The 131,907-nt window shown below is 45.3% G+C and overlaps 4 protein-coding genes across 5 annotated transcripts in view; 2 read left to right on the forward strand and 2 right to left on the reverse strand.

The window, feature by feature from the left end:
• The window catches only part of LOC106607984 (solute carrier family 22 member 16), a 21,992-nt gene extending 11,768 nt beyond the window's left edge, over positions 1-10,224 (reverse strand). Inside the window, exons 1-4 of the mRNA XM_014205525.3 lie at positions 8,929-10,224; positions 7,747-8,229; positions 2,204-2,321; positions 831-1,389 (exon numbers count right to left, since the gene is read on the reverse strand). Coding sequence (XP_014061000.1) covers positions 831-1,389; positions 2,204-2,321; positions 7,747-8,229; positions 8,929-8,972 — 1,204 coding nt within the window. The 5' untranslated portion in view covers positions 8,973-10,224. The remainder of the gene's footprint in view (positions 1-830; positions 1,390-2,203; positions 2,322-7,746; positions 8,230-8,928) is intronic.
• Positions 10,225-16,562: 6,338 nt separating this feature from the next.
• Positions 16,563-70,772, forward strand: mettl24 (methyltransferase like 24). Its single transcript, XM_014205523.3, has 5 exons — positions 16,563-17,343; positions 45,935-46,033; positions 49,321-49,466; positions 60,064-60,289; positions 66,627-70,772. Exons 1-5 carry the CDS (start codon positions 16,999-17,001, stop codon positions 66,942-66,944), a joined length of 1,134 nt encoding a protein of 377 aa, XP_014060998.2. The 5' UTR covers positions 16,563-16,998; the 3' UTR covers positions 66,945-70,772.
• Positions 70,773-71,867: 1,095 nt separating this feature from the next.
• On the reverse strand, positions 71,868-120,200 carry cdc40 (cell division cycle 40 homolog (S. cerevisiae)). The gene is made up of 15 exons (XM_014205521.2): positions 119,990-120,200; positions 106,744-106,830; positions 106,481-106,610; positions 106,154-106,243; positions 105,848-105,987; positions 105,604-105,700; positions 105,235-105,374; positions 101,819-101,893; positions 97,644-97,689; positions 90,947-91,048; positions 89,467-89,582; positions 88,822-88,955; positions 77,674-77,750; positions 76,367-76,511; positions 71,868-72,408 (listed from the first exon to the last, which is right to left on the reverse strand). Exons 1-15 carry the CDS (start codon positions 120,170-120,172, stop codon positions 72,231-72,233), a joined length of 1,740 nt encoding a protein of 579 aa, XP_014060996.1. The 5' UTR covers positions 120,173-120,200; the 3' UTR covers positions 71,868-72,230.
• A 5,327-nt stretch (positions 120,201-125,527) lies between these two features.
• Positions 125,528-131,907, forward strand: part of wasf1 (WASP family member 1) — a 158,506-nt gene continuing 152,126 nt past the window's right edge. The window contains exon 1 of one of the 2 annotated variants that reach the window (XM_014205484.3): positions 125,528-125,954. The gene's annotated coding sequence lies outside the window, so the exon portion shown is untranslated. The remainder of the gene's footprint in view (positions 125,955-131,907) is intronic. The other variant, XM_082976968.1, reaches the window with a different exon arrangement.

Raw genomic sequence — 131,907 nt, forward strand, 5'->3', positions numbered from 1 at the left:
AAAACTAGTTCTGCTGCTCACAACACACACATAAGGTAATGACTTTAAAACTATGTATACATCCAATGGCACATCCAGTTTTAAACAGTTGTCTGTTTACAGTGGAGGTGCCCAGACATTAACTTAAAGCCCAAAGCAGTATTCTGTCCAGGATCCTTCCTGTAGAATAAACAGAATAGTAAACACAGAATAGTCAACAGGCAGAGCTATGGGACAGACCAGACACAGACCGTGTTCACATGGCCAAAAGCAGCTGTGTCTGTATAAACACACCTTTGTCTGTCGCTGTAGGAGCCTGAATTAGCAGCACCAGCTAGTAGCAGCAACACCAGCTAGCAGCAGCACCAGCTACCAGCACCACCACCAGCTAGCAGCAGCAACACCAGCTAGCAGCAGCAACACCAGCTAGCAGCAGCAACACCAGCTAGCAGCAGCAGCAACACCAGCTATCAGCAGCAACACCAGCTAGCAGCAGCAACACCAGCTAGCAGCAGTACCAGCAACACCTAGCAGCAGCACCACACAACACTCCCTGTCTGTCTGTCTGTCTATAGCTACCTCAGCCAGCCCATACTGTCTCAGTATCAACATTAGCCACATATACAGTAGTAGAGTTCAGCAGCTTTAGTTCAGTGTATAGAATGCCCATCTGTCCATGACCATCTACATGTACTATATGAATACATTTTTGCTTGATAGGGAAGTAAATATATACAGCTTGGTGGTCACTCCTAAATATATACAGCTTGGTGGTCACTCCTATAATCACCCCTAACACAGTACATACACATCATATGCCCCACCCACACACACCCCCATCCCAGTCTCACCAGCCAGGAAGAGGTTGATGTACTGGTTGCCCCCCAGGTTAACAGAGCCCAGGGAGAAGACGTAGTAGCCCAGGCTGCTGATGAACCACACGGCCCCCACCGTCACTGTCCTCCACGCCATCCTCCACGTCCCAAACAGGTCCAGGATGCTCAGCTTCTTCTCGGGCTCTGCCGGCTGGGCTACCCCCGCTGCCACCTCCTTCTCCAGCAGAGCCTCCTCGGGTTCCAGGAGGTTCTCGGCCCTCAGGCGGCCAGGCTCCAGCCCGTTGAATCGGGCAATGGAGTCCAGCAAGACCTGGGTCTCCTGGAGCCTCCCCTTAGCCATCAGGTAGAAGGGCGTCTCTGGGAACTTCCAGCAGAAGAAGAGGAAGGGGGAGGTGCAGGTGGAGAGGATGATCTGATAGCTCCGCCAGGTTCGCACCAGGTAGCCCATGATCGCTACCATCATGACGCCCACGGCAAAAGCGGCGTGCACGTGCATGGAGGTCCACGTGCGCACCTTGTTGCCGGTGAACTCGGTCACGTACACAAACACCACCACAAGGTAGCCACTAGACACCTGCCGAGAGGGAGAACATTAGAACACAACACAGGGCCAGAGCCTCTAATCACATATAGGCTACACACACAGAGACAGAGAGACACACACACACTTTACTCTTGATGCATAAATCTAATGCCTGACACAAGTATCTGATGTGTGTTATCCTCTGATCTGTGTTTAGTAAATAGATCCTGAGAGCAGACTGTGGTTAGACCTTATCCTCAGGGAATGACCCGGATATTAGCCCAAACAGCTCACAGACGTACAAGCATTAGCATACACATGCACACACACGGTAACATATATACACAGGAAATAGTATTGTAGGTTGGGCTTGTGGTTTCTAAAACGGCCTTTCAAATCTGTAACTCTTACAGGGTTTACAGACCACAATACGAACAACAGAATATGGCCAATGGTCAGAGAGGATGTACGGTTGAACAGACACCTGGCTGTAAGACTGAGAATGTGTGTATATGTGTTCTGTTATGAGCAGCACAGGGAGGGTGGGTGTCTGGGCACAACATAGGACCTACTATGTAAGCAACATTTTATAGCCTTGTGGCCTGCTAATATTAACAACCCTTTCCCTCCAGTACAACCTGCCATTACTTTTAGACACAATCTAATACTGACAAATACAAATACTGTATGAATACTAACTAATGTATGAATATAACTGCATTCCTGAACTTGACTTCTGCATAAATCAAGAACTCACAGTATGTCTATGGGAGATTAGTTTGAAATGTCAAGTAAAGTTTCTCCATAAGAGAATATTTTATTGAGTGTCTCCTTACACTACATTCCTCTCCACACACACACTCACCATGGCGAGCAGGAAGCGTATGAACATGAATAGGTAGTAGTTCCCCGTAAATGCCACGCTTACACCAAACACAAACTGGCACAGGCTGGTGATCATCAGGATCCTCCGTCTGCCAACCCTGAGAGACAGAGGAGAGAAAGAGACAGAGGAGAGAGAGAGAGAGAGGGAGAGAGAGAGAGGGAGAGAGAGAATGTGAAAAGTTAGGATTACTTGTTAGGGTGTACAGTTGCACCAAGGCCTCTGTTGTGGCTGACTGTCATCCTGACTGAGCCATAAGTTCTAGAGCAGGGTTGTCAAACTCATTTTGCCATGGGGGCCACATTCAGTCAGAAAACAGTCCTTTATCCATCGTTTTAGGAATTTTCGATGCTCCCGGACTGTCATATCAGTTATTATTATCGAGCTGGACACACTCAACACTGTGTGAATGTAGGTCAATTATCATTTCTACACAGTTTGGATTTGGTTTTAGTAATTTTGAGTACACTTTTACTCAAACCGCCCGCTTGGCCGTCTGTTTGACACCCCTGTTGTAGAGGAAGAGACATACTTCATGTATTTATAAAAAAGGCTCTCTGCTATCTACTGTATCTGACGACATGGGAAAAGTTGAGAGAAAACTATTCAACGTCACACAAGCTCATATGATGTGAGCGCAAAATAAGAAGTATTGTATTGCTGACTGGGAATTGCACACACAGAAGTTGTGATTGAGTCGGTTTGTTTGTTGTGTGAGTACGTGACTTCATGCGACTCAAGGCATTGATCTAGAACAGAACAAATATTGGTTAAAATATTGTTAGACAGACCACAAGTTGGGAGCAGCACAGGGTCAGCCACATTCATACTGCCCCAGTGTATGAGCATGGAAGTAGTCTAGTAGTCTGTCTAACTACGAAACAATCTATCTCGTCACTGAATAGGATGTGATCTCTTAATGCCATGCTGTCCTATACCCCACCATATTGACTGGTACCACAAGGTTGTCCAGCCATAGTACACACAAGCAGCATATAATGCATAGCGACAACATTCAAAGTGAACACACTATGGAACTTTGAACTGGTAATATATAGGTTCCAATCCACAACACAAACAGTTTCACAACACCACAGGCCGCCACTCTTCTGCATGGGTCATCACTATCAGTCACAAATAAGAGGCTAAAATGCCTTATTAGAATCTCAAAAACGGCCTAAAAAACTATCCAAAAGCCCATAATGATACAGCCCAGGTAGGCACACCCTCACCCCTCAGTCCCAGCTCAGGGAATGGGTTTGTGGGCATGAGGGTTCAACTGAGTGCCCCATTCTCTAAATAGTGGACACCTAGACCATGACTCAGGCTAGGGACCTAGCTGTAGCTGGATCCAGATACCTCTTCTAGCTTTGGCAGGCCTCTCCTTTCCTGTCTGGACAACTGGGTGTTATCCTGCCAGGGGTCTTGTATGTCCACACTGTACCAAGAGTCTTAAACTGTCTTTAAACTGTCTCTCTGGCTGTCGACTGGCTGTTACCCTGTAGTGTCAGATTCACTCACGGAAAAGCCTCTCTGAACCCACACACACACTGTTACCCAAACTAGAGGTCGACCGATTAATCGGAATGGCCGATTAATTATGGCCGATTTCACGTTTTCTTAACAATCGGAAATCGGTATTTTTGTACGCCGATTTATTTATTTTCTATCTTTTTTTTTTACACCTTTATTTAACTAGGCAAGTCAGTTAAGAACACATTCTTATTTTCAATGACGGCCTAGGAACGGTGGGTTAACTTCCTTGTTCAGGGACAGAACCACAGATTTTTACCTTGTCAGCTCGGGGATTCAATCTTGCAACCTTACGGTTAACTAGTCCAACGCTCTAACCACCTGCTTTACATTGCACTCCACATGGAGCCTGCCTGTTACGCGAATGCAGTAAGAAGCCAAGGTAAGTTGCTAGCTAGCATTAAACTTATCTTATAAAAAACAATCAATCAATCATAATCACTAGTTAACTACACATGGTTGATGATATTACTAGTTTATCTAGCCTGTCCTGCGTTGCATATAATCGCTTAGGTACACGTTGCTCCAACCATAAACATCAATGCCTTTCTTAAAATCAATACACAAGTATATATTTTTAAACCTGCATATTTAGTTAATATTGCCTGCTAACATGAATTTCTTTTAACTAGGGAAAATGTGTCACTTCTCTTGCAACAGAGTCAGGGTATATGCAGCAGTTTGGGCCGCCTGGCTCGTTGCGAACTGTGAAGACTATTTCCTCCTAACAAAGACCGCCGACTTCGCCAAACGGGGGATGATTTAACAAAAGCGCATTTGCGAAAAAAGCACAATCGTTGCACGACTGTACCTAACCAGAAACATCAATGCCTTTCTTAAAATCAATACACAGAAGTATATATTTTTAAACCTGCATATTTAGCTAAAAGAAATCCAGGTTAGCAGGCAATGTTAACCAGGTGAAATTGTGTCACTTCTCTTGCGTTCATTGCACGCAGAGTCAGGGTATATGCAACAGTTTGGGCCGCCTGGCTCGTTGCGAACTAATTTGCCAGAATTTTACGTAATTATGACATAACATTGAAGGTTGTGCAATGTAACAGGAATATTTAGACTTAGGGATGCCACCCGTTAGATAAAATACGGGACGGTTCCGTATTTCACTGAAAGGAAAAACGTTTTGTTTTCGAGATGATAGTTTCCGGATTCGACCATATTAATGACCTAAGGCTCGTATTTCTGTGTTTATTATATTATAATTAAGTCTATGATTTGATAGAGCAGTCTGACTGAGCGGTGGTAGGCACCAGCAGGCTCGTAAGCATTCACTTTCATGCGTTTTGCCAGGAGCTCTTCGCTGTGCTTCAAGCATTGCGCTGTTTATGACTTCAAGCATATCAACTCCCAAGATTAGGCTGGTGTAACCGATGTGAAATGGCTAGCTAGTTAGCGGGTGCGCGCTAATAGCGTTTCAAACGTCACTCGCTCTGAGACTTGGAGTAGTTGTTCCCCTTGCTCTGCATGGGCAACGCTGCTTCGAGGGTGGCTGTTGTCGATGTGTTCCTGGTTCGAGCCCAGGTAGGAGCGAGGAGAGGGACGGAAGCTATACTGTTACACTGGCAATACTAAAGTGCCTATAAGAACATCCAATGGTCAAAGGTATATGAAAAACAAATCGTATAGAGAGAAATAGTCCTATAATTCCTATAATAACGACAACCTAAAACTTCTTACCTGGGAATATTGAAGACTCATGTTAAAAGGAACCACCAGCTTTCATATGTTCTCATGTTCTGAGCAAGGAACTTAAACATTAGCTTTCTTACATGGCACATATTACATTTTTACTTTCTTCTCCAACACTTTGTTTTTGCATTATTTAAACCAAATTGAACATGTTTCATTATTTATTTGAGGCTAAATTGATTAATGTATTATATTAAGTTAAAATAAGTGTTCATTCAGTATTGTTGTAATTGTCATTATTACAAATAAATGTAAAACAAATCGGCCGATTAATCGGTATCGGCTTTTTTTGGTCCTCCAATAATCGGTATCGGCGGTGAAAAATCATAATCGGTCGACCTCTAACCCAAACACACACTTTCACACTCTGTTTGCCTGTTTTTCTGTGTTGGCCCGAGAAAGAGGTGACATGAAGACTGATGGGTTTGAGAGATGAGGAGGGTAGGTTCTAAGGACCCGCTGAGAATAAACCCTCACCCCTAACACCAGGCCCATAAACCCTCACACCAGGCCCATAAACCATCACCCCTAATACCAGGCCCATAATCCCTCACACCAGGCCTATAAAGCCTCACACTAGGCCCATAAACCATCACCCCTCACACCAGGCCCATAAACCCTCACACCAGGACCATAAACCATCACCGCTAACACCAGGCCCATAAACCATCACCCCTAACACCAGGCCCATACACCCTCACCCCTAACACCAGGCCCATAAACCCTCACCTCTAACACCAGGCCCATAAACCCTCACCCCTAACACCAGGCCCATAAACCCTCACCCCTCACACCAGGCCCATAAACCCTCACCTCTAACACAAGGCCCATAAACCCTCATCCCTAACACCAGGCCCATAAACCCTAACACCAGGCCCATAAACCATCACCTCTAACACAAGGCCCATAAACCCTCACCCCTAACACCAGGCCCATAAACCCTAACACCAGGCCCATAAACCCTCACCTCTAACACAAGGCCCATAAACCCTCACCCCTAACACCAGGCCCATAAACCCTAACACCAGGCCCATAAACCCTCACCTCTAACACAAGGCCCATAAACCCTCATCCCTAACACCAGGCCCATAAACCCTAACACCAGGCCCATAAACCCTAACCTACACCCTCCTCACCCTTCACCTCTGCACTCCTCATATTGCACTCATCCCTTGAAATAGACCTCCATGCCATCTATCCCTCTATCTTTCCCTCAGTAGATCTATATCCCCTGGGCCTTTCAGGATAGTCTGGGTAACACCTAGCTCTCAAAGTCCTCCTGACTTCAGAGTCCAGAATGGCCCTTTGATGTTGTCGGCACAATGTGTTGATTTACATTTACATTTAAGTCATTTAGCAGACGCTCTTATCCAGAGCGACTTACAAATTGATTAAGGGGGCTGTGCTTTTACTGGTTGGCTCTCTGTTCCTTTCTCACTCAAAACACTCACAGCCCCCAAGCACCGCCCCCTTCCATTACAACTGTTGGATTTTCAATTCCAAACAAGAGAATTTCTGAGTGAATATTGCATTAACAAATGGCCTCCTTTCCAGACCAGTGTGTCACAGCTTTCCCTGCGCTGTGCGGCACAGGGGCACAGCCAGGGAGGGACAGGGGCACAGCCAGGGAGGGACAGGGGCACAGCCAGGGAGGTACAGGGCACGGGGCGCAGCCAGGGAGGTACAGGACACAGGGGCACAGCTAGGGAGGAACAGGGCACAGGGGCACAGCCAGAGAGGGACAGGGGCACAGCCAGGGGGGTCGCACAGGGCACAGCCAGGGAGGTACAGGACACAGGGGCACAGCCAGGGAGGAACAGGGCACAGGGGCACAGCCAGAGAGGGACAGGGGCACAGCCAGGGGGGTACAGGGCACAGGGGCACAGCCAGGGAGAGACAGGGCACAGGGGCACAGCCAGGGAGGAACAGGGGCACAGCCAGGGAGGGACAGGGCACAGGGGCACAGCAAGGGGGGACAGGGCACAGGGGCACAGCAAGGGGGTACAGGGCACAGGGGCACAGCCAGGGAGGTACAGGGCACAGGGGCACAGCCAGGGAGGTATGGGGCACAGGGGCACCACCAGGGAGGGAAAATAGTACAGGGGCACAGCCAGGGAGGGACAGGGTACAGGGGCACAGCCAGGGAGAGACAGGGTACAGGGGCACAGCCAGGGAGAGACAGGGTACAGGGGCACAGCCAGGGCGGGACAGGGTACAGGGGCACAGCAGGGGGCAGACACATTCCCCATATTTGGGAATAGGTAGGTGGGGAAAGCTCCTCTTACCTATCAGCTATGTCCCCGAACACCAGCGCTCCGACCAGCACACCCATCATAAAAGTGGGCTGACACAGCTTGGCCAGCCATTCCCTGTCACACACTAGGTCCCAGTCTGTCACGATGCTCTGATACACCTCGCTGTGGTCGTACACGTAATGGTAGTTCCTGTCGCACTTCTCTGTCGTCCTGTTGACGAGCTGCTCGTAGGTAAAGTCTGTGGGGTTAATCCGCTGGGTTCGCTGGCAGGTGCTGAGCTCCCACTGTTTGCCCTCCGCCGTCCGCACCACCATGGGCCCATTCGCCGGTTTAAAGAACGGCAGCACCTCCTCCAGGGAAGCTCCCGTGTAGTTCCCGTACAGGACGTCAGTTACGTTACCGGGCGGTGCGCAGACAAAGCTTGGCCTCTCCACAAGGAACACAGAGGCCAGGTAGTGGATTCCACAGGCTATGGCCTGGAAGACAGCAGCAAAGTACAGACATGCCTGGAACCTAGGAGGAGCAGAAGAGATGAGGGGAGGGTCCTGTTACGTTCTGGAATCGAGGGGTTCAATAAAAGGACAACATGAGGAAGTTGCATCAAAGGAATGAAACCCTTTACTATCCAACACATAGAAATAACTTCACCGTGATTGATGAATGCACAATGAAATAAAATGACACCCAATCATTTGATAGCCTACTGTAATATAAAATGAGCTTTTTTTCTTTATAAAAGTAGCCAAACAAAAACAGAATATTCTCCATGTACAAAAAATACAAACATTGAATATAGGTCTACATCAAGTGTTTTGAATATAGTGAGAATGAAACAAAGAACTATAGGCTATTATAATGGAGAATGTTTATCCAATTTTAACGCGCCAATGATGCAAAGCACTACAAAATCAAGTTCAGACCAACTTGAAGGAAGAAAGCTGCTGTCTTTTGTTAGCAGAGAGAAATAAAGAAACATTTACTATAAGGGCTACAATACTTACTATGTAGGCTAACTAAACATCAATAGAACAATAATCACCGTATTTCTATCAAAATAACCGTGTTGTCTACAAGAGGGGTGTATGGTCATCATATGCCCAGGGAGGGTTGTCGGAGTAAACATGAAAGAGTCTCTGGACAAAATAAGTTTATGATATTAGTCATGTTAATTCAATGCAATTTAAGTGGAAATTACATTATTGTTCTGGGTACCTTTTGAAGTGTCCAAGCTCATCGAATAGACGATCCACGCTCATAATTCCTTGACAGGTTTTTCGCGCGCCCTCTCGCTCCAGTGAGTGGGGGATTCTGCATCGACTCGCCACTGACAATTTGTAAGTGTTGGCTTTTACTGTACGCCGGTAGGAGGGGCACGTTTAGGGAAATTTCCACTTAGTGCGACGAACAGGGAAAAACTGTTTTAAATTATGGTGAAAAGTGTGGCGGAGCTTGCATTTGACACCCCACAATGCAATTGTAGGCTGGGAAACTACTGTAGAAGTTGATAAACGATTGTGCAGACTAGTGTTCTTTTTTTTCAATCACTGCAATTTGCATAAAGACTATTAGACCTGGCCATCGCGTTCCTTTTGATCAGTCAAACAAGCACGTGCCGTAGACATATCGCCTCATCAAGCACTGCTTTCAGAGATCCAGTGACTGATTCATCCTTCTAGCACTCCAAAACAATAGACGCTGTTTTCTCTGCTGAAAGACATCACATCCACTAAATCTATTGTCCTACTACAGTAAATCAATCAAAATGTGTAACGTTTGTTGTCTCAGACATCACCATGTTAGGCACAACAATGCAATGTCAATATACTGTAATCAGACAGACAGGGACGGTGATAGATAGCCTTCCCTGCAGCTCAGTTGGTAGAGCATGGTGTTTGCAACACCAGGGTTGTGGGTTCGATTCCCACGGGGGGCCAGCAAAGGAAAAAAATGTATGAAATTGTATGAAATGTATGCATTCACAACTGTAAGTTGCTCTGGATAAGAGCGTTTGCTAAATGACGTAAAAATGTGATATCAGGTGTGGACAGACTCAGGTTCAGGTGGCTGAGTCAGACAGACAGGGACTGTGATATCAGGTGTGGACAGACTCAGGTTCAGGTGGTGAGTCAGACAGACAGGGACGGTGATATCAGTTGTGGACAGACTCAGGTTCAGGTGGTGAGTCAGACAGACAGGGACTGTGATATCAGGTGTGGACAGACTCAGGTTCAGGTGGTGAGTCAGACAGGGCTGGTGATATCAGGTGTGGACAGACTCAGGTTCAGGTGGTGAGTCAGACAGACAGGGACGGTGATATCAGGTGTGGACAGACTCAGGTTCAGGTGGTGAGTCAGACAGACAGGGACTGTGATATCAGGAGTGGACAGACTCAGGTTCAGGTGGTGAGTCTTCAAACAATGAGGTAATTTATCTGATGTCTTTGACTTTAAAGCAACCCTGTGATTCTCTCCATTCTCTGTCCATTCTCTCTCTTTGTACGTCTCTTCCACTCTCTCAGATGCACACAGTCACTCTTTCCAAGCTTGTGCTTAATGCTTTTGTAACTGGCACAAACTTTCACTGGCTGCCCTACGTCTGTTTATTTTTATTTATTTATTTAACCTTTATTTAACCAGGTAGGCCAGTTGAGAACAAGTTCTCATTTACAACTGTGACCTGGCCAAGATAAAGCAAAGCAGTGCGACACAAACAACAACACAGAGTTACACATGGAATAAACAAAACATAGTCAATAACACAATAGAAAAAAAGAAAGTCTATATAGAGTGTGTGCAAATGGCGTGAGGAGGTAAGGCAATAAATAGGCCATAGTAGTGATTAACACTGCAGTGATAGATGAGCAGATGATGATGTGCAAGTAGAGATACTGGTGTGCAAAAGAGCAGAAAAGTAAATAAAAACAGTATGGGGATGAGGTAGGTAGATTGGGTGGGTTATTTACAGATGGGTTATGTACAGCTGCAGCGATCGGTTAGCTGCTCAGATAGCTGATGTTTAAAGTTAGTGAGGGAAATATAAGTCTCCAGCTTCAGCGATTTTTGCAATTCGTTCCAGTCATTGGCAGCAGAGAACTGGAAGGAAAGGCGGCCAAATTAGGTGTTGGCTTTGGGGATGACCAGTGAGATATACCTGCTGGAGCGTGTGCTACGGGTGGGTGTTGTTATCGTGACCAGCACGCTGAGATAAGGCGGAGCTTTACCTAGCATAGACTTATAGATGACCTGGAGCCAGTGGGTCTGGCGTCTCTGTGTGTGTGTGTGTGTCTGTGTGTGTGTGTGTGTGTGTGTGTGTGTGTGTGTGTGTGTGTGTGTGTGTGTGTGTGTGCGTGCGTGCGTGCGTGCGTGCGTGCGTGCGTGCGTGCGTGCGTGTGTGGGTGGGTGTACTGTTTGCTTGCATGCTTGTGTGTGTCTGCAACATGTTTTTAGCCATTTCTCACTATAATATGTTATAAAAGTTGATAGCACCTATTAATGAATGATCGTCGGGTGGAGCATGGCTCTGTTGACTCTACCTGCCATAGTAAGGCAGCAGGGGGAGAGCAGAGGACAGGGGTATTGGTGGTTCTGTTGACTTACTGTATCTCTCCAACCTGTCTTGACTGGCTACAACAGGTACACCTGTTTGTGTTCAGAGTGAAATTGAACTTTGACTGATTGACTGACCACCTGCCACTAAACCATAGGACAGAAAAGGACCAATCGAATTCCAGAATTACACAAAATCTGTAAACTGTGTAGCCTTTCTGATAGGCACTTAACCTAATATACTGGACTACTGGTTTATGATGAACCTAATATACTGGACTACTGGTTTATGATGAACCTAATATACTGGACTACTAGTTTATGATGAACCTAATATACGGGACTACTGGTTTATGATGAACCTAATATACTGGACTACTGGTTTATGATGAACCTAATATACTGGACTACTGGTTTATGATGAACCTAATATACTGGACTACTGGTTTATGATGAACCTAATATACTGGACTACTGGTTTATGATGAACCTAATATACTGGACTACTGGTTTATGATGAACCTAATATACTGGACTACTGGTTTATGATGAACCTAATATACTGGACTACTGGTTTATGATGAACCTAATATACTGGACTACTGGTTTATGATGAACCTAATATACTGGACTACTGGTTTATGATGAACCTAATATACTGGACTACTGGTTTATGATGAACCTAATATACTGGACTACTGGTTTATGATGAACCTAATATACTGGACTACTGGTTTAAGATGAACCTAATATACTGGACCACTGGTTTATGATGAACCTAATATACTGGACTACTGGTTTATGATGAACCTAATATACTGGACTACTGGTTTATGATGAACCTAATATACTGGACTACTGGTTTATGATGAACCTAATATACTGGACCACTGGTTTATGATGAACCTAATATACTGGACTACTGGTTTATGATGAACCTAATATACTGGACCACTGGTTTATGATGAACCTAATATACTGGACTGCTGGTTTATGATGAACCTAATATACTGGACTACTGGTTTATGATGAACCTAATATACTGGACTACTGGTTTATGATGAACCTAATATACTGGACTACTGGTTTATGATGAACCTAATATACTGGACTACTGGTTTATGATGAACCTAATATACTGGACTACTGGTTTATGATGAACCTAATATACTGGACTACTGGTTTATGATGAACCTAATATACTGGACTACTGGTTTATGATGAACCTAATATACTGGACTACTGGTTTATGATGAAAATGGCTGAAAACCATTCCCAACCAATTAATATAGACCCTTACTCTCCATATCCACAGCATGGATATTTCTTTAATTTATATCAACATGCCCCAATGTCACTTCCATAGGCTCTATGACTCCATGTGTTGTCTGGTTATTACCATCTATCTGCCTGACTGAAACAGTGTGCTTATCATTACAAAGATCTTCAACAAGTAAATCATTCATGAATTCCACAGAAACAGACAGAAATCTGATGTGGAGATATAAGGTTGGTAGTAACACAACAGTTCCCCAGCCAGCCAACCCCACCCCCTCCAGTAGTACCCCGAGCCAGCCAACCCCACCCCCTCCAGTAGTACCCCAAGCCAGCCAACACCACCACCTCCAACAGTTCCCCAGCCAGTCAACCACACCCCCTCCAGTAGTCCCCCGAGCCAGCCAACCCCACCCCCTCCAACAGTTCCCCAGCCAGCCAACCACACCCCCTCCAGTAGTCCCCCGAGCCAGCCAACCCCACCCCCTCCAACAGTTCCCCAGCCAACCAACCCCACCCCCTCCAGCAGTCCCCCCCAGCCAGCCAACCACACACCCTCCAGTAGTCCCCCGAGCCAGCCAACCACACACCCTCCAGTAGTCCCCCGAGCCAGCCAACCCCACCCCCTCCAACAATTTCCCAGCCATCCCCACCCCCTCCAACAATCCCCCACCTGTTAGTGTCCTCCCAACTCTATGTCCACTCACAACCAGAGAAATTCCGACCCTGCTGCACATCTACATTCACGCACTCGCCAAGCCTCAAAACACCAATCTAACCACACACACACTGAGCTTGTACACATGCGCTCATGTGCTATACACACATAAGTATACAAAAATGCCTGCATGCAGGCACACACACACACATCTACACACACGCACACCCTGCTACTGTTTCCAGCACAGACACTCATTATTGGGGCAAATCTCCCCTCTCTTCCACTTTTCTCCCCTCTCATACACACATGGGGAGTCAATTTACCGTTTTCCTCTCTCTCTCAGTCCAGTTTTCTATCACACAAACACACTCACTCCATCTTTCTTTCCTTTTATTTTCTCACCATGGCTTTCCCTGTCCTACTTCATCTACCCTTTACTTTATTTCTTCCACAAGATGACCAGGTTTTCATGAATATGTGGACAGAACGATGGAGAGGGCTGAGATTTTCTTCTCACCTCTCCAGACCCTAGAACAGCTGAGAAAGAACAAGAGGTTCTGCATTCTTCCACCGTGAGAACGCAAACATCTGTCACACAGTCACTCACTTCTTAGCTACCAAGAGCTTTCTCACCAAAAAAGAGTAATAACGCGTCTACCTTGTGAGAGTGTTAAATGAATAGCTGGCTGTGACTGAAGCAACATTGGGATTATTGTGGTGAAGTCGTTTCGACACTCAATCTCTCTGAAGGACTCTATGGTCTTCGTTATTGATTTGTGCTGACTTCTGCTCTGCATGGCCAACTGGAGTGGATTTCACAGAGCCCGGGGTGAAGCGTAGAGTCACTGTCTCCTTTATAAACGACATCTGATTCTTCCCTGTTACTTAATCAAGTCTCAAGCTGTCGCACACAGCGCAGAGAGGGGAATGGAGACTGGCCTTCCTAACCGTCCCTCTGCAAGCATGTCATTTTGCAATAGTATGGTGCCGATACTGTACAAACAAAGCAAAACGTGGCATGTGAACTCCATGGAGAAAGTCTTCCACCTACAGTACGTTCCATTGGGTCCAGCTAGGTCAGAAACATACTCCTTTTCCAATTTGGTCTGGTACTTGAATGAATGGGTGGTGGTAGCAGACAGTGACCGTAGGGTTGCCAGTTTGAATCCTGGGGCTGACAGAGAAATCTCTCTCTCTCTCAGTCATTCTAATTAGACTTGCTTCACAGTGTCCCCTCATGGGGATTCCTTCTCCCCTTTCCTGTTCCCGTCCCCTCTCCTCACCCTAGTGAGCTGTATTCTGAATGTTGTACCACTGACTGGCCATATGGTGGCGCCATAGAGTGCTACATCTGTTAGAGCTAATAGCTGGATGGTGTTGCTGTGAGGGTTTAATCCATCATGTCCCTGTATGGCTCTGTGCTTGTCTTCTACCGTTACACACTTACATAACTGGGTTTTTCAGAGGTGGGCAGTGGACAACTGGAGGGATGAAGGAATGAAATATAGTTATAATTTCTCCACTTTCCTCTCCTTAGATGGTATACTATGAGATGTGTTCTAATGCAGTTGGGTATATACTGTCTGGCTGGTTGTAGGACTACACAAACAAACTTTATACAATATAGTAGTGCCAATAGACATGTACTATGCGGTAAAGCAGGTATTACACAGGCATGTGCCATATGTCAATGCGAGGGTCACATTCATGGGGTGTAATGTGAAAACACACTGTGTGTACACACACCCATGCACAAACAGGTACACATAAAACACCTACCTTGACTGCGTCAGGATAGAAGCTAGCTGTCCCTGAAAACCACTTAGAATTTGAGTGAAACAGTCCAATAAAAACACAGCAGAAGGAGACTTAATCTAATTTATAATTAATTGAAAGTAATATAATCTTTAACTAACGTCCTCCATATTGACTTGGGAAAATGACCCTGTGTAACTGCGTGTGTCTGTGTGCTACTTCTCTCTACATACAGGGGGCAGTAGAGCCCTGTGTCTCCAGTCAATCACAGCCTGTTTTCATAAATAAAGACTGCACTGTCTGATTGCCTCCATATTATTCTCTTCATAAAGCCTGTGTAAATCCTCAATCATTCCACCCACAACTTCACTGACATAAATTAATAATGTCCCCAAAAGTTGAGTGGATAAAGTTTCCCCAGCAGGCTAAAAATCCACTGTTTTTACTCTGACAATCTCCAATTGCCTACATTTTCCCCCCTCTGCAATGTCAATAACAGAGTTAATAGACGGGAGCTGCAGTAGGGGGATTGTAATTATTTTGTTTCTGAATAAAGGAGCGATTGGGCTGCTTCAGGGGGAAATCAATGAAGGAGTAGGTTTTAGATAGAGGCAGGAGGTGGTTTAGAGTGTTTCAACGTGATTTCATAGGACTTCAGTACTAATGGTTTATAGATGAATCATGTTTATAGCCCGAGTTTTCAGATTGCAGCGAGCAGAAAGAGCGAGAAAGAGAGAGAGACAGAGAGAGAGAAAGAGAGGGAGTGAGAGAGAAAGAGAGAGGGAACGAGAAAGAGAGAGAGAGAACGAGGGAGAGAGAGAGATGGAGAGAGAGAGAGAACGAGAAATAGAGAGAGAAAGAGAGAAAGAGAGAGAGAGAAAGCGAGAGAGAGAGAAAAAGAGAGAGAGAACGAGAAATAGAGAGAGAAAGAGAGAGAAAGACAGAGAGAATGAGAGAGAAAGAGAGAGAGAGAAATAGAGAGAAAGAGAGAGAGAGAAAGAGAGGGAGAGAGAAAGAGAGAGAAAAAGAGAGAGAGTGAAAGAGAGAGAAAGAGAGAGAAAAAGAGAGAAAGAGAGAGAGAAAAAGAGAGAGAGAGAGAGAGAAAAAGAGAGAGAGCTAAGGTAGATGAAGAACACTCACTCAGCCCTTCATTTCAAACACTCTGAAACATTTTCTTCTGGACCTCTGTATCCCTCTCTTCTCCATTCTTCCTATTTGTTTTCTTTCCCCCTCTCCTCTCTTTCTGTGATAGACTGCACAGACACGCAGTTCATACAGGGCTTCACTCTCCAAGACTGCACTTCCCTGTCTCCTTGTCCTTCTCTCTCTCTCTTTACACCTTCCTTCTCTCTCTTTGTCTCTCTGTCTCTCTCCTTCCATCTCTCTATGATCTCCTGTATGAAACAGTGTCTGTAGAGAGAGAATGTGAGGCCTTGGTAACAGCTAGCTGTGGATGTGTTGGCCCTGCCCAGTGTAGAGTTACACAGTAACCTAAGACACAGGGGAACGGAGCAAGGGAGAGAGGGAGGGGTCAGACGGAATGAGAGGGGTGTGTGTGAGAAAGGGGTGTGAGGGCTAGGACAGGGAGGGGAGAAGTTCCAAAACTTTTCATAGAGAGCAGCACGCTCTATTCCACCGAGTCAATGTGCAGAGGTTCACACACACTGACACATACAGAGAGAGAGAGTGAGACACACACACACACACACATACTAAATCACACAGGCACACTCTCTCACACACACACACACACACACACACACACACACACACACACACACACACACACACACACTGACATAGTTGTTTTGTGATGAACAGGTGTCCTCCTGTCTCACAAACCTTCAGCAATGCTCATGCTTATCTTGATCCAACTGTGGACTTAGGAGGAAAGGAAGGAGAGAAGGAAGACAAGAGAGACACACCACTCAAAGGAGGAGGAGAAGAAGAATGGGATAGAGAAAGAGAGCGAGATCAACAGTCTCACTGTTCAGGAGGCGAGAAAGAGAGAAACAGGGAAAAGTGAGATAGACAGTGTGTCCAGGCATGTGGAGAGACAGACTGACTAGAGGACTGGCTCTGCACCTGTGTCTTCTCCTCACCTTTCTCTGTGTCTGTCTACATGTTTACCTGGAGCTGGGGGAAAGGAGGGGGCCACCTTCGCCCCTCACCTTGGGACGTCCCACACAGACCAGCCAGGTGCTACTGGACAGTGGGGCGAGGAAACTGGGGGCCGCAGACCCCATGGAGCGCCGGGTTGGGGCTGAGGACAGAGCTGTGAAGAGAAGGGTGTCCTACGTACGCACGCCGAAGAAGGACTCTGTAGCAGGGAAGACAGTGGGCGGGGAGGAGCCCTCCACATGCTGCCCACCTCTACGCCTGAACAGAAAGGTGAGTGAGAGCGATTATACCTGCCGTAGGGTGATGTGACCACTAAGCACTTATCTGATCAGAAGTCAGTATCTGCTGTTGAATTGTTAATGATTGTGGAACTGTATAAGTATTATTGGATCCTAGAGCAGAGCTTAGTGGATGATACCCACCTGGAGCAGTGAGTCACTGAGGGTGAGTTGATAAGGGGACGTCCAGGAGCGCTCGTTCAGTCACTGTTGGAACAAAGCTGCTTAATCCTTTGAGTCTGACAGACAGAAGAGGAGAAGGGCAGTGGGATCAATAGAGGAATGCAGTGCAGTCTCTAAGAGCTGTAGGCTGAAGAGGAGAGAGAGAGGAGAGAGAGAGGAGAGAGAGAGGAGAGGCAGAGGGAATGGCATTCCTTAGGTTACAGAGAGGAAAAGGACTCCTGTGTGGTCGAACTGAGCTGTTTTACTGTACTAAAGACAACAGACACACCACTCAGGGGAAGTACTGTATCTGATAGACTCTGACACTGAGATAGATACTCTCAAACTGAAAGACTCTTACGCGGAAACTTCTGACTGTGCAGAAAAACCTGAGAACACTGACATGTGCATTGAGTGAAACAACCAGCATTAGTTGGTTAAATAGTTGATATGCTATGAGATGTTTCTGTGTGAAAGTGGGTGGGCCAAAGATGACTCACTGTTTGAACCAGGGGTGTAAATATTTGCTACTAAGTTACTTTAGGGCGGGAGTCCCAATGTCCAACGGAGAGACAAAGACACTGCCACACAGACATAAACACACACACACACACCTCCACCCCTCCATCTTTCTCCTGTCTTCTTCCCTCCTGTCTTCTTCTCTCTCCTGTCTTCTTCCCTCCTGTCTTCTTCTCTCTCCTGTCTTCTTCCCTCTCCTGTCTCAGTCTCTCTCCTGTCTCAGTCTCTCTCCTGTCTTCTTCCCTCTCCTGTCTCAGTCTCTCTCCTGTCTCAGTCTCTCTCCTGTCTTCTTCTCTCTCCTGTCTCAGTCTCTCTCCTGTCTCAGTCTCTATCCTGTCTTCTTCCCTCTCCTGTCTCAGTCTCTCTCCTGTCTCAGTCTCTCTCCTGTCTTCTTCTCTCTCCTGTCTCAGTCTCTCTCCTGTCTCAGTCTCTCTCCTGTCTTCTTCCCTCTCCTGTCTCAGTCTCTCTCCTGTCTCAGTCTCTCTCCTGTCTTCTTCCCTCTCCTGTCTCAGTCTCTCTCCTGTCTCAGTCTCTCTCCTGTCTTCTTCTCTCTCCTGTCTCAGTCTCTCTCCTGTCTTCTTCCCTCCTGTCTTCTTCCCTCTCCTGTCTCAGTCTCTCTCCTGTCTTCTTCTCTCACCTGTCTCAGTCTCTCTCCTGTCTTTTTCCCTCACCTGTCTCAGTCTCTCTCCTGTCTTCTTCCCTCTCCTGTCTCAGTCTCTCTCCTGTCTTCTTCCCTCTCCTGTCGCAGTCTCTCTCCTGTCTTCTTCCCTCTCCTGTCTCAGTCTCTCTCCTGTCTTCTTCCCTCTCCTGTCTCAGTCTCTCTCCTGTCTTCTTCCCTCTCCTGTCTCAGTCTCTCTCCTGTCTCAGTCTCTCTCCTGTCTTCTTCTCTCTTCCGTCTTAGTCGCTCTGCTCAGCGAGCCATGCTGCTCAATAGCTACCCACTCTCTCTTCTCTGAATGTTTAAAGAGAGACAAAACTCCAATCTCCCCAGCATGTCTCAACCGAGGCTTCTTGAAAATCACTGCAGGCTTGTTATGCCACATCACCCCCGCCCTGAGCACCAAGGGCTAGTTGGCTACTGGTGTGACATCAATAATACATAGCACCATATGTTGCCTGGTGCTCTCTGGTTTTTAACACACATTTGTCACATAAGCTGTCCTAGAGCAGTGTTTCATCTCCAGTCCTCCAGCAGTCCCAACAGGGTTTCATCTCCAGTCCTCCAACAGTCCCAACAGGGTTTCATCTCCAGTCCTCCAACAGTCCCAACAGGGTTTCATCTCCAGTCCTCCAGCAGTCCCAACAGGGTTTCATCTCCAGTCCTCCAACAGTCCCAACAGGGTTTCATCTCCAGTCCTCCAACAGTCCCAACAGGGTTTCATCTCCAGTCCTCCAGCAGTCCCAACAGGGTTTCATCTCCAGTCCTCCAACAGTCCCAACAGGGTTTCATCTCCGGTCCTCCAGCAGTCCCAACAGGGTTTCATCTCCAGTCCTCCAACAGTCCCAACAGGGTTTCATCTCCAGTCCTCCAGCAGTCCCAACAGGGTTTCATCTCCAGTCCTCCAACAGCCCCAACAGGGTTTCATCTCCAGTCCTCCAACAGTCCCAACAGGGTTTCATCTCCGGTCCTCCAGCAGTCCCAACAGGGTTTCATCTCTGGTCCCAACAGGGTTTCATCTCCAGTCCTCCAACAGTCCCAACAGGGTTTCATCTCCAGTCCTCCAACAGTCCCAACAGGGTTTCATCTCCGGTCCTCCAACAGTCCCAACAGGGTTTCATCTCCAGTCCTCCAACAGTCCCAACAGGGTTTCATCTCCGGTCCTCCAACAGTCCCAACAGGGTTTCATCTCCGGTCCTCCAACAGTCCCAACATGGTTTCATCTCCGGTCCTCCAACAGTCCCAACAGGGTTTCATCTCCGGTCCTCCAACAGTCCCAACAGGGTTTCATCTCCGGTCCTCCAACAGTCCCAACAGGGTTTCATCTCCAGTCCTCCAACAGTCCCAACAGGGTTTCATCTCCGGTCCTCCAACAGTCCCAACAGGGTTTCATCTCCGGTCCTCCAACAGCCCCAACAGGGTTTCATCTCCGGTCCTCCAACAGTCCCAACAGGGTTTCATCTCCGGTCCTCCAACAGTCCCAACAGGGTTTCATCTCCGGTCCTCCAACAGTCCCAACAGGGTTTCATCTCCGGTCCTCCAACAGTCCCAACAGGGTTTCATCTCCGGTCCTCCAACAGTCCCAACAGGGTTTCATCTCCGGTCCTCCAACAGTCCCAACAGGGTTTCATCTCCGGTCCTCCAACAGTCCCAACAGGGTTTCATCTCCGGTCCTCCAAAAGTCCCAACAGGGTTTCATCTCCGGTCCTCCAGCAGTCCCAACAGGGTTTCATCTCCGGTCCTCCAACAGTCCCAACAGGGTTTCATCTCCGGTCCTCCAACAGTCCCAACAGGGTTTCATCTCCGGTCCTCCAACAGTCCCAACAGGGTTTTATCTCCGGTCCTCCAACAGTCCCAACAGGGTTTCATCTCCGGTCCTCCAACAGTCCCAACAGGGTTTAATCTCCGGTCCTCCAACAGTCCCAACAGGGTTTCATCTCCGGTCCTCCAACAGTCCCAACATAACACATTGTTGTTGTAGCCCTGGGCAAACTCACCTGATTCAACTCACTGAGGGCTTGATGATTAGTTGACAAGTTGAATCAGGTGTGTTTGTCCGGGGCTACAACAACAATATGTATTGTTGGGTGTACTGGAGGACTGGAGTAGGGAAACACTGTTTGGGGTACTGGAGGTCTGGAGTAGGGAAACACTGTTTGGGGTACTGGAGGACTGGAGTAGGGAACCACTGTTTGGGGTACTGGAGGACTGGAGTAGGGAAACACTGTTTGGGGTACTGAAGGACTGGAGTTGGGAAACACTGTTTGGGGTACTGGAGGACTGGAGTAGGGAAACACTGCTGGGGGTGCTGAAGGACTGGAGTTGGGAAACACTGTTTGGGGTACTGGAGGACTGGAGCAGGGAAACACTGCTGGGGGTACTGGAGGACTGGAGTAGGGAAACACTGCTGGGGGTGCTGAAGGACTGGAGTTGGGAAACACTGCTGGGGGTACTGGAGAACTGGAGTTGGGAAAAACTGCTGGGGGTGCTGAAGGACTGGAGTAGGGAAACATTGTTTGGGGTAATGGAGGACTGGAGTTGGGAAACACTGCTGGGGGTTCTGAAGGACTGGAGTAGTGAAACATTGTTTGGGGTACTGGAGGACTGGAGTAGGGAAACACTGTTGGGGGTTCTGAAGGATTGGAGTTGGGAAACACTGCTGGGGGTGCTGAAGGACTGGAGTTGGGAAACACTGCTGGGGGTGCTGGAGGACTGGAGTAGGGAAACATTGTTTGGGGTACTGGAGGACTGGAGTTGGGAAACGCTGCTGGGGTGCTGAAGGACTGGCGTTGGGAAACACTGCAGGGGGTTCTGAAGGACTGGAGTTGGGAAACACTGCTGGGAGTACTGGAGGACTGGAGTTGGGAAACACTGCTGGGGGTTCTGGAGGACTGGAGTTGGGAAACACTGCTGGGAGTACTGGAGGACTGGAGTTGGGAAACACTGCTGGGGGTACTGGAGGACTGGAGTTGGGAAACACTGCTGGGGGTTCTGAAGGACTGGAGTTGGGAAACACTGCTGGGGGTACTGAAGGACTGGAGTTGGGAAACACTGCTGGGGGTGCTAAAGGACTGGAGTTGGGAAACACTGCTGGGGGTACTGAAGGACTGGAGTTGGGAAACACTGCTGAGGGTACTGAAGGACTGGAGTTGGGAAACACTGCTGGGGGTACTGGAGGACTGGAGTTGGGAAACGCTGCTGGGGGTGCTAAAGGACTGGAGTTGGGAAACACTGCTGGGGGTTCTGAAGGACTGGAGTTGGGAAACACTGCTGGGGGTACTGGATGACTGGAGTTGGGAAACACTGCTGGGGATTCTGAAGGACTGGAGTTGGGAAACACTGCTGGGGGTTCTGAAGGACTGGAGTTGGGAAACGCTGCTGGGGGTTCTGAAGGACTGGAGTTGGGAAACACTGCTGGGGGTACTGGAGGACTGGAGTTGGGAAACACTGCTGGGGGTTCTGAAGGACTGGAGTTGGGAAACACTGATGGGGGTACTGGAGGACTGGAGTTGGGAAACATTGCTGGGGGTTCTGAAGGACTGGAGTTGGGAAACACTGCTGGGGGTTCTGAAGGACTGGAGTTGGGAAACACTGCTGGGGGTACTGGAGGACTGGAGTTGGGAAACACTGCTGGGGGTACTGAAGGACTGGAGTTGGGAAACACTGCTGGGGGTTCTGAAGGACTGGAGTTGGGAAACACTGATGGGGGTACTGGAGGACTGGAGTTGGGAAACACTGCTGGGGGTTCTGAAGGACTGGAGTTGGGAAACACTGCTGGGGGTTCTGAAGGACTGGAGTTGGGAAACACTGCTGGGGGTACTGGAGGACTGGAGTTGGGAAACACTGCTGGGGGTACTGAAGGACTGGAGTTGGGAAACACTGCTGGGGGTTCTGAAGGACTGGAGTTGGGAAACACTGCTGGGGATTCTGAAGGACTGGAGTTGGGACACAGTGCTGAGGGTACTGGAGGACTGGAGTTGGGAAACACTGCTGGGGGTACTAGAGGACTGGAGTTGGGAAACACTGCTGGGGGTTCTGAAGGACTGGAGTTGGGAAACACTGCTGGGGGTTCTGAAGGACTGGAGTTGGGAAACACTGCTGGGGGTACTGGAGGACTGGAGTTGGGAAACACTGCTGGGGGTACTGGAGGACTGGAGTTGGGAAACACTGCTGGGGGTACTGAAGGACTGGAGTTGGGAAACACTGCTGGGGGTTCTGAAGGACTGGTGTTGGGAAACACTGCTGGGGGTTCTGAAGGACTGGAGTTGGGAAACACTGCTGGGGGTACTGGATGACTGGAGTTGGGAAACACTGCTGGGGATTCTGAAGGACTGGAGTTGGGAAACACTGCTGGGGGTTCTGAAGGACTGGAGTTGGGAAACGCTGCTGGGGGTTCTGAAGGACTGGAGTTGGGAAACACTGCTGGGGGTACTGGAGGACTGGAGTTGGGAAACACTGCTGGGGGTTCTGAAGGACTGGAGTTGGGAAACACTGATGGGGGTACTGGAGGACTGGAGTTGGGAAACACTGCTGGGGGTTCTGAAGGACTGGAGTTGGGAAACACTGCTGGGGGTTCTGAAGGACTGGAGTTGGGAAACACTGATGGGGGTACTGGAGGACTGGAGTTGGGAAACACTGCTGGGGGTTCTGAAGGACTGGAGTTGGGAAACACTGCTGGGGGTTCTGAAGGACTGGAGTTGGGAAACACTGCTGGGGGTACTGGAGGACTGGAGTTGGGAAACACTGCTGGGGGTACTGAAGGACTGGAGTTGGGAAACACTGCTGGGGGTTCTGAAGGACTGGAGTTGGGAAACACTGCTGGGGGTTCTGAAGGACTGGAGTTGGGACACACTGCTGAGGGTACTGGAGGACTGGAGTTGGGAAACACTGCTGGGGGTACTAGAGGACTGGAGTTGGGAAACACTGCTGGGGGTTCTGAAGGACTGGAGTTGGGAAACACTGCTGGGGGTTCTGAAGGACTGGAGTTGGGAAACACTGCTGGGGGTACTGGAGGACTGGAGTTGGGAAACACTGCTGGGGGTACTGAAGGACTGGAGTTGGGAAACACTGCTGGGGGTTCTGAAGGACTGGAGTTGGGAAACACTGCTGGGGGTTCTGAAGGACTGGAGTTGGGAAACACTGCTGGGGGTACTGGAGGACTGGAGTTGGGAAACACTGCTGGGGGTACTGGAGGACTGGAGTTGGGAAACACTGATGGGGGTTCTGAAGGACTGGAGTTGGGAAACACTGCTGGGGGTACTAGAGGACTGGAGTTGGGAAACACTGCTGGGGGTACTAGAGGACTGGAGTTGGGAAACACTGCTGGGGGTACTAGAGGACTGGAGTTGGGAAACACTGCTGGGGGTACTAGAGGACTGGAGTTGGGAAACACTGATGGGGTTCTGAAGGACTGGAGTTGGGAAACACTGCTGGGGGTACTGGAGGACTGGAGTTGGGAAACACTGCTGGGGGTACTGGAGGACTGGAGTTGGGAAACACTGCTGGGGGTTCTGGAGGACTGGAGTTGGGAAACACTGCCTTAGAAGAGCAGAATACATTTTGTCATGTGTTCTCTCTATACCTCCCTTACTGCCTCTTACATCGTCATGTGTTCCTCTTTCTCTCAAAGTCTTTCTATCGCTTTACCTCTCCCCCCTCTCTTTCTCTCTCTCTATCTCTCTCTCATGGAGGCGTGTTTTCGCATAACAGATTAATGTCATGGGTTTGGAAGGCAGACGAAGGCTCAGTGTTTCTGACAGAGATGTTGAGGATGAAGAGCCAAATGGGAAACAGATGAACTTCATGAGCAGTGAGAAGCACACAGGAACGCTCTGTGCTGTCGTGGCACACTTCACTCTATCAGTATACAATTCTAAAAGGGATAAGGAGTTTGAAGCACTGTGAAGTGGATTACTGAAAGCTGTATAGAGAAAAACACATAGCAGATCATAGCATGTGTGTCCAATGTAATGACAATCCATGAACCATGCTTGTTCTGTCTGTTTGACATGACGTACTGCTGAATGGATTGGAACATTGGCGCCTCCAATTTAATGAGCCCACAGTTCTAGTGGTTCTTATAGTGGTCTATAAATGTGTGTGTGTGTGTGTGTGTGTGTGTGTGTGTGTGTGTGTGTGTGTGTGTGTGTGTGTGTGTGTGTGTGTGTGTGTGTGTGTGTGTGTGTGTGTGTGTGTGTGTGTGTGTGTGTGTGTGTGTGTGTGTGTGTGTGTGTGTGTGTGTTGTGTGGTGTGTGGTGTGTGTTGTGTGTTGTGTGTGTGTGTGTTGTGTGTGTGTGTGTGTGTGTGTGTGTGTGTGTCTGTGTGTCTGTGTGTGTGTTTAAGTGAGTGGAGTAGGCAGGACAGCCTGAGAGTTTGTTTGAGGTTTGTTTGGATAATTAACAAACCAAAGGAGATCCATCTCTCAGCTGTCAAGGTTCCTGCTAGTGCAAACACCCCATCTTTTATTTAATTATTTACCTTTTCAAGCCTTCTTTTATTTCTTCTGCTTGACTTTTTCATTTCTAAGTAAAGGGATGGAAGTATGGAGGGGGTGGAGGAGGAGGCATTATCACAAATGATAGAGAAGCAGAATGCATTAAGCCACTTACAAACATCAACTTCGACAAGACAAACAGCAGCTAAGAGACAGGGATGGGGACGGGGGGACGGGGGATGGGGGGACGGGGGGACGGGGGTGAAAGGGGGGGACGGGGATGGGGACGGTGGGACGGTGGGACGGGGGGGACAGGGATGGGGACGGGGGGACGGGGGACGGGTGGACGGGGGGACGGGGACGGGGGGACGGGGGACGGGGGGACGGGGGGGACGGGGACGGGGGACGGGGGGACGGGGGAAGGGGGGACGGCGGACAGGGGGACGGGGACGGGGGGATGGGGACGGGGACGGGGATGGGAACGGGGGGACGGGGATGGGGGGACGGGACGGGGGGACGGCGGACGGGGGGACGGGGACGGGGGGATGGGGATGGGGACAGGGGGACGGGGGGACGGGATGGGGGACGGGGACGGGGGTGGACGGGAGGGGGGGTGGACGGGGGGCATGAGAGCCAGTGATCTCTTGAGATAAGCAGGCCGTAGGCCCGAAACTGGATTAGAATAGGCTAGGGTTAAGGCTAGAGTTATAACCCTACACACACATGTACACACACACAAACACACACATGTACACACACACACACACACACATGTTCACACACACACGCATACACGCACACTCAAACAATATCCTCCCTTAATCTCTCCATCAAACTCCATAGTTCTCTCTCTATTTCCCTCTCCCTCAGTCTCTCTATCTCTTCTCTCAGAGGACATCGAGTGAGTTATCTACGAGCCACGGTGCTTATCTGAGGAATTCTGCACCACAGCCACAGATCCCTCATCACTGATGGACCAGCTGTCCCTAATCCGGCTCACATACTCAGCAGAAAAAACACACTGGGGTGTATAACAAAACAATACCCTGCAATACACTCATCCTTACCATGAGCAACTGAGTTGGTCATATACTGTTCATGTACACATAACAACTCATAATATACACGTGTCGACAAATAGCACTGCACAGAACACAACCCAGCACAACATAGAGCTTACACACAGAATGTCTGAGTTAGCTGGTACGTTCACGATCCTGTCTTCTGTTGTGTACTTTTCCTTCAGCTTGCCTAGTTTTGAGTTTTTATTCAACCTTTACTTGACTAGGCAAGTCAGTTAAGAACAAATTATTATTTACAATGACGGCCTACGGCCTTGCCTGCATTGGTAATAAAAAATAATCACAAATGTTGTCCCACATCAAAGCCCTTTCCTGCAGTCAACTGACCTTGTGGCCTCATTGGTTGAATGTTCTTCATATTTTTCATATTTTCCTAATTAATAAACAATTTTTATGGAGTACATTTCAACTCTATATCAACTCTATATCTTCAACTGTTTTTGTAAGCCCATAACCATGTGTGTGAGGTGTATACTTTTGCTTCAAAGTAGATTTGTTTAAGACTAACAAGAAACACTGTGTGACCCTGATTTAGCCCACTGCAGTAAAAGGTTAATTGACTCTAGCAGTTTGCCTCGTCAGCCAGAATGGCCTGAATTTCAACTAGACAACCTTTTATTTAAATGAGTGGAAAGAGAGAAATAAACACCTATTTCAATTAAGCTCTTCCGTTCACCCAGCGAACCTTGATGACTTTTTTTGAAATCAGCATCAACATGACTCTAAATGAATGCTGCACTCACTCAATAACAATCCATTTGGTCTGGTTCATTCCCCAACGAAGCCTCTATTTGTGAGCTTAGTCACTGAGTTTAACCAAACTCACTAACAGCAAGTGGGGTACCTATGGGTTTGGCAAAGAAACTAAAGTGACCCTGGTTTAAGTCTCTTAGCAGTCTAGAAATGGGGAGGAGAGAGAGAGAGAGAGAGAGAGAGAGAGAGAGAGAGAGAGAGAGAGAGAGAGAGAGAGAGAGAGAGAGAGAAGTAGACTTTTTAATCCCATAGGTGTGACTGAGTTTCTCAGACAGCTTTAAACCCAGAGCAGAGGGAACCAGGGGCAAGGGAGCCACAGCAGATCAATGGCTGAAAAAGTGACATGTCACCAGGGGTCACACCATGTCTGTTCTCCCTTCCCTGGAGCTGCAGCTGGAATGCCCCATAGAGTCACAGACACACTGCATCTACCATGACTGGCTTTACCAGTTGTTACTAAATTAATTTGACCTGTATGAAGTCAACATATTATACTGAACAAAAATATAAAGGCAACATGTAAAGTGTTGGTCCCATGTTTCATGAGCTAAAATCCAAAATCTCAGAAATGTTCCATATGCACAAAAAGCTTATTTCTTTCAAATTTTGTGCACAAATTTGTTTAAAATCCCTGTTAGTGAGCATTTCTCCTTTGCCAAGATAATCCATCCACCTGACAGGTGTGGCATATCAAAAAGCTAATTAAACAGCATGATCATTACACAGGTGCACCTTGTGCTAGGGACAATAAAAGGCCACTCTAAAATGTGCAGTTTTGTCACGTAACACAATGCCACATATGTCTCAAGTTTTGAGGGAATGTGCAATTGGCATGCTGACTGCAGGAATGTCCACCAGAGCTGTTGTCAGAGAATTGAATGTTAATTTCTCTACCATAAGCTGCCTCCAACATCGTTTTATAGAATTTGGCAGTACGTCCAACTGGCCTCACAACCACAGACCAAGTGTAACCAGGCCAACTCAGAATCTCCACATCACCTGCGGGATCGTCTGAGGGGGGTGGTGGTGCTGGTGCTGAGGAGTATTTCTGTCTGTAATAATGCCCTTTTGTGGGGAAGAACTCATTCTGATTGGCTGGGCCTGGTTCCCCAGTTGGTGGGCCTGACTGCCAAGTGGGTGGGCCTAAGTCCTCCAAGGCCCATGGCTGCTCCCCTGCCCAGTCATGTGAAATCCATAGATTAGGGCCTAATGAATTTATTTAAATTGTCTGATTTCCTTATGTGAACTGTAACTCAGTGTAAAATCTTTTAAATTGTTGCATGTTGCGTTTATATTTTTGTTCAGCATAGATAGAGAGTGAAATAAATTATTGGTTAGAGGTTGATTTGGTAGTATATGGATTGCTGTAATGCAAAAGATAGTTAAGAATTTCCATAACATAACATCATGTGAGAGCAAATGGATTCCAGATGGACTTTTGAATAGAGGGCTATTCTATTAACGCTGTCATCTCCAAAGTATTTTGCTCCAACCCATGTAATAGACTATGAAGAGATTGATTATTGAACCAAATTCACTTTGAGTTGAACATACAGTCTTCTGTTGTACAGTGACTCTTATCAGACAAAGGCTCCCACTAAATGTCTAAAACTGCCACGTCCTGAGGGTTAGGGTTGGGGTTAGGGTTGAGGGCAGCTCTCACAATGGTCCCTCTCAGACATGCTCATTTTGTTTGGGACATTCCATTAGTTCTCAACCTCCTACAGAGAAAACTGAGGTGAATAGGCGCCATTGACCTACGAAAAGGCTAGCTGCCCCCCCCCCCCCCCCCCATCAATCAACGCCAATCCCCAGCTACTTCCTCCGCAGTGAACTATGGGCTTTAAGTCCGCCACAGACACAGGCAGGCACACCAGGTCACCAAAGATAATATTTTACAGCTAAAACATCACGCTCCACTCTCAGAAAGAAAGGTGTTATCTAGAGTCTAAAATGGTTCTTCTGCTGTCCCCATAGGAGAACCCTTTGAATAACCATTTTTGGTTCCAGGTAGAACCCTTTTGGGTTCCATGTAGAATCCTTTCCACAGATGGTTCCACTTGGAACCCGAAAGGGTTCTACCTGGAACCAAAAAGAGTTCTCCTATGAGGACGGCCAAAGTGACTTAGTGACTGTAGAGTGTCGGGTCTTTTGTTGTAGAGGTGCCAGAATACAGCCACCACTTCTATGGTTGTGGTTAGGTTGTGGTTAGGTTGTGGTTAGGTAGACACTATTAGAGACCTGAGTAGCACAGCAGACAAGGAGAGAGTTTTGTTCTTGTTATAAGCTCGCTGTGTTGAAACAGTCAGTGCCATTTTTACTTTGTTAGGAAGGCTTTCTTACTCTCTCTGGTCTTCTGTGGGGTTTGTCTGCTTGAAGCTTTGAAGATGCAAGTGCTTGGCTGGTAGAGAAAAGAAAGGGAGAGAGAGAAGATGAGAGGGAGAGAGAGCAGAGGTGTCATGCCGAGAGAATCTGAAAGGGCACTTGTCTTGTCTTGTAGTGTGGAGTAGAGGTGCGATGAAGAGAATTTAAAATGTCGAAGTGCATAGTAGAGTAGGGGTGAACAAGTTTGAAGAAATTGAACAAGATGTCCATAAATCTCAGATCTAACTCTCTCTCTCTCTCTCTCTCTCTCTCTCTCTCTCTCTCTCTCTCTCTCTCTCTCTCTCTCTCTCTCTCTCGCTCTCTCTATCTCTCTCTCTCTCCATCTTTGTCTGTGTCATATGGCACTCAGCAGTACTGTCCATAAGAAATCCAACACAGATGTCATATCTGGGCTTTGGTCCAGGCAGACTGCCAGGGAGCTAGGCAGGGAGGGAGGGAGGGAGGCAGGCAGGCAGGAAGGCAGGAAGCCAGGGAGGCAGGGAGGACGGGAGGCATGGAGGCAGGCAGGGAGTCAGGGAGGCAGGGAGGCAGGGAGGGCGGGAGGCATGGAGGCAGGCAGGGAGTCAGGGAGACAACCAGGGAGTCAGGGAGGCAGGCAGGGTGTCAGGGAGGCAGCCAGGGAGTCAGGGAGGCAGCCAGGGAGTCAGGAAGTCAGGGAGGCAGGCAGGGAGTCAGGGAGGCAGGCAGGGAGTCAGGGAGGCAGGCAGGGAGGGATCACACATACACACACACACACACACACACACACACACTGAACGGAATATGGCATCAATTCAGTCCCAGAACACTTCAACGGTTCTTATTGACTAATGACATAGATTTGCTGGTACATAACCCATGCACATACACACACTAAAACACACAGCTGGGCGCACAAGTAGAGCCACACACACATTGCCACACTCCCTGAAATGCACACTGATATACACAACCACACACTCTAAACACCCCGAGTCTCTCTCACACACTCAAACAAACAACCACTGTCACCCTATATGGAACGAGGCCTGCTGCAAAAGGGGAAGAAATAATCATTTGACTCTGGAAAGGTTCTGTAGTTCCTAGGCAAATGTAGGAGGGCACAACACATATTCACTAAATGGTGTGTGCGTAGTGTGTGTGTGTGTGTGTGTGTGTGTGTGTGTGTGTGTGTGTGTGTGTGTGTGTGTGTGTGTGTGTGTGTGTGTGTGTGTGTGTGTGTGTGTGTGTGTGTGTGTGTGTGTGTGTGTGTGTGTGTGTGTGTGTGTGTGTGTGCGCGTGCGTGTATGCATGCGTGTGCAGTTGAAGTCGGAAACTCAGTTTTAAACTCAGTTTTTCACAATTCCTGACATTTAATCCTAGTAATAATTCCCTGTTTTAGGTCAGTTAGGATCACCACTTTATTTTAAGAATGTGAAATATCAGAATAATAGTAGATAGAATTATTTCTTTCAGCTTTTATTTCTTTCATCACATTCCCAGTGGGTCAGAAGTTTACATACACTCAATGAGTATTTGGTAGCATTGGCTTTAAATTGTTTAACTTGAGTCAAACGTTTTGGGTAGCCTTCCACAAGCTTCCCTCAATAAGTTGGGTGAATTTTGGCCCATTCCTCCTGACAGAGCTGGTGTAACTGAGTCAGGTTTGTAGGCCTCTTTGCTCGCACACGCTTTTTCAGTTCTGCCCACAAATTTTCTATAGGATTGAGGTCAGGGCTTTGTGATGGTCACTCCAATACCTTGACTTTGTTGTCCTTAAGCCATTTTGCCACAGCTTTGGAAGTATGCTTGGGGTCATTGTCCATTTGGAAGACCCATTTGCGACCAAGCTTTAACTTCCTGACTGATGTCTTGAGATGCTGTTTCAATATATCCACATAATATTCCTTCCACATAATATTCCTTCCACATGATGCCATCTATTTTGGAAGTGCACCAGTCCCTCCTGCAGCAAAGCACCCCCACAACATGATGCTGCCACCCCCGTGCTTCACGGTTGGAATGATGTTCTTTGGCTTGCAAGCCTCCCCCTTTTTCCTCCAAACATAACGATGGTCATTATGGCCAAACAGATCTATCTTTGTTTCATCAGACCAGAGGATTGGTTGAGAGAATGCCAAGAGTGTGCAAAGCTGTAATCAAGGCAAAGAGATGCTACTTTGAAGAATCTCAAATATAAAATATGTTTTTATTTGTTTAACACTTTCTGTGTACTACATGATTCCATATGTATTATTTCATAGTTGTGATGTCTTCACTATTATTATATAATGTAGAAAATAGTAAAAATAAAGAAAAATCCTGGAATGAGTAGGTGTGTCCAAACCTTTGACTGATACTATATATCAATAAATTGAACAGTCTGTAGCACCCGGCATCACCCTACTAGAATCTGAAGTCAAATGTCTACTGTTTGCTGATCTGGTGCTTCTGTCTCCAGCCAAGGAGGGCCTACAGCAGCACCTAGATCTTCTGCACAGATTCTGTCAGACCTGGGCATTGACCGTACATCTCAGTAAGACAAAAAGAATGGTGTTCCAACAAAGGTCCAGTTGCCAGAACCACTAATACAAATTCCATCTAGACACTGTTGCCCTAGAGCACACAAACAACTTTACATACCTCTGCCTAAACATCAGCACCACAGGTAACTTCCACAAAGTTGTGAACGATCTGAGAGACAAGGCAAGAAGGGCCTTCTATGCCATCAAAAGGAACATAATATTCAAAATCTCAATTAAGATCTGGCTAAAAATACTTGAATCAGTTATAGAACCCATTGCCTTTTATGGTTGTGAGGTCTGGGGTCCACTCACCAACCAAAAACTCACAAAAAAGGGACAAACACCAAATTGAGACTGCATGCAGAATTCTGCAAAAAACATTCTCTTTGTACAATGTAAAACACCAAATAATATATGCAGAGCAGAATGCCAACATCCCTGAGTTGCCTCTTCACTGTTGACGTTGAGACTAGTGTTTTGAGGGTACTATTTAATGAAGCTGCCAGTTGAGGACTTGTGAGGCGTCTGTTTCTCAAACTAGACACTCTAATGCACTTGTCCTTTCGCTCAGTTGTGCACCGGGGCCTCCCACTCCTCTTTCTATTCTGGTTGGAGACAGTTTGCGCTGTTCTGTGAAGGGAGTAGTACACAGCATTGTACGAGATCTTCAGTTTCTTGGCAATTTCTCACATGGAATAGCCTTCATTTCTCTGAACAAGAATAGACTGACAGGTTTCAGAAGAAAGTGCTTTGTTTCTGGCTGTTTTGAGCCTGTAATCGAGGCCACAAATGCTGATGCTCCAGATACTCAACTAGTCTAAAGAAGGACAGTTTTATTGCTTCTTTAATCAGAACAACAGTTTTCAGCTGTGCTAACATAATTGCAAAAGGGTTTTCTAATGATCAATTAGCCTTTTAAAATGATAAACTTGGATTAGCTAACACAACGTGCCATTAGAACACAGGAGTGATGGTTGCTGATAATGGGCCTCTATGTAGATATTTCATGAAAAATATCTGCCGTTTCCAGCTACAATAGTCATTTATAACATTAACAATGTCTACACTGTATTTCTGATCAATTTGATGTTATTTTAATAGACAAAAAATGAGCTTTTCTTTCAAAAACAAGTACATTTCTAAGTGACCCCAAACATTTGAACAGTAGTATATTTCCCATGTCAATAAAGCCATTTGAATTGAAATTGAATGGCGAGAGAGAGAGACAGTGATTCACACACACCAGCCTAGTCTTTCAAAGGTGGGCTGAGGGGTGTGGCTCTCTGGGTGTGTGTTATGAAGGTAGGCAGGGGATTCTGGAGCAGTCAACCCCCTCAATACATCTTATAGATAACACATGAATCGATAAATAACAGCCCATGTAATCTAGGCCTACATATCAGCATATGCTGGAGATAAAAACAAACTACTGTAAAAGGCATATGCGAAGAAAATATTTTTACAGTAAAGTGATAACACAACCAACCGTGATAAGAAGATACATAGACAAGAGATTAAAGAACTCTGTGTAAAAGCTATAATAGAAACTTGTTTTATTTTTATGAAGGGAAAAAGCTTTTTATGTGGTAAAGTAGTTTTTGTGCCGTAGAGGCTTTTAGAATTGATGTCCTCATCAACAGGAGTACTTCCGGATTCAGTCCTTGTTATGGCAGCTTGTTTTGATCCCCTTCTGTCTAATGGAGTTTTTCCTACCTGCTTTTTTTATCTCCCTCGTCCAATACTTTTAGAGGGGTTTGGGCCAAATGCTTTCATACAGCAATCCACAGCAATGACGCCGTAGAAGCCCACTTCTTTACTCAGGATGCACCAGTCAAGCTAAACTCTTTAGAATCAGTATTCATTGCAGAGCAATCAATCGCCTCTCAGTCAATTTTGCTACGATTATGTCTCGTATTCATTGCATGGCAAGCTAATGGAACAGAACACAGAGGTGCAGCATTTGGGGCGCAAAAGGGGGGTTCCCTTATTTGGATATTTTAGGGGCCCTAAATGAGAAGTACTTGTGAAAACATGACTAGGATCAGTGACTGCTTCATAAGAAAGCTTTATTAAAGGCCAGAACAAACACAGTTCTCAGAGCAGCTTTATTGTAGATCTAGATGGATAGAATTCAATGTTACTGCCATGAGAAAACTGCTCAACAATGAGATTATCGTATTGTTATGATGCTGTTGAGAAACATAAGAACATAGGCTGTAATCCCCCCAATCTCCCATCTCCACTTTACACTAAACACATTCTGAAGAATCCTTTTAATCCTTTGAAGAATCCCCCGCCCCCCCTGCAACCCCCCCCCCCCCCCCATCCCTCCCGCCCCCATACACACAGCTACATAGTAAATGTTGCCCAGATGTTACTTAGGGAGAGTACAGTATGTTTTTACTTTTAAATCCGCTCTGCAGGGAATAGAGATGGAAACAGTGCCTCCCTCCATTCACCACTCCTACAGACCCTCCATTATCCCCCTTCTCCCTCCCTACAGACTCCCTCCCTCACTCTCTCCTTCCCCCTCCCTACAGACTCCCTCACTCTCTCCTTCCCTCTCCCTACAGACTCCCTCACTCTCTCCTTCCCCCTCCCTACAGACTCCCTCACTCTCTCCTTCCCCCTCCCTACAGACTCCCTCACTCTCTCCTTCCCCCTCCCTACAGACTCCCTCACTCTCTCCTTCCCCCTCCCTACAGACTCCCTCACTCTCTCCTTCCCCCTCCCTACAGACTCCCTCACTCTCTCCTTCCCCCTCCCTACAGACTCCCTCACTCTCTCCTTCCCCCTCCCTACAGACTCCCTCACTCTCTCCTTCCCCCTCCCTACAGACTCCCTCACTCTCTCCTTCCCCCTCCCTACAGACTCCCTCACTCTCTCCTTCCCCCTCCCTACAGACTCCCTCCCTCACTCTCTCCTTCCCCCTCCCTACAGACTCCCTCACTCTCTCCTTCCCCCTCCCTACAGACTCCCTCACTCTCTCCTTCCCCCTCCCTACAGACTCCCTCACTCTCTCCTTCCCCCTGTCCCTGTCATACAGACTATCTCCCTCTATCCCCTTCTCCCTAACTCCCTCCTTCTATTCCCCTTCTCCCTCTCTCCCTCCCTTTAACCCCTTCTCCCTCTCTCCCTCCGTCACTTTTCCTTTAAACCTAGCTTAATCCCAGTCAGATTATGGTCTTTATTAAAAGGACTAGCGTAATCCTCCCACTTTAATTTGGTTATATTCTCCCTGTACACTGAGCTATACACCAGCTCTGAGCTGGGATGGTTGAGACGAGACCAGCCATACCTAAATTAAACCTCAGGGCTGTAATACATGGATTAAGTGTGGCTGGCATATTAATCATTCCTGCAGTTGGCCTATTACTGTATACATTTGCCTACCATTGTCTTACCATTATGAGCAGAACAATTCACCTCAATCCATTTTGATTTATGAACCCATATTGGTTTATGATGATATCTATGGAATTCCATTTTCTATGGGTGGGTCCATAATAAGACCACCACTTTGGCTCTATTTTGCTCTAATCTTATAATAGCCTTAACCCCTTGACCTCCAAGGACCTAACATAAAGCCATGCTACCAGAACTAGATTCCCATCGAGAGCAGAATCCAGCTAGGGTTCCAAAATGGTTCTTCGGCTGTCCCCATAGGATAACTATTTTTGGTTCCAGGTAGAACCTTTTTGGTTCCAGGTAGAACTCTTTTGGGTTCCATGTAGAAATGGTTCTACCTAATAGGCTTCTACCTGGAACCAAAAAGGGTTCTTTAAAGGGTTTCCCAATGGGGACAGCCGATAGAACCCTTTTATGTTCTAGATAGCACCTTTTTTCCTAAGATTGTAGTCTGGAAGTCCACACAGCCTAACAGCGTAACTCAACAAGCAAGCTTGCCGTTGCCACCCAAATGAGTGATGGAATAGCTGCTGCAACAGTAATCATCATATTCATAGCTATAATCACTCTCTCAAACTGCGTGATAAAGAAAAGAGGGGGAAGGGAGGGGGAGAGAGTGATAGAGATGGATGATCTCCTGCTTGTAAAAAATAAAGACAGATAAATCAACAGAAGATATTAACGCTGTGTGTGACATTGGCCCAGAGCGCTAAGCGAGGCTAAATACTGTACTGAAAAACAACAGGCTGGGGTGTGTTTGTAATAATATATTTCCTGAATGAGATTTCAACAGCAGCAGGCACTCCAAACTCATTTAAACCAAATGTTTTGTTGAAAAGAGACACCCGGTGAGCTGAACTTTTAACAGGTGGATAGAGGCAGCTAATAGGCTGTGGGAGAGTTTATGTCCCACACCGCATGTTTAGGATTGGCTATAATGGCCACCCAAAACCTCCCTCCGTACTAAACCAATGCGCACAAGCCGTTTATATGTTTTCACCCAAAGAGGGGGTAGTGAGGACTTGTTATCCCACCTGTTCTGTTGAAGATGCCAGGCAGTGTAACAGCAGGTACCAGACCTGGACCATGTCCAGCAGACAGACAGAACAGACTTGGCATCTCAGTGCCTGTATGTATCATGGTGTCCAGATGCACAGCTATGCAGACAGTTCACCTGTAGCTTTTACTTATACTGTACAGCAGACACAGGCCTTCTGATTTCTGTTCAGTTCTACCCCTCTGGGCACAGACATCAGTTCGAAGTCTAGTTTTGATTTACTTTTGATTTTGAATCAAAATGAAATCAAGAAAAAAATGTAACCATCTCATTGGATTTAGGGTCAAATGTGGGTGACACAAATAACCAAAAAAAAACACACAAATGACCTAAATTCCTTTAAGTTTATTACTTTTTGCAAATCCAATACGTTTTCCACATTGATTCAACATCACATAGATCTTTTTTTTCATATGATGTGGAAACATTTCCAGAACTTGTAGCTAAGGCCATATCAGATACGTATAAACTTCTCCTTCTCTCTCTCTCAAATCAAATCAAACTTTATTTGTCACATGCGCGGAATACAACACGTGTAGCCCTTACCGTGAAATGCTTACTTACAAGCTTACTTATTTACTAAATAACCTGAAGTAAAAAAATAGAAAAAGTAACACAATAAAATAACAATAATGAGGCTATATACAGGGGGTATCGGTACTGAGTCAGTGTGCAGGGGTACAGGTTAGAGGTAACTTGTACATGTAGGTAGGGGAGAAGTGACTATGCATAGATAATAAACAGCGAGTAGCAGCTGTGTAAAAACAAAGGGGGGGAGGGGGTGTCAACGTAAATAGTCCGGGTGGCCATTTGATTAGTTGTTCAGCAGTCTTATGGCTTGGGGGTAGAAGCTGTTAAGGAGCCTTTTGGTCCTAGACTTGGCACTCCGGTACCGCTTGCCGTGCGGTAGCAGAGAAAACAGTCTATGACTTGGGTGACTGGAGTCTCTGACAATATTTAGGGCCTTCCTCTGACACGACTGGTATAGAGGTCCTGGATGGCAGGAAGCTTGGCCCCAGTGATGTACTGGGCCGTACGCAATACCCTCTGTAGTGCCTTGCAGTCAGAGGCCGAGCAGTTGCCATACCAGGCAGTGATGCAACCAGTCAGGATGCTCTCGATGGTGCAGCTGTTGAACTTTTTGAGGTACTGGGAACCCATGCCAAATCTTTTCAGTCTCCTGAGGGGGAAAAGCTGTTGTCTTGCCCTCTTCACGACTGTCTTGGTGTGTTTGTACATGATAGTTCGTTGGTGATCTGGACACCAAGGAACTTGAAACTCTCGATCCGCTCCACTACAGCCCCATCGATGTTAATGGGGGTCTAATCGTTGTTGGTGATCAGGCGGATCAGCGTGGAGGATCAGCGTGGCAGACATATTGTTCCCTACCCTTACCACCTGGGGGTGATCCGTCAGGAAGTCCAGGATCCAGTTGCAGAGGGAGGTGTTTAGTCCCAAGGTCCTTAGCTTAGTGATGAGCTTCGTGGGCACTATGGTGTTGAACACTGAGTTGTAGTCAATGAACAGCATTCTCACATAGGTGTTCCTTTTGTCCAGGTGGGAAAGGGCATTGTGGAGTAAGAGTAAATTAAAATGATTGTTCCTCCACTCTCCACCTCCTCACTCTCTACCTCCTCAATCTCCACCTCCTTAATCTCTACCTCCTCACTCTCTGCCTCTTCAATCTCCGCCTCTTCAATCTCCACCTCTTCAATCTCCACCTCCTCACTCTCCACCTCCACACTCTCTACCTACACACTCTCTACCTCCTCACTCTCTACCTCCTCACTCTCCACCTCCTCACTCTCTACCTCCTCACTCTCCACCTCCTCACTCTCTACCTCCTCACTCTCTACCTCCACACTCTCTACCTCCTCACTCTCCACCTCCTCACTCTCCACCTCCTCACTCTCTACCTCCTCACTCTTTACCTCCTCACTCTCTACCTCCTCACTCTCCACCTCCTCACTCTCCACCTCCTCACTCTCTACCTCCTCACTCTCTACCTCCTCACTCTCTACCTCCACTCTCCACCTCCTCACTCTCCACCTCCTCACTCTCCACCTCCTCACTCTCTACCTCCACACTCTCTACCTCCACACTCTCTACCTCCTCACTCTCTACCTCCTCACTCTCTACCTCCTCACTCTTTACCTCCTCACTCTCTACCTCCTCACTCTCCACCTCCTCACTCTCTACCTCCTCACTCTCCACCTCCTCACTCTCTACCTCCTCACTCTCTACCTCCACACTCTCCACCTCCTCACTCTCTACCTCCTCACTCTCTACCTCCTCACTCTCCACCTCCTCACTCTCTACCTCCTCACTCTCTACCTCCTCACTCTCTACCTCCACACTCTCTACCTCCTCACTCTCTACCTCCACACTCTCTACCTCCTCACTCTCCACCTCCTCACTCTCTACCTCCTCACTCTCTACCTCCTCACTCTTTACCTCCTCACTCTCTACCTCCTCACTCTCCACCTCCTCACTCTCTAGGGTGGAAGTATTCACTGGTTGGGCCTGGTGTGTCTGTCTGCCATTGTTTCATCCACCTCTTCACCTCTCTACCCCTCCACCCCTCTACTCCTTCACCCATCTACCCACCACCCCTCTACCCACCAACTCTCTACCCACCACCCCTCCACGCCTCTATCCATTCACCCCTACCACCTCTCTACCCCTCCTCTACCCCACCACCCTTCTACCCCTTTACCCCCACCCACCCCTCCCCCTTCCCCTCCCACCCCTCCCTCACCCCCACCCCACCCCCCTCTCCCCACCACCCCTCCCCTCACCCCCACCCCCACCCCACCCCCTCCTCCCACCCCTCCCCTTCACCCCCACCCCCACCCCCCTCTACCCCCCCTCTACCTCACCACCCTTCTACCCCTCTACCCCCCTACCCCCTACCCCTCTATCAGTTCTAGGGATTATTTATGGTTAGCCCGTCTGTCTCGCTGCTCAGTGCTCACACCTCCTCTGAAGGGCAGAGCACTGAAAAAGGCAGAACCTTTTCTCCCACTCTCCATGACTCACAATTGTAAACCTGCCAAGACAACCTTGAGCTAACATGACTGTTGAAGTCTTTCACCACGTTACCTAACACACTGGCATAGAACAACTTCCCTGAGGAGGAACTGAGTGCCCAAATATTTCTTCAGTTACAGCGTGAATAGAAATCTGTGAGTAGTATTGTATGACTGTCTTCATTTTCTTCCTGAAAACTATGCCTGATAGCCTACCAGCACACATGTATACCACAGTAGTGGGTCTGGGAAAGAGCTGATAGATAGAGATTAAGGACTGAGAGCAGAGAGAGAGAGCAGATGATACTCTGCCTCAGTCTGATTAACTGTGGTGTCCTGGAGGTGTTGATGGCTTGTTGCTGCTCCACTTATCAGCCGATCTAACAGCAATCCCATCACCCACACACACACACACACACACACACACACACACACACACACACACACACACACACACACACACACACACACACACACACAAAAACACAAACACACACACAAACACACACACACAGGCAAAAACACAAACACACACACAAACACACACACACACACACACACACACACACACACGCCTGCAGGCAAAAACAAGTTGAGAACGTCAAGCCTGGGTTACATCACATTGAAGCCAGGATCTGATGCTGTGACCAGGTGTGTCTATTAAGTCTTCTTTTGTTAAAGGAGCCCCTTCTGAAGTGACTGTAGGTACACATCTCAACGGAATCACTCTGGCTAATGTGTGTGTCTCTCTGTGTCTGTCAGGGGTATTCTCATATGTTCTGTCTGATTTAGAGCATCCAGGTGTGTGTGAGGAGAAAACTCTCTGGCCAAGCAATTACATTTCCTCATCAAATAAGAACAAGGGAAAGAAGGAAATCAGAACACTACATTACTGGGGGGGCTGGAATACATGACAGTGTTGGTCCTCTAGGGTAATTCATCTCAGAAGGGTAATTAAAACCGAAGGCAGATTCTCATTCTCTGTAAGCAGTCACACACCTCCACCCCTGGCCAAATGGCTCATAATCCACCCCTCCCTGATCCCCAGTTAAATACCCAACCCAACTATTTCCCTGTTTATCTGTGGTTGTCAGGACCTGATCCAAACTGATGTACAGGCCACGACAGGCTACAGGCTGAGGGCGGGGCTATAAACTGAGGGAGGGGCTATACACTGAGGGGGGGATATAGGCTGAGGGAGGGGCAATAAACTGAGGGAGGGGCTATAATCTGAGGGAGGGGCTATAGACTGAGGGAAGGGCTATAAACTGGGGGAGGGGCTATAGGCTGAGGGAGGGGCTATAGGCTGAGGGAGGGACTATACACTGAGGGAGGGGCTATACACTGAGGGAGGGGCTATAGGCTGAGGGAGGGGCTATATCAATCAATCAAATGTATTTATAAAGTCCTTCTTACATCAGCTAATGTCACAAAGTGCTGTACAGAAACCCAGCCTAAAACCCCAAACAGCAAGCAATGCAGGTGTAGAAGCACAGTGGCTAGGAAAAACTCCCTAGAAAGGCAGGAACCTAGGAAGAAACCTAGAGTGGAACCAGGCTCTGAGGGGTGGCCAGTCCTCTTCTGGATGTGCCGGGTGGAGATTATAACAGAATATGGCCAAGATGTTCAAATGTTCATAGACGACCAGCAGGGTCAAATAATAATAATCACAGTGGTTGTAGAGGGTGCAACAGGTCAGCACCTCAGGAGTAAATGTCAGTTAGCTTTTCATATCCGATCATTCAGAATATCTCTACTGCTCCTGCTGTCTCTAGGGAGTTAAAAATATCAGGTCTGGGACAAGGTAGGATGTCTGGTGAACAGGTCAGGGTTCAATAGCCGTAGGCAGAACAGTTGAAACTGGAGCAGCAGCACGACCAGGTGGACTGGGGACAGTAAGGAGTCATCAGGCCAGGTAGTCCTGAGGCATGGTCCTAGGGCTCAGGTCCTCCGAGAAAGAGAGAGAGAAAAAAAATGAGGCCTACCATTCGAAGGCATGACAATGACCATGGGACAAAACAGCACAGAGATCTAGAACCAGGCTACCCAAAACATCCTAGGCTGAGGGAGGGGGTTCAGAGGCACAAGGGTCCAGGGCTCCTTGTAGTCTATATGGTATTTCAAGGATGTAGAAAACAAGTCCCATGTTTTAGGGATGTAGAAAACAAGTCCCATGTTTCAGGGATGTAGAAAACAAGTCCCATGTTTCAGGGATGTAGAATAGACAAAAACATAGATGTGAGCCTGGCAGTCCATAGGATATGAGGTCTCCATATGACGGAGCTACGGTATAGTATAGCCTGGGCCCTTGATCTCTGTGTTGATGTATAGTATAGCCTGGGCCCTTGATCTCTGTGTTGATGTATAGTGTAGCCTGGTCCCAGATCTCTGTGTTGATGTATAGTATAGCCTGGGCCCTTGATCTCTGTGTTGATGTATAGTATAGCCTGGGCCCTTGATCTCTGTGTTGATGTATAGTGTAGTCTGGTCCCAGATCTCTGTGTTGATGTATAGTATAGCCTGGGCCCTTGATCTCTGTGTTGATGTATAGTGTAGTCTGGTCCCAGATCTCTGTGTTGATGTATAGAGTAGTGTGGTTCCAGATCTCTGTGTTGATGTATAGAGTAGTGTGATTCCAGATCTCTGTGTTGATGTATAGTGTAGTCTGGTTCCAGATCTCTGTGTTGATGTATAGTGTAGTCTGGTTCCAGATCTCTGTGTTGATGTATAGTATAGCCTGGGCCCTTGATCTCTGTGTTGATGTATAGTGTAGTCTGGTCCCAGATCTCTGTGTTGATGTATAGTATAGCCTGGGCCTTTGATCTCTGTGTTGATGTATAGTGTAGTCTGGTCTCAGATCTCTGTGTTGATGTATAGTATAGCCTGGGCCTTCGATCTCTGTGTTGATGTATAGTATAGCCTGGGCCCTTGATCTCTGTGTTGATGTATAGTGTAGTCTGGTTCCAGATCTCTGTGTTGATGTATAGAGTAGTGTGGTTCCAGATCTCTGTGTTGATGTATAGTGTAGTCTGGTTCCAGATCTCTGTGTTGATGTATAGTGTAGTCTGGTTCCAGATCTCTGTGTTGATGTATAGTGTAGTCTGGTTCCAGATCTCTGTGTTGATGTATAGAGTAGTGTGGTTCCAGATCTCTGTGTTGATGTATAGTGTAGTCTGGTTCCAGATCTCTGTGTTGATGTATAGTGTAGTCTGGTTCCAGATCTCTGTGCTGATGTATAGTGTAGTCTGGTCCCAGATCTTTGTGTTGATGTATAGCGTAGTCTGGTCCCAGATCTCTGTGTTGATGTATAGTGTAGTCTGGTTCCAGATCTCTGTGTTGATGTATAGTGTAGTCTGGTTCCAGATCTCTGTGTTGATGTATAGTGTAGTCTGGTCCCAGATCTCTGTGTTGATGTATAGAGTAGTGTGGTTCCAGATCTCTGTGCTGATGTATAGTGTAGTCTGGTTCCAGATCTCTGTGTTGATGTATAGAGTAGTGTGGTTCCAGATCTCTGTGTTGATGTAAAGTGTAGTCTGGTTCCAGATCTCTGTGTTGATGTATAGTGTAGTCTGGTTCCAGATCTCTGTGTTGATGTATAGAGTAGTGTGGTTCCAGATCTCTGTGCTGATGTATAGAGTAGTGTGGTTCCAGATCTCTGTGCTGATGTATAGTGTAGTCTGGTTCCAGATCTCTGTGTTGATGTATAGAGTAGTGTGGTTCCAGATCTCTGTGCTGATGTATAGTGTAGTCTGGTTCCACATCTCTGTGCTGTTTTGCCCCATGGTAATTGTCATGCCTTCGAATGGTAGGCCTAGTAGTAGGAATGGCTTAATGCACAGACAGAGCTAAAAGGCTTGCATGCTGAAAGCTTCATAGCACCAGCCCAGCATCACAAGTGAGGGATTTTCAGTAGAAAAGCTGAGGGGGTGAAGGCAATATGATTTGACAGAGATGAGAGGGGTTGCAATCTCCTGTGAGCCACTGTAACCCCCATCCCTCTCTTCTTCTCTCTCTTATTCTTTCTGTCTCTCCCTCTTTCTCAATCTTCTTCTCCCCCTCTCTCTCTCTCTGCCTCCCTCTCTACCTCCCTCCCTCTTCTACTCCTGTTCTGACTAATTGCCCAATTATGTTTTTGTGTGTCTTTTCTCCCCTCCGAGCTCTGCTTAATGAAACACTATCACACAGGGACAGAGGAAATCACAAGCAGAAAAACAACACAAACAGATATGAAAAACAAACAACAACAAAAAACTAGAAATTAAATCTGGTGTTGAAGGAACGGCGGCCACACCAATAATATCTGCTGGCCTGCATACATAATCATTTCAATCTGGGGGGGGGATTGAGGCATGACAGAAATTCTGATGGTTTGACAGAGGAAATCGATGATCAGTTGAATTACTAACAGAGAAGACCAGCAGGGGTTAATAACCTCTATCCTCAACATGAGCCTGTAGACACAATTGGCTAGGCTAGGTTAAGCTAGCAGCAGGAATATCTAAGATGGCCTGTCATAGAGAAAGCTGTTGCTGAGCTGAGACAAATGAAATTGTCACAGAGGTGAGTTATAAACAACCTCTTGGTCTAGGTTGACAGGAGAAATGGCAGAAAACATTTCATTCTCATTCCCCGTTACAAATGTACAGCACTAGAGTGAACGATTGGATTCCGGCGAGGTTGTTCTGTCTTTCTCTCTTTGTAGAAGTGACAAGGTTGAGGATTGTAAACAAATGTGTCTGGAACATGTTCTGTTGAAACACTTTGAGAGGGGACAAGGGTCAGGAAGGAAGAGAAAGAGAGAAAGAACAAGAGAGGAAAATATAAGGAGGGATGGGGAAAGTAGACACACATGGGTCTAGGCTAGGGCCATGGGGCCATATGAGGGGTAGAGCAAGGGAAACTGAAAGAGAGAGACAGGGTGAGAGAAAGTAAGAAGAAAACAGAAAGAATTAGCAAGAGACAGAGCAAATACATATGGACTGAAGAGAGAAGAGAAAAACACTGAACTGCATACTTTGATCTAAACACTCCCCTGACGTCATTGAGAGGTTCTGCACAGACTGTCTGACAGATGTGGCCTAAGCAGTGAGCCTAACACAAATGGCACCCTATTCCCTTTATAGTGCACTACTTTTGACCAAGGCCCATAACGTTCTGGTCAAAAGTAGTGCCCTATGTAGGGTATAGGGTGCCATTTGGGACTAACCCATAGTCCTGTGGTCCAGCTGAGTCTGAGAGGGGAGAACATCAACATCACCATGTATTAGTGTGCAGTTACCACACATGACAACACATGCACACTCTAATACTGTCCACATGAAAACACAGGAAGGGAACACAGACAGTTGACAATGACATGATCCAGTTATCATCAGCCTATCATTCTAGTTAAATAACCCAGCACCAGCAGTCATTGACATTGGTCACAGTGTTTGACCTATGCAATTACAGTGCAAACACAACCACACTATGGGATGTACTTCTCCAGTTGTCCAGTTGGCCAATGTGGGGATTGATTTCTGGAACACAGCACAGTGATTCTCTCTCTCTCTGGTTTCTCTGGTCTCTCTCTCTCTCTCTCTCTCTCTCTCTCTCTCTCTCTCTCTCTCTGGTCTCTCTGGTCTCTCTGGTCTCTCTCTCTGGTCTTTCTGGTCTCTCTGGTCTCTCTCTCTGGTCTTTCTGGTCTCTCTGGTCTCTCTCTCTGGTCTTTCTGGTCTCTCTGGTCTCTCTCTCTGGTCTTTCTGGTCTCTCTGGTCTCTCTCTCTGGTCTTTCTGGTCTCTCTGGTCTCTCTCTCTGGTCTTTCTGGTCTCTCTGGTCTCTCTCTGCTCTTTCTGGTCTCTCTCTCTGCTCTTTCTGGTCTCTCTCTCTGGTCTCTCTCTGGTATCTCTCTCTGGTCTTTGTAGTCTTTCTGGTCTCTGGTCTCTCTGGTCTCTCTCTGGTCTCTCTCTCTGGTCTCTCTCTGGTCTCTCTCTCTTGTCTCTCTCTGGTATCTCTCTCTGGTCTTTGTAGTCTTTCTGGTCTCTGGTCTCTCTGGTCTCTCTGGTCTCTCTCTGGTCTCTCTCTGGTCTCTCTCTCTGGTCTCTCTCTGGTCTCTCTCTGGTCTCTCTCTCTGGTCTCTCTCTGGTATCTCTCTCTGGTCTTTGTAGTCTTTCTGGTCTCTGGTCTCTCTGGTCTCTCTGGTCTCTCTCTCTGCTCTCTCTGGTCTTTTTGGTCCCTCTCTCTCTTTCTGTCTCTCTCTGGTCTTGTTTGTCTTTCTCTCTCTCTTTCTGCCTCTCTCTCTGGTCTCTCTCTCTCTCTTTCTCTGCTCTAATCCCACAGACAAATTCATGTGATGATAAATGAGGTCATTGAGCCTGGGCCTGTATAGCAGCCAGGAACATTAGGAATATTACACAGAAGCATTCCTCATGTAGGGATATGTACTGGGGCAGTGGACTTGGACAGCAGCAATAGGGTAGCCTGTTAGACTGGTAACAGAACACAAGGTTTGTCACTAATGTCACTTTCATGGTTGTCATTCTTAGGATTTCACACTGATAGTAACACTGTTGCTGATTGGCCATCTCCCTGGCCCACTGATGCTGTTTGGCTGTGTCCCTGTTCCTTCTCTCAGTCTGCCAGGTGGCACATAGAGCTGGAGCCGTGGGCCAGTGACAGCCACTCCCTGGAGGGGGAAGCACGGAGGTTCCTCAGCTACATCACTACACCGCAGGTGGGTCACACTCAGTCAATGCCTGTGTCTCAAATGGCACCCTACTCCCTATATAATGCTCTACCTTGGACCAGGGCTCTAGTCAAAAGGACTGCACTATATAGGGAATGGGGTACCATTTGGGACTCACACAATGTTATTACATGTCATATCTGTACAATATTCAGATGTACACAGATACATGCAGTGTACATGTACACATAATACAAATGCAGTGAATGAATGAATACTGTAGATACTGTATCTGATCTAGATTATAAAGCCAGATGGAGTGTCCTAGTTCTAGAACGTTGCACTGTCTGTCTAGAATTGAGGAGGGAGACCAAAGTGGCTGCAGGACCATGTGCCTGTTCCCAAATCGCATCATATTCACTGTAGTGCACTTCTTAGTGGTGCACTGTGTAGGGAATAGGGCGCCATTTGGGACACTGAATGCTTATTCAAATTAGCTGCTGCTGTGTAGTCTGACTGGAACTAAAGCTTCTATAGATGATTCAGTACTTTGTCATGCCAGTCAGTGGTGCATAAAGGTCTAACTGGTAAATAAACAGAGAATAACCAACTCGAACTGTAAACAAAGCACCCTTTTCATATTATGCTCATTGAAAAAGATTTTGTCTTGCTTGACAGCTCACACATGCGTCATTACTCTAATGATTACCATAGAGATGGCATTCTGATTCGTCTGATTCGTCTCGTTCCTACTAAATCAATGAGAGGATCTTGCCTTGTTAGATTGGTTGTTATTTCCTATGGCACAGGAAATCGATTGAAATGCTGTTGTGTTGTGTGAGGATGAAGATTGAGAGGCAAAGACATACTCGGCTTTTATGTCCTTGTGTCTTACAGTCAGCAAAATACTAAATAAACCTGAAATGCACAGTGTGATGGAGGCTTCAGCATCGATGAAGGTGTTTAAATAGTCAAGTACATCGGATCCTTGCTAACAGTCCAAGTCTTTTCTGATAATGAAGGCATTGTCCCTCCGTAATCAAATTAAGTTAAGAAACATTGGCAACTTATTATCTTGTCTTTCATATACTGTGGGCCCACAGCCCTGCTAATAATAAAGCACCTAATCTATATCTAGCATGGCAGGCATGCTGCTCATAATGAATAAGCCTTTGGGGGAGTGTGTGTGTGTGTGTGTGTGTGTGTGTGTGTGTGTGTGTGTGTGTGTGTGTGTGTGTGTGTGTGTGTGTGTGTGTGTGTGTGTGTGTGTGTGTGTGTGTGTGTGTGTGTGTGTGTGTGTGTGTGGTGGAGGGGGTGAGTCATCCATCATCTACACTGACAGGCGGAGAGGGAGTTGCCATGGAGATTACAGTGTACCTCAGCAGTAATTCTGACTGACGTCGTGGTTGGCAGAACTCAGCCTCTGAGAGAGACACGCTGCACTGGGATTGTGCAATTAATATAATTAGACACATATACATACTGTGTATACACACACACATATACACTGAGTGTACAAAACATTAGGAACACCTGCTCTTTCCATGACATGACCAGGTGAATCCAGGTAAAAGCTATGATCCCTTATTGATGTCACTTGTTCAATCCACTTCAATCAATGTAGATGAAGGGGAGGAGACAGGTTAAAGAAGGATTTTTAAGCCTTGAGACAATTGAGAAATGGATTATGTATGTGTGCAAATCAGAGAGTGAATGGGCAAGACAAAATGTTTAAGTGCCTTTGAACAGGGTATGGTAGTAGGAGCCAGGCGCACCGGTTTGAGTGTGTCAAGAACTGCAACACTGCTGGGTTTTTTACTCTCAACAGTTTCCTGCGCGTATCAAGAATGGTCCACCACCCAAAGCACACCCAGCCAACTTGACACAACTGTGGGAAGCATTGGAGTCAACATGGGCCAGCATCCCTGTGGAACGATTTTGACACCTTGTAGAGTCCATGCCCCAACGAATTGAGGCTGTTCTGAGAGCAAAGTGGGGGGGTGTAACTCAATATTAGGAAGGTGTTCTTAATGTTTTGTTCACTCAGTATATATATATATATATATACACACACACATACACACACACAAGAGGCTAAAGGCATATTCATCTCTATGGATAAATGATTCTCTTCTAAAGATTGAAGCAGTCGGAAACAAGACATTCCAAAGCCTTATGACATCACAACAAGAAAGAACGCCCCTAAAGATTCTAGACTCCTTACAGATGTTTTTTTGTGGCATGGGAAAGAAAGCAGAAATGTCAACAGACTTTGTAAAGGGCAGATGGAGTGGTTAATGAATGCTGTAAGAGACGAATAACAGACATGGATATGGGTCTAGCACAGGATCACTATGATAGCGACTAAAACCATGATTTTATCTGTGTTCTGATCTCTCCTGGTTTTAGTCGGACTGTTATTAACATGATGGTTCAGTGAGGTTCAGAAGAGAAGGATCAGTCACCGGTCTCTGCAGAGCAGTGGACTGGACTGTATCCCACACAGGGAGCCACACAGCCTAAGCTGCAGTCTGTATGGGAAAGACATTGTGATTACAACACATGATCAGTCTCAGTCTCTGGCAATGTCCGCTGGTCCAGTCAAGTTCAGACAGTCTCTGGAGACAGAAGAGATAAAGCAATCAGACAGCAAACAGTCATAAATCCTGTCTGTTTCAAAACCTCCCACACACACTCAGACATTCAGGACGCACACACACACATGCACACACACACACATGCACACACACACACATGCACACACAATGCACACACACACGCACACACACACACAATTGGATTGTTGACTGGCACTAGCTGAACCTGTCATTCACCTTGGGAAGCGTTCTCTTTCTCTTTTGTCAATGGAATCCTTGAACATTAAGACAAGATGAAGGTGCCCTGTCACTTGTGGGATGGAGAATCATGTTAAGGATGGAGGACGCATTTCTTAACACTAAATCCAATCTTTTCTCCTTTACTGAAACCAAAAGGAAAAGAAGGCGAGGGGTAGAGGAGGAGAAATTGAGAGAGTGCTGCACGATGAGAAAGAAAAACATGTTGAAATATGAATAAGGCACCTGGTGAATGAATCTCAGAATGTGTCTACAGTATGTGGGTGTGTGTGGTGAACATGTGATGGGACAGGGGCAAGCATAACTATGGTATATGACGTGGATGATGATAACAATTACGATAATGATGTTGATAACGATTACGCTAATGACAACGATGGTGATCACAATTACGATAATGATAACGATGGCGATGATAATAACGATGACAATGATATTTTTGGGGACAGGTGTATTAATGACCCCTGTTTCTACCTACAGGTGTTTTGTGCCCCCCCTTCCCCAGAGAGCCCCGTGGTACAGGGAGGTCAGGAGGGGCCAGAGGGGCACTGGGCAGTGTGTCTGGACAGCAGGTACAGCCTGGCACAACGGATACACATCCAACACTGCCGGGTCTACTCTCTGGGGTGAGTACACACACACACAGGCACACACAGGCACACACACACACACACACACACACACACACACACACACACACACACACACACACACACACACACACACACACACACACACACACACACACACACACGCACACACACACACAAACATGCACACGAATGCATACACACCTCCACATGCACACACACACATCACGGGCACACACAAGCCCGCACGCGCACACAGAGGAACAGCCTGGCCCAAACCAATCACATCATATCTCTGGAGTGAGTGTCAAGTAATCTGGTGGCTATATTGCAGGTTATAAAGGTATTTGACCTTCCAGGAGAGGCTTTGTCCCTGCTGTATTTCCAGGGCCGAGCTGGACTGGCTGGGCTTGGCAGTGGCAGCATGGTAAAGTGGAGGGTTAAAGAGATTAAACCGCTGGAGGGCCTATTAATGTGGGTGTTGAGAGACAGCACAGGTGTGCTGACAGCTGCAGGGTTAGCAGTAAGCAGGCTCTGGACACTAAGAGGGACAGTAAAGGACAGTATAGGAGGGTAGAGGAGGGAAGAGGACGGTAGAGGACGGTAGAGGACAGTAGAGGAGCGTACAGGAGGGTAGAGGAGCGTAGAGGACGGTAGAGGGTAGAGGATGTAGAGGAGGGTACAGGAGGGTAGAGGAGGGTAGAGGAGGGTAGAGGACAGTAGAGGAGCGTACAGGAGGGTAGAGGAGCGTAGAGGACGGTAGAGGGTAGAGGACGTAGAGGAGGGTAGAGGAGGGTAGAGGACGGTAAAGGACGGTACAGGAGAGTAGAGGATGGTAGAGAAGGGTAGAGGACGGTAGAGGAGTGTAGACGAGTGTAGAGGAGGGTAAATGAGGGTAGAGGACGATGGAGGACGGTGGAGGAGGGTAGAGGAGGGTAGAGGAGGGTAGAGGACGGTAGAGGAGTGTAGAGGAGGGTAGAGGACGGTAGAGGAGGGTAGAGGAGGGTAGAGGAGCGTAGAGGACGGTAGAGGGTAGAGGAGGGTAGAGGAGGGTAGAGGAGGGTAGAGGAGGGTAGAGGAGGGTAGAGGAGCGTAGAGGACGGTAGAGGGTAGAGGAGGGTAGAGGAGGGTAGAGGAGGGTAGAGGAGGGTTGAGGACGGTAGAGGAGTGTAGAGGAGTGTAGAGGAGGGTAGAGGAGGGTTGAGGACGGTAGAGGAGTGTAGAGGAGAGTTGAGGACGGTAGAGGACGATAGGGGAGGATAAGGGAGGGTAAAGGACAGTAGAGGTCAGTAGAGGAGGCTAGAGGACGGTAGAGGAGAGTTGAGGACGGTAGAGGAGAGTTGAGGATGGTAGAGGAAGGTAGAGGACGGTAGAGGACGGTAGAGGAGGGTAGAGGAGGGTTGAGGACGGTAGAGGAGTGTAGAGGAGTGTAGAGGAGGGTAGAGGAGGGTTGAGGACGGTAGAGGACGGTAGAGGAGGGTTGAGGACGGTAGGGGAGGATAGGGGAGGGTGGAGGACGGTAGAGGTGGAGAGGACAGGTAGAGGTCAGGGTAGAGGAGGCTAGAGGACGGTAGAGGAGGAGTTGAGGACGGTAGAGGAGGGTTGAGGATGGTAGAGGAAGGTAGAGGACGGTAGAGGACGGTAGAGGAGGGTAGAGGAGGGTTGAGGACGGTAGAGGACGGTAGAGGTCGGTAGAGGAGGGTTGAGGACGGTAGAGGAGGATAAGGGAGGGTGGAAGACGGGAGAGGAGGGTTGAGGACGGTAGAGGACGGTAGAGGTCGGTAGAGGTCGGTAGAGGAGGGTAGGGAGGATAGGGGAGGGTAGAGGACGGTAGAGGTCGGTAGAGGACGGTAGGGTAGGATAGGGGAGGGTAGAGGACGGTAGAGGTCGGTAGAGGAGGGTTGAGGACGGTAGATGACGGTAGGGGAGGGTAGAGGACGGTAGAGGACGGTAGGGGAGGGTAGAGGACGGTAGAGGACGGTAGGGGAGGGTAGAGGACGGTAGAGGATGGTAGGGGAGGGTAGAGGACGGTAGAGGACGGTAGAGGTCGGTAGAGGAGGGTTGAGGACGGTAGGGGAGGATAAGGGAGGGTGGAGGACGGTAGAGGATGGAGGAGGACGGTAGGGGAGGATAGGAGAGTGTTGAGGACGGTGGAGGTCAGTAGAGGAGGGTAGAGGACGGTAGAGGAGGGTTGAGGACGGTAGAGGATGGAGGAGGACGGTAGAGGAGGGTAGAGGAGGGTAGAGGACGGTGGAGGTCAGTAGAGGAGGGTAGAGGACGGTAGAGGAGGGTTGAGGACAGTAGAGGAGGGTAGATGAGGGTAGAGGAGAGTACAAGACAGTATAGGAGGGTAGAGGAGGGTAGATGAGGGTAGAGGAGAGTACAAGACAGTATAGGAGGGTAGAGGAGGGTAGATGAGGGTAGAGGAGAGTACAAGACAGTATAGGAGGGTAGAGGAGGGTAGATGAGGGTAGAGGAGAGTACAAGACAGTATAGGAGGGTAGAGGAGGGTAGATGAGGGTAGAGGAGAGTACAAGACAGTATAGGAGGGTAGAGGTGAGGGGGGCGGGGCGGGGCGCAGGAATAATGGGGTGGGAATGCAGCAGTAGACCTTTAGGGATTACCCCTCACTGTTGGCTGTCTGCCTGTTAATAGCAAGGTCAAGGATCACATGAATTGGTTGGAGGGAAACATATCGGATTTGTTATTGGTGACTGATGAACACACACAGATACAAGTGAAATGCACACACATATACACACACACACAAACACACACACACATGACAAAGCTCCAGAGTAATTACCGGTCCGTACCATATCTACTAAAGTAATTTATCCTTTAGTCAAAAACGGACACTTTTCATAATGTTACTTGTAGTAATGCCCACTCATGTCAAAGTACGCTATAAAAGTGTATAATATACTGTATATATACCTGTCTGTATTGATCTAATGATCTGTGGGTTGGTTTTGTCTGCCACATTAGTTTGATGGACTCTTGTAATAGCAGATAAACAGGAGAATATCACCTACCTTATCACTCACATCAACACTGTGGGAGAGAGAGAGAGAAAGAGAGAAAGAGAGAGAGTTGGGTTAGAGAGAGAGAGAGGGGGGATGAGAGTGAGATAGCTTAGGAAGTACAGAACATCATTAAGCGCTGTGAGTTTTCCCTCTAATCGACCAGAGAATAATAAACCTGGAACTAGGGCCCAGATTTGGTCTTGGTCAGGAAAAGGTCAAGCCAACCATGATGAAAGCTGGTTTGTTCCTTCAGCATGGCTGTTCACATAACCTTTGGTCCTATATGTACAGAACTACCAGTTCCAGTGATATTTGAGGATACAAACTGTGGACAAGTGTATTTTATAGTGGAGAGAGAGACAGCCACGAAGGTATTGCACCATGAAACCAATGGGACCTTGCCACACATCTGGAAAGTATTGGAGAGAGAGAGAGAGAGAGAAAACGAGAGAGAGCGGGAGAGAGCGAGTGAGAGAGAGATTAGGGAAACAATATAAATAGGTACATTTCACTAAGGGGGCATTCTACAACAGTTCTGAATATGTGACCTCACACAACCTGCATCCTTCATAAAAGAAGTCATAAATCATGACCATCCTTTTAGAGCACTTGATACACTACATGACCAAAATAATTCACCTCGTCATTCTACGTCATGGAAATAGCAAATGTTCCTCATGTTTTGTACACTCAAGTATGTGGACACCTGCTCGTTGAACATCTCATTCCAAAATCATGGGCATTAATATTGAGTTGGTCCTCCCCTTTGCTGCGATAACAGCCTCCACTCTTCTGGGAAGGCTTTCCACTAGATGTTGGAACATTGCTGCGGGGACTTCCATTCAGCCACAAGAGCATTAGTGAAGTCGGGCACTGATGTTAGGCGATCAGGCCTGGCTCGCAGTCGGTGTTCCATTTCATCCCAAAGGTGTTCAATGGGGTTGAGGTCAGGGCTCTGTGCAGGCCAGTCAAGTTCTTCCACACGGATCTTGAAAATCTATTTCTGTGTCACGCCCTGACCTTAGAGATCCTTTTTATTCTCTATTTTGGTTAGGTCAGGGTGTGACTAGGGTGGGTACTCTAGTTTTGTATTTCTATGTTGGCCTGATATGGTTCCCAATCAGAGGCAGCTGTATCTCGTTGTCTCTGATTGGGGATCATATTTAGGCAGCCTTTTCCCACCTGTTGTTTGTGGGATCTTATTTTGAGTCAGTGCATGTAGCACCTCTGTCGTCACGGTTTGTTGGTTGTTTCTTTTTTTTTTTGGTTGTAAAGTTTCACTAAAATAAAATGTGGAACTCAGATCACGCTGCACCTTGGTCCTTCTCTACACTCAATCCTGACATTCTGTATGGACCTCACTTTGTGCACGGGGGCATTGCCATGCTGAAACAGGAAAGGGTCGGCACAAAGTTGGAAGCACAGAATCATCTAGAATGTCATTGTATGCTGTAACGTTAAGATTTCCGTTCACTGGAACTAAGGGGCCTAGCCCGAACCATGAAAAACAGCCCCAGACAATTATTCCTCCTCCACCAAACTTTATAACACTCCAGCCGACACTTTGCGCTTGGTGATTTTAGGCTTGGGTGCAGCTGCTCGGCCATGGAAACCCATTTCATGAAGCTCCCGACAAACAGTTATTGTGTTGATGTTGCTTCCACAGGCAATTTGGAACTTAGTGAGTGTTGCAACCAAGGACAGGCGATTTTTACGAGTTACGCACTTCAGCACTTGGCGATCCTGTTCTGTGAGCCTGTGTGGCCTACCACTTCGCGGTTGAGCTGTTGTTGCCCCGGTCAGCTGCCCCAGTTGACCGGGGCAGTTCTAGCAGGGCAGAAATTTGATGAACTGACTTGTTGGAAAGGTGGTATCCTATGACGGTGCCACGTTGAAAGTCACTGAGCTCTATGGGCCATTCTATTGCCAATGTTTGTCTATGGAGATTGCATGGCTGTGTGCTCGATTTTACACACCTGTCAGGGTATGGCTGAAATAGCCGAATCCACAAATTTGAAGGGGTGTCCACATACTTTTGTTTATATACTGTATATTACCATCTGAAGACGAGCCAGGATCATATCTAAGCTCCTCCAACCAAGCTCTGACTAATACAATAATAACAAACAGCCCACATCAGCAGAGGAAACTGTGCTCTGCTCTCATAAATAAAAAAAGTAATAAATACCTGCAACAGTAAATCAACCAGGGTCGTGTTCTGAAAAGTAATATTTCAGGAGAGGTCATTAAAATGACATTAGAAGTTATACCCCTGAGTATCTCTCCCTCTTTCCTGTCCCCAGTCCGTGGCCTAGATTTCTCTCTTTCCTTCTCTGTCTCTCTCTTTCTCTGTCTCTCTCTTTCTCTCTCTGCCTCTGTCTCTCTATCTATCTCACTTACACATACACAAACACACACATGTCTGTAGATAGTTGGTTGTCATGCTGTAGCCAGGAATGTCTGGTATTTTATCCCCAGGAGAATTGTGTCCTTCTTTACCTAATAACCCCCCCCCCCCCACCCCAGTCCACCCAACACTACGCTCCACTGCTCCAAATTAAGATTTGTCAAACACAAATGTGAAATCTCATAGTGTGTCTGTGCGTGTGTGTGTGTGCGCTACGTCTCATGCGTGCTGTTAAACGAGGCGTGAGTGGCGGTGCCCAGGCAGGATGAGCAGATGTTCTTTCATTGGCCTGGCGCATCGCATGGGGGACCATGGTGTGATTTCACACATGAAATATCAAGGACCCATACTTTACCCCATCTCTACTTCCGTTTCACATTCTATCCATCCCTTTCCTCCCTCCCACCACTCTAGTTTTCTGTCTGTCTTTCACTCCCTTTCTGTTTCTCTCTCTCTTTTTCTCTCCCTCTATTCCTGCCCTGGAGGTGTAGCACACAGAGCAGAACCGCTGTGTGTTAGTGGAGTCACTCAGCCATTCCCCTAATGCAGTCCCCAGTCCCACAGTCCTCATCCCCAGTCCCACGGTCCTCATCCCCAGTCCCACGGTCCTCATCCCCAGTCCCACGGTCCTCATCCCCAGTCCCATTGTCCTCATCCCCAGTCCCACGGTCCTCATCCCCCAGTCCCACGGTCCTCATCCCCCAGTCCCACGGTCCTCATCCCCCAGTCCCACGGTCCTCATCCCCAGTCCCACGGTCCTCATCCCCCAGTCCCATAGTCCTCATTATCAGTCCCATAGTCCTCATCCCCAGTCCCATAGTCCTCATCCCCAGTCCCATAGTCCTCATCCCCAGTCCCATAGTCCTCATCCTCAGTCCCATAGTCCTCATCCCCAGTCCCATAGCCCTCATCCCCAGTCCCATAGTCCTCATCCCCAGTCCCATAGTCCTCATCCCCAGTCCCATAGTCCTCATCCCCAGTCCCATAGTCCTCATCCTATGTCCCATATTCCTCATCCTCAGTCGGATAGTCTTCATCCTAAGTCCCATAGTCCTCATCCTCAGTCCCGTAGTCCTCATCCTCAGTCCCATAGTCCTTATCCTCAGTCCCATAGTCCTCATCCCATCCCATAGTCCTCATCCTCAGTCCCATTGTCTTCATCCTCAGTCCCATAGTCCTCATCCTCAGTCCCATAGTCCTCATCCTCAGTCCCATAGTCCACCCGTGTGTCATAACCCCCCACCCCCGACACACACACACACACACCTTTGTGGTTGTCATGACACCACGGTCAACAGGGAATCCACTATAATCCCCATGTTTGAAGAACTGTTCTCTTTCCTCTGACACAGCAGCGGTTCTGTCTTTCCTGGCTTTCACCACACAGTCTTGTGGGACAGAGGATAACTACCTGCAGACACTGTATGATTACCACCCTCTTCTATCAGACATGTAATCCAGGGAAGCAAACAGACAGACATGGGCTGCATCCCAAATGGCACCCTATTCTCTGTATAGTGCACTACTTTTGACCATGGCCCTTAGAGACCTTAATCTGTCGTTCTGCCCCTGAACAAGGCAGTTATGCTAGGCCGTCATTGAACATAAGAATTTGTTCTTAACTGACTTGCCGAGTTAATTAAAGGTAAAATATATATATATATATATATATAAAAAGGGAATAGGGAGCCATTTGGTACGCACACAGAGTCACCATTGACAGTACTTAGTCTTTTCCCCCATCCTCTCATGAAAACAGCAAGCCCTGTCATCTGAAGTATCTTTTGACTAAAACAATAGTGAAGAACGAGCCATTCTCCTGGTAGGGCCTGCTATGATACCATTAGTTGTTGTGTTAACTGAATCATTTAGCAGAAAGAGTAACAGAGATGTCTGAAGGCAGCATTCCCCTCCCTGCCCTTACCTCTCTCATCTCATCCCTGCATCCCCCTCCTAAACGCATGATTCTCTATGGGGGACCAGAGTAGCTCATCCATGAGAAATTAGCTTTGAGAGATACTCCCTGAGCCACAATTACTGTACAGGGATACAGCGAGCCACATCACAAACAACACACTCAGATACACAGACAGGGAGATGGAGATAGAGTCAAGGAGAGAGCGAGAGAGAGAGAGAGAGAGAGATAGAGAGAGAAGTCTGCCTGCAATGATTTATAGATGACAAGGAGCTTTCAGTGAAAGAGGAAAAGAGTGAGAAGAGAAGAAAGGGTGGAGAGAGAAAAGAAGAGAGAAAAGGGAGATGCTGGCTCTGATGCTCGTTGGATGTGTCAGGGCTTGAAAACTATCAGGGAAACCCAGCCGCGAGCTGCCCAGTGACACGAGCCTACACTCTTAGAAAAAAGGTGCTAAGTAGAACCATACAAGGTTCTTCAGTTTGTCCCCATAGGGGAACCTTTTTTTCTAGGAAGAACCGTTAGATTATAAAATGGTTCTTGGTTGAATCCTATGCAGAGGGTTCTATCTAGAACCCTCTATGTAGTGTTCTTCAAAGAACCCCCTGTATATTGTTCTACCTGGAACCCTCTATGAAGGGTTCTGCTTAGAGCACTCTGAAGGGTTCTACCAAGAACCATTTTATAATCTAACGGTTCTTCCTAGAACCCTCTATGAACGGTCCCACCAGCCTTATTAGCCTTTTCAATTGTATTATTTATGACTATATATTACATACATCATAACGCCTTTCTTTGATGGCCAAGTTATCTCCTGGTTTACAGGCCACATCAGGCCTGCAAGTCCCATTATGCTGGTTTGCAAAGTGATGGGCAATTCCTATTGGAATCCAGCCAGAGTTAGGATATCCAAAAGTGGAATTGTTAATCACCTGCAACTTCCATTCAGAATGACTGCCAGGGTAGGGTAAATTGAACATTGAGACTACCTCAATCATCTAAACTGGAACAACTATCTCAGTAACGGGTGCAATAAATCCAACAGACTGGATTAGTTTAGAAAACGGTGTTATTTATATTTGTATAGAATTAAAGTTATTAACCAATCAATGTAAATGCAAAAACACAGACATTAAAGTAAAACAAACTATTCTGAAAATCTCCCTGCAATAAAACATGCTGGGAAATATTATATATGGTTCTGTGAAGAACACTTCTTTCCTTCCAAAGAATCGACAAAGAACCCTTTCTTCCAAAAACGGTTCTTAGGATGTTAAAGGTTCTAGATAGAACAATTTGCCTTACAAAGAACCCTTGTCTTCCAAAAAGGGTTCTTCTGATCGAACGGGTTCTTGGTAGAACCCTATCCCTCCACAAATAACTATTTTGGAATAATTTTTCCTTAGAGTGTACCAGACAAGGTAAATGCCTTCTATGCTCACTTTGAGGCAAGCAACACTGAACCATGCATGAGAGCACCAGCTATCCCGGACGACTGTGTGATCACGCTCTCTGTAGCCAATGTAAGACCTTTAAACAGGTTAACATTCACAAGGCCGCTGGGCCAGATGGATTATCAGAACGCATACTCAGAGTATGCGCTGACCAACTGGCGAGTGTCTTCACTGACATTTTCAACCTCTCCCTGACTCAGTCTGTAGTACCTACATGTTTCAAGCAGACCACCATAGTCCCTGTGCCCAAGAACGCCAAGCACTCACTTCCAAGCACGCACTTCTGTAGCCATGAAATTCTTTGAAAGGCTGGTCATGGCTCACATCAACACCATCATCCCAGACGCCCTGGACCCACTCCAATTCACATACCGCCCCAACAGAATCACAGATGACACAATCTCCTTTGTACTCCACACTGACCTTTCCCACCTGGACAAAAGGAACACCTATGTGAGAATGCTGTTCATTGACTACAGCTCCATGTTCAACATCATAGTGCCTTCCAAGCTCATCACTAAGTTAAGGACCTTGGGACTGAACACCAGCCTCTGCAACTGGATCCTGAACTTCCTGACGGGATGTGCATGTGTGCTTAGTCCCCTCCTGTGCTCCCTGTTCACCCATGACTGCGTGGCCACGCATGACTCCAACACCATCATTAAGTTTGCTGACGGTGGTTGGCCTGATCACCGATGACAATGAGACAGCATAAAGGGAGGAGGTCAGAGACCTGGCAGTGTGGTGCTAGGACAACAACCTCTTCTTCAACGTCAGCAAGATAAAGGAGCTGATCGCGGACAACTGGAAACAGAGGACCGAGCACACCCCCATTCACATCGACAGGTCTGTAGTGGAGCGAGTCAAGAGCTTCAAGTTCCTTGGTGTCCACATCACTAAGGATCTTTCATGCTCCACACACACCAACACAATCGTGAAGAGGCCACGACAACACCTCTTCCCCCTCAGAAGGCTGAAAAGATTTGGCATGGGGCCTCAAATACTCAAATAATTCTACAGCTGCACCATTGAGAGCATATCGACTATCTGCATCACCGCTTGGTATGGGAACTGCTTGGCATCCGACTGCAAGGCGCTACAGAGGGTAGTGTGTACTGCCCAGTACATCACCCGGGCCGAGCTCCCTGCCATCCAGGACCTCTATACCAGGCGGTGTCAGAGGAAGCTCTAAATATTTTCAAAGACTCCAGCCATCCAAGTCATAGCCAAGTTATCGTTACTTATTGTGTGTTTATTATTGCTTGTATTATTACGTGTCATTAGTTTTATATTGTTTCTCTATTTTCTTTCTCTCTGCATTGTTGGGAAGGGCCAGTAAGTATTTCATTGTTAGTCTACACCATTTTTTTTTCAAATCATGTGACAAATAACATTTGATTTGATTTTGATTTGATTTGAAGAGAGAGCCCACTGGGCACACACTGGTTGAATCAACGTTGTTTCCAAGTCATTTCAATGAAATTACATTGAACCAATGTGGAATGGACATTTAATTGAAGTTTGTGCCCAGTGGGAAAAGAGGGAAGAGAGGGAGGGGCAAAACAAGCCTTTGTCAGTCTTGAAAACAATCAAGAAAAAATCTAATATTTTTCTGCTCATATCCATACTTTCAGCCTTCCATTGAATTATTAATTGAGCTGCTGAAGTGAGCAATACTTTTCCGCTCCATCAGATGTACAAACAGAAGTCCTTATACAATATGCCATATATAATTCTATCTGTAGCCATCCACTCAACCATCCATCAAATATGCTGTATATAACCTCTCTCTGTGTTTATCTCTCTTCCTCCCTCCCCTCTCTCTCTACCATAGGTTGGGTATGGAGGATAAGACTCTGGAGCGCTCTCTGGCCAGGGCGGGCTGTGAAGTGCACTGTTTTGACCCCAGTCTTAGGCAGGCCCACCTACAGGAGTCAGACATGTGGCTCCACCGTCTCTCCGTAGACTGGAGGGACCCCAACCCAGCCATCCCCGCCCAACGACAGCACAGCAACACCAAGAAACTGGCCACCATTCTCAATGACTTTGGACACAGACAGGTCAGAATGCACAGAGAGAGGAGAAGGGGTTTATGGGTAAAGGGAGATTGCAAATGGGCCAATGTGGCCTGAGTCAGACATAACGAATAACTCATGTATGGGATTATACCCAGAGAGTACACAGTGCCCTCCATATTTATTGGGACAGTGAAGCATTTTTTATTATTTTGGCTCTATACTTCAAAAGTTTGGATTCAAACGATAGCTATAAGGTTAAAGTGTATACTGTCTGCTTTAATTTGAGTGTATTTTCATAAATATTGAGTGAACCATTGAGAAATTACAGCACTTTTTGTACATTATTCACGATTCATTCAGGATTATCCGTAATCATGGTAGCATCCACATTCATGTAGAAGTGTTTAGAAACATATTCTATTCTTATTTACAATAAAAGTGACTCCAAAATGACACAATACATTAATTTCTATTGGGCATAAAATAATCTGAAACACAAAATAAATAGAAAATAAATCCAACAAATCTGTAGAGTCATTGTGTGCTATCAATACCGGACTAAATACTTAACTTTTGTCTACTTTAATAGACATATATGTGAATTTATTCAATACTTTTGCTCCCCTAAAATGTGGGGACTATGTACAAAAAGTGCTGTAATTTCTAAACCGTTTACCCATTATAGATAAAAATAGCCTCAAGTTAAACTTGCCAGTCTAATCCTTTGGAGTATAGAGTAATTATCCCAATAATGACAGATGGCACTCTATGTACATAATACAGTAACAACATACTCCACTACCAGCATCCAGCACACAATATACAGTACCTGTCTTTTACAGTATATCATATACATGACCACAATACACACAACCCACACAATAGTCACTACAAAAGTCACCATAAAAACAAACCAAAATTACTTATTTTCCTCACTTCAACCAGAAAAGTCTATAAGAAAATGGATCTGTTCTCTCCCTATGAGCTGAGAGGTTGAACTTTAGTATGGCTTGTTGACTCCTGCAGCTCTACTGCTCATCATTCATTCCTCCAATGTCTCCTCTTGCACTGGAGGGCAGAAAAGTCACTTATAGTTATGGCTTTCCTCCTTTAAACATTATCATTCAAAATATTAAGTCCCCCAGGGCTCTGTGTTCGGCCTCATCAGATATGGATCTGCATACAAGATCAACGACATCCACATGCACACACACGCACGCACGCATGCACGCACGCGCACACACGCACACACACACACACACGCACACGCACACATGCACACACGCACACACGCACACGCACACACGCACACAGACATACACGCACAAACAATAAGCCAGCGGTGCGTGTGTAGAACGGCGCCCTTCCCTAAATACAGCAATAGTATGCATAGTATTCAGGTGAGAATAGAAGTATTCAGGCGAGGGCCTCCCGAGTGGCACGGTGGTCAAAAGCTGTGCCACTAGAGATCCTGGTTCGAGTCCAGGCTCTGTCGCAGCCGGCCGCGACTGGGAGACCCATGGGGCGGCGCACAATTGGCCCAGCGTCGACTCGGTTAGGGAAGGGTTTGGCCGGCAGGGATGTTCTTGTCCCATCGCGCTCTAGAGACTCCTGTGGCGGGCCGGGCCCAATGAACGCTGACACGGTCGCCAGGTGTTTCCTCCAACACATTGGTGCGGCTGGCTTCCGGGTTAAGTGGGCATTGTGTCAAGAAGCAGTGCGGCTCGGCTGGGTTGGCTGGGTTGTTTTTCGGAAGACACACTGCTCTCGACCTTCTCCTCTCCTGAGTCCGTATGGCAGTTTCAGCGATGGGACAAGACTAACTACCAATTGGATACCACAAAATTGGGGAGAAAAAGGGAGAAAAAATAAATACAAATTATTCGGGCGAGATCCCAGCTATTCATCCTGTGGAAGGACTTAGTCTTTGATGAGGACTTGATAATTCAAGTTTGTGGAAGTTGTATAGTGGAAAGGAGTTTACAGTTGATGTGAAATCAGTGCTGTAAAAAGAAGGTTTGGGTTGATACTCCCACACAGATAATCAATCTACCTCAGCAGAATTCATCTGACTTAATTTATTTGTGCTGCTCTCGTTTTGTGAATTCTAACCTCTCACTGCATTTTCCAGAAGGCAGGTTACCTCAGTCTAATTCATCACTCTGTTTTTTCTCTCCTTTTTTGCATGAGCAACAGTTTAATCAGTGCAAATTTAAATCAGGCTCTTGAGCAGAATGCCAACAAGCCACGCACCGGCGCCTAGCATTAGCAAGTCCATGCTTAGAGGCGTCAGCCATTAATTCCTCTTTTGGAACCAGAAACAAAGCTCACTATACCATACACATTAGTGTGAGAGAAATAATTAAGACGTGTGGGTGCGTGTTCGTGTGTGTCTGTGTGTGTGACAGATAAAGAACAGACCACATCCCTGTACCTGCTTTAGATGCAAAGCAACACACACATCTCCATACTGGGATTTTTTTAATGTGAGTACACAGCATGCTAAAGAAACAAGCGTTTGTCTTTCTTCTCTCTGGCTTTGTTACAGAAGAATAGCATGGAGAACTGATGAGCCGCTTCTAAAGGTCAAAATATGCATTAGTTTGTGTTCCTTATCGGTGATTACACAGCTCATAAATGAGTCATACCCGCTCTGGTCAGCATCAGAGGCTATCTCCATGGGGATGAACACACCAATTCAACAGTCCTTCAGATCTCATGCAAATTGATTTGCTTTCTCCTAATGCACAATAGAAAAACAATCAGAGACACTCTTTCTGACAATCAGGTCACTTCTCAATGTCTCACATCCACACTGTCACAAGAGGGATACGCAGCTTTTAACATGGCTTCCATTGTATGACTCCTCCACAGTGCAAGCCTTTCCTCAACATGCTTAGGGTTAGTGTTATCATGCAGTTGTGGGGGACAGTTTGGAAACAGAACAGGCCCTGGACCAGTTGTTAGGGGAGGCTGTGAGAGTCTAAACAGAACCTCTCTCTCTCTCCTGATCCCATTGAAGTGTAATTAAATGTCTACTCATTACGATGGTCTCTGGAGAGGCCTGTTTCAGATATGTCTCCCCCTGCCTCACATCCACTAATTAAAGAACACAAAATACTTCATCTCTGCTTGATACAATCATAGAAATCACACAGGCAGGAAATACATCCCTGTAGCCCCGCTTATCTGTGTACTGTGTTGTATCAAAATACATCCCTGTAGCCCCGCTTATCTGTGTACTGTGTTGTATCAAAATACATCCCTGTAGCCCCGCTTATCTGTGTACTGTGTTGTATCAAAATACATCCCTGTAGCCCCGCTTATCTGTGTACTGTGTTGTATCAAAATACATCCCTGTAGCCCCGCTTATCTGTGTACTGTGTTGTATCAAAATACATCCCTGTAGCCCCGCTTATCTGTGTACTGTGTTGTATCAAAATACATCCCTGTAGCCCCGCTTATCTGTGTACTGTGTTGTATCAAAATTGTCATAAACACATGTAAGCATTGTGACAAATTTGGGGGTAGAGTTGGACTCTTGTGATAGTCAGCCCAACAGCTTTAAACCATTATGCCAAGAGGTTCGAGCCTTTTGATGAAGTTGCTGGTATTTTGGGCTATAAAGGACGCCACAATAAGTTCTGCAAAAACTGCAATTAGCCGCTGAAAGAAATCATTATGGGCCTATTAGTTAGACTCAAGTGTCAGTTTCCATTTATAAAGGTTCATCAGAGGTCAGATAACTTGTTTGTTCACACCAAACGATCAGCTTTCCTCAAAAGCGTTTAGAAATGAATTCATTCTTCTGTTTGATGGCTGAACGGATTTCATTCCAGCGGAAGGCCGACTCAACTCATTGAATATTGTCTGCAGTTTCTCTCTGACTGGGATGTAAAGTTCCTCTCTTATCACAAAGAGATAACAGGGTCTCTGGGTTCTCAGTGATTCTGTTGAAGACATCACCTTTGGCAGTGGTTAAAAATAGTGTGTAGGTGGCTGTGCATTTATCGGCTTAAACCACGTTGAGCCAGCAGGCTGTGAACAGTGAACATACTCTCTGTTTTTCCTCTCATTAAAAAGATGGAGTGATTCTGACCTCCTTCCTCTTGAGCCTGAGGGACCACAATTACTTTACTGCCTGACAGAGACTTCACAACTACAGGTCTGGGCTGAGTGTGACTTCACAACTAAAAGTCTGGGCTGAGTGTGTGGCCCAAAGGTAAAAGGCGATGGTAGACATGTTTTGCTGTTCTGCAACTCCATAACAATATATCCAGACTGCAGGGGAACAGAGGATGAGACAAGAGGAGGAAGTGGTTGTTTAATTAGCTTCAATCCTCGCTTGCCAGGCTTTATAGCAATGCTATAAGCCTACAGTGTTTAAGACACAAAGCTAGGAACTAGACAAGGCTACTGCTGACCTTGGGAGAAGGCAGACTGAGGCATAGCCTCACTAAACGACTAGATAAAAGCTCCTTCCATCTCCAACACCCATCGGGCTCACTGAACCTCCCTCGGTAGACCCCAATTCAGGCCAAACCACCATGCACCCACCCACCTACCCTCCCTCCCCAAATCCATGAGTTATTGCCCTACTTCCAATCCTCCCTGTCAAGGTAGTTTCTGTCTGCATATCTCTATTCCTCTCACACACACACACACCGTTTAGTGCCGCTACTTCTGCACAGCGATCGGAGATCTCTTCAGAGATGTGTGGGGCCATATGGAGATGCTCACGCAAGACTGCCGCTTTTCGAGGGCTCACAATTTCTCATACTAGGAAAACGAAGGGCAGATGAGCTGCCGGTGGTGTGGGCTTAGGGGACATCGAGAGGGATATGTTGTGATGTCCGTGGGATTTGCCTTGCATGCCAGTTGATGACACATCAGGGAGAAGAAAGCTGTCAAATAGAATTAAGTTATTGAAAGTAGCCCATTCAATACACACCCTGAGAAAAGTATATCTTGAGTAGAACCATTCTGGGATTTGTAAGACCTTCATAGCCTGCACACACACATGGGGAAGGGGGGGGGGGGGGGGTCATAACATCCCTGTTGGTTAGGGCAGTTCCATTGGGAGACCCAGAGACAGAGAGCACTTCATTCTGACTAGTTCTATCTGGGGGAATAGCTGCTTTTATGAAGGCTTGGAATGTGGGGAGAAAAGGGATTTCCGCAGTCACTAAAGAAATATAAGGGTTGTGTAAAGTCTTGTTAGCCCTTTGTTAGAGGGATGGAGTGGATATTGGATATGGGCTGTCAGAGAGCCAGCCAGCTAAAGTTATTTTACTCTAGCCATTGAAGAAGTGTTTTTCTGTTCGACAGAAATACTTGCATTAGCGTAACACTAGTGTGCTGGAAGATAAATATGATTGGTTTGTGGAAAGTTTGGGTCAACTATTGACAAATATTATTGGCAGCATTGGAAGTTGCCAATGGTGATGTCATGAGGCCATGAGGCAATCTGCCAATGTGAGTGTAGTAAGGTACACAGGAGACAATAAATTGGTGAAATAAAATGGCAAAAGCAAAGAGAAGCTCTTTCATTAATAAGGCTTTGAAACAGTATGGGTTCAAGGAGTTGATATGACATCAGAAACATTACAGCACATTTAAAGGCCCAGTGCAGTCAAAAACATGATTTTTCTGTGTTTTATATATATTTCCACACTATGAGGTTGGAATAATACTGTGAAATTATGACAATGCCATTTTAGTGTAATTGCTGTTTGAAAAGACCGCCTGAAATGTCAGCTTCTTTTGGTGGGAGTTTTGGCCTTCCATGGTGACATCACCATACGGACCAATAAGAAAGAAAGTTCCAAACCTCTCTACCAATAACATATCATTTTCAGATTTTCCCTCCCCACTCAAAACCACTCCCTGACAGGCCTATAAAAATTATTGCTTGAGAAATTGCTCTGCTAAGAAGCATTTTAATTGAGAAATAAAAATCACAGTAAGGTACTTAATTGTTACCCAGAAGTTATTTAATAGTGAGATAAAAACGGCTGCATTAGACCTTTAAATGGCGGCCCAAGGCCTAATATACAATATGTGCATGAAAGTAGCCCATGCATATGATGACTCAGTAAGATCATATCCTGAGACCATTATTAACATTAATGTTAATGCATCTCTCCTTCTCCTCTTCACAGACCTTATACCATATTCACCCTCTCCCCGGCATATCCTCCCTCCTCCTCTACTCAGACACATCCTTTCTTCTACTTGTCCTTCAACCAACCTTCTCTCTCCCTCTTTGCACTGACTCTCCCTCACCTCCATCAAAAGTCCTTTTCCCCACTCTCCATCTTATATCTCTCCCTACTGCGAGATATTATCATTGTTGAGTCTCTCTCCCTCTCTGTTCCAGGTGGATGTTCTGAAGGTAGACATGGAGAGTGCGGAGTGGAAGATTCTAGAGAACCTGGTTCTAGAAGGGGTTCTGAGCTCTGTGGGTCAACTACTACTAGAAATCCACCTCCACTGGGCGGGCTTCGAGGTGAGTGGGGATGACCCATCCGTGGTGCGCTATTGGTTCAGCCTACTGAAGGAGCTGGAGCGTGCTCACTTCCGCCTCTTCCATTACCACAGCGACCCAACAAAGCCCCGCCTCTTCCTGCACCGGAACGTTCTGAACGCCACGAGTGCCTATACACTGGGCTGGGTCAATACCCAGTGGAGGTCCTGAGAGCTGACTGACTGATGGACAGGGCTCTGGCCAATGAGAAGGGGAGATCTGGGAGATATAGTTCAGCTACGATGGGAAAGTCAATCCCATGGGATGTTTCACTTTGGATATTTATTTCTGACCAATACCAGATTCATCAACCTAACCAAAGTACTGTACTCCAGAAAAGGAATGTCTCAATCTATGGAGGTTAATGTAACGTTTTGTGAGCTATACTGTACTCCTAACAAGCTCCTATCATTTCAACTTTTTGAATCACTACTCCCCTACCCTTCCCTGATATGACCTTAGACATGAGGTAATTGCCTCGAGGGCCCAAAGTCCATCTGTCGGTCAGAGCTGCTTTAAAGTGGCTGTTTTGGCTGGAGGTCAGCTGGCAAGCATTGCGGCAGCCATCTCTGTCATCATGGCCTCATCTGGGCTTGGCCCTGAGCCAGCCACCCCTAACAGATACATCCACCCCCTCCTGGAGAATTATCCTCAGAGGCATGGGTAATGAATAGTGAGGTAAGACCACAGCCCAAACTAATAGCCTCAATTTGTCCTCAGGATCTTCTGCATTAAAAAGAGTACATAGGGCTGGGGGAGTAGCTGTCAGACTGAGGCTGAGCACATCTCATTTAGCCCAGGGATGAGTTTCTGTGGGAGGCTACTTATGAGGCAGGGGGGGCTGGAGGTAGTTAAGGTAAAGGCTCAAACGTTTGCCTGGGAGGACAGACAATATGCCTCCTGAAGAGAGACAGAAAGACATGACCGTCTACCCAGAGAATGACCATACCTGGGTTTCAACGGACACACCTACTCATTCAAGGGTTTTTCTTTATTTTTACTATTTTATACATTGTAGAATAATAGTGAAGACATCAAAACTATGAAATAACACATATGAAATCATGTAGTAACCCAAAAAGTGTTAAACAAATCAAAATGTATTTTATATTCTTCAAAGTAGCCACCCGTTTGGGCATTCCCTGTGACTCAGTTGGTAGAGCATGGTGTTTGCAACACCAGGGTTGTGGGTTCGATTCCCACGGGGGGCCAGTATGGAGAAAAAAGAAGAAAAAAAATGTATGAAATGTATGTATGCATTCACTACTGTAAGTCGCTCTGGATAAGAGCGTCTGCTAAATGACTAAAATGTAAAATGTTTGCCTTGATGACAGCTTTGCACACTCTTGGCATTCTCTCAACCAGCTTCACCTGAAAAGCTTTTCCAGCCGTCTTGAAGGAGTTCCCACATATGTTGAGCACTTGTTGGCTGCTTTTCCTTCACTCTGCTGTCCAACTCAGCCCAAACCATCTCAATTGGGTTGAAGTCCGGTGATTGTGGAGGCCAGGTCATCTGATGCAGCACTCCATCACTCTCCTTCTTGGTCAAATAGCCCTTACACAGCCTGGAGGTGTGTTTTGGGTCATTGTCCTGTTGAAAAACAAATGATAGTCCCACGAGGCACAAACCAGATGGGATGGCATATCGCTGCAGAATGCTGTGGTAGCCATGCTAGTTCAGTGTGCCTTGAATTCTAAATAAATCAGTGTCACCAGCAAAGCACCTCACACCATCACACCTCCTCCTCCATGCTTCACGGTGGGAACCACACATGCGGAGATCATCCGTTCACCTACTCTGCATCTCACAAAGACACAGCGATTGGAACCAATACTCTCATATACTGCTCAAAAAAATAAAGGGAACACTTAAACAACACATCCTAGATCTGAATGAAAGAAATAATCTTATTAAATACTTTTTTCTTTACATAGTTGAATGTGCTGACAACAAAATCACACAAAAATAATCAATGGAAATCCAATTTATCAACCCATGGAGGTCTGGATTTGGAGTCACACTCAAAATTAAAGTGGAAAACCACACTACAGGCTGATCCAACTTTGATGTAATGTCCTTAAAACAAGTCAAAATGAGGCTCAGTAGTGTGTGTGGCCTCCACGTGCCTGTATGACCTCCCTTACAACCCCTGGGCATGCTCCTGATGAGGTGGCGGATGGTCTCCTGAGGGATCTCCTCCCAGACCTGGACTAAAGCATCCGCCAACTCCTGGACAGTCTGTGGTGCAACGTGGCATTGGTGGATGGAGCGAGACATGATGTCCCAGATGTGCTCAATTGGATTCAGGTCTGGCGAACGGGTGGGTCAGTCCATAGCATCAATGCCTTCCTCTTGCAGGAACTGCTGACACACTCCAGCCACATGAGGTCTAGCATTGTCTTGCATTAGGAGGAACCCAGGGCCAACCGCACCAGCATATGGTCTCACAAGGGGTCTGAGGATCTCATCTCGGTACCTAATGGCAGTCAGGCTACCTCTGGCGAGCACATGGAGGGCTGTGCGGCCCCCCAAAGAAATGCCACCCCACACCATGACTGACCCACCGCCAAACCGGTCATGCTGGAGGATGTTGCAGGCAGCAGAATGTTCTCCACGGCGTCTCCAGACTCTGTCACGTCTGTCACGTGCTCAGTGTGAACCTGCTTTCATCTGTGAAGAGCACAGGGCGCCAGTGGCGAATTTGCCAATCTTGGTGTTCTCTGGCAAATGCCAAACGTCCTGCACGGTGTTGGGCTGTAAGCACAACCCCCAACTGTGGACGTCGGGCCCTCATACCACCCTCATGGAGTCTGTTTCTGACCGTTTGAGCAGACACATGCACATTTGTGGCCTGCTGGAGGTCATTTTGCAGGGCTCTGGCAGTGCTTCTCCTGCTCCTCCTTGCACAAAGGCAGAGGTAGCGGTCCTGCTGCTGGGTTGTTGCCCTCCTACGGCGTCCTCCACGTCTCCTGATGTATTGGCCTGTCTCCTGGTAGCGCCTCCATGCTCTGGACACTACGCTGACAGACACAGCAAACCTTCTTGCCACAGCTCGCATTGATGTGCCATCCTGAGATGAGCTGCACTACCTGAGCCACTTGTGTGGGTTGTAGACTCCGTCTCATGCTACCACTAGAGTGAAAGCACCGCCAGCATTCAAAAGTGACCAAAAAATCAGCCAGGAAGCATAGGAACTGAGAAGTGGTCTGTGGTCCCCACCTGTAGAACCACTCTTTTATTGGGGGTGTCTTGCTAATTTCCACCTGTTGTCTATCCATTTGCACAACAGCATGTGAAATGTATTGTCAATCAGTGTTGCTTCCTAAGTGGACAGTTTGATTTCACAGAAGTGTGATTGACTTGGAGTTACATTGTGTTGTTTAAGTGTTCCCTTTTATTTTTTTGAGCAGTGTATTTGGACTCATCACACTGCCTGAAATTTTCCAGATTGAGTGACCTTCATGTCTTAAAGTAATGGACAGTCATTTCTCTTTGCTTATTTGAGATGTTCTTGCCATAATATGGACTTGGTATTTTACCAAATAGGACTATCTTCTGTATACAAACCCTACCTTGTCACAACACAACTGCTTGGCTCAAAACTCCTCAAATTACATTTAAAAAGGCACACCTTAATTTTAATGCATTCCAGGTGACTACCTCATGAAGCTGGTTGAAAGAATGCCAAGAGTGTGCAAAGCTATGAAAGCAAAAGGTGGCTACTTTGAAGAACCTCAAATATATTTTGATTTAACACTTTCTGGGTTACTACATGATTCCATGTGTTATGTCATAGTTTTGATGTCTTCACTATTATTTTACAATGTAGAAAATAGTAAAACAACTACAAAAACTTGAATGTGTAGGTGTGTCCAAACTTTTGACTATTACTGTAGGGAAAACAACTATCAAGGATGTGAAGAATCGCCTCACTCGTCTTAGGTCAATACACATTTAACATGTATGACATTTTACATTAAACTGGGACTTTGAAAATACTTAAAGGAAACGATGTACGCCAAGTTGTAAGGAGACCGAGTTTGCCTGAGCAAATGTTGAATCAGGATGATTCGGACAGCGAATACCAAAGATGGTGAAATTTGTGTTAATGTGTAACCTTAACTGCAGCTATAATGAGCAGATTGAGGGAATAGTATGGTCTCTCCCTCTTCACAATTTGAATAATAATAGAAAATGTCAATCCAGCCGCCACAACTTCTGCTGTTTGTTTTCCCACTCTCTCAAACCCTTTTCCTTTTATTCTCTTTAGTAACGATTCCCTTCTCACCATTAAATCCACACAAACCCCCCCTGAAAAGAATAGTGTTGCCAAGTCGCTATTTCCCTAAGTGCCTTCATAGCAGCATCAAAAGATCAGGGGTATTCATTTTTAATTGAAAGTTTTCAGAATGTATTAATCCTTAAAATGTAAGCCTGAACCGAGCTTAGAATTGTGTAATAAATTTGGTGACAAAGTAGTTGGAGAGCTGCAGAGAGAAGGAAGAGAGAACGATTGAGTCAGAAAGGTTGAGATTGACTCAATCTCTGTCTCCCTTTACCTCTCGCCGTCTCCCTTTACCTCTCGCCGTCTCCCTTTACCTCTCGCCGTCTCCCTTTACCTCTCGCCGTCTCCCTTTACCTCTCGCCGTCTCCCTTTACCTCTCGCCGTCTCCCTTTACCTCTCGCCGTCTCCCTTTACCTCTCGCCGTCTCCCTTTACCTCTCGCCGTCTCCCTTTACCTCTCGCCGTCTCCCTTTACTTCTCTCTGCAGCTCTCCAACTACTTTGTCACCAAATGTATTACACAAAGCTAGACTCGGTTCAGGCTTACATTTTAAGGATTAATGCATTCTGAAAACTATTGAAATTAAAAATGTATACCCCTGATCTTTTGATAAGTCTATAAAGACACTAAGAGAAATAGCAACTTGGCTACACTTCTCTCTTCAGAGGGGTTTGTGTGGATTTAATGGTGAGAAGGGAACTGTTACTAAAGAGAAGAAATCCTAATAAACTTGACGAAATATCTGACCAACGGCAAAAGATGGAAGTATAAGACGACTTGACCAAAGGAAAGCAATTTCTTGACAGGCAAAATTTATAAAATGTTTAATTTCACAAAGGGACATACATTGGAAAACAGAATATTTTCCAGGATAAAAAAAATGGTGTGAACAATACGGACATCACTGATTAAAACAGAAACCAGAAGACATGAAATTAAATGAAAAGCTGAGAAACCCTCTAAACACTAACACACGGAGAAAATGTTGATCTTTCTAGGTATACGTCGCTGTCCTCTCTTCAGATGGGGTAGAAATATACACTGTTACAAAAGGACTAGATACCAGCCCTATGGCTTTTAGCCTGCCACTAAATTAGGGAAAGTACATAACAGAGAGACCACCTCTCCCCCTAAAAAGAGGGAGTCCCTTTGCAGCCCCCACCCCCATGTCTCTAGTCCCAGAGCTTGATCAGTCCGTCCCAGCCACAGGTGATGACCTTGGAGGTCTCGTGGGGGTGCCACAAGGCACTGATGCACACCTTATCGTGTGCCTTGATCCGGTGGTACAGCTTGGTGGTCTTCCAGTCCCAGATATTCAGCTTCCCATCCGCATCGCCAGACACCACATAGCTACAGGAGAGAGCGGGATGGAGAGATGGGAGGAGAGAGAGAGAGGGGTTAGGCTCCCTGCTAAAAATGACTCATGTTCCATTTCACATGAGGTGGGGTGAATTTGGGTCTCTGCTCAAAGGAGGGGTTACTTGCTGTTGCCATGGTTACTAAGAGAGAAGTGAAGGCACCTGCTGATAGGGGTGAGTGGGCTCTTAATTGGGGTATGTGCTAAAATTAGTGCCTGTAAATGGCCTGGTTAGTGCTCTACGTACAGGACGTCTTCAGAAACACTAACTGACTGAAGGACTGGTTTCAGAAGGAAGTAGAGACGAGTCAGTTTGTAGATATACACAATATTACCTGCTTGGGGGATGCGACTTCTCGCACCCCTTCCCTCTCCCCCTGAAGTTTCCAAAATGTCTTCTTCAAAACCCTTTGCTAACATAAACCCCTGGGTTGAATCCAGTAGGTACATTTTAAATTGGAAAATTAAAGGGTGCATCTTCTGCTTGAAAGGCTTGTACCATTACTGTATCATACATCCTATTCAGACAAACACCAGGTGAAACCCTAAGGGGTCAAGTCCCTGAGAAACCGATCCCTGAAGCCCTAGGTCGTATTCACTAGAAACCAAATGGAAGAAAACGGGAAGGGACTACCTGCATTTGTCCAATAAGAACATCTTTGCTTTTCTATTCAAAACTTTGGAAGCCTTCAACTTTCCAGCTGAAATAATACATCTCATAAAAATATTATATAAATATCCTAAAGCAAAAATATACACACATAATATATCTGGTGAAATTGCATTACAAATGGGCACAAGACAGGGATGTCTTCTCTACCCCCTCCAGTTTGCTCTGGCAATTGAACCTACTGCAGAAAGAATTAGACAGGACCCAAACGTAACAGGTATCAGTATTGGTAAACATGAATAAAAAAAAAAACGTATTTGCCGACGATCTCCTGATCGTGCCTTCAGAAAGTATTCACACCCCAGAACATTTTCCACATTTTGTTGTGTAACAAGGTGGGATTAAAATTGATTTGTCTTTTTTTCAGCAATGACCTACATAAAATACTGTGAAATGGCAAAATGGAAGAAAAATTCGAACATTTGTAAAAAATAAAAATACAAAATTGTTTAAATAAATAAATAAAAAATTACTTTTTCCCTTCTCTTTTTTTAAAACAAATGTTCGAATTTTTCTTCCATTTTGCCGAGATGTCTTCCCTGTGGCTCTGTTGGTAGAGCATGGTGTTTGCAACGCCAGCATGGTGTGTGCAACGCCAGGGTTGTGGGTTCGATTCCCACGGGGGGCCAGTTACAAAAAAAATACAAAAATGCATGAAATGAAATGTATGCATTCAACACTGTAAGTCGCTCTGGATAAGAGCGTATGCTAAATGACTAAAATGTTTAAAAAAAAAATCTCAAAAAATGAGGGAGTCATTCAAAAATCATGCTAAACACTACTATGGAGTCCATGCAACTTGTTAAGCACATTTTTACTCCCGCACTTATTTAGGCTTGCCATAACAAAGGGGTTGAATACGTATTGACTCAAGACATTTCAGGGTTTCATTTTTAATGAATTTGTAAAATTTCTAAAAACATAATTCCACTTTGACATTATGGGGTATTGTGTGACAAAATCTAAATTGTATCAATTTTAAATTCAGGCCGTAACACAACAAAATGTGGAAAAAGTCAAGGGGTGTGAATACTTTCTGAAGGGACTTTAAATTACCAATATTGCAAACTCAATCCCCCCCTTGTTAAAAATATTTTCTGAATACTCTAAAATCTCAGGATATAAACTTTGTGGAAAAACAGAAATAATGTCAATAGGAAAAAAAAATTAAGAATAGCTCATGATCTAAAGCAATAATTTTAAGTGGACCCCCCAAAAATATTTTATACTTAGCATGCTTAATCAAGGTTAAAAAAAAACGAAATATATAAAGATAACTTTATCCCATTACTCAACAATATGAAAGCAGATCTAATTAAATGGAACAATCTTCCCATAAATCTTAGTTACAGCTTTGTGAAAAAGCATTTGCCCCCTTTCTCGACATGGGTCCCATTATGCCTGCCGAAAACCAAACACTTCATTCCACAGTAAGAACCTTATACCAACGGTCAAGCATGGTGGTGGTAGTGTGAAGGTTTTGGGATGCTTTGCTGCCTCAGGACCTGGACCACTTGCTTTAATAGAAGGATCCATGAATTCTGCTTGGTATCAAATAATTATACAGGAGAATGCCAGGCTATCAGTCCACAGCTGGGTCATGCAGCAAGACAATGATCCAAAACACAATCAAGTCTATATGAAAACAGCTAAAATGCAACACATTTGAAGTTTTGGAATGACCTAGTCAAAGTCCAGACCTAATCCCAATTGAGATGTTGCAGCAGGACTTGAAACGAGCAGTTCATGCTTGAAAACCTACAGATGTCTCTGAGTTAAAGCAGTTCTGTATGGAAGAGTGGGACAAAATTCCTCCACAGCGATGTGACAGACAGATGAACAACTACAGGTGTTTGGCTGGAGTCACTCCAGCTAAAGGTGGCACAACCAATCATTGAGTGTAATGGGCAAATACTTTTTCACACAGGGCATTGGGTGTTGCATAACTTTGTTTATGAAATAAGTATGTAATAGTGGTGTTATTTGTTTACTCGGGTTCCCTTTATCTAATATCAGGTTTTGGTTGAAGATCTGATAACATTCAGTATCAAACATATTTGAATGTGGGCAAATATTTTTTCACAGCACTGAATAAACCTCTTCAGAATGGCAGGCCTCATACGTTTTTACATGTATTCTCGGTAACACCAATTACCCCACCGAAGTCATTCAAAAAATAATTACACTCATAAATGACTTTAAATGGGCAAATAAAACTCATCTCTTTAAGTCTGAGGGTGGTTTTAACCTTCCAGACTTGGAATTGTATCAACTCACCACCCAAGACTTTTACTTGAGACAAATTGTTAAATGTACTAAAGAGGAACAATGGATTCATATTGAAGATGCGCATGCTCAACCCAAAAATCTTTTCTATTTTCTAAGGATAAAGCTAAGAACATTAACAACTTCTTAGTTAAGAACACTAGAACAATATGGAAGAAAATCTAAGGGATTCTACAAGAACCAATTTCACTCCCAAAAAACACACCCCTATGGAACAATCCATGGGTAGCTTTTCCGAATTCACCAATAAATTGGTCCACGTGGAAAACTAAAGTAATAGAAACTGGAATTGACTTGGTAATAGAAAATATAATTTCCATGACAGAATTAAAAAGTGATTTTGGACTGACCAATTTAGATATTTTCAAATACATGCAACTTAAGTTTCATATCATGAAATGTATATTTGAAATCTTCTTTGACATCAGAGCAATGTTGAGGGAAGTTGGCTGTCAGAAGTTTTACAATTTAAGATTACTTTTAATCCGTCCATCTGCATATTTCAAGACATGGCATATGAGGGTACAGTGAGATACCCAATGGGTTGGACCATACTTTTCTCATCAATCAGTTTAATTCAAATTCTACTTAAAAACTGGAAATCAAATGATCCTCCATCGTTAAGACAGTGGATGAATCAAAGGCATTATTACTTAAATATTGAACAAATTTGGGCTACAGAGAGAAATAGAATAGCACAATTTGAGGCCATATGACATAGTGTTACATGCACTGGGAACGCCCAAGGTATGAAGAATGAGAGGGAATGTTGGAGTGAGAAACGTAACGGGTATGGATGTGGTGGGAACATGTGAGTTTGAGCAGGTGTGATGTCATTGATGTTGGTTGGAATTTGTGTGCGTCTATCTATTGCATTCTGTCTATGTATGGTTTCTAAGGTAATTTGTTTAAATGAATAATAAAATAACACCTTGTTTCCGTTGCAAACCATTTTGCTACCGTTTGTACTAATGTATAGGATGGATTTGTCTTACCTCATGTCTGGGGAGAAGTCCACCTGGCAGGCGTAGCCAGCCACCATGTGGCCCTTGAAGATCTTCTTCTTGTTCAGACGGAAACGGTTCTGGGCTCCAAATATCAGGATCTGATTGTCCATGGACTGGCAGGCCAGCCACTTACCTACAGTGGGAGAAAATACAATAACATTTCAAAAAAAATTGTTACATTTCTTTGTTATTTTGAGTTCTGAGTTTTAGTTAGAGCATGCTGATGTTAGGGGTTGACCCCCCAGGTCAGGACTTCTCCAGTGAGCAGTGGGCCTGGACCAAGTTATTTCAAAACAACACCTTTCTGATCAACCTTTTCACAGTGTGAAAAGCAGCCAATGCATCATCAAGGGGCTTGGGATAAAACTAGAAATAAATGATAAAATGTAAAACAGATTGAGCGTGTGAAACAAGCCAGGTTGGTTGAGCTAAACGCAAAGCTAGGTATTATGGTCTGTGTTATTCAGGCCTGTATTATTCTGTCCCGTCTCATTCAGGCCCGTAGGAGTGGACCACCCCAGTAGACACTAGCAGCTCTTCTCTGTAACCGCCTGAGAGGGAAAGATGAGGCCAATCACTTTGGAAAGAATGAAAATACTTTTGATGACCGAATGCTGACTTGGGCTAGGTCCCAAGTGGCACCCTTTTCCCTATATATAGTGCACTATTTTGGGCCCTGTTCAATAGGGTGCAATTTGGGATGCAACTTTGATGTTAGCTTCACAGACGTTCTGTTAGCTAGCAACCCGCCTGTCTCTCTACGCAGACATTAGGACTCAGTAACAGTGTGTGCGCCACTGTGTGTGTGCACCCGCTCCACTGTGTGTGTGCATGTGTGTCCTCCCTTTCCGAGTGCCTCCCAAACAATCCCACATAAAGGGATGCCATTATCTCAAAATGCCAACCGCTGTAGGTGGACGAGAAACGGATAAATACAACTGGGCTCTCTTTTGTTAAACTGGAGCGAAAATAAGGAGGCGAGTGGAAGAAAGGCTCCATACGCAGCAGTCCCAGCTAGAGCTGCTGCGTGGCTACCCTTTAGGAGTGGAGCTGTGGGGGACAGAGTGGAGTGGGCTGCTCTCCCAGTGAGAGTTCATCTGTTATTTAGACTAATGACAAACAATCCATGTCAGGACAAATATATGAACACAGCTCAGAGAGAAATATGGGGAAGAGAGAATGGGGGAGAGGGATGGAGGGGAAGGGTATGAAGGAGGGGAATGGTTCAATTAAAAATCTGTGTGTGTGTGTGTGTGTGTGTGTGTGTGTGTGTGTGTGTGTGTGTGTCCACTCACCATTGGGTGAAAGCGTTACAGCAGGCATAGAGTGCATACTGGGCTCTGCGATGTATTTGAAGTCCACGGGAATGTCCCTGTAAAACACAAACGCAGCACGGTCACAAAGCGTTCAGAGTACGCTCAGAGTACGCTCAGAGTACGGTCAGAGTACGGTCAGAGTACGGTCGGGAATAGTCCACAGGTCAGCCATGACACTACTGCTATCAGTGTTGACAACTAGCATTAATGCTCTCACATTGGAAACATTGAAAGTCATGCAATGCAGCTGGCGCTTGTGCCTTGGAAGGATGTGATTCTAGCTGAGGATCAAAACTATACTGTTGACCAAACAGTTAAGATCCAGACACTGTTGTCATTACAGATACAGTGCCTTCAGAAAGTATTCACACCCCAAGACTTATTCCACATTGTGTTACAGTCTGAATTTCAAATGGGTGAAATGTAGAAATTTTTGTCACTGATCTACACACAATACCCCATAATGTCAAAGTGGAATAATGTTTACAAATTAATTACAAATGAAACGCTGAAATGTCTTGAGTGAGTAAGTATGCAAGCCCTTTGTTAGGCAGCCATTTTCTAAATAAGTTCAGGAATAAAAATGTGCTTAATACATCACATAAATAATTTGCATGGACTCACACTGTGTGCAATAAAAGTGTTAAACATGATTTTTGAATGACTACCTCATCTCTGTACTCCACACATACAATTGTCTGTAAGATCCCGCAGGCAAACACTGAATTTCAAACACAGATTCAACCACAAAGACCAGGAAGGTTTTCCAATGCCTCGCAAAGAAAGGCACCTACTGGTAGAGGGTTAAAACAAAAGTAGACACTGAATATTCCTTTGAGCATGGTGAATTTATGAATTACACTTTGGATGGTGTATCAATACACCCAGTAATGGCTGTGATAGGAGAAAACTGAGGATGGATCATCATTGTAGTTACTCCACAATACTAACCTAAATGACAAATGTGAAAAGCAAGCCTGTACAGAATAAAAAATATTCCAAAACATGGAATATTTTAGTTTGCAATAAGGCACTAAAGTAAGAAACAGAACAAAACCTAGAGGTAAACCTGGTTCAGCTTACTTTCACCAGACACTGGAAGATGAATTCACCTTTCAGCAGGACAACAACCTAAAACGCCAAACATATACTGGAGTTGCTTACCAAGACGACGTTTAATGTTCCTGAGTGGCCTAGTTACAGTGGAGTAGATTCTAAAGTCAAAGTCAAGGGGTCTGAATACTTTCTGAAGGCACAGTATATGTAAATACCATGTTCGCTTAAACACTGTGCCAAGAGCATCCAATTAAATCCACTCTCTCCCTTTCTGCATTCTCTTTTTCCCCTCTCCCTACTTTCTCAACCCTGCCCTCTCTGAGTTTGAGAGTGAAATGGAGGTCAATCATGCATTTTGTTCTAGGGTCTTCATGGCATCATCCAACTCTATGGTCTTCTCACACACGGTCGTGAACAGAGCAGCTGGCAGATCTAACAGGATGAGTGTCCGTGACAGAGACATCAGCGACAGGCTGAAGATTGTGTATGACTGTGAATAACGTTGTTGTGTTGAGGGTGTGTTGACCGTGTAAAAGAGTTGATCCTCCTCGCTCTCAGTGGGAGGCTATCTGGACTGAGGCCATCTCTCCCTCCACTCTTCCTTTCTCTGATCGCACACAGCTGGACTGGTTTAGAGCCACGGCGGTACACAGCTCTATCCCATAAACACCAGCTAGACATACCTAACCAGGGCCAGAAGGAAAAGGACACCCTCCATCCCTAAACCAGAGTGAATTACAGGAAACAACTAATCCAACAGTCGTAGGATTAAACACACAAACACACAGACCAAAAGGCCCTCCGAGCAAGCCCTGCCTGACGTCCACAGCAGAGCAGAGTCAGGCCAAACTAACTCTCTAAACACAAACAAAACGCATCAAATCTCCTCTCATAACTCTAAAAATAACTCAATGTGTCTGCGTGGCTGGGAAAGAGAGAACAAAGCAGATCGTTTGGAGTGGACTGCTGTTCTTTCCTCCCAGTATGTTAATGAAGCCCATAATGAAGCTGCAGTTGTTTCTGAATACCTTTACCTGTCCCAGTCAGTCCTGATTCACCAGGCCTGGGTCGTATTCATTTACGCATCAAACGTAAGACAACGGGTTGAAACAGGAAGGGACTATGTGGATTTGTCCAATGAGAACTGCTCATTTGCCATTGCAAAGTGTTTTGCTACAGTGTACACTAATGAAATTGTGCCTGGTTTTTATCTTACCCTCACCAGTGTCTTGTCTAACGGATCCATAAGGGGGTGCAGAGCCTGTAGCCACCAGGGGAAGGTTGGCATGAACTCTCTCTCTCTCTCGTCTGTCTGGCTCTGTGTGTGTGTGTGTGTGTGTGCGTTTGCTGGCACAGTGAGGTACACTGTATTGATTCTAAACCGTGCCCAGCACAGCCCATACACTCAGTCTCTACAACCCCAACTAATATACCTCAGCTACTGACAGCCAGCCACCTAGAGTGCTCTTCAATCTGGATAAACGTGTGCGCGCACAAAAGGGCCACAAAGGAGTGTTTGTGCTGTGTTTGTGTGTGACTAACAAGGAGTCCGTCTGTAGTTCCAAATCCCTCCGCTACCCTCCCTCTCCATCTCTGTGTCAGTGATGTGACTCCATGTTTATTTCTGCCTAATTCAGCTGAGATTGGTGGTTGAGCTCTCCCTAATCCTACCATCTGAGCTGTCACAGGGGGAGAGGGGGGGGGGGGCAGTAAAGCCTCTCGTTGGCCCAGCGTCTTCTCTCCACCATAACAAACTCCTAATGAGTGTGCAATCCACTCAAATACTCAACGCCAAAAGAGTGTCCTAGTTCTCCTCTACCCTAACTAGTGTTGTACAGTATACTGAAACTTTTGTACTTTTTTATACCCCCAAAAAACAGTTTGGTACCAGAACTTTGGTCATGTTTGATAGTTCTGTCAAAAGTGTCTCACATGAGAGAGAGGATCAACTCTGTCTATCAGCGCAGTCACTTCATAGCCCTAAGAGCAAAATGTCTTCCCTGTGTCCCTTACACTGGAAATCCATTGAGCACGTTTTGAAGATTAAACAACGGAGCCCCATTCATTTTCAATGTGAGTATGGGCGAGGGAGCGTGAACAGGGTGGGACAAAAGTTTGGGAAAGCTGAACTTTTGTCGCGTACACCGTGGCATCGAGTTGCTATTGACCAATCGAAGCTCACTATAGTTTCCAGCCCCAACTGGATTGGCTATTGATACCTAGCACTATATATACTGCTTGCTAACACCAACATAAGGGCGAAGCAAGTGCGGATATCAACATGTATGCGTTAAAAGGATCTCGGCCATCACTCATTCATTGCTAGAGCTGTCTGGGCAGCATTGTTAGCTCTCCACTCACGTGAACAATCATGCTTCATAGCGCGACGCATGTTGAATGCGGAACGAGGGAGAGCTCGGTCGGTTGTTTTTTAAAGTTTCTTGAAAAAAAGTATTTACTAGTTTACTCGTTTCTTTTGGGACCCGCAACACGCTTAGCCTAAGTTGCTGGGACACTGCCAAACCCTTAAAGTCTGAAGAGCTGCTGCTTGGCGAAGCAACCTGCCTAATAGCCAGATTCCCTTGACAGTTTGAACACAGCCCACGACGCGTTTAGCCCTTGTGGTTGGGACTGCAGATAGTCCCTGGCTTATGGCTGTTTAAATCCCTGCTGTAGGTTGCTGTTTTCATTGGCCCTATGAGCTGTGCTGGCTGGAATCAACAAAAAGATGTCTACAAGCTATTGTTACAGCAACAGGAAAATGGCTTAAAGAGCTTTGTCAGAATACTGGTGGACTCAACTAACAAAAGAACGGACGATCTGATCAGAGGTACAAGACGTAAAGAACAGTTTGCAGTTCTCCCAGGGAGAGGTGGATGTCCTGAAAGAGACTTGCAGCAAGATGACAAACTAAGTCCACGGAAGATGACATCAGCACTGTCTGTGAATCATTATTACAGATGACTGGGAAAACTGACTAGTATAAGGTTCCCTAACTGGCGGCCATTCAGCCCACGGATGATTTTATATTTTTTATAGTTGGCTATAAGACTGTAAAAACACCAGCAAATCAGCTCCAAATGATTTTAATTTTGGAAATCTGTTCCAAAGTATTCCCGTGTATAAAGGAGAGATATATGTGATCATATACAAATGTAAGCAAGGTTTGAAATTATTATGTTTTAGTCAAATGTTATATCTGTTTGGGCTTCTTGCTGCTCAGGAGAGGAAGGCTCACAATAATGGCTGGAACAGAGCGAATGAAAAGGCATCAAACACATGGAAACTGTTAAGCATGAAAGACCCAATAGTGTTGCAGTTCTTAACACAAACCGGTGCGCCTGCCACCGGAGCGCCTACTACCATACCCCTTCAAAAGGCACTTAAATCGTTTGGCTTTGCCATTCACCCTCTGAATAGCAAACATACACAATCCATGTCTCAAGACTTAAAAATCCTTCTTTAACCCGTCTCCTCCCCTTCATCTACGTGGATTTAACAAGTGACATCAATAAGGGATTATAGCTTTTCACCTGGTCAGTCTCATGGAAAGAGCACGTGTCCTTAATGTTTTGTACACCTAGTGTATGTAGCCTTAGAAATAAGGTTCATGAAATCAATAACTTGCTAACATCAGATAACATTCATATATAGGTCATCTCTGAAACTCACTTCGATAATTCAGCAGTAGCAATAGTAATGATTCAGCAGTAGCAATACAAGGATATAACATCTACAGAAAAGACAGGAATGCCTATGGGGGAGGTGTTACTGTATATGTTCAGAGCCATATTCTTGTAAAGCTTAGAGAGGATCTCATGTTAAATGTTGTTGAAGTGTTGTGGTTGCAAGTTCACCTGCCTCATCTAAAGCCTCTTCTATTGGGGTGCTGCTATAGGCCACCAAGTGCTAACAGTCAGTATTTATATCATGTCTGTGACATCCACTTGTATTGAGCATATCTTCACCAATGCTGCAGAGCATTGCAGAGCATTGGTGTATCAAATAATATAAAAATAATGTTGAGGAAAAAAATGGCCTTTACTGCTATTAGCCCATACAAACACATTGCATAACAGATTCACTACATAACCCCCCCCCAAAAAAATCTAAAGGAAGTGTGTTCTGAAGTGTCTGTCCTATATCTGAGAGATCAGTGAAATGACAACATTGAACAGGGAACATATATTTCTGTATAAAAGAGAGAAAAAAAGAGATCAGTTTTGAATTTAGTCATTAGTGTGGGAGAGATGGAAAAACTATTGTTATCCATCAATACTGATAACCCACCACATATACACCCTTTATAGGAAACTATTGTTATCCATCAATATTGATAACCCACCACATATACACACTCTTTATAGGAAACTACTGTTATCCATCAATACTGATAACCCACCACATATACACTCTTTATAGGAAACTACTGTTATCCATCAATACTGATAACCCACCACATATACACCCTTTATAGGAAACTACTGTTATCCATCAATACTGATAACCCACCACATATACACCCTTTATAGGAAACTACTGTTATCCATCAATACTGATAACCCACCAGATATACACCCTTTATAGGAAACTATTGTTATCCATCAATACTGATAACCCACCACATATACACCCTTTATAGGAAACTATTGTTATCCATCAATACTGATAACCCACCACATATACACCCTTTATAGGAAACTACTGTTATCCATCAATACTGATAACCCACCACATATACACACCCTTTATAGGAAACTACTGTTATCCATCAATATTGATAACCCACCACATACACACCCTTTATAGGAAACTATTGTTATCCATCAATATTGATAACCCACCACATATACACACTCTTTATAGGAAACTATTGTTATCCATCAATATTGATAACCCACCACATATACACCCTTTATAGGAAACTATTGTTATCCATCAATACTGATAACCCACCACATATACACCCTTTATAGGAAACTATTGTTATCCATCAATACTGTTAAACCACCAGATATACACCCTTTATAGGAAACTATTGTTATCCATCAATACTGTTAAACCACCAGATATACAACCTTTGTAGGAAACTATTGAGAATGGTAGCAGACTGTATTGCCACCCCTATTTGCTATATATTTAACCAAAGCCTAAAGGAGTGTGTCCACAGGCATGGAAGGAAGCTCAAGTAATTCCACTGCCTAAAAATAGTAAAGCCCTCTCTGCTGGCTCTATGAGCCGCCCAATCAGTTCGCTGCCTGTTCTTAGTCAAAACGATGGAGAGAATTGAATTTGACCAAATATAATGCTATTGTTCAGAGAACAAGTTAACTACTGATGTTCACCATGCACATGGAGAAGGGCACTCAGCACTGACTTCGATGACAAATTATTGGTTAAATTAAATGGATAAGATGATAGTTAGAGCTGTATTGTTAGATTTCAGTGCAGCCTTTGATGTCATTGATCATAAATTGTATTGAAGAAACTCACTTGCTATGACATCACCTGCTATCACATGGTGGGAAAGTTATTTATCCAATAAAACCCAGTGTTCCTCAACGGAAGCTTCTCGAACATCAGATGCAGTGCCTTCAGAAAGTATTCACACCCCTTTACTTTTTCTACATTTTGTTGCATTACAAAGTGGGATTAAAATGTAGCTAATTGTAATTTTTTGGTCAAAAATCAACAAAATACTCTAACGTCAAAGTGGAGGAAAAATTAAAACTTTTCTTCAAATTGAAAATAAAACACTAATATATCTTGATTAGATAAGTATTCAACCCCCAACTTTTGGCAGCAATTACAGCTGTGCGTCTTTCAGGGTAAGTCTCTAAGAGCTTTGCACATTTGGATAGTACAATATTTGCCCATTATTCTATTTAAAAGTATTCAAGCTCTGTCAAGTTGATTGTTGATCATTGCTAGACAGCCATTTCTAAGTCTTGCCATATATTTTCAAGCCGAATTAAGTCAGCCATACATTTTCAAGACGATTTAAGTCAAAACTGTAACTAGGCAACTCAGGAACATGTATATTTAGCCTTGCTTTTTAGGTGATTGTCCTGCTGAAAGGTGTTGGAAAGCAGACAACCAAGTTTTCCTTTGGGATTTTGCTTGAGCTTAGCTCTATTATGTATTTTTTTTATACATTATTATTTTTATCCTAGTCTCGTGTAGCTCACTTGGTAGTGCACGGCACTTGCAACGCCAGGGTTCTGGGTTCGATTCCCACAGGGGACCAGTATGAAAATGTATGCACTCACTACTGTAAGTCACTCTGGATAAGAGCGACTGCTAAATGACTACAGTGTAAAATGTAAATCCCCAAAAAACTCCCTAGCCCTTGCCGATGACAAGCATACCCATAACATGATGCAGCACCACCATGCTTGAAAATATGAAGAGTGGTACTCAATGATGTGTTGTGCTGTGCTGGATTTGCACCAAACATAATGCTTTATTTTCAGGACAAAAATATATTTTCTTTGCCACATTGCAACAGCGTGATTTAAGACTAACCCATTTTACATTTTAGTCATTTAGCCGACGCAATTGGGGTTAAGTGGTTTGCTCAAGGGCACATTGACAGATCTTTTACCTAGTCGGCTCAGAGATTCGAACCAGCGACCTTTCGGTTACTGGCCCAAACGCTTGGCAACCTGCCGCATTTTAAACATTGTGTGTTTGAGCTACAGACTTCTGGGTTGTACCATTGGATGAATCTATTTCTTCTGCATCCTCTAGTCTGTGTGATTAACGGAGGCTGAGCTAAAGAGGTGTTTGTGAAACGGATTCAGAAGGGGCCCGGGGCCGGGTCTTTTTTTACATAAACATCTGTAGAGCTACAAATGATTAAAAGCTATCTATGAAAAGCTGAGACTCTCACAAACACGCACAGGTAACATGTTTTGCTCTATGACCCTCACAAGCTACACAAGAATCGTTAGAAGGGGTTCTTTTTATTTTTGACATTTATCAATAAAACTGTTTATGTCAAATAGTGTTGTGTTCTACTTGTAGCCTTGGTTGTCCTGAAAAGAACACGGTAAACTACTTCATTGTGAGGCTAAATATAAGGGCTGGAAATGCAGATAAATTATAGTCAGATAAATGAAAAGCCGATTTTTGCTGAGGGCTTGGGACTGATAGGGTTAACACACTTGAATAATGCAACATGGCATGTAGAAATATTGAAACTGTTCCTTACTGTTTGCAAAACAATGTCCAGACAGGCTAGAACACTTGTACAACGCAAGACAATACCGGTAGCTTCCAGCTTTAATTGTAGGCTAACTTTCCTTGCCAGCTTACAGCTGAAGCAAACATCAATTCACTCCCCTAGTACTTTGTGATAATATGCTAACTATCACACAAAAAATGCTGATTTCAAAGCTGATTGTGACCCAAAACTTTATTAATTCACTTAGTCTCCCTCGCCACCAAAAACAAATTCACTTCTTCGTCTCCCTCGTCTCCAGTCTGGTTTCCACTAGATTCCATAGCCAAAGTCAGATTACACCGCCATGTTCTGCCTCAGTGAATGACGTCATTACTTTCTTAGAGACAGAAAAGAGATTGCTTCTTCTATGCAAATGTTGTTAATCAGTCCAATAAAATAATCCCAGCAGTTGCCAGCAAAATAAGTCCAAAATGAGAGGGATTGTTTGTCATCTGAAGCCCCATGAAACCAACTAAAACAAGCTCAATAACTCAATGCATGCAGACACTCCTATTGAATAATATGCATTCACCTGTATTGTGAATAGACCTATATCTTGTTAATCATAAAGATTCACCATTCAAATAAATGATTACCACTGTTGTTTTGTCGTTAGATTGTTTTTACCAAAGTCAACTTGCTTGTATGATGGTATAATTGATTTATTATTGCATACATGGTGGTCTCAAAAAAAATGTAAACACACATTTTCAAATGTAATAATGACATTGAACTCAAAAGATGGCTAACGATTGAACACAGCAGTAGCGGAGTTTATATGTCTGGACCCAGTGAACACAGCAGTAGCTGACTTTATATGTCTGGATCCAGTGAACACAGCAGTAGCTGAGTTTATATGTCTGGACCCAGTGAACACAGCAGTAGCTGAGTTTATATGTCTGGATCCAGTGAACACAGCAGTAGCTGAGTTTATATGTCTGGATCCAGTGAACACAGCAGTAGCTGAGTTTATATGTCTGGATCCAGTGAACACAGCAGTAGCTGAGTTTATATGTCTGGATCCAGTGAACACAGCAGTAGCTGAGTTTATATGTCTGGATCCAGTGAACACAGCAGTAGCTGACTTTATATGTCTGGACCCAGTGAACACAGCAGTAGCTGACTTTATATGTCTGGATCCAGTGAACACAGCAGTAGCTGAGTTTATATGTCTGGACCCAGTGAACACAGCAGTAGCTGAGTTTATATGTCTGGATCCAGTGAACACAGCAGTAGCTGAGTTTATATGTCTGGACCCAGTGAACACAGCAGTAGCTAAGTTTATATGTCTGGATCCAGTGAACACAGCAGTAGCTGAGTTTATATGTCTGGACCCAGTGAACACAGCAGTAGCTGAGTTTATATGTCTGGATCCAGTGAACACAGCAGTAGCTGAGTTTATATGTCTGGATCCAGTGAACACAGCAGTAGCTGAGTTTATATGTCTGGATCCAGTGAACACAGCAGTAGCTGAGTTTATATGTCTGGATCCAGTGAACACAGCAGTAGCTGAGTTTATATGTCTGGATCCAGTGAACACAGCAGTAGCTGACTTTATATGTCTGGATCCAGTGAACACAGCAGTAGCTGAGTTTATATGTCTGGATCCAGTGAACACAGCAGTAGCTGAGTTTATATGTCTGGACCCAGTGAACACAGCAGTAGCTGAGTTTATATGTCTGGATCCAGTGAACACAGCAGTAGCTGAGTTTATATGTCTGGACCCAGTGAACACAGCAGTAGCTGAGTTTATATGTCTGGATCCAGTGAACACAGCAGTAGCTGAGTTTATATGTCTGGACCCAGTGCCATTCTAGGACTTTGGCTAATAGGCCTTCTTTGTTTTTGATGTGGTATCGTTTTGGTATCGAGTCTCGTGATACTAAACCTGGCATGGAAGTAAAAATTCTGGTATTGTGACAACACTAACAAGTACAGTGTCTCTAAATAAACTGTAAAAACTGCAACAGAGATGTAACAGATGGCGGTGCATTCAACCCCTTCACTCACATATAGAATGCATAACGCTCCCTTCTCACCGACCAAGCCCACTAACTCTCCAGACTACACTACTAAAGCCACAGCTGGTATCCCTGGCACCCACTCCTTACCAGTCAATCCTACTGCTTAAACACACACCAACCGGATATTACTGAAAGGAACACAAATGATGGGAAAAGGAGGGCATTTCATTTAATATGTGCTCTTCTAATAAAACAGTCCCTCTAAGAATCCCTGTGAAACTTCTGTCCTTAGTCACCGGGTCTTAAATATTTATCAAGTTAGCGAGGAAAACAACAGTATTTGTTAATCGTCATGGGAACCAAGCTAATTTGCAAGTCATTCTCGCCGGGCTTGGGGATTGAAAATACTTATTTTTCCTGACAAAATAATCTAGCTAAACAAGCCATAAGCGAATAAATAAATATGACAGAGGAATAAGAGCTGCTAGGTAAGACCCTGAAATGACAAGCTAGAAGACGAGGACTTTTCATCGAAATCAACGGTACTTAAACTTCCCATGACCTGCCCACCCATAGCACCCCAACCCAGTCACCAAACACATTCCTCCACCACTCTCATTTGCACTTCATCACTTGTTAAACACTCATTGGCAATGAGTTCAGTTTGCAGAGGTATCTAGAAGACTGTCAGGACAAGCTGTTGGCTGTAATGTACAAGCCAGAGATACAGTATATTATGGAAATGAAGCATAATACCAGGAGTGATGCTTGATGCTACTCACCAACAACGCTGTTGAATAATCCTCATTTCATAACTGTGCTGATTCAGGCCAACACAGTGGTAGGGCGCAGGTAAAAAGCTCAGCAGTCTCTGTCACTCACCACTCCCACACGCGGAGGGACTTGTCGTCTGACGTGCTGACAAAACGGCGGTTCTCATCCACGAACGTGATGGTGTTGACCGCGCCCAGGTGACGGTCATACTCCTGAACCACCTCCCCGGTCCTTGCGTCCCACTGAGAGAGGGGGGTGAGAAAGAAAGAGTAAATAAGTAAATTAATACAAATTGAAACAGGTTACACACACACACACACACACACGTAGATTAGCTATGGGAATAATAATTACACAACACACACTCCTGTCACAGACAAACACTAGAACACACACAACAAATGTACAGTGTAATGTAATTAGAGGGCAGACGATTGCCCGTTTACAGACCCATTCATTTATTCCAGGAGCAGTTTTTAATTGCTTTTCCAGCGAAGGGACTGGTCTCAGTGGGTTGTCTTTCACAGATCTCTCTGTCTTTCTCTGCCCTGTCCTCGCTCTCTACATTTCCCAAGATCAATAACTTGCTCTAGTCCTGTTGCGCCGGTCTCACACACGCTACACTGGAGCCCACGGAGCATGAAATGCACTCCTGTCTCATATTGATCAGCCTCTAGGTAGTGTGTGTGTGTGTGTGTGTGTGTGTGTGTGTGTGTGTGTGTGTGTGTGTGTGTGTGTGTGTAATGACAGCACCTGAACGATCTTCTTATCAGACATGCCGGCCACGAAAAGGTTCTGCTTGTCCTCATCTGGGTTGAACTTGACGCAGTACGGCACCTTCCGGTTGGTGAAGCGGGAGATGCACTGGCCTGTGGAGGGAGAGTTTACACGTTTCAGAACCACCCACACTGTGTCTTCATTATAGTACAGAAACCATAGAATGACATATTCATGAATAGAATCTCTATGGCAGGACAACCACCAGCGGCTAGCCATAACTTGCCGGTGTGCCATTCTGTCAATCCAATCAGATTTGTTGAATCCAACTCTGTCAATGCAATTGCCGATATCAATAATCCTCATTACAATAGGTCAATACAAGTTGACTACATGTAAATGGAATGGGCCCTAACCCTACAGCTCAGTGACTAGTAAACAAGGTGCTATGACAACAAGTAGAGGTTTAGTTTCTGTACTGCCCTCTGCTGGGGGGGGGAGAGACCCTCCCTGCTCCTTGTATATGTTGGTTCTACACCAGTGGAGGCTGCTGAGGGGAGGACGGCTCATAATAATGTCTGGAATGGAGTCAATGAAATGGTATCAAACACGTCACATATGTGCTGTCCACTGACTCCATTCCAGATATTTGTATGAGCCATCCTCCCCTTAGCAGCCTCCACTGACATCCGCAACACATTTCTTTCTCCTGGGGGAGCAGAGACCCTCCATGGTCCTTATGGTAGAACCAACATCTACACAACACATTTCTATCTCCTGGGGGAGCAGAGACCCTCCATGGTCCTTATGATAGAACCAACATCTACACAACACATTTCTATCTCCTGGGGGAGCAGAGACCCTCCATGGTCCTTATGGTAGAACCAACATCTACACAACACATTTCTATCTCCTGGGCGAGCAGAGACCCTCCATGGTCCTTATGGTAGAACCAACATCTACACAACACATTTCTATCTCCTGGGGGAGCAGAGACCCTCCATGGTCCTTATGGTAGAACCAACATCTACACAACACATTTCTATCTCCTGGGGGAGCAGAGACCCTCCATGGTCCTTATGGTAGAACCAACATCTACACAACACATTTCTATCTCCTGGGGGAGCAGAGACCCTCCATGGTCCTTATGGTAGAACCAACATCTACACAACACATTTCTATCTCCTGGGGGAGCAGAGACCCTCCATGGTCCTTATGGTAGAACCAACATCTACACAACACATTTCTATCTCCTGGGGGAGCAGAGACCCTCCATGGTCCTTATGGTAGAACCAACATCTACACAACAATGCTGGCCACCTTCAGTAAGGCACAACAGCTGGCATGCTTCTCTGAGCAAGTAATTGTGACGGCTCTATTTCTGGCATTTCTATCATGGCCACGACTGTGCTGTTCAGTGACAGTCCCCAGGCCTGGGCTGCGTTCAGAAGGGGGCAACGTTGTGGAACGTTCGTGGCATTTCTATCCTTGTCACCACAATCGCGGCTGGACCGACCTGTCTCTGTGTCCCAGAGTTTGAGGTAGCGGTCGTAGGCTGCACTCATGTACTGAGTCCCAGTGTTGTTGAAGCAGATATCCCGCACTGCTTTACTGTGGCCTGAAGGGAGAGAGACAAGAGAGAAACACTTACACATTACATATGCACATATTCTTCCTGTTCTGTTATTCTGTCATAGCCCCCTGATCCCACTGCCCGTCATATCACATTCATTGTTGGAATATCAAAATCACAGATGGAAAAAATAAAGAGAAAGCCAAGGTGGTGAAAAGGGGAAGAGAGGGAGGATCAAGGAAGATGATGATACAGGCCCTTCTATCCTCTCCATCCCTCTCTCTACAACTCCTCTCTTCCCCGTGGTCTCCACCTATTCCTACCTCTATCCCTCTCTCTACAACTCCTCTCTTCCCCGTGGTCTCCACCTATTCCTACCTCTATCCCTCTCTCTACAACTCCTCTCTTCCCCGTGGTCTCCACCTATTCCTACCTCTATCCCTCTCTCTACAACTCCTCTCTTCCCCGTGGTCTCCACCTATTCCTACCTCTATCCCTCTCTCTACAACTCCTCTCTTCCCCGTGGTCTCCACCTATTCCTACCTCTATCCCTCTCTCTACAACTCCTCTCTTCCCCGTGGTCTCCACCTATTCCTACCTCTATCCCTCTCTCTACAACTCCTCTCTTCCCCGTGGTCTCCACCTATTCCTACCTCTATCCCTCTCTCTACAACTCCTCTCTTCCCCGTGGTCTCCACCTATTCCTACCTCCATCCCTCTCTCTACAACTCCTCTCTTCCCCGTGGTCTCCACCTATTCCTACCTCTATCCCTCTCTCTACAACTCCTCTCTTCCCCGTGGTCTCCACCTATTCCTACCTCTATCCCTCTCTCTACAACTCCTCTCTTCCCCGTGGTCTCCACCTATTCCTACCTCCATCCCTCTCTCTACAACTCCTCTCTTCCCCGTGGTCTCCACCTATTCCTACCTCTATCCCTCTCTCTACAACTCCTCTCTTCCCCGTGGTCTCCACCTATTCCTACCTCTATCCCTCTCTCTACAACTCCTCTCTTCCCCGTGGTCTCCACCTATTCCTACCTCCATCCCTCTCTCTACAACTCCTCTCTTCCCCGTGGTCTCCACCTATTCCTACCTCTATCCCTCTCTCTACAACTTCTCTCTTCCCCGTGGTCTCCACCTATTCCTACCTCCATCCCTCTCTCTACAACTCCTCTCTTCCCCGTGGTCTCCACCTATTCCTACCTCTATCCCTCTCTCTACAACTCCTCTCTTCCCCGTGGTCTCCACCTATTCCTACCTCTATCCCTCTCTCTACAACTCCTCTCTTCCCCGTGGTCTCCACCTATTCCTACCTCCATCCCTCTCTCTACAACTCCTCTCTTCCCCGTGGTCTCCACCTATTCCTACCTCTATCCCTCTCTCTACAACTCCTCTCTTCCCCGTGGTCTCCACCTATTCCTACCTCTATCCCTCTCTCTACAACTCCTCTCTTCCCCGTGGTCTCCACCTATTCCTACCTCCATCCCTCTCTCTACAACTCCTCTCTTCCCCGTGGTCTCCACCTATTCCTACCTCTATCCCTCTCTCTACAACTCCTCTCTTCCCCGTGGTCTCCACCTATTCCTACCTCTATCCCTCTCTCTACAACTCCTCTTCCCTGTGGTCTCCACCTATTCCTACCTCTATCCCTCTCTCTACAACTCCTCTCTTCCCCGTGGTCTCCACCTATTCCTACCTCTATCCCTCTCTCTACAACTCCTCTCTTCCCCGTGGTCTCCACCTATTCCTACCTCCATCCCTCTCTCTACAACTCCTCTCTTCCCTGTGGTCTCCACCTATTCCTACCTCTATCCCTCTCTCTACAACTCCTCTCTTCCCCGTGGTCTCCACCTATTCCTACCTCTATCCCTCTCTCTACAACTCCTCTCTTCCCCGTGGTCTCCACCTATTCCTACCTCCATCCCTCTCTCTACAACTCCTCTCTTCCCCGTGGTCTCCACCTATTCCTACCTCTATCCCTCTCTCTACAACTCCTCTCTTCCCCGTGGTCTCCACCTATTCCTACCTCCATCCCTCTCTCTACAACTCCTCTCTTCCCCGTGGTCTCCACCTATTCCTACCTCTATCCCTCTCTCTACAACTCCTCTCTTCCCCGTGGTCTCCACCTATTCCTACCTCTATCCCTCTCTCTACAACTCCTCTCTTCCCCGTGGTCTCCACCTATTCCTACCTCTATCCCTCTCTCTACAACTCCTCTCTTCCCCGTGGTCTCCACCTATTCCTACCTCCATCCCTCTCTCTACAACTCCTCTCTTCCCCGTGGTCTCCACCTATTCCTACCTCTATCCCTCTCTCTACAACTCCTCTCTTCCCCGTGGTCTCCACCTATTCCTACCTCCATCCCTCTCTCTACAACTCCTCTCTTCCCCGTGGTCTCCACCTATTCCTACCTCTATCCCTCTCTCTACAACTCCTCTCTTCCCCGTGGTCTCCACCTATTCCTACCTCTATCCCTCTCTCTACAACTCCTCTCTTCCCCGTGGTCTCCACCTATTCCTACCTCCATCCCTCTCTCTACAACTCCTCTCTTCCCCGTGGTCTCCACCTATTCCTACCTCTATCCCTCTCTCTACAACTCCTCTCTTCCCCGTGGTCTCCACCTATTCCTACCTCTATCCCTCTCTCTACAACTCCTCTCTTCCCCGTGGTCTCCACCTATTCCTACCTCCATCCCTCTCTCTACAACTCCTCTCTTCCCCGTGGTCTCCACCTATTCCTACCTCTATCCCTCTCTCTACAACTCCTCTCTTCCCCGTGGTCTCCACCTATTCCTACCTCTATCCCTCTCTCTACAACTCCTCTTCCCTGTGGTCTCCACCTATTCCTACCTCTATCCCTCTCTCTACAACTCCTCTCTTCCCCGTGGTCTCCACCTATTCCTACCTCTATCCCTCTCTCTACAACTCCTCTCTTCCCCGTGGTCTCCACCTATTCCTACCTCCATCCCTCTCTCTACAACTCCTCTCTTCCCTGTGGTCTCCACCTACTCCTACCTCTATCCCTCTCTCTACAACTCCTCTCTTCCCCGTGGTCTCCACCTATTCCTACCTCTATCCCTCTCTCTACAACTCCTCTCTTCCCCGTGGTCTCCACCTATTCCTACCTCCATCCCTCTCTCTACAACTCCTCTCTTCCCCGTGGTCTCCACCTATTCCTACCTCTATCCCTCTCTCTACAACTCCTCTCTTCCCCGTGGTCTCCACCTATTCCTACCTCCATCCCTCTCTCTACAACTCCTCTCTTCCCCGTGGTCTCCACCTATTCCTACCTCTATCCCTCTCTCTACAACTCCTCTCTTCCCCGTGGTCTCCACCTATTCCTACCTCTATCCCTCTCTCTACAACTCCTCTCTTCCCTGTGGTCTCCACCTATTCCTACCTCTATCCCTCTCTCTACAACTCCTCTCTTCCCCGTGGTCTCCACCTATTCCTACCTCTATCCCTCTCTCTACAACTCCTCTCTTCCCCGTGGTCTCCACCTATTCCTACCTCTATCCCTCTCTCTACAACTCCTCTCTTCCCCGTGGTCTCCACCTATTCCTACCTCTATCCCTCTCTCTCATTCCCTCCCCTTCATGTGTTCGAGATGACCCTTTAAGACCGCCTTTTATCAGCGCTACACTGTTACCGTGGAGATAACATGGTCTGTCGAGGCTAACCAGCTCTACCCAGGCCTTTCCATGGCTCAAGCTGCCTGGCTCGAGCTGCCTGGTTCGAGCACACACACACCTCCCTCCTATCCCGCTCTCAAGAGTTTTAGTGACTGTGGCACAAATCCCAACGATGTTAAAAGGCTGTGTTTTTCATTATGCTGCTTTATTGAGATGACAGTGAGTAAGATTAGACAAGGGCAGGCACAGTGAATTGGGTTTCGATTTTGCAATAAAGGGCAACATTAAAAATGTCCCCCCTTAAAATCAATGACAGAAAAAAAGAGGGAAAGAGAGAGAAGTGATGGACTGAAAGAGAGAGAGAAAGAGCGTAGTCTCTTGTTGATGTATTAAATAAGTAAAGAGTATATTGGGCAGCATGTTGATAATGGTCCTGATTCAGTACTGTGACAGCAGACTCCTAGTCTAAACCCCACAGGCACTGTACAGACCTGGCACTCACACAGGCTCCATTCCTAAAACACACGCACTCTCCATACCTCTATTTCAACTCTTTCTCACCCTCTATTCCCTCCCTCTACATCCCAAGGCTGTTGAATTATACATGGGGTTTGAGGGAACTGACAGGCAGAACCCCGACTGAGGGAAAACAATCTCCTCTGACAGCTCATCCTGGAGGGAGGGAGGGAGGGTTCCCAACACCCAGCCTGGAGGGAGGGAGGGAGGGTTCCCAACACCCAGCCTGGAGGGAGGGAGGGAGGGTTCCCAACACCCAGCCTGGAGGGAGGGAGGGTTCCCAACACCCAGCCTGGAGGGAGGGAGGGAGGCTCCCCAACACCCAGCCTGGAGGGAGGGAGGGAGGCTCCCCAACACCCAGCCTGGAGGGAGGGAGGGAGGGTTCCCAACACCCAGCCTGGAGGGAGGGAGGGAGGGCTCCCCAACACCCAGCCTGGAGGGAGGGAGGGAGGCTCCCCAACACCCAGCCTGGAGGGAGGGAGGGAGGCTCCCCAACACCCAGCCTGGAGGGAGGGGGGGAGGCTCCCCAACACCCAGCCTGGAGGGAGGGGGGGAGGCTCCCCAACACCCAGCCTGGAGGGAGGGAGGGAGGCTCCCCAACACCCAGCCTGGAGGGAGGGGGGGAGGCTCCCAACACCCAGCCTGGAGGGAGGGGGGGAGGCTCCCAACACCCAGCCTGGAGGGAGGGAGGGAGGCTCCCAACACCCAGCCTGGAGGGAGGGAGGGAGGCTCCCAACACCCAGCCTGGAGGGAGGGAGGGAGGCTCCCAACACCCAGCCTGGAGGGAGGGAGGGAGGCTCCCAACACCCAGCCTGGAGGGAGGGAGGGAGGCTCCCAACACCCAGCCTGGAGGGAGGGAGGGAGGCTCCCAACACCCAGCCTGGAGGGAGGGAGGGAGGCTCCCAACACCCAGCCTGGAGGGAGGGAGGGAGGCTCCCAACACCCAGCCTGGAGGGAGGGAGGGAGGCTCCCAACACCCAGCCTGGAGGGAGGGAGGGAGGCTCCCAACACCCAGCCTGGAGGGAGGGAGGGAGGCTCCCAACACCCAGCCTGGAGGGAGGGAGGGAGGCTCCCAACACCCAGCCTGGAGGGAGGGAGGGAGGCTCCCAACACCCAGCCTGGAGGGAGGGAGGGAGGCTCCCAACACCCAGCCTGGAGGGAGGGAGGGAGGCTCCCAACACCCAGCCTGGAGGGAGGGAGGGAGGCTCCCAACACCCAGCCTGGAGGGAGGGAGGGAGGCTCCCAACACCCAGCCTGGAGGGAGGGAGGGAGGCTCCCAACACCCAGCCTGGAGGGAGGGAGGGAGGCTCCCAACACCCAGCCTGGAGGGAGGGAGGGAGGCTCCCAACACCCAGCCTGGAGGGAGGGAGGGAGGCTCCCAACACCCAGCCTGGAGGGAGGGAGGGAGGCTCCCAACACCCAGCCTGGAGGGAGGGAGGGAGGCTCCCAACACCCAGCCTGGAGGGAGGGAGGGATGCCACTGTCTAGTGTAATCCTATTCTCAACACTCAGCGGAACCTTCAGATTCCATTAACATAGCAGTAAATTAAAAGGGATACTTCAGGATTTTGAGGCCCTTTATCTACATGCTATAAGATACCCATAGACTTACAGTCATTGCACTAATGCTAGTTAGCATTGGCTCACGAAACTACCTCCAACTTCCTTCACACTGGACACAGAGACATACAAATGGTATCTACGAGTTAATCTGGCTCTGGGGAAGTAGATAAAGGGCTTCATTGCCAAAATCCTGAAGTATCTCATTAACGTTCCATTTCCATCCAGAACGTTTCCCCAGAAGTCTGATGCCATTTTAAATCTACTCCATGTCTTAAACCCCCCTCCACCCCAAACAGTGTCAGCTCACGTTCCATTAATGTTCTATTAATGCTGAATTAACGTTTGGACTCAACATCAAGAGTTGAGGAATAGTTGGAAACAGGGTAATGGGATGTCCAGCGCATGCTCTAACACCATCTTACAGCTACCCTATGTCCAGCCTGCCTCACAATGTCCAGCCTGCCTCACAATGTCCAGCCTGCCTCACAATGTCCAGCCTGCCTCACAATGTCCAGCCTGCCTCACAATGTCCAGCCTGCCTCACAATGTTCAGCCTGCCTCACAATGTTCAGCCTGCCTCACAATGTTCAGCCTCACGTTCACTCAGCGTTGAATTAGTGTTCAATCTTCATTTAGAGAATGCCGCTATAGGCAGAAACAGTGTAATCAGATCTGCCAAGGGAGAGGAGTATGATGGATTGGAATCTAAGCTGTACTGGTGGATAGATTACTTCAATATTCAATGTGCTTGATTGATTAAGAAACGCAATTGGTTTTGTATACCCTTAAGAGATGACAACACTTAAGACTTGTTAGTGGTTTCAGCTAAGGTCTTATCCTCTTAATCCAATGGGCATTGTAATCCTTGTAGCACAACACATGAATAACAGAAACAAAGTGCGAAAGAGGAAACAGACTTAGTCCACTTACCGATAAACGTCCGTACGCACCTCCTCTCATTATACACCTCCCATAACTAAGGAGAGAGGAACGAGAGAAGATTAAAACAGATTCTGCCAAAAACACTGACCGTTTGACTGGCTTTGACCAGCACGGGTCAGTGTCTCAAGCACCAGTCCCACTGGTAAACAGTGAGGGTCTCATCAGAAACCAGCACAGGGCTCATCTGAGACGGTTAAGTCCTAATTAAAAACCAGTAGGCCCCTGGTTCTACCAGGAACACGCAGAGAGGAAGAGAGACCAAAGACATGTTTATTTCTAAGTCCACAGGATAGAATCACTCTCAGCTAAGCCAAGGAGAGAGAAATGGAAAGATAAAGAGAAGGAACAGAGGGAAAGAGAAGAGGCTCCTTCTTCAAAACACAAGTTAGTTTGTCTCAGTCAAGGTGGGAGAAAAGAGGGATGGAGCAGAGAGAGATTGTTTAACTTAATATGAAAAAAATATCATGCTGAGGAAAGGGGAAATGACAAGAGCTATAGAAGATCTAAATAACCCAGTACATCCAATGGTGTGGCAGCGTGGCAGGAGAGTGTGAGCTTGGCAGGAGTGTGTCAGGAGTGTGGCAGGAGTGTGGCAGCGTGGCAGGAGTGTGCCAGCGTGGCAGGAGTGTGTCAGGAGTGTGTCAGGAGTGTGGCAGCGTGGCAGGAGTGTGCCAGCGTGGCAGGAGTGTGCCAGCGTGGCAGGAGTGTGTCAGCGTGGCAGGAGTGTGCCAGCGTGGCAGGAGTGTGTCAGGAGTGTGGCAGGAGTGTGCCAGCGTGGCAGGAGTGTGCCAGCGTGGCAGGAGTGTGGCAGGAGTGTGGCAGGAGTGTGCCAGCGTGGCAGGAGTGTGCCAGCGTGGCAGGAGTGTGCCAGCGTGGCAGGAGTGTGCCAGCGTGGCAGGAGTGTGTCAGGAGTGTGCCAGCGTGGCAAGAGCGTGTCAGGAGTGTGTCAGGAGTGTGGCAGGAGTGTGGCAGGAGCGTGGCAGGAGCGTGGCAGGAGCGTGGCAGCGTGGCAGGAGAGTGGCAGCGTGGCAGGAGAGTGGCAGCGTGGCAGGAGAGTGGCAGCGTGGCAGGAGAGTGGCAGCGTGGCAGGAGTGTGGCAGGAGTGTGGCAGCGTGGCAGGAGTGTGGCAGCGTGGCAGGAGAGTGGCAGCAGTGTGGCAGGAGTGTGGCAGCAGTGTGGCAGGAGTGTGGCAGGAGAGTGGCAGGAGAGTGGCAGGAGTGTGGCAGGAGAGTGGCAGCATGGCAGGAGTGTGGCAGGAGTGTGGCATCGTGGCAGGAGTGTGTCAGGAGTGTGGCATCGTGGCAGGAGTGTGGCATCGTGGCAGGAGTGTGTCAGGAGTGTGGGAGCGTGGCAGGAGAGTGGGAGCGTGGCAGGAGAGTGGGAGCGTGGCAGGAGAGTGGTGAGCGTGGCAGGAGAGTGGTGAGCGTGGCAGGAGAGTGGTGAGCGTGGCAGGAGAGTGGTGAGCGTGGCAGGAGAGTGGTGAGCGTGGCAGGAGAGTGGCAGCGTGGCAGGAGAGTGGCAGCGTGGCAGGAGAGTGGCAGCGTGGCAGGAGAGTGGCAGCGTGGCAGGAGCGCGGCAGCGTGGCAGGAGCGCGGCAGCGTGGCAGGAGCGCGGCAGGAGCGCGGCAGGAGCGCGTCAGCGTGGCAGGAGCGCGTCAGCGTGGCAGGAGCGCGTCAGCGTGGCAGGAGCGCGGCAGCGTGGCAGGAGCGCGGCAGCGTGGCAGGAGCGCGGCAGCGTGGCAGGAGCGCGGCAGCGTGGCAGGAGCGCGGCAGCGTGGCAGGAGCGTGGCAGGAGCGTGTCAGGAGCGTGTCACAGACCTGCCAACCCTGTCCAACTTTTTAGAATACCAGACGCACACGGCAAGTTGGAGATTCAACTTGCCTGCATAGCACGTGCCGAATTGGGGTTCTCTTTCCCCGTACGCACGCTGTTTGAGTCTGATTGCAATTATAGAATTGTACCAAATCAAATCAATTCCATTACATGTACAGTGTAGAATGGAGATAATTATCTATAACATTTTTCTTAGCAAATGCCCCCAAGTTTAGTCTCTATAGTAGAGGAACGCTTGTCACCTCTCAAACAGGGCCAATCACCAGGGCCAGCTCACAAGTATTGGCTTTTTAAATACAGTTCCTAATCAACACTAAAAGCAAAATCATTTTGAAAACAAAAACAAACGATCACATCAACACAGACCGCAAACTGGTTACACAAAGCTTCAGTAGGCTACCGCAAAGGGAATCTGACCGCTGTTCAGTAAGTAGTCTACCGCAAAGGGAATCTGACCGCTGTTCAGTAAGTAGTCTACCGCAAAGGGAATCTGACCGCTGTTCAGTAAGTAGTCTACCGCAAAGGGAATCTGACCGCTGTTCAGTAAGTAGTCTACCGCAAAGGGAATCTGACCGCTGTTCAGTAAGTAGTCTACCGCAAAGGGAATCTGACCGCTGTTCAGTAAGTAGTCTACCGCAAAGGGAATCTGACCGCTGTTCAGTAAGTAGTCTACCGCAAAGGGAATCTGACCGCTGTTCAGTAAGTAGTCTACCGCAAAGGGAATCTGACCGCTGTTCAGTAAGTAGTCTACCGCAAAGGGAATCTGACCGCTGTTCAGTAAGTAGTCTACCGCAAAGGGAATCTGACCGCTGTTCAGTAAGTAGTCTACCGCAAAGGGAATCTGACCGCTGTTCAGTAAGTAGTCTACCGCAAAGGGAATCTGACCGCTGTTCAGTAAGTAGTCTACCGCAAAGGGAATCTGACCGCTGTTCAGTAAGTAGTCTACCGCAAAGGGAATCTGACCGCTGTTCAGTAGTCTACCGCAAAGGGAATCTGACCGCTGTTCAGTAGGCTACCGCAAAGGGAATCTAAACGCTGTTCAGTAAGTAGTCTACCGCAAAGGGAATCTGACCGCTGTTCAGTAAGTAGTCTACCGCAAAGGGAATCTGACCGCTGTTCAGTAAGTAGTCTACCGCAAAGGGAATCTGACAGCTGTTCAGTAAGTAGTCTACCGCAAAGGGAATCTGACCGCTGTTCAGTAAGTAGTCTACCGCAAAGGGAATCTGACCGCTGTTCAGTAAGTAGTCTACCGCAAAGGGAATCTGACCGCTGTTCAGTAAGTAGTCTACCGCAAAGGGAATCTGACCGCTGTTCAGTAGTCTACCGCAAAGGGAATCTGACCGCTGTTCAGTAAGTAGTCTACCGCAAAGGGAATCTGACCGCTGTTCAGTAAGTAGTCTACCGCAAAGGGAATCTGACCGCTGTTCAGTAGTCTACCGCAAAGGGAATCTGACCGCTGTTCAGTAGTCTACCGCAAAGGGAATCTGACCGCTGTTCAGTAGTCTACCGCAAAGGGAATCTGACCGCTGTTCAGTAGTCTACCGCAAAGGGAATCTGACCGCTGTTCAGTAGTCTACCGCAAAGGGAATCTGACCGCTGTTCAGTAGTCTACCGCAAAGGGAATCTGACCGCTGTTCGTTAGAGTCCGCTGTTTCAGCCTACATAATGTGCCTATTGGATTTCTTTGCAGAGCATACATCATTTCAGATTTTAGAATTGATAAAATCTCAAATCTAGTGCCAAGGCATGTTAGAAGCATTGCCTCTATAGCTGATACCAGACACTCATTCATTCTCCATCACAGTCTTCTAAACTCCCCACTACATTTAATGCAAAGATGTTTATATTTATTTGTGATTATACTTTTGTAATGCTTTTTGTGACGTGGATCATAATTACAGTTACAGTCTATCACGTTGCGTGATCCTCGTAATGTTACGTGGAAAACACAACTAATGGGACGCAGAATTAAATGTATATCACACTCGCACAAATGCGACCAGTTATTTTTCGTATTTGCGTTTCATTTCTTTCACTAGCAAATGTGAGTGAACTGCTGGCACTTTAGAACCCACTGAATGTCCATCTTATGTTCGCTAACGTTAGCTTGAAACAATTAGTGTTTACCTTTCCACAACATACAAAAAGAGATTTGTCCATGTGTTTACTAAAGTTTTTTACTTAAAAAATAAAATCAGGCCCTATTCATTTCTGCGTACTTTTAACTCGGATCTCGTACCTGCGTATGGTGACAGAGAATTGCGTAGTTGGTACGCAAAATGCGTGCACGCTGGCAGGTCTGGTGTCAGTGTGGCAGGAGCGTTCCTTACCTTGATCTTACAGTCCATAGAGCAGGAGAGCAGCAGGTGACCTGACACAGGAAACAGACGGATAGCACTGACCCCCTGCAGAGAGAGAGAGAGCGGAGGGTTAATGAGTGGACATAATAGAATAATCTGTCTATGAGCTCACAGGTGTGTATGGTATTGCTATAAATCCTCTTATATAGAAGGCTAATTGTCTCAAGGAATTAGATAAGGAGATGAGAGCAAGGTAAGGAGCATTCAGCACAGCAGTAGTATTATACCATAGTAACATAACCCTATACCATCTTATAGAGCTCTTAAAGTGGAACTGAAAGCATTTTAGCAACATGAAATCTTCATAAATCTGTTCATATACACCCCCAGAAAGAATGTGACACCTTTTTAGAATAAATCTGACAAGCGAGCACTTCGATATGGTAATTTTCACCTTTTCATAAATTCTTAGAATGTTTGGGAAATGTCTATACTAAGGCATTTGTGAACATTTCATAGCAATATAGAAAGTGGCGGTGCATTTGGACAATTAATAGACTTGGCAGTGAATAAAACATCTGTCTCGTCCAGGACCAGTCTACACCGACCAGTGCGCTATAGCAAATCAGAGCTACAGTAGGCCTTTATACAAACAAGTCATTTGCCACACGGGCCTGCCATCATTCACTTTGAACCTTACTGTGTGTTTACAGGCAGTAGCAACAGCACGACTTTAGACCATTGGAAACCATTCACCAAAAGACACTAAATTCACCTGAATGATTTCTGCAAATATCTGAAGACCACAGGAGTCCTCTTTCATTTGGGAACTGTACAGTCCTATTGATCAAACAACCATGGTAAGTGAGGCTCTCTCTACCTCAGCTATGCACATCAACAAGAACAACAACTAATGCTAGCCAGCAAAAGTATTTCAGCTAGTTGGCCATCACAATTGCACTGATAAACGATAGGGAGTTGTAGCCTATTCGTCCTTCTGCAACTTGCCTGCCAATGCATGCTTGTCCCAACCACGCACCCGAGCTAACTGGCTAAAGTGTCCGTTCGTCCAGAATATTGAGTAATTGAAACTGGAACAGTGCAACCCGAATGGCGGCAGCAAACAATGTAGCAGACCAGCTGTAGTTTACAACCTGATAGGAATAGTTTTTGGACTCCAAAGAAATGTATTGGTGAATTATATGAATCATGCATTGAACTGCATCCATCTATTCAGACAACAATGCCTTAGTGTACATCATGGAACGTTGAGTCAAATAGAACCTATTTTTAAAACCTCTTATAAAGTTGGTTTTGTAGCATATACTGGGAATTTAATATTTTTGGCTGATATTATGATTGTCTGTTAGTTTCATATCTGCAAAGTAGTTAACGCTGTCAGTACCACTTTAAACAGCACAGGTGTCAAACTCATTACACGGAGTGCCGAGTGGCTGAGGGTTTTCACTCCTTCCTTGACCTTGATTGACTAATTAAGGTCAGTAATTAGTAAGGAACTCCCCTCACCTGATTGTCTAGGTGTTAATTGAAGGGAAGAAACAGCAACCTGCAGACACTAGGCCCTCCATAGAATGAGTACAACACCTATGCTTAATGTGGTGTCTTATCTCTCGTCTGTATTCCCACAGAGCCAGAACAATCCTTATTATTATCAATTTTCAGAAACAGCAGGTTGTCTAGGTACAGCGCAGTTCGACACCACTTAATGAGCAACAGACCGCTGTGTGTGTGTGTGTCTTTAATATTTGCCTCTGGTCATAATTATCCCTTCGTCTTTGGAAGTTTGTTAACGTTTCATCAAGGGCACAATCACCCCTCTGGCATTATCAACACCTCACTGACACACTGCGTGTGTGGGCATGTGATAATACCCACTAACAACTTGTCTTGGACAGCACTGATCCCCTACCCATCGACAGTTCAGAGTGTGTGTGTGTGTGTGTGTGTGTGTGTGTGAGTGTGTGTGAGAGTGAGTGAGAGATTACACTTAGCCTGCCCTATGGCTAGCAGCGCAGCAGTAAGACATCCTCTTTGAATGCTAATTCTATAGAGGCAGATATCAGGCTTTCATGCCTTGCTGCACACACATTTGTACCAAGACATTGCTCATGGCATCCACCGTGCAGGATATTCCTCAAATCCCAATGATGTTAACAGAACACGTCTCTAAACTATCAAACCATCTACCAGCCTCTCCATCCACAAGCATGTTTCTTTTTTTAATCATCCCTCCAGCTTTTCAATTAGGCTCTTGGTATGCAACTGTTCCAGTATGGAGTGGGATGGAAGCCCTGTTCACTTTAGGCCGATTCTCCTCTCTCTCACTACTGCAGACAGACAGAACCAAAGGCCTGATCACATCTTCTCCACACTCCGTCTGCTGAACCAGCACTTTCTTCCTCTCCATCTTTCGCTCACACACATCTCCCTCATGTAAAGATGACGGACACGGTAAAGTGTGTATGAGTCATCCAATAGCTAACCCAGCGTGACCGATGATGAGTGTTCCCTCACTCACATGAGTCCAATGTTTCCCTATATGCATTTGCTAAATTGCAGCTGCCACTGCATTTAAATGAAAATTATGTAGATGTATAGATATATGCCCCAGGAAGACCCCACTCAACCCCCGCAGGAAGACCCCCCCCCCCCCCCCCACTTACAGTTGAAGTCAGAAGTTTACATACACCTTAGTCAAATAGATTTAAACTCAGTTTTCACAATTCCTGACGTTTAATCCTAGTAAAAATTCCCTGTCTTAGGTCAGTTAGGATCACCACTTTATTTTAAGAATGAGACATTTATTTATTTCAGCTTTAATTTCTTTCATCACATTCCCAGTGGGTCAGAAGTTTACATACACTCAATTAGTATTTGGTAGCGTTGCCTTTAAATTGTTTAACTTGGGTCAAACGTTTTGGGTAGCCTTCCACAAGCTTCCCATAATAAGTTGGGTGAATTTTGGCCCATTCCTCCTGACAGAGCTGGTGTAACTGAGTCAGGCTTGTAGGCCTCCTTGCACACACACGCTTTTTCAGTTCTGCCCACAAATTTTCTATAGGATTGAGGTCAGGGCTTTGTGATGGCCACTCCAATACCTTTACTTTGCTGTCCTTAAGCCATTTTGCCACAACTTTGGCAGTATGCTTGGGGTCATTGTCCATTTGGAAGACCCATTTGCGACCAAGCTTTAACTTCCTGGCTGATGTCTTGAGATGTTGCTTCAAAAATTGCTTGTGTCATGCACAAAGTAGATGTCCTAACCGACTTGTCAAAATTATAGTTTGTTAACAAGAAATTTGTGGAGTGGTTGAAAAACGAGTTTTAATGATTCCAACCTAAGTGTATGTAAACTTCCAACTGTAACTCTTAGGGTAAATCCTAGGGCAAACACTGGAGTCCGAAGGTGTCCACTGACAACTCACCTTGGTGTGTCCAGTCCAGACGTGGATCTGTTTCTTGGGCAGGTAACACTTGTCTGGTATGTCTGCAGTACGCAGGTTAATACCCACGTCTTGGGGTACGTGGAGGTAAGACCTCCCTTGGTAGTCATACGCGTCTTTAACTGGAGACACAGAGGAGATAGTGTATACAGTAAGACTGAGGACTTCCTACATACAGGGTTACAGCAAATGTTCTTCTCATCTGAGTGAATGCTGAACAGTTCAGTTATGTAATTAGTAACGGTTGAGATGAGTGTGTTAGTTACCATGGAGAATGGTCTTCTCATCTGAGTGAATGCTGAACAGTTCAGTTATGTAATTAGTAACGGTTGAGATGAGTGTGTTAGTTACCATGGAGAATGGTCTTCTCCTCCGCCGGAGCCTCTTCCTCATTCCTTCCCTTCTTCTGCCTCTTGGCTGTGATCTCATCCAGCTCCTTCTGTTCCTCCTACAGACCAATCAGCAGACAACAGTTAGTTAGAACCATCTCTTTACAGGAGGAAAAACGGTTACGTCTAAAACACGCTCCTATATAATACAAACATCCATATTGCTTTGAGGAACTTCACACAGTATTGAATTATTGATTGATTACCTCTGATGGTTTGGCCCCGTCCTTTTCGTCCACGTATTTCGCCCAGGGCCCGAGGTAATTGTCAATGTCATCCGATTCACCTCCTTGCACCTTTTTCCTCTTGTCATGTTTTTTTGGGCCAACCTCAAACACAGTCAACCCTATGAGAGGAGAAACAAGAGAAACTGTTACACTATGCTCTTTCTTTCACAAAGTTTTATGGAGAACAATGACTACAACAGCTTTCCATTAAGTTTCAAAACATCCCTCTTACCGGCTAGCAATGCACACCAAGCAAAACACAAAGAGTAGGAAATGAAGCATTACCTTTCTTTTTCTCTGCCTCATCCACTGCACCGATGTAGCTATTGGAGGAATTCTGGCTTGTTGTGTCCACAGACGGATCCAGAGCATAGCCTGAAAGCAAAAGACAAGTGAATAAAAAAAAAACAAGATGCTAAATGACCTTAAAGCCCCAAAATGTTAGATTCAAGGTGAAAGGAAGGTTAACCTCTTCACTAGACCTTCCTTATTCACAGCTGAACATTCTATCATAGACAATGGAACATTCAATCATAGACAATGGCCGTGGTATGAATCAGGTCTATACTGGTCACATAGGCTACAGTCCCAGATACTCCTACACTAACTTACCAAAGGTGGAGAAGGTCCTCCTCTGCTGTTCAAACATGAAGTCATTGACGTGAGCAGGCTCTGCATAGCCAGACAGCATATTCCTGGGAGCAGCCATCTGTTGACTTCTATATGGGTTGACAGGACCAAACTAGGAGAAAAGAAGCATGTAAGAGTGAACACAGTGCAAAATAGATGTTATGTAGGTACAGTTAGGTAGGTACATTCATTCGAATGATGTACAGCAGTTTTCTTGAGTAAAATCTTACTATGAAACATTTTACCTCTGGTGCAAACATGGTTTCATATGTGGGGTTGTAGGTGACCTCTTTGAGAGATGGGTCCAGATGCACACCAGTCTCCACAGCCTCCTGTTGGGGAGAAGAAACTTGACAGGTTTTCTACTGCTCATCATTTTGGTCAGTCATCAGGCTATGAAGGCACTTGAGTTAAAGGGGCTTGATGTTAGTTGTCACACACCTATCCTGGGGTGCGTTCAGTTCATTAAACGTTTTGCTAAGTTGCGCGATGGCTGTGTAGTGAACAACATGTTTCCTCCAAACGTAGTGCGCTGTTCTTCACCAGTCTGAGGTGTGTTTGCTTCCGTTTGGTGGGTGTAGCCTGATTAATGTGGGTATGAGCATGTGGGTGTGAGCATAGAAAAAAAAAACAGAAAAAAAAAAGCTAAATCTCATGCGGCCCACCGTACACAATCGCCCTCCGGGCCGCGATAGTCACAATGTTCTTCAACTTGTCGTTCAGAACAGTACTGTTTCCAATGAATCAAACTGCATACCATTGTGTTCTGTTAAGGGCAGCCCAGGTTGATTTTAAATAGAAACTCATTACCTATCTTGCTAAGAAATCAGCCAGCTTGATCCAATATATCTAGTTAGCTTGTTATTCATTTTCCAACCTGCTTGTTTACAGCTGCACTATGGTTGGACAGCCTTCTTATGCAGATTAAAATACTGCGGAGGCAGCGCGAGATAGGTCTAGGAGAACGTACCTCAATCCAGCGATGAGAAATGCGTTGTACTCCGAATTGTTCCATTAGCAGTCGTTTAATCTTTTCAGTGTAACAGTTGGGATACTGGGACAATTCGGAGTAAGATGCTTTTTTTGTTGTTCATCCATTCAAATTCAAATTGTTCCTCACAGTTTTTGAAAAATCTTTTCAACACTCTCCGCCTCGATAATCAGCGTCGCAGATAAATAGGCTATGGACATGTTACGTGTATTTGTTTCTATTTTAATGATTGTCAATTTCATCTTTATACTATAGCATACTTGTCCCCTTCACACTTTCATTGTCAATTCATTATCTTATAGCCTACTTTCAGAAAGCCTAAGGTAGGCCTACGTTTTTTAAATACTTTTATGGAAAGGATAAATATTTGCTTGTGTCTGACATAAGCTAGTGGCTTTGATTGACTGGTGCTTTCATGGGGGTGTGAGTTCACTGATTCTCTCTATAGGCTTATCTGTCCATTCAGAATGTTTCCTAAAGTAGTCTGTCTGGACTTCATCTCTTTAACAGGAATCAAACGCTCCTGTCCTGATGTAATCTTGTAAAATGTCTGTTTCCAGTAGTTTAGGCTACATTATCTCTCTCCTTACTGCATCCTCTCTTTGAAGAACATATGCCAACGACACTGCCATCAAATGACCACAGCAGCGGAGTTTGTGACGTCAGGCGACTATTTCAGGAAAAGTGGGAGGAAACCCATCTGAATTAGCGTGAATGGTTTTGTGTGTGGAAATAGGATCCATATTTTATTTTTTTATATGCAGAAAAGCCAACAGACAAGGAGAAGGCATACATCTTGATTTGACTACGTTAATGTTGTCAGTACGAACATGTGACTGATCCTCTCCAACCAGGCATTTCCTAATTTGTTGATTCATATTTATAAGTAATAACCTGAATAATAATAATGAAATGCCACGATAATAACAAACTGTAATGGCTTGTTTCAAATAGGTTTTATTAAGCATATTCATGTAAACAAGTGTACAAACATAATTGTGACCTCCCCTTTTTGACCTCTCCCCCTGAACAGTTATGTTGGTGACCTTGAACATTAGCATGGCCAATTACCGTAACCTCAAATTCCAAGACCGCCAAAGCCCTATGCTGACTCGCACAACCGCTGAACGAAGGTTGTGTTGGCTATGTGTTTGGGTACAGTAGTCTGTGTCAAGATGCATAATTTGCGTTTTAGAGTGTGGATTAGTTGAAGTGCTTCAGTTCTGGCCCACCCAATATTCCACAGTCCCACCCACGAACAAATTCATGGCTATGCTACTGACATGAAGATGTCCATTGTGTCCATTGAAATATAGTAATTTTTTACTAATAAAATGACCATAGTTAGTTGTAGGCAACACATTTAACCAGGATCTGAGGTGTCTATGATCTCAATCTATCCACTTGACAAGTCTACAGTGGCGCCAAATTAAACCTGCGATTCTCCAAGCGCTGTAACGAACCAGTCACGTCTTTTAACATTTGCATCCAGGTCAATAAATAGACTACCTATACATTATCACTCGCAACCCCAAGTCATTACCACGATTAGGCCTGCCACGTTGGTGTAGTCTTACAGTTGCCAAGGATACATGCATTTCCTTATATCATTTCACTTACCTTTTTCTGTAATCGCAGTCTCGAGTCTATTTACTGAAGGCCTACTCGATGGCAATCACGGATCACATTCAACGTAAAAAGTAGGGTCCAATCAAAATTATTTTGGGGGACCAAGGGGTGTGGGTGGAATATGTTCACTGAGAAGATAATCATTTCAGAAAACCAATGGTCAAAACCGTATACAATCCAAAGTTAGTTGTTTTCCCCTGTAGAATTACCAACATTATGGGAACAAAATCAACAGACATGCCAGATAAAAAGGCAGTCGCTACAGGCAAAAAAAATGCTTTTCGTAAACACAATTTGTAGTCTAAGCTTTGTGACAAGCATGGCATTGTAAGTCATTTTACATTTGAGTGATTTAGCAGAAGCTTTTATCCGGAGCGACTTACAGGTAAGGGTGACCAGACGTCCCCGTTTTCCGGGGACATTCCCCGTTTCTGGTGGCCTGTCCCCGGAAATGTCCCCGTTTTTAACTGTGCGTTAAAAAGTCTGTGTTAAAAACAGACCACAAAGTGAAATATTTTACTTGGCAAGAAAGACCGGGCAGCAGAGCCTACCGGTTGACGTCTCAGTCGCGTTGTGCTTGTTTAGGCCAACAGAGGGGGCTGCTCGCTATAGCAGCTTCATTCACTCTTCTACTACTACTACTACTACTAACTACTTGCTCGCGATAGTTTTAGAGAAAACTGCTGTGGAAAACTCGTCCAGAAGCTAGCAAGTATCAAGTGAATCCACATCATCACCACAAACGTCTTTTCAAGCCAGGTAAGTTACAATCGTTTGAGATACTAGCTAGTGATGTTATAGAACAGATCAAATATCTATATAATAAACTGTGACATAAGGTTTTAAATAGCTAACATTAGCTAGCATAACCTATGTAGACTAGTTAGCTAGCTACTGTTATGGTAGCTAGGTTAAAAAACATTCATATGTAAACATGCAGTGGACAGGCTATTTTGAAAATATGATTATATTAAATGAATGCACAATTAATTCAGAGAATATTTTTGTAGATTACAATTTTAATGGTTTGGCATTATAATAAGTAGTGTGAAAATATATTTAGAAATGTTCATGGATAACATTAGCAGTGGAGAGGAAGAAGAGTGAAGGAGACAGGAGGAAAGGTGAAGATATGGTTACAGAGCCTGGCAATTTATTATTCCAAACAATGTTGAGATAAAATACAAAAATGAGGCAAGCAATGGGAATCTGTTGACCAAAGTATTTTATCTAATAGTATGCTATTTATTAATACAGATTGGAAAGGAAGGAGAAGGAAAAATGAAGGGAGTAAAAAGAGTGAAGCAAGGAGAGTGTAGAAGAGTGAGGTGGAAAGGTGAAGAGAAGGAAAGGAAGACGAGTGAAGAAAAGAAGAGGAGTAAGATTGGAGGAGAAGAAAAAGTTGAGAGTAAGAAGAGTGACACAAGGAGAGTGAAGAAGAACAGACAGAGGAGATACAATGACTCCAAGAAACGGAAATGCACCTTTTATGAAAAACATGAGAGAATTTCCATTTATATGCTCAGGTCAAGACGATAGAATGGTTCACTGCACCCTTTGTAATTCCTCTCTTTCAATTGGCAGCCGGAGAAGAATGGCAGTGGTAGAACATCAACAGACGAAAAAGCATAAAGCCTCTCTGATTGCCCGTGTTGGTATGCCCTCTGTCACCACATTCTTCAAGAAGGTAGAGCCTTCCCAAGAAGAATATGGTTTAGCTGTGCAGGAGGCTGTCTTCGCATACCACACTATGCGACACAATCATAGTTACAGATCTATGGACTGCACAGCACAACTGACACGGAAGCTTTATGAGCCAAAGTTTACATGTGCTAGGACAAAATGTGAAGCCATAGTGAGTAACGTGTTAGCAACATGGGTAACTACTTTGGTAACAGACCTAGACCAGGTTGAATTTGTGTCCCTGTCCATTGATGCGTCCAATCATTGACATGTAAAGCTGCTGCCAATAGTAGTCAGATATGTAAGATATATGATGGCAGCACATCTGTGTAAACAAAACTGCTTGATTTTGTTGAATTGAATGGAGAAACAGCAGAGGAAATTGCAGCTGAGGTCCTGGTGGTCATCCAAAAATGTAACCTGGAAAACATTCTCTGTCGACAACAAATGCCAACTTTGGAGGACTGAATAGGCTGGGGAGGGTCAATGTCCATTCCAAAGTTAAAAATGCTCTGCAGTGGGAGGTGATTGGCTTAGGTTGTCCTGCCCACATCATTCATAACACGGCCAGAACAGCTTTGGATATGATGTTGACTACCTGCTCACAAAGATATTTGGATATGTTCATATTTTCACCATCAGAGTAGAAAGACTAAGAGCTTTTGTGAGTTTGTTGGCCAGGAGTACCATAACATTTTAGGACACGGCAATGTTCGCTTGATGTCCATGCTCCCTGCTCTAGAAAGAGTGCTGAAAATGTATATCCCATTGAAATCCTTTTTTATTTCTGAAGACAACTGCCCTGTTGTCCTGTGAACAATGTTCAAAGATCCACTGACTGAACTTTGGCTGGCCTATGTCCATGGAAACCTGACCGTATTCAGTGACACGATCAAGATGCTTGGAGGCCAGGACCACTGTGCTGTGGAGTCAGCTGCAATTCTGAGAAACGTTGAGGCAAACTTGACTGCAAGACGTGATGACAACTTCATTCCAGTTTTGGTCAGAGGACTTCTGAGAGAGCTAGAGGAAAATGGAGCCATGTCTAAAGAGAGCTTTCTGAAAACATCCCAATCATTCTTCACTATGGCTGTGAACTACTTGCAAGCATGGGAAAGCACACAGATAATGTAAATCTTTTAGATTGTCTCCTTTTAAAAAGGCAACCTCAGCGTGAAGAGATCCAGAAGGCAGCAGGCACACTGCAGGAACAATGCCCCAATGTGACCATCAATGAGGATGCATTGTGTGACGAAATGGAGCACGGTGGTTACCCACTTCAAAGAGAACGACATCCCACACACTAACCTGGCTAGATTAGTGTCTGCTGTCATGTGCTTGCCTGAAAGTAATGCACCAGTCGAGAGAGTGTTCTCCCAAATGAATGATTATATAAACAGCAGCAAGAAATAGGTTCGCTGTTCCTACCATCAAGGCCATGCTTATTGTGAAGACAAACTTCAACCTCCCCTGACAGGAGTTAACCTCTTACATCTAGACGTTCCGCTAGCGGAACACCTGCTCCAATATCCAATGATAGGCGTGGCGCGAATTGCAAATTCCTCAAAAATACAAAAACTTAAATTTTTCAAACATATGACTATTTCACAGCATTTTAAAGACAAGACTCTCCTTTATCTAACCACACTGTCCGATTTCAAAAAGGCTTTACAGCGAAAGCAAAACATTAGATTATGTCAGCAGAATACCAAGCCAGAAATAATCAGACACCCATTTTTCAAGCTAGCATATAATGTCACAAAAACCCAGAAGACAGCTAAATGCAGCACTAACCTTTGATGATCTTCATCAGATGACAGACCTAGGACATTATGTTATTCAATACATGCATGTTTTGTTCAATCAAGTTCATATTTATATCAAAAAACAGCTTTTTACATTAGCATGTGACGTTCAGAACTAGCATACCCCCCGCAAACTTCCGGGGAATTTGCTAACAATTTACTAAATTACTCACGATAAACGTTCACAAAAAGCATAACAATTATTTTAAGAATTATAGATACAGAACTCCTCTATGCACTCGATATGTCCGATTTTAAAATAGCTTTTTGGTTAAAGCACATTTTGCAATATTCTAAGTACATAGCCCAGCCATCACGGGCTAGCTATTTAGACACCCGGCAGGTTTAGCCTTCACCAAAATCAGATTTACTATTATAAAAGTTTGATTACCTTTTGTTGTCTTCGTCAGAATGCATTCCCAGGACTGCTACTTCAATAACAAATGTTGGTTTGGTCCAAAATAATCCATCGTTATATCCGAATAGCGGCGTTTTGTTCGTGCGTCCCAGACACTATCCGAAATGGTAAATCAGGGTCGTGCGCATGGCGCAATTCGTGACAAAACATTTCTAAATATTCCATTACCGTACTTCGAAGCATGTCAACCGCTGTTTAAAATCAATTTTTATGCAATTTATCTCGTAAAAAAGCGATAATATTCCGACCGGGAATCTCCTTTTCGGCAAACAGAGGAAAAATCACAAAGACGGGGGCGGCCAGGGCACGCGCCTAAGCCCACAGTCCCTTGATCGGCCACTTGAGAAAGGCGATAATGTGTTTCAGCCTGGGGCTGGGATGACGACATTCAGGTTTTTCCCGGGCTCTGAGCGCCCATGGAAGACGTAGGAAGTGTCACGTTAGAGCAGAGATCCTTTGTAAAAGATAGAGATGGCAAAGAAGTTCAAGAAATGGTCAGACAGGCCACTTCCTGTAAAGGAATCTCTCAGGTTTTGACCTGCCATTTGAGTTCTGTTATACTCACAGACACCATTCAAACAGTTTTAGAAACTTTGGAGTGTTTTCTATCCAAAGCCAATAATTATATGCATATTCTAGTTACTGGGCAGGAGTAGTAACCAGATTAAATCGGGTACGTTTTTTATCCAGCCGTGAAAATACTGCCCCCTAGCCATAACAGGTTAATGGAGAAGCTGGCCAAAGACAGAGCAATCCTGAAGAAGATGCATTCTTTTGAGAAATATACAGATTAGGTTTGTATAAGTATATTATGTAGTTACCAATTTCATCAACATCTTATTTCTTTATTATGTTGTTAATTATTTCACATATACTATTGTCTTGTTTTTTCAATTTTGCTCATGTTCTCTTCTGCTCTTATTCTACCAGGACCACTGAATGGCTGTTCAGATTGGACAGTTCTGTCTTGTCTGTAGTGCATCTGTAATATAGTTGTTTTCTCTATCACAGTGAGCCTGTTAGATTCAATACATGAAACCGGAATTGTCCCCCTTTCTATTTCATAGATAATAACATTGGATATTTTAATGATATATTGACTGCCGAACTGGAAATGTCCCTGGTTTTCATTTCAGAAATCTGGTCACCTTACTTACAGGAGCATTTAGGGTTCAGGGCCTTGCTCAAGGGCACTGACAAATTTTTCACCTAGTCGGCTCAGGGATTCGAACCAGCGACTCTTCGGTTACTGGCCCGATGCTCTTAACCGCTAGGCTACCTGCCGCCTAGTCATCAAACTATAGCCTATACAGTACATGTAGGCTATCTTGCCGTTGTGTGTAAATTGAATAATTGGAAAGCAATATTTATAATCGATTAGGCCATATAGGCTATCCTTTAACTATAACATGAGCAGCTGTAATTCACCTCAAGCATCTTCCTCATATGCCACGCGGTCTCATTTTATTTGTAGTCCAGCTGAAATGCTGATATTCGCGTTGAAGCCTACTATTCACCGCTCTACCCAAAATCCACAGGACATATAGCACATTGAGGTAAGATAGCTATCTATTTTGATATGTGACATAGCATGATACGTAGCATTTTCAGTTTTTGATGTATGCTTTCATAGTCAATGTTAAATACAATTTTTGATGATTACTCACCAAACAAGTGTAGTTTTGTAACATCTCAACTAGGGTTGCAAAGGGTCGGAAACTTTCTGGTAAATTTCTATACATTTTCCATGGGAAGTTAAACCCGGGAATTTTGCTTAAATTCATAAAAAAGTTAGCTTATAACATTGAACCTTTTTTGTGGGATACACATGGTAATTCTTGGTCTTGTTGCATATTTTGGATAAACTATACAATTGGGTTCTGAGAATTTGAAATATACTTATTCATGTCACTGAGGGAGCGTGGGTAATGTATAACGTTTACATTATGTCAGGATATGTTATTGTTAGCCATCAGGGATCCTATGGGAAGGATCCTCTGAGAGGAGAAGAGACACAGTCTGGTACCAGGCACCATGACAGCTGTGAGATGGGGAGGAGTGAGCACTTTGGGGTAGAGGTCAGGTCAGATGAAGTGAGGAAGAACAGATATCACTAAGGTTCTGTCTAGCAACAGAAATGCATTGGCTGTTCAGATGTGTAGGAGGAGACTCAGTCTAGGAGAAAGGGTTAAATATCAGTGCTTGTGCGAAAATGTCTTTGTCTGAATGCAGCTGTATTGACCCTCTGGGAAGAATAAACTTGGTTAAGCTTTTATAGTGTCCGTTGAGTTTTTTTTACTCAGAATTAGAACGGAACAATCCCCAATTCAATGAAATTGCAACCCTCTGCATGCACAGTGCATTCTTCCATCACATGTACAGCTAATTCTCAAGATCTTGCACACTAATGAGATGCTATTGAGCCCACACTAATACTGTCTGAGCCAAGGACTACATGCTTTCTGGTAAATTCTGATTACAATACTGGGTAGGGTGAATATATTTTATATGTCATACATGATTTTTGTTAACTAGTAAATAGTAGCCTACAGCAAAGTGTGTTTAAATCATTTCTAACTTAACAATTTCTGCTAGTTAGTTTTTGCTACCATGTGGGTTTTAGCTTGCTTGAGCCTGCTAAAGGAGGAGTGTTAATTCACCTGTTTCCATATATGTTTCATTTTAAAACAGTTCTTACAAAATACTTGTTTAATCTAACTGCTTAACTATTTAGCTGTACATGGAATTGTATTTGTTGTTTTTTTACAAAAAAAATTCTAATCTTTACAGGAAAATGCCACAGCCATGATCTGATGTGTGGAGACATTTCCCTGCAGCTAATGTAGAAAGAAAAGCTGTGCACATTTGCAAATACTGTGCCAAATCATATGTGAAGAATGCAACAAAGATGCAAAATTATCTGGCCAAGTGCATAAAGTTCCCTCAGCACTGACAACAAGCAACCTCTGACAAAAGTCCCTCTACTTCTATTGGAGGTGAAAATTAGACTCAGACACCTTATCGATAGAAACAGCTCATGGTCCTTCTGGAATCAGAAGTTATTTTTGACTCGATGGAGGAACGTAGTCAGAGAAATGCTGATGAATGTCTTGCTCGATCTGTGTATGCAACTGGTTCACCTCCGATGCTCACAGGCAATGTGTATTGGAAGAGATTTCTGAATGTTCTTTGCCCGGCATACACCCCTCCAACCAGAGATGCTTTATCTACTCATTTGCTGGATGCAGAGTTCAAGTGAAAGTCAAGCAAATCATAGAGAAAGCAGACTGTATTGCAATCATCTCTGATGGGTGGTCGAAAGTTTGTGGGCAAGGAATAATTAACTACATCTTTTCCACCCCTCAACCAGTATTCTACAAGAGCACAGACACAAGGGCAACACAAACACCGGTCTCTACACTGCAGATAGGCTGAAGGCAGTCATCAATGACCTTGGACCACAGAATGTATTTGCACTGGTGACAGACAATGATGCGAACATGAAGGCTGCTTGGTCTAAAGTGGAGGAGACCTACCCTCACATCACACCCATTGGCTGTGCTGCTCATGCATTGAATCTGCTCCTCAAGGACATCATGGCACTGAAAACAATGGATACACTCTACAAGAGAGCCAAGGATACAAGAGAGCCAAGGAAATGGTTAGGTATGTGAAGAGTCATCAAGTTATAGCAGAAATCTGCCTCACCAAGCAAAGTGAGAAGAATAAGAGCACCACATTGAAGCTGCCGAGCAACACCCGTTGGGGTGGTGTTGTCATCATAATTGACAGTCTCCTGGTGGGGAAGGAGTCTCTCCAAGAAATGGCCATATTAGTCTGCCGATATGGACAGCCCCATCAAGAGGATCCTCCTGGATGATGTATTTTGGGAGAGTGGTAAGCAACCTGAAACCTATAGCAGTAGCCATTGCACAGATTGAGGGATACAATGCCATCCTGTCTGATGTTCAGACTCTGCTTGCAGATGTAAGAGAAGAAATCCGTACTGCCCTGACCACTTCACTGTTGCTCCAAGCAGAGGAAACTGCAGTTCTGAAATACAGGAAACTGCAGTTCTGAAATACATAAAAAAGCGTGAAGACTTCTGCCTGAAGTCCATACACACCGCAACGTACCTGTTGGACCCAAGTATGCTGGCAAGAGCATCCTGTCTGGTGCAGAGATCAACAAGGCCTATGGTGTCATCACTACTGTGTCTCGCCACCTTGGCCTGGATGAGGGAAAGGTTCTTGGCAGTCTGGCGAGGTACGCTTCCAAGCAAGGGCTTTGGGATGGAGATGCAATACGGTTGTCATGCCAACATATCTCATCAGCCACCTGGTGGAAAGGACTTTGTGGATCTGAGGCTCTTTCCCCTGTTGCCTCCATCATCCTCCAAATCTCACCAACATCAGCCGCCTCAGAGCGCAACTGGTCCTTGTTTGGGAACACGCACACTAAAGCACGCAACAGGCTGACCAATACAAGGGTTGAAAAATTGGTGGCCATCCAGGTAAATTTTAGACTTTTTGAGCCTGATAACGAGCCATCCTCAACAAGGTTGGAAAGTGACAGCGAAAATGAGGCCTCAAAGTCTGATGTTCACAAGGTTGAAAATTGAGGAGGTCCAGACATGGAAGCTTGAGAGGAAGACAACCAGAGCTTTAGTTTCTAGACTATAATTTTACAGATGTTGAAAAAGTTTTTGGGAGATGCGATGGATCATTGGGGATCATTTAATATTCCCTTTTGTTGTTCAGTGAAATTATCCCATGTGAAGAGTCAACTCATTTAATTAAAGTTCAATTCATAACTAAATTGTTTTTTAATTTCTTTTGGAAGGATTTAATCATTTGCAATTATGTCTACTTATGAGGTAAAAGGTTTATGTTTCTGTCTCCATAGGATATGGTAAATATATCCAATGCAAAAAACATCACATTTAAATGGTATTAATAATCATTTGCATATATTTCCGTTAATACCCATATATTCCCGTTAATTCCCACAGAAGGTTTCCACCTCTGAATATTCCCCAAAATGTGCAACGCTAATCTCAGAACGTCAACATAGACTACCACGAGACTTTTCAATTCAAAGCCTGCATACTTCAGCTCCTGTTATCCTAATTGTACTTTTGTGACCCGCATTTTTTTCTTTTTTTAAGTGGACGACTGCAACATAAAAGTTCATGTGAGGAAGCGGCACCGCTGTCAACAGTGCTCGGTGCTTTGTTGTAGGATGTATTGCGTTACAAAATCCGATTTTTGAAATTGCCTTAATGTTGATGATTTGTAAAAAATAAAAAAAATACCGCACTGAGCAACTAAGAAATTGAAGGGTCGTATTTATTTTATACCATAAGTTCTCACTATGAGCCTGTGCCTGGATGGACACCCTATAAAAATAAATACATTGCAGGATCATTGTGTAACGGACAAACAAACATGGTTGTTTGAACCTGTCAAGACAGCAATGTGCACATACCAATGATCCAATGTGACAGTCTAGACAGGATGAACGGGACAGTGGGAGAAATGTCTGATACTGGGCTTAGGAAACACTTTCTGTAGGCTATTCTTAGAATGACATCTTTTGAGCGTTGTTCACTACCACTGCCTGCTTTCCCACTTTGTGACAGTGCCATTGTAAAAATGGCCCGATTTAATAAAATATTTCGCTACCTGACAACACTGAATTAAAGCAATGAAATCCAATGATTTGACCCTTCGTAGGACGAGGTGCCACTAGTTTTTAGGGTAATCTACAGTATAGCCTACAACGTTTAAGATATTCTATTATTTAATCGTATACCCTTGCAAAGACGTGTACGGTTGCTGGATTTCATTAGTAATTGGCACAGAGCGGAGGCGAACGATGTATGCAACATTGGTCATTCGATGTTTTAGGGAATATCTTGCATGTTTACACAATTTAGTAAAGCGAGAATACACTAGGCCTACTGCCACATATTTTTTAAGGATATGTTGACTACTGGTGGTATGAGGATTATATCTGAACAATGGCGTACCTCTTATGATCAAATAAGTGTCTATTTGCGCCTATTTTTTTTATGATTGAACGTGGAATGGCTAATTTACCCACTCCTCTTGACAAGTGCTCCGAATACTCCCATTACTGTTCCGCTATATATTGGTGCAAAGTTTCTGTTGGTTGGAGTAGACACGCACGGTGAGGTGACATCAAATTAGTAAAATGTTTAGCAGAAGCAAATTGGAGCCCGATGATATCCAGCTACATCATTTTCTATGGGGTGATCTGTACTGTTAACTCCGTTTATGGACGAGTCGTCAAGCCTGCGTGTGTAGTTATGGTGACGCCAGGTGTGATAAGGCAGGTGCGTTCAAGGACGGTTAAACTCGTCACTAATCTTTAAGGTAAACGTCCAAACACACTTTTTCTTACTTTAGTTACTTCAATGCAGCATTTTCTGCACTGTTAGACTATACTTTTTAAAATGTAAATATTTAAAGTTGCATTAATCAACATTGGAACATTGGTTTCAATGGTCACCAAATATGTATTTTTCATTGGTCTTAGTGGAAGATCTCAAAGATAGTCCTAACTTCTCATTATGTAAACTTCTTCCACTAAAATTATTAATACTTTCAGCCTACTATGCAAGCACATTACGTTTCTATTGAAACTTCCTGTTTTAGCTACTTAGCTATACAAATATTTGGTGAAAGTAACTTAACTCATTGTTCTATCCATATAATTAGTAATTTAATAGGATCTGTAATGGTTATATATGTGCTTTCACTATCCACCTAACGTCAGTGTAGCTAGATAAGTAAAGTTAGCGATTACATTCAAAAGTTGCTTTTTAGGTGACAAGCCGACTCTGGCTGGATAGCACTAGTAGCTAACTAGCTAGCTATCTAGCTAGCTATCTAGCGTAGCTACAATATCTAGCTTAATTAGCAACCAGCTAGCCCACTTACCTTTACGGCGACCTCAGGAGCTGAATTAAGGAGAGCCAAAGACATTGTTTGTCCAGATTTCAACGGTTGAAGGTGTGCTAGGGCATCAGGGTCAACTTTTTCGGGACTAGCATTAGATTTTGTCTCATTATCTGAATCTGAATCGGTCCCGTACGAAACGAGGGACTCCACGGTGGCAGCCATCTTGGATGTTGTGAATGCCCAACCGGAAATATCCTAAAAGTAGGTATTTACTTTAAAATCAAATAACATTTTATTTGTAACATGCGCCGAATACAACGGGTGTATACTTTACCGTGAAATACTTGCTTACGAGCCCTTCCCAACGATGCAACAAAAACAAAAATTACACAAGATGAATAAAATATAGAAGAATGGAGCTATATACAGGGAGTACCAGTACCAGATCAATGTGCAGGGTACATGAAAGCAGGGTAAAATGACTAGGCATCAGGATATATAATAATAAGAGTAAAATAAAGACCAAAGCAGCAGCAGTGTGTGTGTGTTGTATCGGTTTGTTTGTGTGTGTAGTGTAGTGTAGGCCTATGTAAATGTGTGTAGGTTTTGTGTGGTGTGTAAGTGTGTATTTTGTGTATATATAGTCTTGACATTAAAGTGAAAATAAGTATAACAAAACATCAAAATTGGGAGAGATTAATCGTTTAGTTGAATTTTATAATGATACAATTTGGAATAACATAATGTAAGTCACTGTTATTTCAACAGATGAGTGATCAACGGATACAAATAAATTTTATGCACCTTTAAGGATATCATTCTCACTGGGCATACATTGGACGTGCTCACATTTCGTGATTTCCTTGCCCCAAAATCTTTAATTCCGTCCAACCTCAACCCCAGGACGTGGGTGCTCATATTACACGATTATTCCCTAGTTGTTACTGCTCTTCGTTTCTTGGTTGTTATAGGGGAAAATGCCATTATTATGTGCATAAACATTTAAAAAAAGGGGTGCAGAATATAGACTTAATATTAAATTATAATTTTGGTTTCTGTCATTGTAAGATTGGTGGAGTTCGTTTTGTATGCCAAGGTGCCCCTGGTGGGTGTAGATTTCATTTAAAGACCAATGGAATTGTATAAAATAATCAAACTCCGTCCTACCGGGGCACCCGGCCATGTAAAACGAACAAACCCATTGAAAAGGCCGCTTCTTTTCTCCACAGCTTCACCAATCTGTCTTCCATCACCCCGTACACACGTCGCGTGTTGTTGTTGCTTTCCTCTTCGCCATCATTGTTTTGGTCTCACATGCTGAATGCTCATTGGCTATTGGCAGCAGTCCTTTCCCAATCGCGTTTTAGCACTGCTCATACTACAAGATGCATACCAAAATGTCTGACATGTCAGAAAATTATCTGGACATCCGACAGGGGTCAGGGTCTTCATTTATAAACCGTGCATACAAAGTATACCTCAAAATGTACGCGAGACAGATTTATAAACGTTTAACTTGACGTGAAAATATTCTCACCTCCCTGCAAACTTTAGACCATGCTTATGCACATCTGCTAGTGGTTGAAATAATTGCCAGTTGGCAAGTAATTAGTTTGTTTAGGGATATCATGAAAAGCTTATAAATACAAAACTAAAATCACGAAAACATATTAACAAGAATGCAACCATTTGCCATTAGTGAGAAGAGTGAAAGTCTGTGTTTTATTTTTTCAATCTAAAATAATTAGACATAGGAATCATAATTAGACATAGGAATCATATAATTAGATATAGGAATCATATAATTAGACATAGGAATCATATAATTAGACATAGGAATCATATAATTAGACATAGGAATCTTTTTCATATTTAATTTATTTTCATAACCATTGCAGAATATATTCCTCACCTTTTCTGGCCTTGATGGGTTCATATTCTCAAAGGAGCAATATAACAAATGACCATGAGTATACCTCATTTAATTGGACTGAGTAGCCTGGTAAATAGACAGGTTATATGTATTTCAAGTTTTGCAATATCATACAGTCGAATTTAACAACTGATATTTTACATTGAAGTAGGTCTATGTATCAAGTTTCAAGTTTTTATTGTCACGTGCACAAGTACAGTGAAATGCCTTTCTTGCTTGCTCTGTCCCAACTCAGTAATGAATATTAGTAGTAGGCCTACTAAGCAAAAAAGCCAAGTAGAACAAAAACACCAGAGAAATAGAACTGTACTATCATTGCATTTTTTTGAGTAGCCTGCCCTACAATGTTTCAGAATTCGCAGGCAGTCCATATTTAGGTTGGGGGAAAATCTATATAAAACATTGTTGAATTCAAACGTTCTGCTGACAGGTCCACAACTACTTGCCATTGTTTTTTTGTTCATTTCCCAGATACAGCATCAATTACTGCTAACGATTGAAACTTTTTCCAACACAGTAAAAAGACCGGTAGTTTATGTAAAATATTTGACATTATGGGTAAGCTACAGTATTGCTGTGCGTGCGATAGGAGCACAACATCATTGCCTATTTGATCTCAAAGCCAATACCAAGGAAAGACATATAAACCCAATAATCTATTGGTAAACTAAATATTGAACAACAATTTGTCTTTTGCACGCCATGGCCTAATAATGCTAATAGTTCCAATTTATACGGCAAATAAGGGCATTATTTTCACCATGAAATGTGAATGGAGGAGTTTTCCATGCGGAGTTTCAAAGCTTGTTAACTAACGCGTGCACAGTTTTATGACAGGTCTGGTTTATAAAGGGAAACGTACAGTACCAGTCAAAAGTTTGAACACACCTACTCATTCAAGGGTTTTTCTTTATTTTTACTATTTTCTATATTGTAGAGTAATATTGAAGACATCCAAACTATGAAATAACACATATGGAATCATGTAGTAACCAAAAAGTGTTAAACAAATCCAAAATATATTTGATATTTGAAATTTCTCAAAGTAGCCACCCTTTGCCTTGATGACAGGTTTGCACACTCTTGGCATTCTCTAAACCAGCTTCATGAAGTAGTCATCTGGAATGAATTTCAATTAACAGGTGTGCCTTGTTAAAAGTTAATTTGTGGAATTTCTTTCCTTAATGGATTAAAGACAATCAGTTGTGTTGTGACAATGTAGGGTTGGTATACAGAAGATAGTCATATTTGGTAAAAGACCAAGTCCATATTATGGCAAGAACATCTCAAATAAGCAAAGAGAAATGACAGTCCATCATTACTTTAAAACATGAAGGTCAGTCGATCTTGAAAATTTCAAGAACTTTGAAAGTTTTTTAATGTGCAGTCACATAAACCATCAAGCGATATGATGAAACTGGCTCTTATGAGGACCGCCACAGGAAAGGAAGACCCAGAGTTACCTCTGCTGCAGAGGATAAGTTCATTAGAGTTACCAGCCTCAGAAATTGCACCCCAAATAAATGCTTCACAGAGTTCAAGTAACAGACACATTTCAACATCAACTGTTCAAAGGAGACTGTGCGAATCAGGCCTTCATAGTTGAATTCTTGCAAAGAAACCACTACTAAAGGACACCAATAATAAGAAGAGACTTGCTTGGACCAAGAAACACAAGCAAGGGACATTAGACCGGTGGAAATCTGTCCTTTGGTCTGATGAGTCCAAAATTGAGAATTTTGGTTCCAACCGCCGTGTCTTTGTGAGACGCAGAGTAGGTGAACGGATTATCTCTGCTTGTGTGGTTCCCACCATGAAGCACGGAGGAGGAGGTGTGATGGTGTGGGGATGCTTTGCTGGTGACACTGTCTGTGATTTATTTAGAATTCCAGGCACACGTAACCAGCATGACTACCACAGCATTCTGCAGCAATACGCCATCCCATCTGGTTTGCGCTTAGTGGGACTGTCATTTGTTTTTCAACAGGACCATGATCCAAAACAAACCTCCAGGCTGTGTAAGGGCTATTTGACCAAGAAGGAGAGTGATGGAGTGCTGCATCAGATGACCTGGCCTCCACAATCACCCCCAATTGAAATGGTTTGGGATGAGTTGGACCGCAGAGTGAAGGAAAAGCAGCCAACAAGTGCTCAGCACATGTGGGAACTCCTTCAAGACGGTTGGAAAAGCATTCCAGGTGAAGCTGGTTGAGAGAATGCCAAGAGTGTGCAAAGCTGTCATCTAGGCAAAGGGTGGCTACTTTGAAGAATCTCAAATATAAAATATATTTTGATTTGTTTAACACTTTTTTGGTTACTCCATGCTTCCATATGTGTTATTTCATAGTTTTGATGTCTTCACTATTGTTCTACAATGTAGAAAATAGTAAAATAAAGAAAAACCCTTGAATGAGTAGGTGTGTCCAAACTTTGACTGGTACTGTATGTCATTATTTGTTGTACATGCGCAGAGTTTTCAGAAATGGCGGAGTCAGAAATGTATTGTGACAATGCAACAGTTAGGCTATAATTAAGGCGCGTCCCTGGAGAACGCAACAGCCATCATCTGTGCGTCCTTGACAACGTCATCCCGACGTACTGATCCTAGCCCAAGTTCATAGGCATTCACCCCTATCATGAACATTCTCTTGGACGGCAAAAACCTGGCGAATTCGTTGCAAAATCGTGTAGTGTATGCCTGGCATTAATGTCTATGAATTCTCATGGTTGTGCAAGACCATGATTGACCAATATTCTTTGGGATTTAAATCAATTAGCCAATAAGACTAGCTTGTGTTGAGTGCGTGAAAATCAATCGGATGAGCAATATGATTATAACCCACAGGATGATTATTTGATAATCATTAAACCCTTTATAAATTAATTACATTGGTTACCTATATCAATCAGCTGATTTTGAACTGTGAAATAAATATATTATCAAATCAAATCAAATTGTATTAATCACATGTGCGGAATACAACATTACTGTGAAATGCTTACATACAAGCCCTTAACCAACAATGCAGTTTAAGAAATAGTTAAGGAAATATTGAATAAATAAACTAAAGTGAAAAACTAAAACAAAAACGAACAAATAAAGTAACACAAGAAAAGTACATAACAGTAACGAGGCTATATACAGGCTGTACCGAGTCAATGCGCGGGGGTACAGGTTAGTCCAGGTCATTTGTAGTGACTATGCATAGATAATAAACAGGGAGTAGCAGCAGTGTAGATAGTCCGGGTGGCCATTTGATTCGTTGTTCAGCAGTCTTATGGCTTGGGGGTAGAAGCTGTTAAGGAGCCTTTTGGTCCTAGAATTGCGGTAGCAGAGCGAACAGTCAATGACTTGTGTGACTGTTTTCTCTGCTACCGCACGGTAAGCGGTACCGGAGCGCCAAGTCTAGGACCAAAAGGCTCCTTAACAGCTGTATGTGTAACTGTGATACAGTTATGTAATAACTAGATAATAAGCATGTAATAAAAAAATGAATCAATTTAAACAGTACAGTAGGGACAGTCAGAACTAATCAAATTGTTACCCACCTCCTTGCTATCGATTGGCCATTACAGTCAAGACCGGGAGTGGTTTGGAGGAAATGGGCCAATCAGGTAGTCAGATTTTGTCCGGGTCAGTTTTGTGGCTCCTCGCTCTGATGCGTGGGTTGGCTCTCAAACAATAGAAAGTGGTATGTACCATCATGGTCTCTACGATAGGTACATTTCCCTACGAAGTCAACATGATCTTTTCTACTTTGCATTTATAAAACACAGTTTCTTCGCGTGTGGATCAATATGTGTGGATGAATTCATCTGAAAACCTATCGTCAACTCAACTTCGCCCGTTGTACTGTCCGTTGCATTAGATTGTGCCCCCGGGATCTCTTTTTGAAGGGGAATTGTGCCTTGATCCTTCGCTGCTACCTTTGTAACGGGATTCATTTTGCCCCGGCTATGATAACCACAGCGTGGAATGAGGCTGGATATTTGAATTGATTGAAACAGCGAATTGCACTGTACTGCAGTAGAGATGACAAGAACATAGGAGGAATTGAACAAACATTTAAGGTAGGACATTTTCTCATGACTGAATTGTTTCATTCCAAACTTATGCCTAACAACAAGAACATTTGAGGATTCTGAAATGTAGTAAAGTTGCTACCATTTACTTTGCACAATTAACTGTTAAAATAGGCAACAGTCCATGCGCAACGGCTGGTCAACGACTATCTTTCTGTGTGGTAATACTAATTGAATACTGGTTGGCCATGATAAACCATCGATGTCTGTCCTAACTAACATTTGTAACCATCTAGCCAGGTGACAGGTGTGAGGAAAATATCATTCAGTGTTTTTAACTTGTCAGTTTGTTGTACAAATGGGGTTTTATTGGTGACATTATGCATACTGTACACACCGCAGAGAAAGAACACCTAGCTAGCTAACGTTACTTGTCTATGGTCGTGTTTTGAAATTAGACCGGGGGTAAGGGATCAAGGTTTCACATCTGCACGAACTCGCGTGGTAAATTAGGCGAGATGGTTAGCAAGCTGCATGCTAACTATCACACCACATTGTCATTTTGAAGGGTTGGTGTGAAAATACACATCGGGCATCTTGTCAATGCATTATCACAACACTGTATTTACATCTGTATCATACCCAGGTTAACATTGTCGTTATTTATTTGCTAGATAGCTAATGGACAATTTAGTGGACAATTTTTTCAACAAGAGCACGATAACGGCGATAACACCGGTTGTGCGCGAGCAAGCACGGGCACGGCAGTGATTTAATTTCCCCCACGAAGAATGCATTGACTTTTCGGTGAAGAAGGGTTAGGGTAGTCTTCGATCTAGCTTCAATTCGTTTCCAATGAAGTTGTCTACGGGGCATGGGGGAAGGGAAAGCCACATCCAGGGAAAATCATCTTGCAAGAAGCTTAGTGAAATCGGAATGTTTTTCTCGATCGTCTTGAGGTCATTTGGTGGAAAAAGCATCTTTATTTTACAGTGACTAAACACGAACCTGAATCACAACTCGAGTTCTGAGAATGAGATAGCTGTGGTTTGGGTGTTTTAAAAAAATTTCTTACCGTTTTTAAAGACAACCTCCAGAGCTTTTTGAACTTTTACTGTTGAAAAGCGATATCTCAAGTACAACTACAGTAAAGTACACACACTAAAGGGTAAAAAACGTTTTCAGCAAAATAGTGTTTTTTAGACACAACTGCAAACTTAGGAGTAGGGCATTCGAGGAGTTGGTCTGAAGGGAATCGTGATGTCATCGGCCTTCTACCTTGCTTGAGGAACAATAGAGAACAAAAGAGGAAAGGCCCACCCCCACTATGTCATGACTTACCTGGACCACCTATTGAGATGTGCCTTTTGTTAAGTAAATCAGTTGTTACATGAGGTGAAAAGGAGCTGAACTACCACTTTAAGTTATTATGACTTGCCTAGTTAAATAAAGGTAAATAATATATCTTTTTTAATTATACAAATATGTATGGTTTTTTGCAAGCTGTACATTTAAGGATGTATAAGCCTTTTATTATGATGGATTGTCAGGTCATTTATTTATGTCTCTTGTACCATAATATCAGCCAACATGACATGACATAGAACGACAGTCCTATTTGATGCCTGTTCAGCATCTGTGTGTATACCCCAAGGTGGCAAGGAGCGCCGGGTCCTGCATTTGTCAGCGAGCACTTGCTTGTCATTTAAATCTGTCAATCAAATCTGTCAATGCTTAAAGGAAAAGCTTAATCTAGTGTTTATAATACAGTAAAAGGTTAGATTATACCTGAACCCTCTATTTTCATGATATGCCATATTGCAAACATTTCCACTGGTTAGCTTTTTGAAAAGAAGCCCTTGAAATGAAAAGTTTCCTTTGCTTACAGTGGGTTTTAAACAACAACGAATTCAGAAGGAGAAGTTCTGACCCATTTATTTTAAAAGCTCAGAAATGTGCAGGGGATTGTGGGAAGGTGAGCGGCTAGAACCCTCCTAGTGGAGCAGAAGGTAAACTTGAGTTCTGCTGTACTTTATGCAAAAGCAAAGCAAAGCTTTGGAGCGAAGTATTGTCAAGAGGAGGCGCCTCTGATCAAAACCCACTGTTAGGTTCAGATCACCTCTAGATAATCGATCATGATAGCAATGGTTATCTAGTCTGGGAAACCCGACCCTAAGCTAGAAAACTGGTACTATGGTACATTGCCGGAAGCAGACTAATGGTTATCTGATAAAAATGATCTCATAAAAGTCTATCCTATCTCTAGAAGCAGACTGTCTATGAACCACTGCATGGATATGCCTTGTTGCTGTTCTTGTTGTTGTCATTATTGTTGTTTTCTATGAGTAGCAGTGTTGGTCAGGCAGGAAGCTCAGCTACTATAGCAGGGGTCCTCAACCTTTTCAGCCTGGGACCCAAGCTAATGAAAACATGCAACTATATGTAAATATGTAAATAAAAACAATAACAATGAAATACCCATATAAATAGCAATTCAGTCCTAATGAGAGGTGTGTGACTGGTTGAAGGTTCAACAAGCAGGTCTATTCTGGGATCAGTTTTTAACAGTACAACACTGAGGTCATGCTCAGCATTCAGTCTGTTTCTGTACTTGTTGTTAAGTATTCCAGAGTTCAGAACCCTGACTCACATAGGTATGTGGTGCCAAACTGGATCACAACATCTACTGCTTTCTCCGGCATGCAGGAGACTGCTTCCTGCTGTAGATGAGCAACCCAGAAGAGCAACTCAGTTTATTCCAGTTCAGAAAGAAATGACTACTTGTATTTTAACAGCAACAGTTCCAACCTAGACTAGTTTTCAACAATCATTTCTACAGTAAGATAGACAGTAGGCCTGATCATTTTTCATCCTCTTATGTACTGTTACATAGGGCTGCACTAGCAGTAGCTAGCTAATGTGCTTTGGCTAACATTAGCTAGCTAGCTATTAGCTGTTTACAAGGGGATTGTTTGAAAGAGAAACTCACATCTACTTCTATGAGAGATAGTACTCCTTATTTCTGCTTATCATCATCACCTGCTATAAAATGACAACTTACTTTTCCACTGTCGAAGCACTGTTTCCTGAATCATTCTGCCCTGTTCTGAAAGAACTCCCTGACCCTGGGTTTACATGCTGTGGATGTTTGGTCGACATTTCTTCATTTTGAGAGACTCATCACTAAGCACTTCTCCTCACAAAACACGTTGTGGGCGCTCCTCGTTATTTCTCCAAGGTTGATTGAAAGCCGTCGCTGTATTTGCGTTTCATGACGATTGAGCTCAGTCAGAACTTGTGGCCAGCTTGAGTCCATTTGATGACAGTGGTGAGTGATGGCGAGTGGGAATAACAAGTTAGTGGCTGATGCCGTGTTCATAACAACTGGGAAAATTTGCTCCAGCTCAGAATTCCAACTCGGGAACTCTGGCCTCTCTCTAGAGCTCAGACTTTCCAACCTGAAGATCACTGACGTCATGATTTGACCCTGTATTTTTTCGAGTTCCCAGTTGTTTCGAACGTGGCATGACAGTGCATCATCTGCTGAACGACGGTGCTGCAAAATTTGGGCCACGGAGTGATCTTCAAGAAAACTGCAGAAAAAATATCTGCATTTCCCTCCCACTCGCGCTGCTGCCATGAGCAGAGATACCGCTGTTAAACAGAGGGCACTGAACAGAGAGGGCACTGAACAGAGAGGGCACTGAACAGAGAGGGAACTGAACAGAGAGGGAACTGAACAGAGAGGGCACTGAACAGAGAGGGAACTGAACAGAGAGGGAACTGAACAGAGAGGGAACTGAACAGAGAGGGCACTGAACAGAGAGGGAACTGAACAGAGAGGGAACTGAACAGAGAGGGAACTGAACAGAGAGGGAACTGAACAGAGAGGGCACTGAACAGAGAGGGCACTGAACAGAGGGCACTGAACAGAGAGGGCACTGAACAGAGAGGACACTGAACAGAGAGGACACTGAACAGAGAGGGCACTGAACAGAGAGGACACTGAACAGAGAGGGAACTGAACAGAGAGGGAACTGAACAGAGAGGGCACTGAACAGAGAGGGCACTGAACAGAGAGGGCACTGAACAGAGAGGGCACTGAACAGAGAGGGCACTGAACAGAGAGGGCACTGAACAGAGAGAGCACTGAACAGAGAGAGCACTGAACAGAGAGAGCACTGAACAGAGAGGGCACTGAACAGAGAGGGCACTGAACAGAGAGGGAACTGAACAGAGAGGGCACTGAACAGAGAGGGCACTGAACAGAGAGGGCACTGAACAGAGAGGGCACTGAACAGAGAGGGAACTGAACAGAGAGGACACTGAACAGAGAGGACACTGAACAGAGAGGGCACTGAACAGAGAGGGCACTGAACAGAGGGCACTGAACAGAGAGGGCACTGAACAGAGAGGGAACTGAACAGAGAGGGCACTGAACAGAGAGGGCACTGAACAGAGAGGGCACTGAACAGAGAGGACACTGAACAGAGAGGACACTGAACAGAGAGGGAACTGAACAGAGAGGGCACTGAACAGAGAGGGCACTGAACAGAGAGGGAACTGAACAGAGAGGGCACTGAACAGAGAGGACACTGAACAGAGAGGGAACTGAACAGAGAGGACACTGAACAGAGAGGGCACTGAACAGAGAGGGAACTGAACAGAGAGGGCACTGAACAGAGAGGGCACTGAACAGAGAGGGCACTGAACAGAGAGGGAACTGAACAGAGAGGGCACTGAACAGAGAGGGCACTGAACAGAGAGGGAACTGAACAGAGAGGGCACTGAACAGAGAGGGAACTGAACAGAGAGGGCACTGAACAGAGAGAGCACTGAACAGAGAGGACACTGAACAGAGAGAGCACTGAACAGAGAGGGCACTGAACAGAGAGGGAACTGAACAGAGAGGGAACTGAACAGAGAGGGCACTGAACAGAGAGGGCACTGAACAGAGAGGGCACTGAACAGAGAGGACACTGAACAGAGAGGGCACTGAACAGAGAGGGCACTGAACAGAGAGGGCACTGAACAGAGAGGGAACTGAACAGAGAGGACACTGAACAGAGAGGACACTGAACAGAGAGGGCACTGAACAGAGAGGGCACTGAACAGAGAGGGCACTGAACAGAGAGGGCACTGAACAGAGAGGGCACTGAACAGAGAGGACACTGAACAGAGAGGACACTGAACAGAGAGGGAACTGAACAGAGAGGGAACTGAACAGAGAGGACACTGAACAGAGAGGACACTGAACAGAGAGAGCACTGAACAGAGAGGGCACTGAACAGAGAGGGCACTGAACAGAGAGGGCACTGAACAGAGAGGGAACTGAACAGAGAGGGAACTGAACAGAGAGGGAACTGAACAGAGAGAGCACTGAACAGAGAGGGCACTGAACAGAGAGGGCACTGAACAGAGAGGGTACTGAACAGAGAGGGCACTGAACAGAGAGGGCACTGAACAGAGAGGGCACTGAACAGAGAGGGCACTGAACAGAGAGGGAACTGAACAGAGAGGGAACTGAACAGAGAGAGCACTGAACAGAGAGGACACTGAACAGAGAGGGCACTGAACAGAGAGCGCAGATGCACTTGGCCAAATCAATTCCTGTAATTCATTAAATAATTATAAATTTACTCTGACATGTCGCGACCCTCCATTAACATATCTGGAGTGGGTTCATCAACTAGGCTGACATCGGCGTCTTGCAGCTGTTGAGTTTATCAGTCCTAAGCAATGGAGACATAAACTCAAAATCACTCCGTTAAAGCATTTAGGAGATAAATGTAGGGGCTTTCTCTCTCTCTCTCTCTCTCTCTCTCTCTCTCTCTCTCTCTTTCTCTCTTTCTCTCTCTCTCTCTTTCTCTCTTTCTCTCTCTTTCTCTTTCTCTCTCTCAGTCACACACACACACATCTCCTCGTACTTTCCCTACACACACACACACACACACACACACACACACACACACACACACACACACACACACACACACACACA

This window comes from Salmo salar, chromosome 06 (genome assembly GCF_965601325.2).
Source record: "Salmo salar chromosome 06, fSalSal1, whole genome shotgun sequence".
Classification (NCBI taxonomy): Eukaryota; Metazoa; Chordata; class Actinopteri; order Salmoniformes; family Salmonidae; genus Salmo; species Salmo salar.

Excerpts from the sequence above, each read along its gene's own strand:
- mettl24 (XM_014205523.3), top strand. The coding sequence starts at position 16,999 with ATGTGGAGAGACAGACTGACTAGAGGACTGGCTCTGCACCTGTGTCTT. Across the intron at positions 17,344-45,934 it reads CTCTACGCCTGAACAGAAAG|TCTGCCAGGTGGCACATAGA; the intron begins GTGAGTGAGAGC and ends TCCTTCTCTCAG. Across the intron at positions 60,290-66,626 it reads ATGACTTTGGACACAGACAG|GTGGATGTTCTGAAGGTAGA; the intron begins GTCAGAATGCAC and ends TCTCTGTTCCAG.
- cdc40 (XM_014205521.2), bottom strand. The coding sequence starts at position 120,172 with ATGGCTGCCACCGTGGAGTCCCTCGTTTCGTACGGGACCGATTCAGAT. Across the intron at positions 106,611-106,743 it reads AAACCATGTTTGCACCAGAG|TTTGGTCCTGTCAACCCATA; the intron begins GTAAAATGTTTC and ends CTTTTCTCCTAG. Across the intron at positions 97,690-101,818 it reads CTATGGACTGTAAGATCAAG|TTATGGGAGGTGTATAATGA; the intron begins GTAAGGAACGCT and ends CTCTCTCCTTAG.